The following is a 144179-nucleotide window of genomic DNA, read 5'->3' as shown; positions in this document are numbered from 1 at the left end:
AAATTTGAATCAATACTAAAAGTGAAGCCCCCCACAACATAACTTATCCAAAAGGTATTTTATCCAAGTAGTCAATGATTATGTCAAATTTGTAAAAAAATGAATAAAATATACTTAGGGATTTAAATTTGGAAAAAGTGCACAAATAGAATGGTAGAGCTCCTAAATACCTTTCAATTGTGATTGGAATCATGAAAATCAAATAAATTGGTGAAAATTTATGAGTTTGAAATTCAGAAAGGGTAAAAATGACTTTAGTTAGCAATAAAATGCACTTGTAGTGTAATCTGGTAAAAATACATGCACAATTACAAAGTACATAGAACTATCTTTTCATCACAATCTTGTTTACCAAATTTCAACACCATAGAAAAATGTTACAACTCTAAGAAAATATACTCTACTAGAGCCATCCATTTTAGCCCTTGGGAGACTAGTGGTCAATCACCTACATGACTTTGATCACACATTGGAGCAAGAAAAGCTCATTGCTAAGCAAGTACCTAGCATGCAAATAATAAATGGTGGGACCCAGTGATATCTCTATGATAGATAGAGAGGTGAGAGAAAGAAGAAAGGGAGGGGAAAAGGGGATGATTGATAGATAGAGAGAGAGAGAGAGAGAGAGAGAGAGAGAGAGAGAGAGAGAGAGAGAGAGAGAGAGAGAGAGAGAGAGAGAGAGAGAGAGAGAAATGTGTGTAATGATACATGGAGAGAGAGATAGACTTGGAGAGAGAAGAGATATAGAGGTAAGAGGGAAGGGGAAAGGGGAGGATCGATAGAGAGGGACAAAGGGGTAGAGGTAGAGAGGAGAGAGACCTAGAGGGGGAGAAAGAGAGGTGGAAGATATATATATATATATATATATATATATATATATATATAGAGAGAGAGAGAGAGAGAGAGAGAGAGAGAGAGAGAGAGAGAGAGAGAGAGAGGTGGGTAACAAAACATGGAGGGAGAGGTAGAGAAGTAAAGAGAAAGGGAGGGAGAAACCTAGAGAGGTGAGAGAGAAGAAGAGGGAGGGACATGTAGAGAGGGGAGATAAAGAGAAGTGTTGAGGGAAGGAGGAAAGGAGAGAGAGGGATACGGGAGAGAGAGATAGAGAGAGAGGTAGGTAGGGAGAGAGATATAAGTATAGAGATTGGGAGGGAGGGTGGAAAAATATGGAGTAGTATGGAGAGTGAAGGAGGGAGTGAGGGAGGGAAAGAAAGGGATGGAGAGGTATGTAAAGAGAGAGAAAGGTGAGATAAAAGAGTAGTACAGAGGGAAGGAGGTCTAGAGTGAGTGGGAGATAAAAGTAGAGAGGAATGAAAGGAGAGGTGCATACAAAGAGGGATATGAGAAATAAAGAGAGTAAGAGCGAAGATAGATGGATAGATAAAGAGAGGAGATAAAGATAAAAAGGGAGATGGGGGATAGAGAGTAGAACTAGATGGATAGGTAGAGAGGTAGATAGAGTGAAGGAGGGAGGGACATGGGTAAAAATAGAGAGGGTGGGTAGGGAAGGACGAAGATGTATGTATAGAGAGAGGGAGAGGGAAGATAGATATAAGTAGAGATAGGAGGGGATAGAGGGGGGAATGATGAAAGGAAATGTATGTAGAGAAATAGAGGTAGGAGGGAGTGAGGGGGGGTATGTAGAGATAGGGAGAGGGGAATAAAGAGAGAGAGAGAGAGTAGATAGTGAAGGGTGAGAGAGAGATAGGTAGAAAGATAGGTCTAGATCTTGGGGGAGAGAGGAGAGAGTGAGATAGAGAAAGAGAAGGGAGAGAGAGTGTGTGATAGGGACACAAATATATCTATAAAGCTCAAGGAAGACAAAGAAAGTGAGATAGAGATAAATAAAGATAGAAGGAGGGAGAGATGGAGAAAGAGAGAGGGAGAGAGAGATATTTATGTAGATAAATTATATAGGTAAGGGGGAGGGAGGGAGTTAGAGGTATGTAGAGGTAGGGAGAAGGGTGATAGAGATAAGTAGAGAGGGAAAGGGTGAGAAAGATAAGTGGAGAGGGAGCATGGGAGGGTGGGAGGGAGAGAAAGGGAAGGAGAGAGGGAGATATATGTAGATAAATAGAGGTAGGATGGGTGTGAGGGGAGGTATGTAGGGAAATAGACAGAGTAGATCTATAGATAAGTAGAGAGATGGAAGGGGAGAGAGAGGTGAGACAAAGAGGAGAGAATGTGTATGAGGTAGGTAGAGTAGATAGGAGAGATAAAGAGAGTAGAGTGAAGGGTGAGAGAGATAGGTTTAGAGATTGGAAAGAGAGGAGAGATTTATATATAGAGGGGGAGAGAGGGGGAGTGATAGGAACCAAGATAGGTCTAGAGATCAAGGGACACAAAGAAAGTGAAATAGAGATAAAGAGATAATGATGAAAGGAGCCATGGGTGATTATTGAAATTTGACTAACTCTAATAAATTGTAAGATCTAGAGCTTGGGGGGTGAGGAGAGAGTGAGATAGAGAGAGATAGAGAGTGATAGAGGAGGGGAGAAGGAGAGTGATAGAGAAATAGATAGGTCTAGAGCTTGGGAGAGATAAAGTGTGATATAGAGAGATAGCAAGAGAATGATGAGAGGAGATTGCTATTTTACTAAAATTTGACTAAGTTCAAGAAATTATAAGATCTCCTAAAATCTAGAATCTATATTATGATTCCTAGAGATTTGAAATCATTCTCAAACATCTTGCCAATATATACATAAAATATAACTTAAAGTATAAAAAAGCTAAAATTCATATTTTAAATGTCACTTAAACTTTATGTATATAGCTCGATGAAAAAATCTAAGGGGAAGACAAAGGAATTAGCATTCAAAACACATATGTATTTTGTGGAACTTAGAACATGAGCATGTTTTGTCTTTTGCAAAACACGTACATATTTTGGCTTGCACAAAACACACATGCCTTTTCCTTACACAAAATACATACGTGTTTTGGCTACTCCATAGGCTTTGATGACAAGACTTAGGCTTGGGAGGTTCATTTGCCTCATTTTGACATGATTTTTTCTCTCATTCTTGTTTCTCAACTTGTTTATCATCAAGTTTACACATTATATATCAAGTCTTATTAAACTTACCACCATAATTTCACATGTCTTTTGAGATTTCTAACAATATAATTTTTTATAGATTTGACCTATGTTTAACTTATTTATTTTTAATTTCTTTCACTAATGTTTCCATAGTTATTAGAGACATATGTGTTGCATTTTTTTAATAACTTTTTCCCTACTTGTCCAATTTAAAAAAAACAAAACTATATAATATTGTTATACACTTCATCTTTACACATTGGAAAAAAATTGTATTTTATTATTATTTTGGTGCAAGTTATGTGATGTGCATGCTCAATGTGTGAATTTTAGGATGCATCCACTTTGAAAAATCATTAAAAAAACACTCTTGACAAAAAATAAAATAAAATATACAACTTCTAGTACTAACTCTTAACTATATTTCTACTAGTGGGCTTTTCAAAATACTAAATGCAACAAAAAAATTGAGGGGTGCACACTAGACACTATGTTATGTTTTTCTAAAAGAAAATAGGAACACTTTTGTGTGGGAGAAGAATTTGATCCTTTTAATATTTTCTATTTTTCAAAAACTTTCATAGTTTAGAAACTAGATTCACAATACTACAATTATTGTTTTTTTGGTATCTTTGAATTTTGAGTGCACGAGTCTCAAATTACTCCTCCAAGTTTAGGTTTGTTGATTTCAAATACAAAGTGGCCACTTTTGACCGCCTTTTTTAACACCATCTTTGTGCATATACCCTATAGTGTCATCTTCCTTCAATTTAAGGAATATAAATTTCTTTTTGAATATATTTTATTTACTAAAGTTTTTATTTGATAGACTTGTCCAATCCATTTCTACGAATAATGTTGTAGTTTCCTCTCATACAATCTATAGAATAGAATCCATACAATATAACAATATGATACCCTATGCCATTTTATCTATGTTTCTCCAATATTCATTAGACATATTCATAATATTATAGAATTTTCTTACTATGGCTTCTCTAACCATTCTAGGATATGTAAAAGCATTAAAGAGATACTCCCCCTACAATCACAAAATTTACTAACCTACAAGAAACATGCACCCTTCTAAATCGAGTCATAACTCTAATACTAAATATTGAATATAAGGTTAACAGATATAGTAGGACACATATTAAGAAAATAGATATAGTAGGACTATTACTTAATGGTGCTTTAAGTATGATCAAATAGGTGATGAACCATACGATACTAATGAAACAATGAAGAAGCAAACCTAAATATATGTAAATAACACTAAATTTACACTAAAAATTATTTTTGTAAAAGTAAGTTCACCTCCAAAAAAAGATATTGATCTCATATTAATATTAAGAAGAAGATTAGACCAATATCAATCAACCTTCTTCAATCTAATAGTATGTTGGCTACTTAACATCACTTCACTTGCATAAAACTATATAATATATTTCCCATACTCTCAATATATATAGCAAAAGGAAACAAGAAATCACAAACAATTTTAGTAAAGTAGTGGGTACCAACACCATAGTTCATAACAATAAATTCCCACTATGCATTGAAACATGCATTGAGGATAGAAACCAACTAATGACATTTATGATCCCACAATTCCTAATAATGCTAACTAACGTTGGTCCCATCAATTATGACAAGATGTTCCACTATTATCATTGTAACTATGTTTGTTTTAAATTTTTTTATCTCAACCTTATTCAATGCCATTACAATAAATCTCATGTCTACCTATAACACTTTCTTTCTTACCTATCACATTGTGAAACCTTGTTGCTTTCTTCCTTTTTGAGAGGCTTATAGAGTTTTTAATGATCTACAAACTAAGAGTTGATTGGTTTAACGTGTTCATCTCATCGAGGTCTTGAATTCAAAAAATTACTAAAATCAAAACTCTTGATCAAAAGTTACACTATTTGGAAGGTGTTTGGAAAAAATTATATTAAACATAAGATTGTAAGTGAATAACACAATTATCTTAGCAATGATATATTTTTAATATCATTATTCTTTATTTTTTGTCTAAGATAGGTCCATTAAATTTAAATAAGAGGTGGAAAAGTTCAAAAAATTACACTACACCCTACAATAATATCCTCATTTTTTTTTTAAAAGACGTAAAAAAAACATGCTATAATAAAATGTTGGTCTAAATTTTTATTGGTAAAAACTTAAAAATAATAAAAAATATAGGCACATTAGATATTGGTGTTAACAAAGGGTTCTATTTGTTGTGAAAGTTATATTATGGTACAATGCCACTCACAATGAAATAATAGAAAAAAAATAAAGAACTATTTAAAAAATAAAAAATAAATTCTTGATAGTTTATTTGATTATATTGATCAAATGTGTTAAAAATGATTTATGTGGACCAATAAATCCAAGTTAAAAAGACTCCAACCAAACTATAGATGCAACCAAAATATTAAATCCCACAAAAGGACTGAAATCGAAGCTCCAGACTTCATACCCATGCACGGTGAATTAATCCTTTGTTTTAAGCGTCTTCAGCCCCTTTAATCATAAGGCAATGACCTTAACAGGACAACTGTGATACTAAAAAACAGTAGAACGTGTATTGTTCCTAATGCATTGCAGTAATGCACATTTTGCTGTAATTTTAACATTTAGGAAAACAGACCTTTTTCTGCGTGTCTTAAGCTTGCATAAGGTGGCGACACTTTGTATGCATGAAGACCATCAACGTGTCAAAACACATTGCCACGGATGAGATCCAACAATATCTGATTCACTCCTTGGACCAAACCCACAAAAAGTTCAGGCACATAAAAATCTTATACTAACCCATTTCAATGCTTGTAAGATTCAATTCATGGCGAAACTGTTTGGAAACTCTGAAACAATGAAGTTTGTTTCTGCATCATCAATGCTGCTCTTCTTCTTCTTCTTCTTCTTCTTTACTGCAACAGTTAGAGCTGTGGATTCCAATGAAACAAGTCCCTTTGTTTATAGGGATTTCATGGAAGTAGCCAGGACTGATGCTGGTGTGATTAGGTCTCTTAGAATTACAAATGTGGTTCATGGAAGATATGACAGGGGCCCTATTGATTTGAGTTTTATAACCATGGAGCTCAGTTCCCTGCTGCTTCCTCTATTCCTGAATAGAGACTATGTGCTTTATGTTCACACAGGTGAGATTTTATATGTTTAGAGAAATAGCAGGTGAGCAAAATCTAATTTAATGATTTGTTTCTATTATTCATGATGATGGATCAGTTTCATTATGATAGATCAGTTTCATCATGAATTGTGATCTGAAACGTTATATAAAAATCTTATATACAATTTGATCAAAAATATAGATTGTGAAAATCTCTTTATCATTTGTCATTAAAAGTCTATTTTGTTTAGAACAATTGGGGTGGACTAGAAGAATGTAGTTGGCTGAATGTTTCATTGTCAATTCAGGAAAAGCAAGGCTTGGATTGGTATGGAAAAATCAATTGTTTGAAAGAGATCTGAAAGTTGGAGATATATATAGAGTTCCTGCTGGGTTTGTCTTCTATGTGTTCAATACAGGGGATGCTGAGAGGCTTAGGCTCATTGGCATTATGGAGAGGCCTAAATCTGATGCTCATGTTATGGAAGGAGATGAATCTCAGGTTAGGGTTTTAATTCGTATGCATAGTAATGAATGTTTCATAGAAGAGGATGCTAGATATCTATATCGGCTGGTCTTTTAGGGTAACATGATTAGCTTTGATTGTTTTGTTGTAAAACCAGGGCTTATTCTCAATAATCATATGGTACAGTGATTAGTATTTAGGAGAAGCATCATTGGCAAGGTTTATTGATTAGTAAACTCACAAAAACCATGGTCACTCCATGAATTATTCAGTAACATTGTGAATGAATATTTAGGTTAAACCCTCACTTGGTGAATGAATATTAAAATCTGGCCCTTAAAATCTATATTGTGTTGTGGATATGCATGGTAAGGAATAAGTGGTGGGTCAAACCTAGGCTTATATAATAATGATAGCTTGTCATGATTACAAAACAAGAGGATAATTGTACTTAGCATGTTTCATCATCAGAAATTTGATTATCTGAAGAATGTTGCAAGTAATAATATTTATTGGCTAAGCCTATTTATGACATATGTTCATTAAATGAAGAATTTCTTGGCCAATCTTTTGGTCATTTTAGTTTTCATAATGCCAAGTATTCATATACTGAGAACCTTCTGGTTGTATGGTATTCATGACACATTTAATGCTTTTCTTCATGGATATAACAGATGATTTTTGTTGGAGGAGGTTATGGCAATCCTGCTAGTGTCCTCTCAGGATTTGATCAAGAAATTCTAAGATCAGCTTTTAAGGTAAGGTGTTCTTTCACTGTTTAATAATTTTACTATAATGATTCAATGAAAGTACCGCATTATAATCAGCTTATATAGCTGCTCAGGAAATATCTCTTAGAATATAACTGCATGATCTTAAATATGATTTCCATGTAGGTCTCTGCTGAGGAAATCAAAGAGTTGCTAAGCGGGAAGAATTATGGACCCATTGTTCATTCAGTGGCTCCAAAACATAAAAGCTTGATCAAGGACAGGGTAAAAAGATACATACTAAGTACAAAAAATGTCTTGGGAGCCATGTTAGGAGGGCACAAAAAGAAGATGAAAGTCTTCAATATACTAAATAAGAAGCCAAGTTTTCATAACAAGTATGGATGGACCAAAGTTGTAAATAGGAAAGATTACTCCCCATTGAAATATTCTGATCTTAACATTTTCATGGTGAATTTAACCAAGGTACAGAACAAACTGTCTACAAGAACATTTGATTGATATCAAGTCTCACATGTATTGGCTAATTCTATGTGTTTCACTATGTTTTTGATATTGCAGGGAACGATGATCTCTCCTCATTGGAACCCTCGAGCTACTGAGATTGGGTTTGTTACTAGAGGAGGAGGGATGGTGCAAATAGTGTATCTAAATGGTAGCTCTGCAGAGAGTATCAGGGTTAGTCAAGGAGATGTGTTTGTAGTGCCTCAGTTTTATCCAATGTCTCAGTTGTCATTTGGAAATGAATCATTTGAATTTTTAGGGTTCAGTACTTGTTCCAGGTACAACCGACCACAATTCCTCGCTGGAGAAAACTCTGTTTTGAATGTATTGCATAAAGATACTGCAGCATTGGGATTTGGTGTTTCTAGTGATTATCTTGCTGATATGTTGGATGCTCAAAGGGATGCTGTCATATTTGCATGTCCTTCTTGTGCTGAAAGGTTAGAGGACAAGATGGAAAGAGAAAAAGAGAGAAGAGAAGAGGAGAAGAGGAAGAGAGAGGAGGAAGAGAGGAAGAAGAAAGAGGAGGAAGAGAGGAGAAAGAGAGAGGAGGAGGAGAGGAAGAAGAGGGAGGAGGAGAGGAAGAAGAGGGAGGAGGAGGAGAGAGAGGAGGAGGAGAGGAAGAAGAGGGAGGAGGAGGAGGAGGAGAGGAAGAAGAGGGAGGAGGAGGAGAAGAGGAGGAAGAGAGAGGAGGAGGAGAGGAAGAAGAGGGAGGAGGAGGAGAAGAGAAGGAAGAGAGAGGAGGAGGAGAGGAAAAAGAGGGAGGAGGAGGAGGAGGAGAGGAAGAAGAGGGAGGAGGAGGAGGAGAGAAGGAAGAGGGAGGAGGAAGAGGAGGAAGAGGAGGAAAGGAGAAAGGAGGAAGAGAGGAGGAAGAAAGAGAAGGAAGAGGAAAGAAGGAAAGAGGAAGAAAGGAGAAAAAGAGAGGAGGAAGAGGAGGAGGAGAGGAGGAAGAGAGAGGAGGAAGAGGAGGAGAGGAAAAAGGAAGAAGAGAGGAGGAAGAAAGAGGAGGAAGAAGAGGAAGAGAGGAGGAAGAGAGAGGAAGAAGAGAGCAGAAAGGAGGAGGAGGAAGAGGAGAGCAGAAAGGAGGAAGAGGAGAGGAGAGAGGAAGAAGAGAGAAGGAGGAGAGAGGAAGAGGAGAGGAGAGAGGAAGAGGAGAGGGAGAAGAGAGGAGAGGAAGAGGAGAGGGAGAAGAGAGGAGAGGAAGAGGGGAGGAGAGAGGAGGAAGAAAGAAGGGAAAGGAGAGAGGAGGAAGAGAGGAGGAGAGAGGAGGAAGAAAGAAGGATAAAAGAAAAGCAAAAGGAGGTGGCTGGAAGGAGAGAAGAGGGAGAAGAGAGAAAAAGAGAGAGGATAGATGCACAAGAAGAGGAGCAAGAAAAAGAGAAGGGAGAGGAGGACGTGAGGAAAGAGAAGCAAGAGAGGGAAAGAAAAAGCATAGAGGCACAAGAGGAAGAAGGGGAAGAAAGAGAAGGGAAAGAGAGAGGAGAGATGAGCAAGAGAGGGTAAAGAAGGAAGTGAAGATAGGAGGACCAGAAACACCAGTTCCAAGTATACAATTAGATCTCAAGATGGTTCCAACAAGGAGATCACTCCATGCTTTACACAGCTGATGTTATATATGCAAAGATCTTTGGATGAGTTCCCAAGAGAAGAAATCTCAGTTCTCATGAGTTATTTGGGATCTAAATAGCCCAAGTTTGACCAAGTGTCTGTGACATTCAAAAATGATGTTTTGGTGAAACAATTTCATTCACATAACTTGTATATCATGGTGAGAGTTTCATAAGCCAAGCCACGTTACTCATATTTGACTGAGATTCTAGAATGTATAGTTTTTCTTTGGCTGTTATTTATGTGGCAGCAGTTTCATTTGCTTGTAATGGCAAGTTTTGTTTTCTTGTAATGAATTGCATATTTAAATCCAGTCTTTTGTCAATGCTATTAAGTACTTAAGTGTTTAAATAGTAAATAGAAAATTAAAAGAACTAAATGAGAATGCTTGCCCTGTTCCAGTATCGAAACTTGACTCGATCAAGGTGTCGAATTTCCTTTAGATAGGAATATAGTGCTGAGGATGTTTGAAGGATTATCATATCGCATAAATGTGAACATTTGAGATCTTATTTAATTCAAGGAGTCGTACAAAATTGAGGTACATGCTATATAATTTTAATGGAAACTAAAGAGCATTAATATGACAATCAAGGAGGATTGTAACGTTACTAATCAATTAACTTATGATGAGAGCGTCTTATTAGAATAATTATTTTGGAGACTATGTTGAAGAGGAAAAATAACTTCCCCTACTAGGTCAATATAGGTTAATTTATTAAATCAAGAATCAATCTGAGATTGAGTTGCTTAGCATTGTGACTGAAGAATGTATACTGTAGATAACAAGATGTATGTGGATCACATACAAATTTGGAGATGTTTTAGATATTTGTTTATGTGGAGTAGAATAATAATATTAGCATGTTTATTTTTAGAGAAATATAGATAAAGTACGTTGTTAAAGATATGATATTTGTTCATTATTTCATTTAAAATTTGTTATATTATTATATTTGTAATTGTAGGTTATGGTTGCGTTTTTATTGAGAATGGATTATTTGAGTTGGATTCACAAGTGGTGATGTTAATTGGCACTTAGTTTCGATTATTCAACAGATTCTGAGGTTGAGACTGCAAGTTCGAATCTGCACATCATAAGTTGTCTGTCTGAGATTGCAAGTAACCTACATATCATAAGTTGTAACCTGAGATTGCAAGTAACCTACATATCATAAGTTGTAACCTGCACATCATAAGTTGTCTAAGATTGCAAGTAACTGTTCCAACATGTAAGACAACTCCAAAGATAATTGTCCACTATCCACAATGTTTTATCTTTGCAAACGATCATAAGCTCATTAAGCTGATTTGACCAAACAGTCTGTTACTCCTTTCTTCTTTCTAAGAATATGAGTAACAAGATGAAGATAGGGAAGTGTAATGCTTTCTTGTTCTGTTTTGGGCTGGTGGCCCTTCTTCTTCTGTAATTCTCTATGTTTAATAAATTTTTACCCTTTTGGTATTAAAAAAAACTATTTACAAAGCAAAAATATCTATTAAGACTATACTATTGTTGTTGTTGTTGTTGATGATGTATTTTATATTCATTTTTATAGTTAAAAAAATGGATTTTATGTAGGGACACTTTCAATCCTTCATAATTTTTTTATTTTTTATTTATAAAAGTGGAATATCCACTAAACTTATATATTAATAATAAAGAGTTTACATTGGGTTCAAACAAGGCATACCGGCAGGAAAGAACCCGCAAGAAAACCTCCAGTTGTAGCCTTTTAAAAACAAATACAAAGTAGATACTACCCTTTAAACATATATACTGTCCAGCCATACCCCCCACCCTCCTATTTCTACATTTTTTACAAGAGTCCTTATAGGACAATTCAAAAAACCAGAGTATCCCCAGCAGAAGAAGATGAACATGAAAAACCGCCAAGATAAAATTCCCTATCAGGTCCATAGCTAATCAACCGAGCAAAAAAGAAACAGTATAACCTTCCAGCCTGCAAAAAACCATCCCACCAGCTACAAAAAAGAACTTTGTTAGTTGTCCAAAAACTAGGAACTAGAGCTCTCATCCGGAGGTTCATGAGATGAGTCCGGAGGCGGAATCACCCTTAGAGGGAACACCACACAAGCAGGAGCAGAGCACAAAAAACCCAAAGTGATTAATGAATGTAATGCCTGAAAGACAACCCAAGCTTTATCCACATACTGATCAGGAGCCAAATACAACAAAAAATCCATAGAGGTCCGCGTGTTTTCCATGGAATCATATATCAAACCCATTCGTAATTCATGAAGTAAATGGTCAGACCAGCCATTAGCCAAAAGGTCATGACGAGGGAGAAAGCCACCATAGTAAAAAGAACCCATATCAAACCGATAACCAGCCAATGCAGGAGAAACCAATGCCCAATTGCATACTATCGGAAGGACAAACGTGGATACTAGGAGGCGGACCAAGTCCATATCCAGTAAAACATCAAAACAAATAGTAACAAAGCAAGAGAGGAGCTCAGCATAAGAAACTTGAGGGAAAACCTGCAACCACCGACATCCCAAAAGCCTACAGAATTCAAAATCCACCGTAGGAGTAAATAAATTAAAAACCTTACCAAGCTTGACAGAATTGTCCTCATTTTCATTTTCTTCCCCCAATTCTCGGGCTTCTAAAACCACTCTGTAAACACCAATTGGTAGTGAAGAAGACATTTGCAATAGGAAGGGCTCCGAAAAAGCCACACAAAGCATAACATAATCTGCTTTGACAATAACATAAAATAACGTATTTGAAAGAGAAACTATCCTAAATTTTCCATAAAGACACTGCAAAATATCCATTTCAAGCATGCTTGATTAAATCAAGTCACACGAATTAATAGCCTTCCACTAAAACCCATAATTGGCTCTCCCACAAGTAAAGACGCCACCTACTAATATGATTATCTCATAAACCAAATCTGTCAGAACCAGACAAACACAAAGTGGCCAGCGATATGGTACTCACATCAAGGAATAACATCTCAGGAACGTACCAACTGTTTAAGAAGTTATAAGCATGCAAAATCTTATTGATGGATTGAAAATAAAGACTGCACAGATCACACATGCCGCCAACCGATAAATTCAATAAATGACGTTATCAATGCCAAATACTCAAGGACAAAAAGTTGTATCAATATCAAATAACGACCTTTATGAAGCATCCCACTACCTTGAACATAATCATAAGGAAATCTCTCCTCGACCTTTGGTATAGAAACAATTAAACCTTTTAGATTACCATACACACTTACAATATACTGCAAAAACCCTTTTAACCATAGCACCCGGGATATACACCCCACCATCCAGCTCAAACGAATTTAGATATGTAAATAAAGACGTAAGCCAAAAATTTACACATGTGATGCAAATATAATTTGAGCCAAGAGGAAGATGACATGCATACCTCAATAAGGAAAAGAGACAGATGATGTGACATAAAATTCCATGACCACTTAGTTAAACCACACAGCATAGAGGACACACCTCATCAGATTAAAACTTAGGATGAAATGCAAACTCTAATTTACCTATCCACACCTCATGAGAAACACACATTACCATCTATCCCAAATGCAGAGTTGTAAGAATACACCATATGCCAATAGAAACATAAAAACCTCATATCCACACATGTGGTACAAATACAATCTGATCAGAGAAGAGGATAATATGTATACCTCAAGGGGAAATGGAAACAATATCTCAATATAAGTAATCTTAACCTTTGGGATGGAACATATGCCCGAGAAGGATGTCTTGAGGAATGTCATGTGCACCAGAGTCAATAGCCATATTAGCCAGAAAATCTGCCAGTTTATTTAGCTCTCTAAAGCAATGAGATAATGCGAAAGTATCAAAGAAGGATAATTTCTCCAAAATGTGATCAATAATGTACTTCAAGTGCCAACAATTACTCTTACAGCTCAAAACACTTTGAATGACGACCATTGAATCCTCCTGAATCGAAAGATTTTTAATCCCTAAGGAGATAGCCAAATCAATCCCAAGTGACAAAGCTTGGCATTCAGCAAAATTGTTTGACTGAGACCCAAGTGCATGACATTGAACAACTATTAGGACTGCATTATGGTAAAAAATGGTCATACCAGCCCCAGCCAAACCCAGATTACCCCTAGAAGCACCATCAAAGTGAAGCTTGAAATGACCCAGAGGAGGAGGATCCCATCTAGCAGCAAGTCTCTTATTCCTAGTAGCCAGACCTCTTACAATAGACCCATGGGAGGGGATGACAGAAAGAGATTTCCATGTCCTTGTAATCATGCCATCCCAATGAGAAAAAGATGTCAGATTATCTAAATTCTTATGAATATATGACAAGGCCACCTCCGAAATAGAAGCCTCTATCTTGGTTAAGATATCAGAGGGCAAAGTAGATAACTTTCTAAAGATCCTATTATTCCTTTCTAACCATATGTTCCAAATAATAATCGATGGAGATACGAGCCAGAGGCAGGCATAAAAGGAAGAGGAGAACAAGATAGGCCATGCTCTGAAGTGGGAGAGAAGGTCATAGCCAATAACAATATACAGACCTAGTTTCTCGAAAAGCCATTGCCAGCAACCAAAAGCAAAGTCACAATGAAGGAACAGGTGAGAGGACGATTCCAAATTCTTATTACACAAAACAAAAGGGAAGACAACAGACAGACCCATCCTATCTAGCCTCATCCCAGTAAGAACCCTGTCTTGAACAACAAGCCAAGCAAATGCTCCAGCCTTTGGGAGGCAAACTGGATGCCAGAATAATTTATAAGGCCAAGAAGACAGGTCCTTAGCCGGCATAAGAAAATTGTATCCATCTTTCACTGAGTATTTGCCAGATGTGTTCTTGGTCCAAATAAGCTCATCTTCCCTCTTAGACAAGATGATAATTCTATCTTTGAGGATATTACAAAATCTGCTTTCAGGCTAGGACTAACAGATAGAAAATCAATCGATTTCGATTTAGCCACCTTCACATGTCCATTATGCACAACATTAAAATAATCAGATAATAAAACCCCCCATTTATCCAGAAGAATTGATTTCAAAGGTGACCAATCCCTAAAAGAATCCAAAGGACAATGACCATTCCAAGCATCATCCCAAAATCTAATTTTACTACCATTATGCACAACCCAAGAAAGATGCGGTAGTAAGACACTTCTACATTTCCCCATAAAATTCCAAATAACCAACCCTTGAGGCAGACTCAAGGCACGAAAAACAGACTCCCTAGCTCCATTATAAAGATACTTGGCAAACATGATCCTAGCCCAAAGGGAATCTGGTATATCATACAATTTCCATACTAGCTTAGCCCCCAGGGCCAAATTCAGATTCTCCAAACTGCGAATTCTAGACCCCCCAAGTTCTTTAGGAAGACAAACCTTGTCCCAGGCTAACAAGGGGATCCTAGATTTCTCATCTTGATTATTATTCCAAAGAAAAGATCTTAGAATATCCTTTAAATTGACAATAGCAGCCTTTGGAGCTTTTAGAATTGACATTAAATAGATTGGCACCACATTCAATACAGACTTAATCAACACAATTTTCCCAGCCATGGTGAGCCATTTATGGTTCCATGACAAGATTTTCTTTGAAACCCCTAAAACTACTTTATCCCAAAAGCTCACCTTATCCTTTTTAACAAAAAAGGGGATTTCGAGGTAGCTGTAAGGGAAATCCCCAAGTTGGAAACCCCAAAACTTTTGAAGTTTATCCTGGATCAGGGAGTGAGTGTTTAAGAAAAAAATCTTAGATTTTTCCTTGTTGACCTTTTGACCCGAAAATGATACATAATTCCTAACCACTTGATCGATGACTCTAGCCTCTTTCAAGGATGCACTACCAAACAATAGAGTGTCATTAGCAAAGAGGCAATGGGAAACCCTTTGATCAAAGTTTTGAATTTTGATACCCTTCCATAAGCCATTCACCTGAGCTGATCTGATTGCCCAACTCAGAGCTTCAACTAATAATATAAATAAAAAGGGGGACAGTAGATCCCCTTGCCTTAGCCCCCTAGAAGAGTGGAAGAAGCCACAAGGGGACCCATTGACAAGAACCGAGAATCTTGCCGAGGAAATACAAGACATGATCCATTTTATCCAAGCCAAAGAAAAACCCAACCTTGACAGAATAACTTTTAATGCATTCCATTTGACCCTGTCATAGGCCTTCATCATATCTAACTTAAGGATCATGGCAGGGTATTTCTGGGCTAAAATCGAATGTAAAACCTCATGAGCAACTATAGCCCCTTCAGAAGTTTCCTTATGTGGGACAAAACCTCCTTGCTCAAGGGAAATTATTCTTGGTAAAAGTTTGGCCAATCTCATAGAAATCACTTTGGCAAAGATCTTATATATGGTGTTGCATAAGGCTATAGGTCTAAAATCTACAAAGGTTTTAGGGTCCTCCTTCTTAGGTAAAATAACAATTAAGGTAGTGTTCATCTCTTTAAGGATAAACCTATTTTGCCTAGCTTCCTCAAGAGCCAAAAGGACATCCGGACCCACAAAATCCCAACATTTCTGGAAGAATAAAGGAGTGAAACCATCAGGCCCAGGTGCCTTATCCGGATTCATAGCAAAAACAACCCCCTTAACCTCATCTAGTGAAAAAGGAGACATTAGTATTCTATTGTCATCGGGAGAAATAAGAGAGCGAATGTGAGAAGAGATATTGTTAGAGTCATCAATATTCTTAGATGAAAGAAGATTCTTAAAAAACTTTACCGCTTCCCTAGAAATGCCCCCTTCCTCTGAGAGAATATTCCCCTGACAATCTTGAATACAAGAGATCCTACTCCTAGCCCTTTTCATTTTGGTGGTAGCATGAAATTTTTTTGTATTCTTATCTCCATCAGTTAACCAAAGCTCCCGGGATTTCTGTCTCCAATATATCTCCTCTCTTGCCAAGATTTCTTCTAATTCACTCCTGAGAGACCTAATTTCATCCAACACCCTAGAACCCATACCATGAAGCGTCACATGCTTATTCAAAACCTCTATCATATCTAAAATCCTTTGTTTTTCTACAAAAATATTCTTGAAATGAAGGGAGTTCCACCTCCTGATATTTTTTTTTTTTAAACTGATCTTCTTGACAATCTGGAACATTCTAGAACCTCTAATGAATGGAGCCTCTCCCCACCATTGTTGTAGGAGGGAAAGAAAAGAAGGATCCTTAAACCACATGGGTTCGAACTTAAAAGGCAGTTTATGAGAAGGTCTATCTCTCACAACAGACGGGGACACCAGGAAATGATCAGACCCAGACAAGGGAAGGATGGAAGAGAAAAAATCAATATCCGATTCAAACCAATTGGAGGAAAGTAAAAATCTATCCAATCTTTCCGCAATTTGAGAGAAATTCTTCCTCATGTTTGTCCATGTGAAAAGACCTTTATTTGGCTTGTAATCAAAAAGAGACATATCAAAAGTGAATGCCTTAAAGTCATCCATAGACTTCTTATTTGGACAAATACCTCCTGATTTTTCTACTAAATCCAAAATTGCATTGAAATCTCCCCCAAAAATAATAAAGGCATGATTTCTAAGGGGGGATGAAACCCTAATGAGATCTTGCCAAAGCTTATATTTAGCTGAGATACCTGAGGGGGCATAAATGTTAAACACCCATACTTTAAATCTAGAGTCTTTGTATGATATTAATGATAACATCCAATTTGGCGCAGAAGTGACTAATTCCACATCAACCACAAAATCATTCCATAATAATGCCAGGCCTCCCGATGCCCCAGAGGCCAGGCAAAATAATATTATTTCTAATCTATTATTATACTACTATTTTATAGATTAACTGATATGATTAACTGTTATGATTAATGGTGGAGATCTCATGAGATGAATTGATCGAGATAATTACAAAGCTAACTAATTAAATGATGGAGATAGGCAAAATTGATTGATCAGTTACAGTTGGAGTTGAGAGGTGGAAGTGAAGATAAAATAATATAAAATTAAAAAATAATAATAAATTATTATTTTTATTTTTCATGCATTTAAGTGTCACAAACATGTCAAAATAAATGTTTCTAATTTTTATTGACACACTTTTGCATCCATATGTGAGTATAATAAACCTTTGGCATAATAACTATCACAAGCACATAAGGATATCATAAGAGGGTTAGGTGAAAATAAGGCTAGGTGTGTAGGTCCAATGTATATAGACTTAAATTGAAAACAAAACTTAATGATTAATATATGGAGTCGAATTAAATACAAAAAATGATGGTTTTCCTATCTTTAAGTATGAATCATAATTCAAACATGCATAAAGTATATATATATATATATATATAAATTCATTAAAATCAGTTATATATTAATATATTGACTCAAATTAAATATATATATTAGTATATTAACACAAATTGAATGCAAGACTTAATGGCTTTCAAAGTAAGTGAACTCCACCAAACTCGGATGGTTCCAAACAAGAAAATTTTGAAATTCCTATTTACAAAATAGTCAAATTTTATTCAACAAAGATTCACATGTGGTAGGAGGCATTAGACAACTTGACATAAAGCATATTCATTTGCTCAATATCGTGATTTTCAAGGAAAAAGAAACAAATAAAGAGGGCCTATGCTAAAATCAAATTTCAAGAAGGCAATGTGTAACCCATCCACTTTCCCAAACAATCTTACTTTGCTAAAGAGGACTCCCTTCAATCTAGATTAGTAGACAAGATTCATTCCCTGATTTCAAAAAAATTTCTCATAAGTTTCAATGAAACAACACAAAAAAATTGAGATATACTCCAAAGCAAAGTAAGATTCTCTATCAAATTAAATCCAAGACTTAATTTATAAGTTTTGAATTTTTCTCCTAACAAAAAGACTTTGTTTCAATGGTGTAATGGTGGAAAAACTAGGGTTTCACCAGTAAGGATAGTAAGACCAATAATCTTTCCTTGGGGACCACTACATTAAAAGAGGGGTGAATCCAATAGATCTAGCCACAATCTAAATAAGAAAAGGGTTAAATTTCAAATTAGATTTAATGGTTATTTGTTTGTCCTCTTTGTAATTGAAGATCAAATGATAATTGTGAAATTAGGGTAAAACAATGAATAGTTGAAGTAGATTGTCGAAAACAGAATGCTACAGATATTCCGCAAAGCCACAAATTGAGATCTGGACAAAAGATGTTTAGAACCTATTCCCAAAAGTTTCTTTTGGGAATAGGTAATACAGCTTTGCCCTAGTCCTCTAAATTTCACTCCGTTGAAAGTTGAACCTGTTCGTCATTGTCGACTCTATTGGAATCTCATAGTACAACTCCTTAGCATGTTCCCTACACACAAAACAAAAGGAAATAGAGTTTTGTATAGGGGTTTTCCTTAGGTCAAACCTTGATTTAGGAATTAACCTTGGATGAAATAATGTAAATATTGAAGTAAATGCTAAGGAGATATCCCTCAGATCTACAATTGTTGATGATGATGCAATGATCTTTGAATGTAATGACAAATGTTGAAGGTAATGGCATGACAAACACATGAACATGAAAAACATTAATCACACACATATGCTTGCATGAATATTGATGCCAGCTTATCCCATAATGCTTGAAGGATGAAATGCAGACTTTGATGCCTAAAAATGCTTGATGGTGGATGCTTCACAATAGTAAAAATGATAGGGTATATGAGTGATGAAATGAATTGATAGGATGTCTTTATATAAGGTTCCCTAGGTAAATTATTGATTAGGCCAAACTCCAATAGTCAAGTGTAGCCACGGGGACCAAATTCCATTGGGGAGGGGAAAAGCTTGTTCCATTTCAAATTATGGCTTGTTTAAGGGAGATAAGGGCATTTTGGGGCACCCTGGTCCAGGACCAAGGAGCTCCATGCCATGGTCCTCCAAAAATAGGATTAGCAAATGAGAAATAAGAGAGGACAACCTCCAGGATGGGGCGCACCCAGTGGTGTCAATAGGTGACATCAAGGTTGGATCAAAATGAGGCCAAAACGGGCCTAGAGGGAATGAAAAATTCTCAGCCCTATCTTTATTGAAATAAGGCTAGATCTATTGGATTCACCCCTCTTTAATGTGGTGGTCCCTAACCAAAATTAAGTGATTATACTACATCTAGTGGTGGAAACCCTAATTTTTCACCATTACAGGACCCTAAAAAATTAGACCTAAAAGAATAGGAATTCAAAAATTGCCCCTTTGGTGTCTATTCTTTGATATCTTGATGCACTCAACAAGCAAGTTCAATGTTAAGGGGCTAAACTATTTCCACCAAGAATGCACCTCATGGCTATGGATAAGGACCTAATATTATCTCAAGGTTTAGTATTTCATCAAAATGGTTTCATATTAAATTATTGTTTAATCTAAGTCAAAATCATGTTTAAAAATGAAAAATTGGATCTAGATGGTAATTTGAGTAAAGCTTTACATCCACTTCAAAATGAGGAGCTTTATCAATATCAAGAAGTTGTGCAAAACTCTCATTTAGATCAAATTGTGGTCAATAATATAGTCCTCACAAGGGTCATTAGGGGACCAGATTAGATGGGTTTTCAAAGTTAGGAGGGTGTACAAGGATTATTTTTAGATTAGTCTACCTTTAACACTTTGATAGGGTTAGATGAGTGCATTTAGGATTAGGTTCAACTACAAGATGTTTTCTAGTATTCTTCGGCAAATGAGGAAGGAGATCAGATTTAAAAATTGAGGGGTTAGATACATTGAGCTCGACAGAACAAGATAAAAATAAAATTTCTTCTCCTAGGGTCTTTACGGGATAGATAAGAGGGGTGTTGTGTTATAGTAATCGGGTCTTTACTTGATTAATTAAATGACATTTTTTAATTAATTAAGTTCCCCTTTATCTCTTTCACACTTAAGCTAACATTAGGTGCATAATAATTAATTCTTTTATTAATTATTATGTGCAAGCTGAGGGTTTTCCCTTTTAGGGTTTTTTGACCTATTAGAGGTTGAATTCTTTTCCTTTGTATCATTATGCTATTACACATTTTTGTGAATACAGAGCTCTCATATTCTTGAGAATTTCCTATGTTTATGTTTTTCTCTATTGCTTCCTTGCTTCTCCTTGTAACATGTTTATTCAACTTGCAAATATCATTTGGGCTCCTGTGGTGTTGTATTTATCAACTCTCACATGGTATCAGAGATTCAGATATGTAGCTATCTGTTCTTGTTGGCCATTTTTTTCAGTGTACCCATCCCTCTCTCTCTTTTCAGCATTATGGGGAGGTTTGTCCTATTGTTCTAATGCTTTCTTGGTTCGATTGATCGAATCTTCAGGTTTTGGTGTCTTCATGCCATTTGTATCTCCGAGTTCAGTTGTTTGCCTTTGTTTGCCATCTGATTCGAGTAGTGTCATTTGAGGGTACTCATGCAAATTACAGTCTTCTCTACCTGGTCATGTTCTATTTTAGTGGAGGTTCTTTGTTAGAGTCAATGACAGTCCCAAAGACATTGAGGGGGGGGGGGGGGTGAATAAGTGTCTGACTGGTTAGCAGAATATTTAAACTTAATAAGAACTTTGCATCCTGAAACAGTGTACCGATAAATAAGAATTAATGTAGCAAATAAGAATAATAGAGATAGCATAGAGAACACACCATAACACAAGATATTTAACATGGAAACCCAATGTGGGAAAAACCTTGGTGGGATTTGTGACCCACAATATTCACTCATTGGCCAATGAATAAATATTACTTACAATGAGGGGCTTGCACATGCAGGAAGGCCAACTGGCTAGAGCTCACTGCTCAATAAGAGTCACACTGACTACAAAAGTGGATTAACAAATCCAATACAATGTACTGCTTCAAATCAACATCAACTATGCCAAGCTCAGTACTGGTTTAAGCTCAGTCTGTAACCAAAACCTTATACAAAATTCGTCTTATGCATTCACATACAACATCCTTCCTTTTCCTTATTTTTCCACACTATTTCCTACCTACATACATACATTTTATAATGACTTATAAGATCTCATATATATGAGCCTTTTACAATATACCATGTCGGCTTTACAAAAGATAATTACAAGAAATACAATAAACAAAAGTTTATTCTCTATCGGCTGGAGTGTCGGTATGCATTGTTGCCGCTGCTGGTGAAGTGCCTGCCGGTGTATGTGGAAGTCTATTGCTGGTGTCGTTAACTGTCAATGGCTTGCCAGATCAATGCCAGTTGGTTGCCAGATGGTTGCCATCAATGACAACATCAACTATTCTCACAAGAGTGTAGAATTCCAACAATCTCCCCCTTTGGCATTGATGGCAACACTCATGAGAAAAATCCAAAAATCCAAAAACTGTTCCCAAAAAGTTTCCAAAAAGATGTGCTCCCCCTGAGCAAATGATCTCCTCTAAATAAACATTTTTCTCTCCATTACTCCCCCTTTGACATGAATGACAAAGGTTGTCAAAAATAGTCAAATGAGTGCAAAAATTTCACCTTAAAGTCTATAACCGGTTGGTTACAATCTGAAAGATATCTGCCAAAACCAAATTTAGACTCTGCATGAATCTTTTGTTGTCAATCAAGGTTACCTCAGTCTGTTGGATTGTGCTGGTGAGATAGTGCATGTGTTCTTTCGGTGATCACTCTCCTAGAAGTAATGCCTTAGAGATTTCAATTCTCAGAGAGATAAGATTGTCCAATTTAGGACCAAGTTTATTTTTAAGTTGTCAAGCATTTGATTTAATCTTTGCCTTCTCTTTCTCAAGATTTTCTAATTTCTCCTCAAAACCTTCTATTTCCTGCTCAATAACTGATATAGGTTTGGATGAACCAATTATGTTATCGACTATGTCATTGATTTCTTTGTGTGTTCTACTGATCTCCTTTTTTAAGTCCTCTATCAAAAGGTGAGGTTTGCATGTTTCCCTATAAAGCTCCTTGTGCTCCAAAATTATAGAGTTAAGTGTCAGTAATAATGTATCCAAGTGTTCTATACACTTCTTTATGGTGTCTTCAAAGAATTTGTTCTTCTCTTTTTCCATTTTCTCCTTGAATGTGTCCTCATTCACCTTGTCAATGGTTATTGCATTATTAGTAATAAATTTGGACAGTGTGTCCAATTTTCCTATAGAATCCTTGATATGATCTGTGTTACAATTTGGTGCAATCAACTTTAGAACTGTTAAAGTGTTATCAATTGCCTTGTAGGCCAATGCATTACAATCTGTTATCTTCTTGATTGAATCCAAGAGTACCTCGACAACATTTGTAGATCTGAATTCACCTGTAGATGTGCTAGATCTCTGACCAATTACCTTTATTACATATGTTCTTTCAACATTTCTAGCCATTTTACTTGTATTTTCCTTCTATGGATCAGTCTGAGTTTGCATTTCAACCTGCAAAGGTTTGTGTGATTATTTTAATGTCTTAGTGATTGTCAGTTTCTCTGATTCGGTATGTACCTCTGCCTCGGTTTTCCTGAAAGTTCAACTGTCGATATCTCTATCTCCGGTGGCCCTGTGCCAACATCTTTTCCTTCAGTAGGTTTCTCAGTTTCTGACAGTTGCTCTATTTGGGTTAGGATCTCAACTTCAACAGTTTCTACCAGTTTCTCAACCATGTTGCCACTGTATATATTATCTGCCTTAACCTCTCAATTATCCTTATCCACAACAATATTTACTTCCTGAGTATCCACATTCATGGTAAAAAGTATCTCAGATTCAAGATTTGTATCATCATGTGTGATGCCTTCAGTGTTAATAACCGGTGGATCATCTGAGTGTGCTGGTGCAGTATCCAAAGGTGGTGGCGGTATATTGTCAGTAATCTTGATGTTTGGAATTCCAACAATCTTTCCTTTTCCCTTGTCCTTGTCCTTCTGATACACTTTGAATGTCTTTTTAGGTCGGTTCATTTCCTCTTGTTTTTCCTTCTCCACAAAAAATATATCCCAATTATCTGCAGTTTCATCTGCAATCTCTTTCACTCTTCCTGCCATTAAGCTTACTTGTTAGTGCCCACTGGCAAAAACGGATCTATTAGCCTCACAAATTATTTTATCAATTTCCTCTTTTGAATTAACAGGATGAACAACTAGAAGTTTCTCAATTTTTCATTTTCTTGTCTAATTCCATCACTGCTGTCTTTTTTGCTTCCAATCTTCTATAAAGTTCATTTGCTAAATCATCCACAACTTCAATCAACACTTTCTTATATATGTCCAAGTGTAAAATAATACTGTTCTCAATGCTTTCCCTGTCAGAATCATGAAATGTATTATACAGTTTGTGCACATTAGCCAAATTGCCATAATCAGTTATTTCATTCAACAAATCATCCAATGAAGGGGTAACTGGTTTCTATTTCTTCTTTGGTGTTAGTTTCTTGAGTGGTTCCCTTACTACTTGTTGTTTCTTCCTCAAGTTTTGTATTCTCTTGGGTGAAGGAGAGGGTATCGATGAAGGTTTTTTCTTCCTCCTTTCAACTCTTTTAAATTTTGATGCCTTATCACTGCCAGTTCCAGAAGATGTGTCAATCGGTGAAATATGTGTCTCCGGTTGAAGTCCTTCAAGCTCACTAGCCGATATGCCACTAAAGTTTATGACATTTTCCTTGATTTCCTTTACTTTCTTAGAAGCATCTCTTATGTATTTTTCTCTTTACTTTCTTTGCTTCAATATTTTTACTTTACACTCAATAGTCTCAGCACTACCAAAAACTTTTTCTGATGGTTCTCTCGGTGCATCCAGTAAAGCTTTTGCATATGTTTGCAGAATACTAAGATCTACATCATAACCCATCTCGGTGACCCAGATAGTCTGAGGGAGTACAACCTCCATCCATGTCTCATCTCTTTTGATAAAAAAACAAATCTCTTTGTCATATTTGTCTACTATACTCTGTGGTAACCTTTCTCTAGCTCTCATTTTTGCTTGGAAAGTTTTGAAGTAATCTATTATGTTGTTGTCTCTAGCAGTTCCCATGCCAGTAAAATCTTCCTGTAGTTGTTTTCCTACTGGTATATCATAACCAGAGTCTTTGGGTCATGTACCGAGAATCTCTTTAGCAAAGTACAACATTAGAAATATCAAAAGGTTTCCAAAGTGGAATGTACCTTTCTTGTCTCCCTTGATCTTTTTCAAATTGTCAATAAGCTCATCTTTCAGCCATTCACACACATCAATCATTGTATTGTTTTTTACCATCTCATAAGCACTGTGTATACAGAGACTAGAAACTGAATTTAGCCTGTTAGCATGTGTGGTCTTGTATCCTAACACCATACTTACAAATCTCACATTGATGTCCTTAATATCATTTACTCTCAGTGATCTACTATCAAATGTTGCTCTGGTTAGGCTTATCACTGTGTTGTTGGAAATATTCTTTGTTTTATCAGGTCTTTTGCAGGTTGAGGGTAAACCAGTGATTGCCCTAATTTCTTGTCAGGTTATTTTGCAGACAGAATCCAACCATAAGAATTCTCCATGTGCTCTACTCAATACAATCCTGACTACTTTATCTGGAAATTCAAGGATATTCAGTATCTCAACAAAACCTAGAGTTTCCACAATTTTATGTTCGGGTTTAACAACACAATGTTGATCACAAATAACCTTTTTAAACATTTTCATCAATTCCTCAGAACCTAGTTCATCAATGTTGCAATGTATATAAATCCTAGGGTCTTCTGCAAATGCTACACCTTTAGGAATTTTTGAGAATGCCCCTACAAAGTTATCTTGCTTCACAACTTTGGGAATTATCTTAAACACGGGCCTAGGGCGTTTCACATTTTCTACAGTAGTAGGGTTCTTAATAAATTTGAGAGCAGAAGAAGAGGCCATTGAAAAATACCTTTAGCTGCCTAAAAATATTTTGAATGTCTGGAGAAATCACTTCGCACCTTCTCCTTGAATGCCTTCGCTCAGTTTTCGTGCTCTCTGATAATTTGAATGATCAGTGTGTCAAAAAAGAGGGAAATCAGCTGATTTATTATAAAATTTCTCTCACCAACCGCATTAAATGCTTGTCGGTTAAGTGTAAACTTAACACATTTGTTGGTAAGGAAGAAATATATCTTCTCACCATCAATCGAGGGTACTCTGCATGATTTTCAACTTGTTGTAATACCCCCAAAAGGTTTACTGCTCAGTTGGATGAAGAATATCCTACCAGTGGAGTATTACTCTGTCCTACTAGTGCAGAGACAGTTTCATCAACTTTTTGATCTCTCTTTCTAATTCATTTTTTTGAAAATTCTTGCTTTATCTCATCTACCTTTTATTTACCTTTCAAACTGGATCCTTTATTGTTTGTCGATGAAGTCTTACTCCTACAAAATTTTGCAATATGTCCAATCTTGTTACAAGAACAACAAGTTACATTATTCTTCTCAATAGCCTTTCCATATCCTACGTCAGTTTGTGTTCTGCATTGATTAGATAAGTGCCCAAATCTTCCACAAGCATAGCATCTCACATTCATTATGCAATTCTCTGAATTATGATCAACTTTGTTGCATTTGGAACATTGACCGGTGGGTGTATTAATATTCTGATTGTTTCTAAATCTACACTGATTTTCTCTATGACCATACTTGTTACAGTTAAAGCATTTCCCATTAAATTTATAAGCACTAGGTTGTCTTGTCGGTTTACTGTGATCATGATTGTTTGCAGTACCAGAACTTTCTCCAACTTCAAATCCAAGTCCATTAGTATCTCCATTAGGTTTCTGATTTTTCAGCATGTCATCAAGTTCCTCTGAACTTTTCTTGAATTTTTCTTTGTGTTTATTTGCAGTATCCAGCTCATTTTCAAGAATTCCCTTTTGTCTCATAAGCTCAGTTATATCATGTTGCATATGAATCAGATCTGTCTTCAACATATCATTTTCATGACTAAGTCTTAGATTTTCATTTCCAGCATCATTAAGTCTCCTAGTCAAGTCTTCTTCATTTTTCTTCCTATCTTCAATGTCTTTACATAACCTCATAGTCATATCTTGCATTCCATTCTTCATGTTACTGTTCTCTATTCTCAACTTGTTTACAAGTTCATTTCGAGTTTCTTTTTCATCATCATCTTTCTGTATCTTCTCATGAAGTTCTTTTCTTTTATTTCGAGCTATAGTAAGATTTTCCTAAAGTCTTGGAACGAATTCCTGTGTAGTCCTAAGATCATCTTCAAGTTTGATATTCTTCAATTTCTCTGCATCATAATCTACAAGAGCTCCTTCCAATTGTTTTCTTAAGTTCTCCATCTGTATCGGTGTCAAAATCTTCCTCAAGCTGTTAGGCTTTTGAAAATAGAGGACCAGGCTCTGATACCAATTGTTAGAATCAATGATGGTTCGAAAGACACTGAGAGCGGGGGGTGAATCAGTGTCTGACCGGTTAGCAAAATATTTAAACTTATTAAGAACTTTGCATCCCAAAACAGTGTACCGGTAAATAAGAATTAATGCAGCAAATAAGAATAACAGAGATAGCATAGAGAACACACCATAACACAAGATATTTAATGAGGAAACCCGGTGTGGGAAAAACCTTGGTGGGATTTGTGACCCACAATATTCACTCATTGGCCAATGAATAAATATTACTTACAATGAGGGGACATTCAAGAAGGCCAACTGCTTAGAGCTCACTGCTCGATAGGAGTCACACTGACTACAAAAGTGGATTATCAAATCCAATACAATGTACTACTTCAAATCAGCATCAACTATACCAGGTTCAATACCAGTTTAAGCTCAGTCTATAACCAAAACCTTATACAATTTTCGTCCTATTCATTTGCATACAACATCCATCCTTTTCCTTATTTTTCCACACTATTTCCTACATACATACATACATACATTTTATAATGACTTATAAGATCTCATATATATGAGTCTTTTACAATGTACCATGTCATCTTTACAAAAGATAATTACAATAAAATACAATAAACAAAAGTTTATTCCCTGTCGGCTGGAGTGTCGGTATGCATTGTTGCTGATGTCGGTGAAGTGCCTGCCAGTGTATGTAGAAGTCTATTGTTGGTGTCGGTAACTGTCGATGGCTTGCCAGATGAATGCCAGTTGGTTGCCAAATGGTTTCCATCAATGAAAACATCAACTATTCTCATAAGAGTGTAGAATGCCAACATTCTTCAGATCACCAATTACTCTTCGATAATGTTTGCATCTATTTCATGCATCAGTGGTGTTCTTTTATCTCTTTTTGGAGAGGAGTTTTTTCCCATTGGGTTTTCTCCTTTTTCTTCATTTCATAGAGATTTCCTTGTATTTGGGTACTTGATCAGGCCTTGTTGTTGGGACCCATCTTTGCTGCTTTCAGTAGTTGTTCTAGGTTTTAGCTTCTCCCTAAGTCTAGCTTAAGGGGGGGTGTTAGAGTAATCAATTCTTTACTTAATTAATTAAACGATATTTGATTAATTAATTAAGTTCCCCTTAATCTCTTTTACACTTAAGCTAACATTAGGTGCATAATAATTAATTCTTTTACTAATTATTATGTGCAAGCCTAGGGTTTTCCCTTTTAGGGTTTTTTGACCTATTAGAGGTTGAATTCTTTTCTTTTGTATCATTATGATATTACACATTTTTGTGAATACAGAGCTCTCATATTCTTGAGCATTTCTTGTGTTTATATTTTTCTTTGTTGCTTCCTTGCTTCTCCTTGTAAAAGATTTATTCAGCTTGCAGAGATCATTTGATCTCCTATGGTGTTGTATTTATCAACTCTCACATGTTGAACGTCATTAGAGTGTCCAAGGATTCTTTTTAGATTAGTCTACTTTTAACCCTTTGGTAGGGTTGGAGGAGCACATGCAAGATTATGTTCAACTGCAAGATATTAATCAGGATTCTTTAGTAGATGATGAGGGAGATCAATTTCAAAATGATGGGTCAGATGCATTGAGATCAAAAGCATAAGATCAGGACAAAGGTTCTTCACCCCCCATAGTAATATGAGAAGTATGAGGCTCTACTATCATATATCCACAAGTTGTTGTTGGAAATATGTGAACATGTCATTTAAGTCAACTTGATTTCTGATAGTATGTATTGTCACTAATGAGATAATTGGAGTATGTACAAAGATCATTGCTATATCAGATGGTGTGTGTATTAGTTGAAGATGTTTGAGAGCAATTGTGCCATTTCTCAGAGATGTAGATGATAGTCTAAAGACTCTCTTGGTAACATTATTATGGTCTTAAGTAAATGGTATGGAACACATGGTATGTATTATTTTACTTGATTATTGACTTCTCTATTAGTTGTTGTTGTCTTGGTTGAAGTCTACATGTTCCGAGTGTCATAACCTTCTTTTTGGACCTTGATATGACTTATTATTATTAATATTATTATTATTATTTGTTACTATTTACTAAGTTGTCATTAATTTTATGTCCAAAGTCATTCTATATACAAAGAAGTCGGTTACAGAAGTCACAAGTTACAAGTTTAGTATACACCGAGTGAAACGTGTTACCAGATTCATTGAACCTAGACACATATGGGAAACCTGTTACAAAGATCGAGGAACAAGAAACTGTTAACACATTGGAAATTGCACTTATAGATTTTATATGATTTTGAGGTCATCTATCCAATGAAATAATTTTGTATGGTTATTCATTTAATGAATCATGTTTGTAAGATCGAAGCATGAACAAGATCACCATCACAAGAGATCTATTTATACAGCATGAATTGAGGATCAAATGAGCGTATGTGTGTGAAGCAAGACATATGTGAAAAGAAAAATCATGGGAAAGCACAAAGTGTTATGACTGTTACGATTGATAGAGATACACAGAGGTCACCAAGAAGGATTTCAGAGAATAGTCAAGGAACAAAGTAAACAGAAAGGTTTACCGAGTTATTTTATGATTTACCGAGGTATGCTATAAGCAAGGTAATTTCATTTTGAGCACATAGAATCTGCTATAACATTTCAGATGTGAAGATGCAAATATTTTCTAAGATTTTGATTGTAATATTTTGAGTTGTAAGAGAAACCTTTAACAAGGTAAAAGACTCTAACAAAGTCTATAAATTGTAAAGCCTTTAACCAGGTGCAGCATTTAGAATAAGTGTTGTAAAATCCTTTAGCAAGGTAGATCTAAAGATCTTGATACTCCTAACAGGGTAAGCTATTAGAAATAGCTAAACATGTAGCTCTAACCGAGAAACCTTTATTATTGTAGTAGTGAAGTTGTGGGTGCCATCCCCACCACAGTTTTTCTCTCTAACAAGGAGTTTCTGCGTAACCAAAATATATGTGTTATGGAGTGAATCATGTATGATTGTTATCTATTTGTTTTAGCATTATATTATGTTACAACAGTTTTCAGTTTATGTTTAATAGTAAAGTTATTGTTGAAGAGAGGATTTGAAGTACGGATTCACCCCTCCCCTCTCAGTACATTAGCTTTCCATATTGGGCCTAACAATTGGTATCAGAGCTTGAATCTTGAAAAAGGGTTTAACTGCCTAAAGAGAAAGATCTTATCAATGCAAGGCTACAAACAATCTCGAAGAATTGTGAATCTTCAAAATGAATTGGATCATGCTAATCAAGTGATTGCTGACATGCAAAAACAAATGCAAAAATCTTTGAAAGTAAGAAGAAGATTGTCTGATAATTTGCAGGACTCTCAAGAGCTAGTGGAACAAATTGAGACATCATCTGAGAACATTATATCTGAAGAGACTGAAGAAATGATTGGAGCATTGAAAGAAAAGAACAAAACACTAACTGATCAGATAAAAGCAATGAAAAGAGAACATGAACATTTCAGCACACAAATGACTGAAAATCTTGATGCATTGAGGACAGCCGAGGATAAATTAAGAGATCAAGAAAGAGAAAAACAACAGCTTGAAGCATTAGTATATGAAAAGAATGATGAAATCACAAGATTGACTGGAATTTAACAAAATTTGTCAGATCAATTGGGTTATGCACATCATGAAGCAAATCTGAAAGATGATGAGAATCAAGCATTGAAACTTGAAGTATCAAAGATGACCAATGAACTTGAAACACTAAAGAAGAGTTATGAAGCATCAAAGATGTTGGATGAGCAACTGAATACAAAAAGACCCAACAAAGTTGCAGGACTCAGTTACAAAGGAAAAGACTCTACCGAGAAGGGAATCCACAATACCGAGAGAGGAGAATCATCAAAGCAAGCTGGAAACAAGAAGAACATGAAAGGAAAGAAGCCTATTTGCAACTACTGTGGAAAACAAGGACATACTGCCGACATGTGCCAAATCAAAAAAGGCAAGCAACCGAATGTCACTAGATCTAATGGTTATTGTTACAATTGCAATAAATATGGTCACACATCTAACCAATGTAGGACAAAGTCTGCTAGCAATTATCAGAAGGCAAAATTCAAAGGGTTTTGTAAAAACTGTAATAGATATGGACACAGTACCGAGAAGTGTTGGTTTAAGAAGAAGAACTATATGTGGTCTCCACACCAAACAAATACTAGAGGCTACCGAACTCACATAGATCTTAACCGATAGTATACCGCAGTACCATGGGATTACAATACAAGGATATGGTGTGAATGCTGTGGAAGATATGGACACATAAGTGCCAACTGTTTTATAAGGTTTGGAGTAAACAACCAAAGATCATGGAGAAATCCTGTTATGGCATGTTTTCATTGTCACAAAGTTTGACACTTGGCTAGAGATTGCAGAGATCAACCTAGAGGAGATATTGAAGAAATTAAAGGCAAATTCTAGAGGATTTGGAAAAAGAAGGAAATTGTGTCAAATGAAGAAAGCACCTTACCTATAGAGTTAGGTGCATCTATTCCAAATTAATCGATAAAGGTATGAAGGGACTGCATTCTCTCAAGGTTAAAATCTTAATAGTTCCTATTTTATCATGTACTTAATTCAAAATCTGCATAGCTAAGATGCATTAGCAAGTTTGAAATTTTATCAAGTCTTTTGGAGCATTAGTGAAGTCAGTAAATGCAGGAAGTCTGGCTACTCGGTAAAAGCATAAAAAGGAAGGTAAATCAGTTTAGTGGAACCAAGTGCATTTAATGTTTTCTGACCTAACTGCACGGAGCCTGATAAGGTAAAATGTGTACTTAAATCTTTTACGCGGTCATTTTACACTTACCAAGTTTTCAGAAAACAGATCGAAGCGATCAAATCTCTTTCGAAGAAAAATTCAAGGTATTTATATCAGTCACAAGGCATTAATCAATCATATCAGTTGTGAATATCCATTTTACATTTACTAAGTGGAAAGCGTCTACTAGTTAAAAATTTTCAAACCCTAAGGCTCTTTTGTTAGTGATTATCCAAAGTTCGAAATGGCTCCTAAGATTCAGAAACTTGTTGTTGTTGAGAACATTGAGAAGCCCTCAATGAAATACTCACTACCTCACAAAGTAGCATCTGAACCGGATGATAAACTGCATTATCACTCATTCCAAATAGGGTTTTGTTAGTTGAGGATGTTAGATTCTTCACTAAGTGTCATGTTGAGGAACTAGGTCACATAGAGATCAAGGACATGTATGATGAATTGTGTACCGATGGAAAACTGGATAGCAAGTTTGAACATATTAAAGTCAAGGGATTGACCGAAGCCCTAACCTACCCGCGAGTCTTCAAACCGCAATGGGTTAAATTTGTTCTGAGCAGAGTTCATGATGACTTTATGTGGTTAGAGGAGCAACCATTCAAGATCACCAAGGAAATCATCCACTTGATCATCGGTTACCCTATTTTTGACCATGCCCGAGCTCAGAAAATGATTTCATAGAAGGAATTGATCACTTTAACCGGAGTTGAATCTGATTGCAGAAGTCTAAAACTGAACAATGTCATAGATGCAGAGCTGAAGTTTGCAATTAGAGTCATAGGTTATTGTTTCTTCAAATCGGCAAGGGAAAACAGTGTACCATGTGCAACTATTGATTTAGCTTATAAAATTGTGAAGAAAGGTATGAAGATTGATCTATGTGAAGTGTTGTTGAAAAATCTGTTTAAAAATCTCAACACCATAAGGAAGCCGAAGAAGAACAACTCGGCGAACACACTGAAGTTTGGATCACTCTTGGTATGCATGTTTTTCTACTTTGAGAAATTATTTCCATCAGTTGTTAAAGTAGTTTGGGAGCTGCACCGACCAATCACCCATCAAATCAATGACTTCATCAAACAGCAGGTGATAACTTCAATGAGATTATGGATGATTATTTTAGCAAGTTTCAAGAAAAGATGCATAACAGGCACAGGATTCCACCCCAGTTAGTGGAAAAATTAAAGGATAGTATATGTTTTGAAGTGGACACTGACTACTGCTATGTCAATGCGGTAGAACCGAGAACTCAATCTTTGCCACCTATGGGTTATGAGATTGATTGTGACATTACACAGCAGCAGATAGATGCTTTTCTTGCACTGCCAAGGCATGCTACTGAGATCAGATATGGTACATATGAAGAAGTCAAAGAAAAAGTTAAGATGAGCATTGTAGTACCAAAGGCTACAAGGAAAGCAACAAAAATGATTAAAGCATTAACGGAGAAATTTGGAGAAGGTTCTTCCTCCACTCCTGTCAAGAGCATTGAAGCCATCATCGAGGAGAAATCTGAAGCCCAAGAAGCAGCTATTACATTGAGCACTGAGTTGCCAAAAGGGAAAATTTTGAAAAGAAAAAAAAGGATACATCTGAGGTATCATCAACTCCTTTAGTAAACCGCCCAAACACTATATCATCTACAGTGTCAACGAGCAAGAAACAGAAAAATGTTGCAGTTCCAAAGGTACCAAAAACTTATAAGAAATCTACTCAGAGACTCATTTTGAATAAAGAGTCCAGTGACACTGAATCTGAAGACTTAAGTAAATTTCAGATTGTTAAGAGTAAAAAGGAAGATGTACACAGTGTTGAAATTTTTTGCAATAGTCTGAAACAATATGGTGGATTTGGAGCTTTTAGATATGTAAAATATGACTCCAAATCTGATCCAGAAAAGAGACAAATAGAAGAAGCTATAATCTGCACTCTTCTAAAATTTCGATTGGTCCCATTGAAAGTAACTAATTCTCTTCCAAAAGAATTGTATTTACATATTGATAACAGGTGGAAATATGCCATGGACTCAAAAAAATAGATAAGAGAAAGAAGTCTGGTACATCTCTTTCCAAACATGTCGGTAGATGAGATAAGTGAGCATCTGAAAAACTACCACACAAACTTCCTATTCAAGCAAAGAGCCCTAAAATTGATGAATGGCCTTTATATTGATGTAGAGAAGGAAACAAAAGAACAGTGGCAAGAAATTTTTCGAATCAAGAGTACTATTGAGCAAGAAGAAGTTGAAATAGTGGACATCACCGAGCAAGATCCCGGTGAAACTATACAACCTGATGAGGATGTCATGGATACCGAGGAACAGGAACAGGAAATGATAGAAGGGAATGCTTATGCCAAACTGGTATCAAGTGACTCAGTTTTGGAATAAGTCAAGTCCTATCCTCCGGTAAGTCAACATGTTTCAACCGAGACACCTCAGGATACTGAACAAGGAAAAGAGGGTCACCAATCTACAGAAGGAGAAGCTACTTCTCAGGCCACCGGGGAACAAACTTCTCAAGCCCCTTCAAGTACTGACAATGTTACAACTAAGACCCCAAGCAAGGATTCACCGAAGGGTACATCTGAGGCTAAAGAAACTGACAAAAGTGTTGCCTCTACTGAGCAACCTACCGAGGGTGAACAAGCCTCCCAAGCCATTGTATTAGTTCAACCGGTGAAAGTCTCATCCTCTAAAGAGAAGAAAATAAAAAAAGCATAGTTTCAAGTTAGATTTGTCAAAACCAATTGTCCTGCCGAATGTAGACATATCCAAATTAAAAGGGCAAGCACTTATTGAATTTGTTGAACTATGTAAAGCCAAAGAAGAACAAGAGAAATAAATGGCCATTCAAAAGAAAAATAGAGTACTTCAAAAGGTCAAAGCACTATTAACAAAAATGCTACCTGAAGCTACAATGACAAAAGATGCAGCCATCCATATTCAACTGGATGAACTACTCAATAAGATTGAGACATCTGGAGTAGACACATCTAAATACCTAAGCAAATTGAAGGACAAAGAGCTCACGACAAAAATGATTGAAGAAGTACAGAAATCCATAGCTATCGGTAAAGTTAAACTTGTCAAATTCATTACGGAGCTGTCCCCTCAACTCAAGCACATTCTTTATTTATTTCAGAAACTCTGTACATTTTCTTTATTCATTAAAGATATCAAGAATAAAACAGAAGTGATTGAGAAAGAGATCACCGATCTCTCAAATAAATTGACCATTGAGCCAAATTCTATTCAGAATTTTTATACCAAGTTACAAATGCTCATGGCTCAACAATTGGAACTTAGGAATGAAGAGCACAAAATAAGGATGGACATTATGACTCTTCAAACCTTATTCATTCCACACTTGTCCTCCGTTCAAGAACAAATCAACAAGGCTACCTCCTTATCCACTCAGCCAGAGGGAAGAACTTTAGATGGGCTGATTTCACTATTAGCTTATATTATAGCTCAGAATTCACTCATGGATAGTGTCAAGGATGCACTCTCTGCCGCTCTCACCGATGCCAGAACAAAGTACAAATCCATTTTTGACCAGTTGCCTCCACTGAATGGTAACTAGTTTTGATATTTTTTAAAAGGGAGAGTATAGTATATACCGAGCAAATCAGCGTATAGATAATTTTGACAGGGGAGCAGTGATCACCGAGCAGAGAACCGAATGGTGAATACAAAATATTGATCATAGAGCATGCATAATCAGAGTTATGTACAATCTATTGATAAGGGAGTATATCTGAGTATACTAGTTTATTGACAATTGTATATACTGTCAGTGTAATCAATTTTGCAAGTATATAGATTTTTGGTTATGACTTTGAAAGAAGTTTTGTCAAACATTTCCAAACTAATGTCAAAAGGGGAGATTGTTACTATTTACTAAGTTGTCATTAGTTTTATGTCCAAAGTCATTCTATATACTCTAGTTGGTTATTACTACCAAAATATTCAGTCGGCAAGCACAGAGCAGTCGGTTGCAGAAGTCACAAGTTACAAGTTTAGTATACACCGAGCTGTCTACCGAGTAACATTCTATGACTACCGAGTAGCAAAGACGGTATACTAAGTTGATACACACTGAGTGAAACATGTTACCAGATTCATTGAACCTAGACACATATGGGAAACCTGTTACAAAGATAGAGGAACAAGAAACCGTTAACACATTGGAAATTGCACTTATAGATTTTATATGATTTTGAGGTCATCTATCCAATGAAATAATTTTGTATGGTTATTCATTTAATGAATCATGTTTGTAAGATCGAAGCATGAACAAGATCACCGTCACAAGAGATCTATTTATACAGCATGAATTGAGGATCAAATGAGCGTATGTGTGTGAAGCAAGACATATGTGAAAAGAAAAATCATGGGAAAGCACAGAGTGTTATGACTGTTACGATTGATAGAGATACACAGAGGTCACTAAGAAGAATTTCAGAGAACAGTCAAGGAATAGAGTAAACAGAAAGGTTTACCGAGTTATTTTATGATTTACCGAGGTATGCTATAAGCAAGGTAATTTCATTTTGAGTACATAGAATCTGCTATAACATTTCAGATGTGAAGATGCAGATATTTTGTAAGATTTTGATTGTAATATTTTGAGTTGTAAGAGAAACCTTTAACAAGGTAAAAGACTCTAACAAAGTCTATAAATTGTAAAGCCTTTAACTAGGTGCAACATTTAGAATAAGTGTTGTAAAATCCTTTAGCAAGGTAGATCTAAAGATCTTGATACTCCTAACAGGGTAAGCTATTAGAAATAGTTAAACATGTAGCTCTAACCGAGCAACCTTTATTATTGTAGTAGTGAAGTTGTGGGTGCCATCCCCACCACAGTTTTTCTCTCTAACAAGGAGTTTCTGCGTAACCAAAATATATGTGTTATGGAGTGAATCATGTATGATTGTTATCTATTTGTTTTAGCATTATATTATGTTACAACAGTTTTCAGTTTATGTTTAATAGTAAAGTTATTGTTGAAGAGAGGATTTGAAGTACGGATTCACCCCTCCCCTCTCAGTACATTAGCTTTCCATATTGGGCCTATTATTATTATTATTAGTATTAGTATTATTATTATTATTATTATTATTATTATTATTACTACTACTACTACTACTACTTCTGCTGCTATTATAATATTAATTTTATGAGTAATGTTAGAAAGAAAAGATAACTTGAAATGAGGTTGAAGTTTTTAAATAAAAAGGAATTTAAGTGGTGACACACACATGAGGTCATAATTTATTTGAAAATTGCTTATTTTCTCAATATCCTAATTGAGCACATGGTGTAGGAGAAATAAGAAGATTCTAGAAAAGAAATTTAAAATTTAAAATATTAAAGAATAAATATTATATTTAGCAAATATATGACATGGGAGTTACAAAATTATTCTATGACAAGAATAACTCTATTAATGGCATTTTTATGACAAAGGAGCTACAAAATGCATTTTTGGGGGAGAATTCAAATTTGAATTTCAAATGCATGGTCAAGTGTAACCCCCACTATGACAACAATCATTTTGCATGAAATTAATTTTGAAAATTCTTATTTTCTCAATATGTTAATTTAGCACATGTCGTAGGAGGAAATAGAAGCTTCTAGAGGTAAAATTTAAATTGCATATTCTTGCATGTAACTCCTCCACCAAGTGATCAATCAATTTTGCATGAAACCAATTTTAGAAAAAGAACCTCCATTTTCAATTAATTATCTTGATAGTGGAATTGGTGCATCTTTTCTATATAATGTATGCAAATCTTTCAAAAAAAGAGTTCATAGTTTGGGAATGAAAATAAATTTTCTAGAGTTCTTGTTCTTGTTGGTAGAAGTAGAATTTGGTAGTCACTTGTATAGTAGGCTTATTTTAAGTTTGGTTGAAGAATTTTTCATGAAGCTACAAGGAAGGATCTAAGAAGGATAGTAGGAAGATTGGAGATTCAACATCAAGCTTCGACAATCCAGGTTCTCCTCCCTTGCATTCTCTCATTTACATTTGAAAAATTTGAATTTTTTTTAATATATAGATTTTATCTCTCTGGAATCTTCATTTATATAAAAAAAAGTGCTCATCTTAATTGTTTAGAAAGATTAATCAAAAGAAAATCTACTTTCATTATAAATAAAAATAAAAAAATAAAAAAAAAAGTAATACACAGATAAAAGTTCTTTTTCAAAAAAATGCATATGAATATTTCTTTTTATATATTTAATCTGTTTTAGAGAAAAAGAAAGAAAAATCAAATCTTTGCTTTTGCTTTCTTGAATTTTAAACTCTAGAAAAGATCTTTGTAAAAAAAACAAAATCTTATTTTCCATATGTAATTATCTCCATGTGAATAAACTTATCTTTCTGTGACTATATGTTGATCATCTGTGTATAAATCTTTAATTTATTTATTTTATTACTTTCATGTGAATAAACTTATTTATGTGAGCATATGATTACTTGTGTATAAATATTACTTCTCTTATTTAATATTTTTCCGTGAATAAATATTCTCTCTGTGAATATAAATTTATTCATCTGTGTATAGATCTTGTTTTACTCTTTTTGTGAGCATAAAGCATAAAATTGTTCCTCTATGTAAACATCTGTGAATATAATCTTTCCTTCCCTGTAAATAAATTTTACTCTCTCTGTGAATTAATTTAATTATTTTTCTGTGAACATATACTTGTTCATATATTCAGAAAAATTTGTATCTACCTGGGAACATGTGTTTTTCTTTCTCCTTGAATAAAATCACTTCTCTGAGAAACTTAAAATTTTTTTTTACCCAGCTCAGAATACATCAGAGATAAATTTATTTATTTACTTACTTGTTTTCTTTCACTTATTGTTCTCTGTGAATTAATTATATCTTTTAGTGAATATATTATTTAATTCCTAAGTCTATCTCTGTTTATTTATTTTTTTATAAACTCAGATCAAATCAATATATATAGATAAATACATTATATATATATATATATATATATATATATATATATATATATATATATATATATATATATATATACTTATATAAGTCTTTTAAGAAATAATGTTAATTAAGTTTTGGGCATGCAAAGTTATTATGGCATCGCAATCATGTTATATCAATTGTTATAACAGATGTTATTTTTACAATTTTGTTTTTAATTTAGTTATTAATAAATTATTAATATAATTGATATATTATATATGTTAGGTCCCAGGAACAACTGAGAGGGGGGGTGAATCAATTGTCTAAAACTTTAAACCAAAAACAACTTAATCAATTACTGCTTTAATACCGGTGAGACAGTTTGTTATATCGGTGGACAAATTTAATAGATAAATACAATACCAATAAAGATTAATACATGAAATCAAAAACATAAAATCATCTACAACACATGACACCAATATTTGTATGTGGAAACCCTGTAAGGGGAAAAACCACGGTGGGAAACTTTACCCACAATCAGATGATACTACTGCAGATAGTAAGTGTACATAAATGGGGTCTGTACATGCAGAAAGGCCAAGCGCCTAGAGCTCACTGCTCAAACACAAATAGGAGTCACACTGACTAAAGTTGGATGGTTAAATCCAATAAAAATGTACTGCTTAAAATAACATCTTCATATGCTGGATTCAGTACTGGTGTAATGCAAATATGCCTTCACAAAAACCTAGCTTCACCTTCAAATGATGTCTTCGTGTATAGCTCTGCTAAATCTCGCATATCCCTTCACAATATAACTTTTTCGCATTCCACACTTGATCTTACAATTAAGATCTTACATGTATACCATAACCTAGGACCAATTATAGTAGGTCGGCTCTACAAGATATTACAATAAAATATTTTACAATCAATATAATATTCGATACAATAACTGATTGAACATGTCGGTTTAATGCATTTACAACATTAATTAATCATCTGCATAGCGTGCCATGCTGATCTAGAAAAGATAAGCCTGCCAGTGTAGCCCTGGATAACCCTGGACCTATTTGCCGGTAAAAGAAAATATGCAAATATGAATATACCAATGATCAAATCTTCAAGATAAGATGTCCACACGATGTTTTCGACACTACCAAGTGTCTTTCATGCCATTCCAAGTGTTGGTGATCATTATATCCTGTCGGTGTACCATATACCAGTAACTGTGCAATAGTTACTTGCTTGCCAGTGAATGTTTGCTGGATCTCCAAAGTGCTTTTAGTAGGTGTTGACATCAATGACAAAACCATACCAAAATACCAACAATCTCCCCCTTTGGCATTGATGGCAACACAAGATGGAAAAACCATCAAAGTGCCAAAACAGAAATCCCAAGTACCAAAAACCAACAATCTCCAAAAAGATCATAACCAGAAATTAAAGTCTCTCCTAAATAACAATCTCTCCCCCTGGGAGCAATATGTGATTTCCAAAGTTTTTCTATACCAAGATAATGTGTTTTTCCATAGATATCTCTCCCCCTTTGACATCAAATGCCAAAGTTGCAACATACTAATTGTTTCATACAAAATACCAAACAATTTTACTATACCAACTACTCCCCCTGAGAAGTAGCTTCCTCATCAAAGCCGGAGTAAGAATATATCTATGTTAATTCTGTCAGTTGATGACAGACATCAACTCTCTAAGTGTCTACCGGTGGGGGTATGACCCCAAGCTGTTCTCTGAGATACTCAAAAGTCTCCTTAGGCAAAGGTTTAGTGAAAATATCTGCAAGTTGTTCTTTAGTATTCACATAAACCAGTTGTATTTCTTTTGCTTCAACTTTTTGCCTTAGAAAATTCAGTTTAATAGAAACATGTTTTTTTTTAGAATGTAATACCGGATTTTTTGATATATCGATTGTTGCAATGTTGTCACAATAGATAGTTATAGGTTCCTTGCATTTTACCTTCAAATCTTTCAACATTTGTTTGAGCCAAAGTACCTATGTATAGTTAGTTGCTGCTACAACATATTCTGATTCTGCTATTGATAAAGATGTACAACTCTGTTTCTTACTCAACCAAGAAACTAATTTATTTCCAAGAAAAAATGCTCCTCCGGTGGTGCTTTTTCTATCATCAATGTCCCTTAACCAATTTGCATCTGTGTATGCACATAGATCAAAATTTTCATCTCTAGGATACCATAATCCAAGATTTGGGCTGCCTTGTAAGTACCGGAAAATTCTTTTTACTGTTGATTCATGATTTTCTCTAAGATTACTTTGAAATCTTGAAACAATACATACTGCATTCATAATGTCAGGTTTGGGTTGTGTCAAATACAGTAAACCTCATGTCATAGATTTGTACCTAGTTGGATTCATAGGTGTAGATTCATCCCTTTGTGATAATTTGTCATTTGTTGTCATAGGTGCGCTTACCGGTTTAGAGTTCTCCATTCCAAATTTCTTAAGCAACTCTTTTAAGTATTTTGATTGACTCAAAAATATACCTTTTTCAGTCTGTGAAATCTGCAATCCTAAAAAGAATCTTACTTCACCAATCATACACATTTCAAATTCTTGCTACATTTTGATAGAAAAGTCTTTACACAATCCATCTTCTCCTCCAAATACTATATCATCAACAAAAACTTAAATAGCCAAGATGTCATGATTAGTCATTTTATAGTATAAGTTACTGTCAGCATTACCTTTAGAAAAACCAATCTTCAAAAGATACTTATCCAATCTTGTATACCAATCTCTTGGAGCTTGCTTCAATCCATATAAAGCTTTCTTTAGCATGCAAACCATATCTTTGTCATCTGTCAAAGAAAATCCATCAGGTTGTTCAATGTAAACTTCTTCTTCAAGATCTCCATTCAAAAATGCACATTTAATATACATCTGATATACTTTGTAGTTCTTATGTGCTACAAAAGCCAAAAATAATCTAACTGCCTCAATTCTAGCTACCAGTGCAAAGGTTTCATTATAGTCAATTCCTTCTTTCTAAGAATATCCCTTACATACTAGTCTTGCTTTATTTATGATAATCTTACCATCTTCATTAAGTTTGTTCTTGAATACCCATTTGGTTCCAATTACATTTTTACCTTTAGGCTGGGGAACTAATGTCCAAGTGTTGTTTTTCTCAATTTGTTGTAATTCTTCTTCCATAGCTTTAGTCCAATGCTTATCTTCACATGCCTCATTAATTGATGATGGTTCAATTTGAGAAATAAGACATACCTCTTCATTTGTCAATCTTCCTCTAGTCATAACTCCTTTATGTTTGTTTCCAATTATCTGATCTTCAAAATGATTTAGTCTTACATACCGGGGTGTCTTTCTTTGTTGTTGTTCTTCAGTCATAGTGGAATTTTCAGATGATACCGGTGTAACTGGATCTTCACTCTGTACTGGTGGATTCAGTGTAGGTTCATTTATTAGAATTTTTGTTGCTGGTTCAGAATCTATGTACCTTGAAGTTCCTCTGAATTGTTCATCAATCTTTACATTTATACTCTCAACAATTTTCTGCAATCTCTTGTTAAAACATTTATATGCTTTACTCTTAGATGAATGACCTAAAAATATTCCTTCATCACTTCTAGGATCAAATTTTCCAATGTACTCATCTCTTCTAATATAACATTTACTTCCAAATATTCTGAAATACTTAAGAGTGCGAGTAATACCAAACCATAGTTCATGAGGGGTCTTACTGGTTTCACCTTTGATGTGAACTTTGTTAAATGTATAGACTGATATGCTTACTGCTTCTCTCCAATATACATGTGGCAAGTTTGCTTCAGATAACATACTTCTAGCTACATCCAAGATGGTTCTGTGTTTCCTTTCAACAACTCCACTTTGCTGTGGTGTCCAAGATGCTGATAGCTGTCTTCTAATTCCATTCACTTCACATAATGCATTAAACTCCTTAGATGTAAATTCTCCTCCTTGATCTGACCTTAAACATTTTATTTTCTTACGGGTTTCATTTTCAACCATTGCTTTGAACAGTTTGAACTTTCTAAGTGCTTCTGATTTTTCTCTGAGAAAAGTAACCCAACACATTCTAGAATAGTCATCAATGATTAGCATGAAATATCTATCACCTTGTAGGCTTTTAGTTCTAGCTGGACCACATAAATCAGTGTGAATTAAATCAAGAGCATTATTTGATTTTTCAGGAATACTTCTGAAACTAGCTCTAGCTTGTTTTTCGAATTGACATTCCTTACAAATTGTGTTCTGAGGTTTGACAATTTTAGGTAAATCTCTAACTGCCTTAGTAGTACTAATCTTTACCATGCAATCAAAGTTTACATGACAGAGTCTCTTATGCCATAACCAACTTTCAACTATATGTGCAATTAAACATGTCTTTTCACTATTATTCAAATGAAAGATATTACCCCTAGTCTGGTTACCAGTTGCAATTTCTAAACCAGTTCTATTCATGATTTTGCATTTTCCATTCTTAAATTGTAACTGAAATCCTTTCTCAACTAATTGACCAACACTCAAAAGATTATGTTTTAAACCTTCAACACAGTAGACATTATCAGTGTTATGCTTACCATCAAGAGATATTGAACCCTAACCTCTAATCTAACAAGCTTTGTCATCTCCAAATCTTACTAAACCGCCATTGTATTCTTGAAAGTTCAAGAATTTTCCTTTGTCACATGTCATATGATGTGAGCATCCAGAATCAATTATCCATTCATCTTTTACCTCAATTTTAGCTGCCAAGGCCTGTTCTACCGGTTGCATTGCAAGTGCCGGTGGATCTTCTGTTATAGCAACAAAAACCCCATCCATTGTCTGCCAGATCTTCATTAGAATCATCAATCACTCCTTCATCAGCTACATAACAAGATTTGTCCTTATTTTCTTGAATCTAAATCTCTGATATTCAGGGTTAGGTTTGTATGTCCTTCTAGCTTCTTCTCTTAGTCTAGCATGTCTATTAGGGCATCTTGAAGCCATATGACCAATCTTATTGCAGTTAAAATATTTAAAAGGTGCTTTACCTTCATACTTACTTCCAACTGGACCTTTAGGCATTTTTCTTGCAAATAGTGCTTCAAGTTCTTCAAGTTCTTTCCTACTTTCTTCAAGTTCTCTTGCATAAAGGGCTTTCCAATCAGATTTGTTAGATGATGATGCGGATGATGTTGATGCTTTGAAAGCTAAATCTATCTTTATAGTAGCAACAAGACCAAATTCCTCAATTTCAAAGGCTGAAAGTTTTCCAATCAATGTATCCCTAGTTACTGATGTATTAGGCATTGTTCTTAATTCATTTATTGCAGTAACCTTCATTTTGTATGCTCGTGGCAATCCTCTTAAAACTTTTGAAACAATTTCATCTTCACTTAAGGTTCCTCCACAACATTTAATACCCAAAACAATTTCATTTACTCTTTCCATAAAAGCAGAAATTCTTTCATCTTCTTCCATTTTCAGATGTTCATACCTGACTCAAAAGCTTTCAAGTTTTGCAGTTTTGACTATGGAATCTCATTCATTCAGTGTTTCCAAATGATCCCAAATAGCTTTAGCAGTAGATCTATCTGATAGTCCCATGATTTGCTGATCTGATAATGCGCTTAAAAGTGCTTCTCTTGCTTTGTAATCATTTTCTTCATCTTTTGTCAAGTTGGGTGGATTAGGCTGACTTTGAGTAGGAGCAATATAACCATTCTTTGTAACATCCCAAATGTCCTTTCCAATGCAATTCAGATGTGTCTCCATTATGATCTTCCATATCCCATAATTGGTTCCATCAAGTTTAGGACTGTCCTTCCTGAAATAGTTAGTAGGCATTGGATCTCCTCAAGTTGTTAAACTTCTGTAAAAGAGGACTTCGCTCTGATACCAATTGTTAGGTCCCGGAGACAACTAAGAGGGGGGGGTGTGAATCAGTTATCTAAAAATTTAAACCAAAAACAACTTAATCATTTACTGCTTTAATACCGGTGAGACAGTCTGTTATACCGGTAGACAGATTTAACAGATAAATACAATACTGGTAAAGATTAATGCATGAAATCAAAAACGTAAAATCATCCACAACACATGACACCAATATTTGTACGTGGAAACCCTGTAAGGGGAAAAACCACGGTGGGAAACCCTACCCACAATCAGATGATACTACTGTAGATAGTAAGTGTACATAAATGGGGTCTGCACATGCATAAAGGCCAAGCGCCTAGAGCTCACTGCTCAAACACAAATAGGAGTCACACTGACTATAGTTGGATGGTTAAATCCAATAAAAATGTACTGCTTAAAATAGCATCTTCATATGCTGGATTCAGTACCGATGTAATGCAAATACGCCTTCACAAAAACCTAGCTTCACCTTCAAATGATGTCTTCGTGTATAGCTCTGCTAATTCTCGCATATCCCTTCACAATATACCTTTTTCGCATTCCACACTTGATCTTACAATTAATATCTTACATTTATACCATAACCTAGGACCAATTATAGTAGGTCAACTCTACAAGATATTACAATAAAACATTTTACAATCAATATAATATTCAATGCAATAACCAATTGAACATGTCAGCTTAATGCATTTACAACATTAATTAATCATCTCCATAGCGTGCCATACTGATCTGGAAAAGATAAGCCTATCGGTGTAACCCTGGATAACCCTGGACCTATTTGCTGGTAAAAGCAAATATGAAAATATGAATATACCAATGATCAAATCTTCAAGATAAGATGTCCACACGATGTTTTCGACATTACCAAGTGTCTTTCATGCCATTCCAAGTGTCGGTGATCATTATATCCTGCTGGTGTACCATATACCAGTAACTGTGCAATAGTTACTTGCTTGCTGGTGAATGTTTGCTGGATCTCCAAAGTGCTTTTAGTAGGTGTTGAGATCAATGACAAAACCATACCAAAATACCAACAATATATAGTTGACTATAATAAGTTTAGGATATAAAATAATATTGGTATATGTTGTCTTAAAATTGGTACTAATTGATTATAAATAACATCTTGTTAATGTTAAATTAATTTGCATTGATTCAAGTTGAGTGAATTAAATTATAATTTATTAATTGCTGAATGAATGGATTTTGGCTTTATTAGAAGTAAAATACAATTAGGATTTACAATTAAAATTTATTTTATGGGGTTTATTTAGTTAAAATTTATTCATTAGAATTTGGTAATTAAAATTTATTTATGTCAATATAGTTGAAATTTAATTTATAACCTACTATTATAAGAAGGGATTTATTCTTTAGTGTATAGTTAAGTTTGGTTATTAAAGAAAAATTTAAGAGGTGATTAATCCCTTAGGGAAAAATGATATTTCACTAATGATACACTTATTCTATAGTACTGGTTTTTTTTTCTTCAAGTGTCTCTATTTAGTCTCAAATGGTACCTAGTAGTAAGTAGATTTTCCCAAGGCATTTAATACATTTCAAATATCTAAGTTCTTTATTTATTTATTTTTAATTTTTGGACTTCAAACTATCTTTTGTATATTTCAATTAGTACAAGCATTAAATGTTAAAGGAATTTACCTAACAAGTAAATGTGTTTAGATTCATAGTAACCCTTTTAGGTATTTCAGCAATATGAGTTAATGTTAGAAAAAGTTTGTCTCAATTAGAAAGGTTGATTATTTGATTTGTTTCTTTATTAGATTCCAAGATATGAGTATACAAGGCATTGCGAATAGTCACTTCTTTTAATAGTTAAAATCATTTACCTTCTAGCTAAAAGAAACATAAGACTAGTAAAAAGGAAAAGTTACACTTAATAATACAAGTAATTAGTAAGGATAAATTTAATTAAAACTAAAATTAGAGGTAAATTGTATAGTTAAATATTCATATGGTAATAGAATTAATTAGGATGCAAAGAGAGTTTATTCAAAACCAAAATTGTTTTAGCAAATGAGTTTCAAGAAACCTATTTCGTGATCACTTAGAAAATTTAATAACAATTCTAATTGAGGGTAATTTAAGGAGCAAACATTAGCTCCCTTTGAAGTATATGAAATTGATAAAGTTATTATTTTTAGAATATATCCAACGATAAAGTTAACATTACTTCAAGTGGAAGGAGTAATTAGTTATCACTTTATAATCTTGCAAAGGTATTAGTTTAAAAGCAACTAGAAGTTTATTGATTAGAATTGTTTTATTAGGAGACTTAGTACTATTTACTTGGTTAACTAGCAAGTGTTTACACTCTTGTCTAATCTCTTTTTCAAACAATTAGTAACTAAGAATAATGTGGTTAGTTTGAAGCTTATTGTTGAATAGTTGTTTCCTTTTCCCTTCAACAAGTGAGTATTAAATTCATTTCCAAAATATAATTATTTGATAATTTAAATTCTATTTCAAGCAATTTAGTACCTTTCAAGTATTAGGATTCACATTTAAAGTAGTGTTATCATTTGTAGATGAAATTTGTATTACTTCATGTGGAAGAATTAGTTGGGATTATTGTTAAGTACTTTTCACTTCAAACAAGTGTTAAAATTCATTTCCAAATTCTTGCTATTCAATCATTTGATTTTCTTTCAAGCAAATCAGTACTAGGATTCATACTTATTGTGTAATGGTTTGTCCAAAACAATTATATCTTGTAAGTAATTCAAATCATTTTCATAAGTTATCTTTGAAAGTATCATGGTTTCCAAGCAATTAGTAATTTCATGTATTTAGTTTAAGTTTTCAAATTTTTAATTATCATAACTTTCCTTCGGAGAAAATACTATTCCAAGTAGTCGATTTTTTTATGTTCCTTTCAATTAAGTAAAATTCATAGTTTAGTTTTTAAATTCAATTGGTAATTCCTTGTATAAAATAGTTTCTTTTTTTATAATTGTATTGGTATATTGCTTCTTTTAGGATTCATGAATTCAAAGTTAAATTCCTAGTTAGATAACTAAACAAGAGGAGTTGAAACCAAAAATTAGCGGCGTTCAGTATCTATGGTGCCTCTGGGTCACACTTACGGGTAATGCGGTCGTGTTGAACTACTGCACATAACGCCTAATAAAGCTGCAATAACGACGTCTGTGGCATCATCCCTCTAAATCGCCAGGGAAAATTAAGGGTCATTTGGAAGTTAAAATCCAAGGGGCGGGTAATCCCCCTTGGATCGATAATCTAAAAAGTTTAATTTTTAAATTAATTTACATCCGTTCAATTAAACCTTAGAAACCCCCATTAGGGTTTGGGGGTGTGTGATAATTTGGAATTTATCTATCTTGATGATTTTTCAAAGTATGATAATGGATTAAGGGTGACGTATTTAATAGAAATTAGGACCTAGTTGTTTTAGGCCACAAGCATGAGGTCACATTGAGCCTTTTTGCTATAGAGCTACCATCGTGGGTAGCAACCACAGAGAAACTGTCTGGGACATTGACCCTAGAAAGGGTTGCGTACCCACCAAACAGCTTACATTAAACCATAGTTAGAAACTAGAACTACATACTTTACGCCTTGATCTCGTGTTGAAATGGGTATGAAGGCAGTCTAGGGATGAAGTTGTCCCTTGTACTCAGGCGTTCGGGGATGGGGGTTAGGATTTGGTTATGGGTGAGTAGTTGGTTCTTGAAGCTCCTTGATCTTTTAAATCAAATGGTGCAAATAATAATTGAAAGGTTAAAATCAATTCAATGCATACTCAAAAGGAATCTCGTATGGATTCGCTTGACTTCCCGAGGCTTTAGGCTGAATTCCAAGGTGGAACTCAAGCTTGTTTATATAATTATTTTAATACTCTTAAGGACAGTGACCTCGGTGCACTCCTAGTAGGGGAGTGTAGTCTTTAGAGAGTGGCTTAGGACCTAGATGGTCCCAATGAGTCTAAAGTCTCTGGCCAGAGCATATCCTATTCTTATGAATAGATGCCTATCCCGGATTGGATAGATGAAACCTCTTGTCCCGTATCGACAGATGCCTAACCTATATGGTTAGATGCCTAACCCGTATGGTTAGATGCCTAGTCCCGTATGGATAGATGCCTAACCCGTATGGTTAGATGCCCATCTTGGTTGGATGGATGCCTATCTCGTTTGGATAGATGTACCTGAGCATGTGATTGAATCAAAAATAAATAAGAATAAGTAAGAATAAGAAATCAATATTTTTATATATTAAAAAAAAATTAAAAAAATAGATGAGTTTTTGGATTAAGTTAAATGGGTTATTACACTGAGTATTAGTACTATGGTGTTTGAGTTGAGTACTTTGATTAGTTTCCTAAGGAAATTTGTCTAAGTATAGAATAGTTTGGTTTCCTATTATCATTTGTTGGTGTTTTTCTCTACATTCTTCCACCTTGCATGATTTGGGTGTGTGATCTTGGAATCAAGCTAGGTAACATGTCAGGTATCATTCTACCCATTTATAGGTTGCATCTATTTGTACAAAGAAAGTTATAAGTGTTGGATCTATGGTTTATTGTCTATCAGTGCAAGGTTCTTCAATTGGGTCATTATAATGCTCTGCATTCTACCATGATGTTTAGTACGACCTTGTGGTTTTGGGAAGAGGTTGAAGATAATATATTGGATCAACAATAAGAATTTTAGGGTTGGTGCTTCAGTGCACAATATTCTTCGTGATGAATTCATGCAGTTGTTCAGTGATGATTTGTTCCTCTGCACTAAATGATTGATCCCTTCAAGAGATGTTTTAGGAAGGTTTCATATGGTCTTCAACTCCTTGTTCTTGGTTTGCATGATATTTTGAGTCTCTCTATCATGGTAAACACGTTAACAATAAGCGATCTTGATAGTGGTTTTCCTATTTAGCTGATGTGGTATGTTCCTTCAACTACGATTGATCTAGACCTATTTCATTAGTGTTCAAATATGTGGTAGATTGATCCACAACCTAATTTTTTGATCAATGTATATGTTTGGAGCCAACCTATTCTAGGTCACATTTTTTATTTGTTATATCCTAATTGAGCCAACATAAGTGATATTTATGATGATGTAGAGGATATATAAGGAAGTACAAATCATTTGTGAATAGGTAATAGTTGATGTTAAGGATTGTGATTTGTAGAATATCAATGAAATCACAAATGATTATGAAGTGTATTGAAACTGTATGGCAAAATATTTTGGGCTACAAAGAGGACTACACTATTAGAATTTGTCTGATGCTTTCTCTTCAATAATTCACCATTTATATATTGTTGTAATCTCATTGTATGTTGCTTTGGATACGTGATCTTTAGACCACAAGTATTGTATCTTTCCCTAGGGTAGTGTGCCTTATCCTGCAAGTCCATTCAAGGAGAAGTGAGCTTCGTTGGCAATGAGCCTAAAAACAAAATTTTAAAAAAATTGTTTCATATATTGTGATATAATCCTCACCATGGTTTTTCCCTCTTTCAGTTTTCCACATAAAAATCTTGTTGTTCTTTTGTTATAGATGTTGTGTTTCATTCTTTATTTCTATACATCTGAATTAGAAGTTCTAGAGTTAATAAACAGTTAAAATTTGATTTAAGCTAATTCACCCTCCCCCCTCTCAACATCTGAGTGTGTTCAGTAGTTGTTTCTTCAAAGAAAAGAATCAAAGGTAGTAGATTTAGTTATGGAAAAAGTGGAAGCTCAACTTGTTCATGAAATTATGGATGAGGTTATGAATGAACCTCCCTTATTTGAATATCATAAACCTTTATCAATATCTCAAATAGACTTATTTGAGAAGAAAATGGAGTTAACCATGCTTGAACAAAGAGGTAGAAAACCAAAGAGAAAAAAGGACATAAGAAGAAATAAAGGAAAGCCTCAAAGCCATATTGGATACAAATTGTAAATCGAGGAGGGCATGTGCAAGGCCCCTCAATACCAATGAAGGTCATTACATGTAATGTTAGGGACATTAATGCTCATAACAAAAGGTTACTTATCAAGAATTAAATAGATTCTTGTGAGATGAATATTATTATTTTGCAAGAAACCAAATTTTCACTCTCAAGCCTCTGAAAGTTGCCATCAATAAGTGCATTTGGTGACCTGGTAATTCTCTAAAATTCAAATTTAGTGTTGGTAAAAGTGTTATCTTCAACTCCAAATTGTCTTCTTGTTCATTTTTCACACTTTGATCTTCAATTTTGGATGTTCAATGTTTATCTCCTCTCATGTTCTTAGTTAGTTCTGCACATATACTATTGAAACCTTTAATAAAAAAATTACAAAAACTCTAATCCATGAAATGATCTCACCTTTGTTACACTTCTAAGTTTTGGTCATTATAAGATAAGTTTCACCTTTTTTGATCCACTTTGATGCCTTCTCCTAATACAAAAAAGCCCAAATATACCAATTCCATCTTTAGAAAGTTGCACTTCTTGAGGTTAATCATAAACTTCTCATCTCTAAGCTTCTAAAAAAAGTATTCTAACATGCATCAAATGTTCTTCTAGTGTCTTACTAAAGATCAAAATATCATCAAGATAAACAGTTACAAATCTTCCTAGTAACTCTTTCAGTACCTCATTCATCAATCTCATAAATGTACTAGGTGCATTAGTTAGTCCAAAAGGGATTTCTAATCATTCAAACAAACCTTCATCATTCTTAAAAGCATTATTTCATTCATCTCCTTCTTTGATTGTAAACTGATGGTACCCACACTTCAAATCAATTTATGTGAAGTACTCAACTCCACTCAAAGAATCTATGATGTCATCTATGCTTGGTAATGAAAATATGTATTTGATTGTAATTTTTTAATGGCTCTTCAATCGGTGCACATTCTCCATTATTCATTCTTCTATGATGGTAACACTACAGGTACCACACAAGGACTCAAACTCTCTCTAATCAAACCTTTCTCAAACAAATTTGTAACTTACCTATTCAACTCTTCATTCTCTGTAGGAGACATTCTATGGGCTGCCTTGTTTGGAAAACTTTCTCCCGGTACCAAATTAATTGCGAGTCAATCTGGCACATTATCTTAAACAATGTATTTAAACTCTTGCAACAAATTTGCAATCTCCATAGGAACATCTTCCATATTTTCATAGTTAGTTGTATGAATCAAAGCAAAATAATTTTTCTCATGCTACATACCTACTAATAATTTCCTTGCATCAACTAAACAAACTCTTGCATTACCACAAAATTGAACTAAATCCTCTTTCAAAGGTTTTAATTTTGGTCTTACTCCATCCTTAGTTATTGTGTATGTATTAGAATAACTATCATGCATTACTTTCCTATCATATTCCCAAGGCCTTCCTAACAAAATATATAACTAAATTGCTTTACTTTTGAGCTTGAGAAAACAATCATGTTACTTTTATGTATAATCATCAATAATATCTAAAAAGAGAATTCTACATTATGAGCAGACTATAGTGTAAGCAAAATAGTACCATATTTGTCAATTGTCTTCCGTATTAAAATGTGTTCTTGTTGTTTTAGCTTGTTCATTACCTTGTGTATAGTATGCCATTAAGAAAATTTAATAATTATGAAACCAAAATATAATACTTTATTTGCATACTTTTAAAATTTTATTTATTAATTGTGAGGAATGACAACAAACCAAATTTTAAAAGTGATATTACTCATAATGAAATTATTGATTTTGGTTGTAAGTGTGTAAATTATAATGGTGCTTCTTCAACCCAAGTGATGAAATAATCTATAAACATAGATCCCTTTGAAGATGTCAATGTAATATTATCAATGAATTTAATTCCCCATGATGAAAATGGTCATGGTAATGTATAAGGATATAACTCACAAGAGTACATGTTTAAGATCAATAACACATAGCATGTTTTAAACTGTGAATATTTCTCATTTTACTTTAATAATAGCCCATATATATAAAAGTTTTGTACTAAAATATTTACTCTAGCATTTCTCTCTATAGTGTTGTAAATTGTACTCCTTTAATTAATAACTTCAATTTCACATTCTCCTAGCAGTCATTTTAGTATTTATCATTCCTCAATGCATTATAGAACCTTTTCAACCATTAAATTAATATTTAATTTAATATTATGAGTCCTATATATTACTTTTTTTGCATCAATACTTTCTTAATTGGGTCCTTATTTTAAGTGTGTCCTTTATCTTATTTCAATTTAAGCTTGTATGGGACCTACCTCATTTTAAAGTTCAATGCACTTTTTCCCTCACTTAAATATTATCATTTTTCATATAAAATATAATTTTGGTATGAGGACCTTATTAGCTCGTGACCCTAAAAATTTAGGCCTATTTTGTGGGAAACATGGGGCTTAGACCCATAGTTTGATGCTTTTTGGCTAAATTTTCAAGAGGATTATATGACGGCCTTGGTATTTCCAAATGTATCCTTGAAGTCGGAAAATTATTATTTTAAGTCAGCCAAAATTTTATTTTACTTTGCGACCCCTATATATAAGACATCACTCCTAATTTATTTCATTATTTTATTCTTATAGAATTACAACTTCCATTCCAAGAGTAATTAATATGATTCAAGACCAAATTTGAGTTCAAGGAGTAGAAAGCTACAAGAAGACATCTATTATGTTTTCATGATGAATGCATGATGTATTTTATGATTACTTATCACGTTATTGCATTAACACGTGGAAGACTTATCCTAACAACATTGCATCATCAACTAAAAGTATATAATCATCTCAATTAAGCATTTATATTCAAGCTTTGCATTTCATATTTCTATTTCTTTATTAGCATTATTGTAGGGTTGATTCCAACCTAGGGTTTGACCGAGGAAAGCCCCTATACGGTCCAAAACCATTTTTCTCCCCTTTTGTGCAGATCTAGGCTTGAAAATAGGTTTCAGTTTTAAACAGAGTAATATAGAAAAGTGAATGTGTTGATTATCATTTTCCAATTAGAGTAAATTTTATTTTATCTCTCACATCCCTCGTCTCTTTTGATATTGATTTTGTAATCCATGTTAGTTTAGGCCTTTGTATTAGAATGTGTTTCATTTTCATATCTATTATTGTTGATGTTATGACATTGAAAAATCTAAATTTTAATCAACTTAGTCATCATCCAAGAGAGTTGATACTTAATTCAAGTTAAACTTCAAGGATTAACAAAAAATTCCCATTGGACAAACTACCACATAACCCAATTAAAATATCGTGTATGGCTAATACCAAGCTTACAAGAAACCTTGAAATTATCCTAATCACTTTTCAAGAGAGGTAACTTGTCCTTGAATTTCATGTTGTTGGTTGTGCTGATATTGTGGTAAACACTACCAATATAAGTGTAAATGGGGGAAATAATAATTAATTTCGATAAAATAAAAAAGATGGTTTCATAAACTAATTAGATTATTTAACCAACACTCACCAAGTTTTCTTTGCAATATGGAACTAGAAAGAGATTGATCACATAGATTCTTGAACATACTTGGAGCAAGAAGATTGGCCATGACTTGCTATGAATTGAGCCAAAAAATCACAAAATGTATAGCTCAACTTTGATAAAAATAAAAAAACTTCATTTTCTAGAAACTTAAGGGTGTGACGACCATATGCAATTCAATTACTACAAAAATTAAAGTGTGGGAAAGGGGTTATCAACATTTGCAAGATATAAATTAGTAGAGCATTTAATTGCAACAACAAATGAATGAAAATAAGAAGATGATGCAATCTAAAAAATTACACATGCAAAAATAATGCATTAAATGCTAAGTGACAAGGTAGAGTTAAATTATAATGCACTTTCACAATAAATTATAAATCTATGGAATTTCAAAATACAACCTTGGTAAGGCATTAAAGATGTTAGTTGAATTTACAAATGTATAGTTCTCCTTTAAAGTTCCACTATAAAATTTTGACAAAAAATAGAACCTATAATGTAATTTATAAAAATTGAATATTTACACAAAAGGTCCAAACATCTTCTTAGTTACTCTTTGTAGAGAAATGGAGTTTTGATGCAACTTTGCTCATCTATAAAAAGAAGTACGAAATTTTCCCAAGAAGGTGAAAGCCATAATTTGAAATGTGATTTACAAGTTTACAAATTTAAGGATAAATTTCATAGTGCATTTCAACAAGAGGAATGGATTGAGATACAATTTGCAAAAAAAAGAAAATCATATTTACTTGAAAAATCCTTCACTCCACCATGAACAAATATACTCAAATTTGACCCTTGAGGCTCAATTTTTCAACATTTGGAATCAATTCCAAAAACTTAAGAATGATATCAAACTTTTACCTTGAGACAAGGACGAGATATTGGACAAGTAAATTTTATGAATTGGACTCAAACCCACAAAATAGAACATCTTCTAACTCAGAACTTGAAAATCAGAAAAGGGAGTAAACTTTTTTCTAAGGTAATCATGGGGGTCATTGTGTGACACATGCAATAGATGTGGTTGTGAATCTTTATTCTTCTTTAGAGGATTAAATTTCATCAAGATAAACCAAGGATCCCTCATAAGTCTTGAGGCAAGATCTATCACTTGTCTTGACATGACCCACTCTAAAACATGCATAAAATTGAAGGTTGTTCTTTTATAGAGCCTGTACTAGAGGAAGAGTGGGATGCAATAATTAGACTAAATCACATGAATCTAGGAATAAATTGCACGACATGACCTAGTTCATAAAAGTAGTCATATTTGTTTGCTATAAACTCTAAAGTATAGATCAACAAAAAAATTATATTAAAATTATCCATTTCAATATTCAAATCAAATAATTTACCAAAAAACTAAATCACATAAACATATATATATATATATATATATATATATATATATATATATATATATATATATATATATACTATTACTAATCTTATATCGACATTTAATTTATTATTGATTTGAATGATTAAACATACCTATATTGATAAAGGAGAGTAAAGTGATTAAAATATTATTTCATAGTTGATTTGTCAGTAAAAATATCAAAATATTAAACTAAAACATGAAGACCTTATTAAGTAGCATTTACACTAAAGAGTCATTAAAAAAATATCTTATATAAAAGAAAAAATCGTATTCGCAATAAATATTTTATTTCATAAAAAACAAGTATATAAAAATATGAGTTCTATTTTATATTATATTGTACATTTATACAAAATATTACTTCAATAAATAAATTATACAATAAAAATTAAATAATTTTTTTAATGCAAATAATCAAAAGAATATATTTCTTAAAATATAAGAGAAAAATTATTTTGATACTATTGAAAATTCTTGTTGAATGAGTGCTTCTAATATATTTGTTTGTAACACTTCAACTCTTTGAATGTCATCTTGATTCCTCACCTGCATGAGTTTCACAAATTATTTACAATAAAATTATGATAAATACAATCCAATAAAAATATAATATAAAAAATATAAACTATTGTATAAGACATTCAACATATATTTTTCTAACTTCATGCACTTAACAATGTTTTAGCTAAAATTTAAAATTAAATATTGTTAAAAAAAATAGTAAATTAAAATGATAATCAAATATTATTATAATTTGTATTCAAATTGGGTGAGTTCAAGACTATAATGGGATAAATAATAAAATTATTTTTGAACAAAAACTAAAAAAATAATCTATAGATAGAAAAAGCGTTAATATTTATGTCTCAAATTTGGAATCCCTTAAAAAATTGTTAGTCTAGGCTTTTATTTCCTAGTTGGCTATTTATTTTTCCTATTTCTAGGTTTTTTCCTACACTTTTAATAAAGGTTTGTTAGGAATAATAGAGTATTAGTGTGAGTGGGTGCAAGGTGTTAGCATCTTTCATGGGAGTTACATTTGTCTTTTTTAGGCTATTGTGGTGGTCTCTTCTCATTGGTCGTAATTACCACATTTTTCATCTCTCATTTCCTATATATACTCACTCCTAGGTAGTCTTTGTATTTCGTTCTATTGCATTATAATTTCATTCTATAGTATTATGCTCTTGTATTCTTCTAATGCTATTTTTCTTTTGTAGCATTTGTATTTCTCTCTTGGAGACTAACTCTGTGTTGTTATTTTGATCTTGTATCATTTATGTTCATAATTTTATTTCTATTCGTTTGCACTAGTTGCTCTAGGTTATTCATCAAATTCTAACATGGTATCAAAGCCATTCTAGTGCAAGCATAGATTTTGGTATCAAAGCCATTCTAATGCTATTTTTCTTTTGTAGCATTTGCATTTCTCTCTTGGAGACTAACTCTGTGTTGTTATTTTGATCTCGTATCATTTATGTTCATAATTTTATTTCTATTCGTTTGCACTAGTTGCTCTAGGTTATTCATCAAATTCTAACATGGTATCAAAGCCATTCTAGTGCAAGCATAGATTTTGGTATCAAAGCCATTCTAATGCTATTTTTCTTTTGTAGCATTTGCATTTCTCTCTTGGAGACTAACTCTGTGTTGTTATTTTGATCTTGTATCATTTATGTTCATAATTTTATTTCTATTCGTTTGCACTAGTTGCTCTAGGTTATTCATCAAATTCTAACATGGTATCAAAGCCATTCTAGTGCAAGCATAGATTTTGGTATCAAAGCCATTCTAATGCTATTTTTCTTTTGTAGCATTTGCATTTCTCTCTTGGAGACTAACTCTATGTTGTTATTTTGATCTTGTATCATTTATGTTCATAATTTTATTTCTATTCGTTTGCACTAGTTGCTCTAGGTTATTCATCAAATTCTAACATGGTATCAAAGCCATTCTAGTGCAAGCATAGATTTAAGTTTCTTTATTTAAGAGATTCAAAGGAGGCTAATAAAGTTTTCTATAGGTTTCCTAAAAATAGAGTATGCTCTTCTCTTGCATTTCAATAACAGCTTGAGAATCAAAAAAGTTTGAGGAAAAATTTTAATCTTAGGGGTTTTCTTGTACAAATATTTTGCAAAATATGGGTGTTTACACTAATCTAGTAATCTTGATGGATTTTTCAACTATTTCATAACATCCAAAAGGCACAAGAAAGTCATATTTGGCATTCATTTCACCGAAATTAGAGCACAAAAATTTACAAAAAAATTGGAGGTGCCTTCTTGTTTGCATCAGATTTCTCTTTTGAAAGTCAAATTAAAAAAATGATTTTTAGGTTATCTTCTCAACTCCCAAAAACCATTTGGGTATCTTTTAGATTTTACAAATATTGATTAGCTATGGCAAAAATCGATGTCCAAAAAGTGTTGTGCGACCATTTTTACGACTACCAAAGGTTGACTTTAATTTTTTTTCCTCTTCTGCTTAATGGATTAAAAGATGCTTTCTGGATTTTGTTGTAACTAAAAAATATTTATGGGTTTTTGATATTATTTGTATAGGGTGAATAGTGTTTTTAGAAAAAATAGAAACAAACTTTTTATTGCTAGAAAAAAATTGATCCTGGAAGACCAAAAAAGTTTTTCAAAAATTCATATCTTTTGCCTCGAGTGTCAAATTTCAACAAACAATATATTATTGTAAAGATAAAGATAAGAAATTTCCATCCATATTGTTCTTGATCTAATTTGTTATTTCATTTTTTAAATATTTCATGTTGAAGTTGGTCCTGAACAAATCTACATAGCTAATTTTTTTAGATTCTATGATTGTACTTTTTGTTAGGGTTTAGGCAAATCCAAAGCAAATACAAATTAACAATTATATGCAGATACAAACACAAAAGACGAAGAAAAATATATAACATTGAGATTTAACATGGTTCACCCAAGATGGGCTACATCCATAGAACACAGTCATCCAATTTTTTATTTTTATCCAGTAAACCAATACAACACCATTACAATGCCTTTTTACAATTTCAGTTGCTTATAACATGCATTTTTTAGGGCAACATACAAAGTCAACTATTTTTAGGGTTTTTTCAATGTCATTTTTTTTCACAAAAATAATAAAAATAATGCATACAGTATTTGCATGATCAGTTGCCACATATCAACACTTTTTGCCATTTTGGGCTTTACCAATATTGTAATTTGGGAAAAGCTTTGTAATCACACTATACTATAAAGTTCCAGCATTGTAATATTTTGGGGGATTGATTTATGAAACTAGTGAAAAGGGTGGGGGTGCACTAGTGTTGTTGTATTCTTTTTCTTTCAGCACTAATTTCAACATTTTTGCATCATGAATCAAACAACGGTTCCCATTTTAACTCACAATTATTTTGAGTGAAAATTGTTGGCAACTGACACTCAATTGGTTGGTTTTAATATGTTGTCATTGATGGAAACACGACAACATGTTCCAACTTCATATTTTGGTTTAGTAGTGTGCCAACAGACACCGGCACCGGCACCGCCAGATTGGAAGGAATTATCAGGTTACCAACATTGCAGGCCGACATGATTTATATTCAGGTTATCAGTATTGGAGGCCGACATCATTTGGGAGACCTGCAACATCAACAATTTTGTTAGAGGGAGAAGTGGGAATCTGTGTTGTAGCAAGTGGACCAACTGTTAATTCATTAGGAGTGATAATCAACTCCTTTCTAAATTTTTGGTCTCTTAACCACTTCTTTATACTTCTTATGACATTGAAGGACTTGGCTTGAATATTTTCCTCTTCTCTTTTATCCCAGTCAATTTCAGGAATAGGTTGCCCTTGAACCTTTTCATTGAATTGGGGATCCAATACATCTTCCCCTTCCTCTTCTTGTACTCCAGACATGTTAATGGACAACCTCATCGTAACAACCTGCTGCAGAGTAAATCTTGACCACAATCTCCTCCTCACTTCAAATTCATCATAGCAATTTTCCCAATAATCTTCTAATTGAGGTTCATGGAAGAAATGGTCATCAACATTTAGATGTTCTACAACATATCCCCTGCTATCAAACTTACGTCTAGCAATGTAGAGCTGCAAATTCATTTTATTGAACTCTAATTCTAGGTTCAAGGCATCAGATATAGCTTTACAACTATAGTATCCAAGTTCAATCGGGAAAGCAACCCCAAATTTACTCTTTATCCCTAACCTTTTGTCAATGTGGGCTAACTGTTTGCAAACTTCAATAAGCACATAACTGTCAAAGGCATACCTGGGCAATTTGAATGGTTCGCCTTCAAAGCCCCCCACTCTAATGTAAGTAAACCTGGGAAATTGGATAAAGTAGCTTCCATATAAACTGACCAACTCCATGGCCTCGGTTGACATTCTTTTATTTATGTCTCCCTACAATTCAAAGACATCATTCCATCTTGTGAAATTTTCTGCATGTTTTTGTTGTTGCAGGTAAGGGTAATAATCATAAACCTTCATGTCATCCACCCAAGGCTCATTATGCAACCCTTTCCATTCTCTAGTACAAGCCAATATATAAAATAAATTTGAGGACATGTAAAAACTGGACATTCCAACAAAGTTACTCAAACCCTCATGGAGTCTTTCAGCAATAACTTGCGCCCAGTCAAGATATTTCTCACCAGCTAACAACATCTGAATATAAAAGTACATCCAATTCTCCCAATAGAAAGAGTGTGAGTTCCCTTTGAGTCCGTTTAACAATATTATAATATCCTGCACCTTCATGATGAAATTCTCTTTGGTTAGAGGCTTGGGTAACCGGGACCCCCCTTTTTGAACCTTTAGAAGCCAATTCCTTGCGATGACTCTTTTATATGTACTTTTATTCTCAGAGAAAATTGCATATGAGGTTCCAATTGAACAGTCTTCATATGGCTCTTTATGAGGGATTCCCATTACAGCCATCACTATTTCTCTGTTAATTTCTATTAACAATTCACCACTGTTGGTTCTAATGCTCCTTCTTTCAGCATCATATCTATTCATACATGCTATCACTAGTTTTGGACAAGGAACGACAGTTGGGAAAGCAATAGCTTCAATCAAGCCACTTCTAACTATTATTTCCATCATCGAGTCAGCCCCAAGGTTTCTAGCTCTTTCTAAAAAATCTCTCAAGTCAACTTGGGCCAAAGAAGTATCACCCAGTTCTAGAAGTATACTAACTAGGCATGATGTGCAAACAAGCTTTGGAAGAGTCAGCCTCATAATGGCCTCTTTTACATTTATCAAACAGTTCCTAGACAAGACACAATTCTATTCCAAAACAAAGAATTTTCCTACATTGACTTTCTAAGCTAGTAACACAGCGGAGGGAAATTATCAAAACTCACCTATTACTACCATGAAATCTGCGAAACCCTCAGAAGTATGGAGTTGAAATTACCTTTGACGTCTTTCGCTCCTTTAATAACAACACCTACTACTTTCACAATTTGAGAATTCACATGTTAAGAAGCAAAAAAAATAAGTAACATCTACACACGCCTCATAATGATTCATTTGGACATGTGAGATAACCAATGATTTGATGGGAACCTGACAACTTTCTTAATTACACATCAACTCCGCACAAACGGCTTGAGTTTTCATGATTTCTTTCCAAATTTTAAATTTTAAATTATAAGATGCCCAAAATATTCCTTTTGTTGCGCCACCTTTTGCGTTATTAATGTCCTTAGGGCCAATCTTGGAATGAACCTTTGAACTTTGAACCATTTCGCAAGAAGTTCAATGGTTCATGTTCAATCCTAAGAAAACAAAAGAACTTCCAACTTGAGGCTCAACACAACACCGGGAACGAGCGAAGACTTTGAACCTTGAACCTTGAACCGATTTAGAAATGGTTCAAATTTTAAGTTCAAGACCGACTTAACACATTCACGCTCACTTGCTTAACAACATAACAAAGTCACAACCCACACAAAGGAACCGATTGAACTTTGAACCTTGAACCAATACAAAGGTTTAACCGACGGGTTCATTGGGGCAGAAAAGGTGAAACATAAAGAAACAAAAGGTGCATGGCTAAAGACGGATCAAACCGAATGAGGGAAACAAAATTAAATACACATTATTTTGTTCAAAATAAATAATGGGATAACAATTAGTACTATCACTGACACAGATATCAGATTCGAAAGCATGGTTATTGGTTACAAGGTAACTCAATCAAACTGACTGAATTTTGTTTCTAGCTCCTGTATTTATGCAACTCATAAAATGATGAGGGAGAATGAGAAGTTAGATCTATGTGGTTGGATGTTGGATGAATTGTTGATTAACCTAGGAAAGATCAAAGGAGAGAAGAAATGAACATTCTGGTATGGAAACCTAATTGTCTGTTTAATGTTATTTTTCATCAATGAGACTCCTAATTTTGGGAAGAGACAATGGGCATTCAATATCCCGGTAGGGAGGCAACTTAAACAATCAATTGCTACATTGGGTAGCCAGAGAGATGACAAAGTGTGGGGTTACTTTAAAGAATTTCAAAAGGCTTTGAATTCTAGGGAGAGGGTTCCAAAGCACATTGTTGAGAAGTACTCAACTGAGATATGCTTCATGGTCAAGAAAGATGAAACTTTGATGGAAGTTGTAAGGCCCCGAAAGATTTGGATTGAGGAAATGGGTTATGAAATTAATGCACATGTTGATGAAACTATAAAAACCTTTGGTACTGCTAAGCAAAAGAAGCAAGAGGTTGAAACTGAGTTCAACTGGAAGAAGAGGGAGAAGCAGGAAGGCAAGGCAAGTAAATTTGTTGAAAATATTTCATAGGACATTAAGGCATTGATTGATGTTGTTCCGGAGAAAGGGAGAAAAAAGAAGGAACCATAAATATTCATTGAGCCATTCACAATAGACTCTGGATCTAATGATGACACACCCTTAGCATTCAAAAGGGTATTGAGGAAGAAAATAGAAGAGACTAAGATAGAAGCAAAGAAGCAACCGGTTAGGAAAGTTACTATTAGTGTATTGGCACAGAAAAGAGAACCTAAAGAAACACCTTTAGCCCCATCCGTTACTAGAAGGAGAAAGAAGAAGGATGACATTTATCTTGCACTTGAATCTGGTAATGTAACTATTATTCCACCCAAGACTTGTGCAGAATTAGTTGATAAAATCACTAAAGATGGTATGTTAAAGAATGTACAATTTTATTATGAGCATTTGGATAATAATGAACAGAGAGAAAAAGAGGAATCAGTTTTGTTGTATTTGGATATTTATAAGAAAGCCTTGTTAGAAATTCAAGACCAAATATCGGCACAGTTATATGACATATTAGATGCTAGAAGACTATCAGCAATGGAAGAGGACATGCATATAAAGATTCAGGAATTGTTATATGTTTGTGTTTGATGGACAAGACACTTGAGGTTGCAGATAGAATGATTTTTCACAGCAAGCATAGAATAATCAGTCTTATGTTAGGTAGGGTCAATGAGATAATCAAGGAGACCCACAAGGCATGGGTTAAGTTCTTTGAAGAAAACCGTGGTTTGTATACTTCATCGGAACCTAAGATAGATACTACAAACATCCCAATTCAAGGGAAAGGTAAAGGTATTGTGGGTACTTCACCCTCAATTTTGAAAAACATTAAGATAGTGGATATTGAGCCCCCAATAGATACTAATGTACAGGCAAATGTTGAGATACCGACATAATCAAAGAGTGTAAAAGTTGCAAATGTACAGGTTACTAATGTTGAGAACAACAGTCCTCTGGATCAGAATGTACAGGATGAGGACACAGTTCCTAGGGAGGGACCAACAGTTATTGCAACTGCACCAAGAGGCGAAGCCACCGATACAAGTGAGGAAGCTATAAAAGTTAAACCATCAGAGGAGAAGAAAGGGGAATCCGGTAGGGAACTCGTAGTGAGTCCATTATTGTTGTCAATTGACACCTCGCAGGTTGAAAAGAAAAGCATTACTGAGATGAGTTCTACTGAACTCATGATGATGGTTGCACAGAAAATGATGAAAGAAGGATCTATGGATAAAGGGGTTATTGATTAGTCTATCACTATTTTGCATAGACTTGTCCCGAAGTGCAAATTTGACAAAGAAGCAAGCCCATCCAAAAAGCTTAAGATAATCACAGAACACATTTCAAAGGATTTCCAGTATTTGCAGCAGATATCAAACCGATAGGCCCTGGAAAGGTTTACATGGGAAAAGAGAGCTACATTTTGATCAGATGATTGAGTTGGAGAGGAAGCATATTAATGATAAGTTGAAGTTGATAGATAATTCTTTAAGGAAGTGTACTAATATTTATAGAGCATGTTGTAATACAAGTTTACTTACAGCTGAGACAGATAAAAGGATTAAAGATATTCAGGAGGAGATTGTAGGTATAGTTAATGCTTTTGATGGATCAAACTCTTTAACTACATCTATAGATGGTCAAATTTTGGTTTTGGAAGCCCAAGTTTTAGCTCTTGAGAGGGAAAAAAATAAAATCATAAGGAGAGCTCGAGGGCTTAGAGGATTGGTGAGTCCTCGGTTGGATTCATTAAGTGTACATAGGGAGTGTATAGATATGGCTGGTAAGCCCACACCGACAGAGCTAAATAATAAAGTGTCATTTGCCCATATGCTAAATTTACTTGTATCTATTCCCAACACTTTCAAATCAGGTTGGGATACCTATCTAGAGCTTTTGGAGAAGGCCTATTCGAAAATGTTCAAATATATTCAGCTCCGGTAAGGTATTTTGGGACATTCATTGTATAGTCTTTCGTTAATCGTCCCGTTATTTGGTATTTTTTGGAGTTTTTGATGGCATTGATGTCAAAGGGGGAGTATAGGTGAAAAATATTCAGGAGATATGGAGTATTTTGTTCAAATGGATATTCAACTCAGGGGCAACAGGCTCAGGATGAAACCGACAGATGGAAACCATGATCATTTTTCACATGAGTGTTGCCATCAATGCCAAAGGGGGAGATTGTTGGCAATTGACACTCAATTGGTTGGTTTCAATATGTTGTCATTGATGGCAACATCAAAACATGTTCTGGCTTCAAATTTTGGTTTAGTAGTGTACCGACAGACACCTCACCATCACCGGTAGATTGAAAGGAATTCTCATATTAGCGGCAATGTAGGACGACATGATTTATATTCAGGTTATCGTTATTGGAGGCGGACATCATTTGGGAGATCCGACATCAACAACTGTTTTTGATATTCATGTATTTATGTTATTGAGCCAACATGTATATTCATATTGTAATTATCTTTGTAAGCCAACATAAGGCATGATGAATTGTAAAGGGGTATATATATTGATTAAACCATTTTGTAATATGTAGGATGTAAGGTTATGGAATGTAGTGGAGATGCGAAACATATGACAGAGATAATGTATATGAGGATATTTATGTACGAGGGTATTCCGGTAAGGGTTTTAGGGTTTCTAGCTGGAACATACAGAGCTTAACTGAAACTGTATTCAGGCATAGAAGATGTTATATTTGTAGTTCAATCATTTCTCTGGATTGTAGTGTATATTTGTATGTAGTTACTAAGGCTCCTTTTGTGATTGAGTAGTGTGCTCTAGGCTGTAAGCCTTCCTGTAAGTGCAGGCCCCTATATTTTGTAATATCTCTTCATATGGCCAGTGGATTGATATTGTGGGTCACAAATCCCACCGTGGTTTTTCCTCTTTGAGGTTTTCCATGTATAATTTTGTGTGTTATGGTATTCATTTGTGTGATTGGCTTAATGGTTGCTTTACTTTTTTCAATTCTATATGTACTGGTATACCAGTTGGTGAATGCATGTTTTAATAAGGTTAAAATTGATCATGCTGGTAGAACATTGATTCACCCTCCCCACCTCTCAATGTTCCTAGATTCCAACAAAAATCATGCATGACAATCTACTTAAGAAATTTTGGTGTAGAGGAGGGGATTTACTACCCTCGAAATGATGAACCTCAAGAAGCAAAACTTCCTTCGCTACCTCACTAAATTGGCACTTTAGTGAGCTAGGAAGATACAATAATGAAATAAAACAAAATAAACTAGACTATTAAATATAAATAATAGCCACCAAACAAGGTTTTCTAATTATTAAGAACAAAAATTATTAGACTAAAACTTTACCACAAATCTGATATATTATCGGTTTAGGACACCAGTGCACCACGAGGATGTTTGAGCGTTGTGTTATAGTCTATATGGCCAAAGGACTGAGAACCACCAAAATATGCACCAAACTTGGCTTTATGCTTCGACTTTGTTCGCCACCTACACTCTCTTAATTTAGAACACAATTCACACTATGATTTCTAGTCTAAACATGGATGGTACATCATCCTATTCTCTCATTAGAATACATGTTATCCTCTCCTCTTTTTAGGAAATAATTTACAATGTGGAGGAGTAATATGATTTCTTTACAATTTCAAAGTTACAAATAAACAACTTAGAGCATGTGAATGAATAATACAAAATAAAGAAGCAAAGTTTCCATAAAGGTTCAAAGTCCTCTGTTGATTCTCTAGGATGAGAGAACAATGTTTGAGCTTAAAGTCTCAAAAATCACTATTATCCTAACAACCTTTCTTCAAATAACTTCTTCTGTAACCCATGGTATTAACTAAGAAAATCAAAGCAAAGTGCAAAGTCTTTATCTTGATTCCTTATTACAACTTTGATAATATTTTCTCGGAATAACAATATGAAGCTCAAAGTATTCAAGTTCTTATCTCCTTCTACCAAGATGACAAAATGAAGCACAAAGTCTTTGAAATGCTATCTTAGTATTCAACTAATTTTTTTTTTCAAAATAACAAGATGAAGCTCAAAGTCTTCAAAATGTTATCTCTTTGCTAATCACAAACAAGAGCTGAAATATGACACAAAGTTCAGAAACCAACATTTATTCTACTCTTTAACATTATCTTCCCACAACACCTTTACTTAATCAAAACCATATTTTAGTAAGAATTCTCTCACCATAAACACGATGAATCCAACATAAAGTTTGAATTCCAAATATTTCTTCTTATTTGATCAAGTTTGCAAAATAACAATAGGAACACAAAGTTTCACTTTTGCTCTTCACTTCGGCAAAGCTTTGTTGCATATAAATTAAAGATAAAAATTACAATAAGCAACCTCATATATATAGGTGAGGTGCAATGAGATAATCTAGGAAAAACTATGACTAAATCAAAGACAACTCATATTTGACTTAGAACTTGTGCATATTCTAGATGTAAAAACTTAGATACAAAATGACACTTGAGGTGTCAAAGTCTTATTACAAAAATGCACCTACAACTTCTAAAAATATTAAAAATACTAAGTGTCACCAAACATTGAATTTTGGTTTTGCTTCATGAAATCCTCAAATTTCTATAGAACTGCCTTCATTTTTTCTCCATTAGGTACCTTGGTATGGCTTGTGATGACTTTGACCCAAGTGATGGAATCTTCGAGGCTCATGTAAAATTTCTTTTACTTTTTCAAAAGAGAGGCTAAATCATCCAGATTAACTTGGATATCTATTAACTTATGAGATGAAGATAATGAGAACACTTGTTTATCAACTTCTTGACAAACAAGCAAACTGAATTCTTTGATGATGACATCTTTGTGAAGAGGCTTTTGATTCTCAATGAGGAAGGTGCAAGGAAGTGATGATATCTTCTCAATGATTTTCTTTCTCATGTCATTACATTCCTTTTGAGATTTTCTTATATCTTTGATAAGTGCCTCCAAGACGTTCATTTGATGTTCTAGTACCTCCCTTTGTTCAATACACATATCTCTTGAAGGAAGCACTCCATTATCAACTAGAACATCTAATTGGAAATCTTCTAACTTCAACCAAATGTCGAAGTCCCTCTCATGTGTCTCTGATTCATTTGAGAATAGATCTAAAGTTTTATATATCTCAGTCTTTACCTCCTCAATATTGTTTGTTAGGGTAACTGCTGAAAATAAGAGATGAGTCCCTTGACTCAATAATCTATCCATCCACCCACTAACCCTTCTCCCATGAGAATTTACCTATTTAGCTTTCTTAATGATCTATTCATCCATTGATGAGGTGATTTTCTCAACTACCTCTAATGATTTTGTTATCTTGATCAAGACATCAATAGGTTGATCCACTTGTTTCTTTAGTTTGTCCTTCTTGACCTTTTCTTCATTGAACATTGTCACAAGATATGCAAAATATGCTTGAGCATCTTCCACCACTCCTTCATGTGTCTTCTTGCCTAAGTCAGTTCTATTGATGACATAATCTCTGGGCTACAATTTATCCAAATCTGTGTCTAGAGGAGAAATTGACATTTCTACATATTTGTTCTTTGACTTATCCACTATCACCCTAGATAAAGTCTTGGCCTTTTTTGTACCATTAGGCTTAACGGGAACTAATTTACTAAAGTCGAGATCACCTAGAGAGATGACTTGTTTCTTTCTCTTGGGAGTGTTGGACACTAGCCAAGGTGACAAAGGTATATCATCATCCACTCCAGTAGTTAACACTTGTGATGCCAATTCTTGAGACTGAATTCTTGTGGTAACTATGGGTGGAGTAGAGGTAACAATGGTAGGTGGATTTTGAGCAACAAAAACTTTAGGAGGAAGCTAAGTTTCTGATATAAACTTCTCAAAATATTCCAACATGGAAGAAGTTAACTCAGATAGATTAGGAAGAAAAACACTTTCAATATTATCATGGGGTGTGTCAAGGGTAGACTCAATGGTAGTCATAGAAGGAATGACATGGATGACAGGAGCTTGAGATGAATATGAAATAGTGGAACCAAAAGGAACATCGTTAGAAATTGAAACTAAAGTTGTACATGTTGCATCATATTTCATAGGAGGAACACCTGTGTCTCTTGAGACTGGGAAGTACTTGAGATTTCTTGTAATCCCTCCTCGTCAAAATATTCTTCTTGTTGTTCATTTTTTGTCTCTTCTTCATCTTCTTGTTCACACTCATCTTTTGTCTCTTCTTCATCTTCTTGCTCACACTCATCATCTTCTTCATCAGCTCCATTATCAACTTGAGTCTCTTGGGTAGATGATTCCCCTTGACTCATACCTTTCCCTATTGTTTGATTCCTTTGTAGCTACCATGTCCTATCTATTCTTCGTTCTTGATTCTGAAGTCTTTCCCACAAGTCCTACAATGTCATCTTCAAATCCAATCTAGAAAGGTTTCAACTGAATACCTTGTTGGGTCAACCAAATATTGATATTAGCAAGGATGTTTTGGAACCTGGCCCTTATTGAAGTATTTTCCTTCTAAGACCATTAAATTAAGGGCAAAGGAGAATCAACAACTTTGTTCTTCTCATACATAGGATCTAGGATGTCTCCATCATCCTCAAGATCCTTAGTGTTAGGGTTTAGGCAGATTTGGAGAAAATATAAATTAACAATTATATTCAGATTTGAATACACAAAGATGAAGAAAAAAACACAACACAAAATAACATAGATTTAACATTGTTCACCCAAGATGAGCTACATCCACATAATGCAGTGGTCCAATTTTTTCTTATTATCCAATAAATCAGTACAACACCATTACAATGCCTTATACATTCCAGCTGCTTATAACATGTAATTTTAGGGAAACATACAAAGTTGACGGACAATGAATAACCTTAACCCTAAAGGAATATTCTCATAATCTTTTCCTCATACTCACATTCTTGTACTCATATTTGTACTTGTATTCTTGTATTTTCATATTCTCTTACATGTACGAGAATTTTACTTTTGGTCTTTGCAAAGTTTACTTAGGTTCTAATTTAGTTAGCTTAGGTGGCATTCTAGAAGTTCTTTGTAATGGGACTGATAGTCCTGAAAATGACTATGCAAAAAATCTTCATGCCTTAGTCAAAATATTGGTCATTTTAAATTTATTTGGCTCTTTGTCTTGTGTTTCAAGCTTACGGTTTAGGGTTTATGCTTATTTAATTAAGTCCTATGTTAAAAAAACATAAACATGTTTTAATTTCGAGTTAATTTTTTCACTTAAGTCTGAGGGTCTTATATCGTTGGAGGGGGCCAAAGTCTTTTCCTAGGCATTAAATTATTTGTTTGGTGGTTCCTTGATAAATTTTTCCTAAGTCTTGAGCTCTTTATTTTATTCGCCCCACGGGTGGGTCCCTTTTAATTTTTTAGCCAGCGCCTTATTATTTTCCAGAGTCTAATCCTTAATATTTCGCCCGGTGACATGATAAAAATCAAGTTACTAAAGGTTCATCTATCTACACGTGCAATTAATGGATGGCGATGTTATAATCTCAATCAAAAAGGTGCTCAGTCGTTAGGCGGCTAAGACTAGCAGTCACCATGGTAAAGATCGAGCAGATCTAACAGCTCTCGCAACCCCGCAGTTGAAGATGCACGAAGAATAGGGACTGCGGAAACATGAGATGATTCCACGTGTCCAAGACAGGCCAAGGTAAGCCGAATAGTGGGGCCTCTAACCGAGATGAAGTGGATGTTGAGTTGGAGATGTTGCGTCATGCCTTTGATGGGTCCACTTGCCACATGGGATGGTCAATGTCAAATTGACTATTGTAGATTGTGTGATTTGCCAACGTGGAGAAGAACAATGGTCTAGTTTTAAACTAAATTCAAATAGGAATTTGAGTCGTTTCTTCACTTGCGTGAGTATTAATGGCAGATGAGACGGTGACGCTTCATTCCATAACAATAATAACAACATTTTCGACTCACAAAGCGATTCAAAAGTGATTGGAAGGTGATTCTTGAGCTAGAGAAGATTGGAACAAGTTCTTGCAGTGCAAAATTGAGTTTCGTCTAGTGCAAACAAAGTCATAAGTTGCTCAATCTTTCTTTTGTGTTTTCAGAGCAGTTGAAAGTGCAAATTGTGTGAAAATTGTAGGGAAAAGATTGTGAATTGCTCTAGGTTTTAGAATTTGGCATAAAGGAGTGAGAATTCGTACTTTTCTGTGTTGAAATTAATATTCTCATGTTAAGCCCTAGTTTTCTTCTTCCCAATTATAAGAAACCCTAGTCTAGTAAGATGGCTCTCATACGAAATCACTCTAGACAAATAGAATATTTGAAGAGAAACCTTTTTGATGATTTTCTCAATCAATTAAAGCCCTCAAACAATCATACATATCAAGGGTAGAGACTTGTTCAGGGCAAAACCCTAGGAGAAGGGTTAACTAATAAAGCATAACACATTGCACATGCTAGGGAACCAATGACTGGGGTAGAAATGTTTAGGTTGTGGTATGTACAAAGAAATTTGCAAACCCCATCTTCAAGTGCTTGGCAATACGACTTGGGCAAGTTGGTAGTGTTGAATGTATTCATGGATGTCAACCTTCTCAAAGTTGTTGCAGATAGGTATGACCCTGTTTCAAGGGTTATAAAGGGAAATTAGGGAGAGATTTTGTTGACAATCAAGAGGGAGGAATTCAAAGAGATTTTTTATTTATATAAACCCTCTACTACCCTGGTGCAGATAGATTTGGATGAGTTGAAGGCAGAGTACTTTGGGATGAAGAGTTTCATCAGGAACCATCCTCCTTCCGGCTCATTCAGCAAAAGTAGGAGAGACAACTTATCATATTGGCCTTAGTTCACTAGAGCCTTTTCCTATTGGTGCTTTCATCGTAGCTTTCATCCCTGAAAATTTCCGAAAAAGTTGGGCAAACCAGGTGCACTTTCAACCTGGTCCTCGACTTTTTTCTTGAAATTTTGGGAGACTATTATGACTATATATAATTGCTTAAATCCAGAAAATTGGCTGATTTTGTCGAATTTTGAGTCTTCTAAAATAAAAAATACTTCCAAATTTCAACATCACAAATTCCAAGGAAGCATTTCAAATTAAGTGATTAATTATAATCTACCCTAATTTTAATTTTTTTATTTTATCAATTTTGAAATTAAGTGGTTTCCCATTAGCCCTAATTTTAAATTTCAATTTATTTTTTCATCATAAATTAACTTGGAGATTGTGTCAGTCTTTTTTCCATAAAGTTCAAATTGAATTTTACATTATTCAATTTTGCAAACTTTATTCCCAAAATTCAAAATTCAATTTTTCCCTCTAGTGCATGAGTTTTACCACTATTAGTCCTACCTATATTATCCACGTTAGACGAAGCATTAGAATTTAGGCTTCTCAAGGCTTAATTCCCGAAGAGATGGAGCCTGACTTGGGTGACTTCTTCAATGAGGATAATGCTAATTCTTCCCATCCTAATAACATCTCTATCTACCCAATTGATGATTCCAATGATGAAGAAGAAGATTTGACTAGAGTTTCCATAGATCAACTTTCAAAATTGGACAATCAATTCGACATCTTCCAACAATGGATGTCCCAAGAATATCCTGATAGTGAAGCTCTTCCATTAATTGAAGGTCTAAAATGCATGATTCAAAGTAATAAGAATGGAATTGATATATTGCATGGTATTGCTTACATTGTTGATTCTAATGTCATGCCTATAAAGAGTTGCATTGAAAACAGGTTATTTACAACCTTCTACACAAATCAATCATTATATTCCTTTGATCACTTCAATGAATAGCATTCCTACTTTCACTTCAAACATCATGGCTACATCAACTCAAAATGGCATACCTACAACCATTAGTCATGGGGGCAATCCCTCTTCCTTAATCAATCCTCCATCTTTATCTATGCCTTCAATAAGTATTCCTATTGTCTCCCAACCAATCAATGTGACACATGCAAGAAATTCATCCAATCATTCTATCCCTTCTTTCAGTGTCCCATTTCCTACTCAATCATCACCTATGCCTTCTTACAATGATATAACACCACCTTCTCAATCAAACATGTCTAACATTAATTCCTCAACCGAAACAACCATTAATAAGCTTGCTCAAACTATGTCATCATTGCAACAACAAATCGCTTCTATGAGTAAATCCAAGTTTAGTGTGCCCACATTTGATGTTGTGATCCTACTTTCTCTTGATATTGTTAAATTCGTCCCTCCTAAACATGTTGAAGTCCCTCAATTAGAACTCTGTAATGGAAAAGGTGATTTTTTAACACATCTCAAAACATTCCAAACTTTGTGTACTGACTTTGCTTATGATCAAAGATTGCTTGCCAAATTATTTACCAGAACATTAAGAGACGAGGTTTTACAATGATATTTATTGGCATTTGCATGAAGATTGCATTAATGATGTTTTCTTGATTGATGTGCAGAGATTGCTATGTAATCCAACGGTCATACTTGAACTGATTTGTTTGTAATCTCTATGAGAATTAGGTTTTTGTTGTGTTACCGACCTGATTGTTTTTTTTATAAGGTCGATGAAGTTGTTTAGTTTAAAGAGTTGGCAAAGAGTTGGTACAGATCAGTTGAGTGTGTGGTTGCCAAACCAGATGATGTGTCTGAAGTTTGAGTAAAGGCAGATAGGAGCATACAATGGATCTGATCAAGCAAGTGTAGTGCTATTCAGATAGATCGGCAAACTACTGTTGTTTTCTAACAATTACAGCAAAAATTGAAATCCCCTAACCGGGTAAGCTCTAACAAGCTTGGTGTTATTCAAATCCTCTAACAAGGTGATCCATTAGCTTGGATTTTCAAATCCTCTACTGAGGTTGCTCCTTACAGGGTATTGCTTCTAACAAGGCATTTGTAGTCAATCCATTAACCGAGTGATTCCTAACAAGATCAGTTCTTAATATGACTTTTTGTAAATCTTTAACAAGATAGGCTCCTAACAAGATGAACTTCTGAAGAGTTCATATAGTTATCTTGTGAGTCTCATCTCACCGTGGTTTTTACCTATTTGGGTTTCCATGTCAAAAAATATTTGTGTCAAGTGGTGAATGTTTTTTTGGTTATGTTTTCATGGTTGATCTACTTAACTACTTAACTATTTTGATAAGTCATGATAACTAGAAGCATTGAGAAATGAGGAAGTTGTTTACTGTTAATTTGTTGTAACAGTCAACTGGTTTATCTTATGAGTTTTTATCTTGACAGTGGTATTAGCTTGATTTTTGAGATTGGTGAAGTTTGTATCAGTTTTTCTATCTACTGATTCACCCCCCCCTCTCAGTAGTTGACCAGATACTTATTCTTTTATCATACCATCAATATTTCTCTTTGCCTTCCTATTCTATTACTTCTTTTCAACAATTAGCAAATGCTTTTATTCAACAATTTCAAAATAACATAGGTCCTAAAATCACTTGGACTAATTTAATGCATTGTAAACAAGATGTTAAAGAAAAAGTGATTGATTTCATTGGTATATATAAGCATTTGTGCTCTCAAATTTCTTTTCCAGTTTTTGATAATGATATTTCAAAGAAATTTTATTTCTAATTTGCAAAAAGACATTAGAGAAAAACTTCTCCTTTATGAGTTTACTTCCTTTTCGCAGTAGTCCACAAAACTTCATAATTATCAACTGACTGTGAATCAACTAGAGAAATCCACTCCTATGACTTCGAGTGATAAGGGTGAGAGTATTCAACAACCATTTGCAAAGTTCAAACCAAGTAAAGGCTTTATCAAATTCAATGACACCATCAACCAATAATATGATGAAACTATAAAGATTTGGTCAACTATTGAGAGGGGGGGTGAATCAGTAGATAGAAAATAAACTAAACTTTCACCAAACAAACTTTCAACTCTGAATCAAATCACTAAACTAACTGTTTTAGTCTCTATATCAAAAATTGCAACTGCACTGTCAAACTTTACCAATTGACCAAAACATCAATGATACAATGAAACAGATCTGAAACTCAAATACCATTTAACCAAAACATTAAACCACTTCACTTAATACTAGTAATAACTCATTTCAGATCATTTCTGGTCATCTAAATATATCTAAGTGGATTTACCAGTCATTCATATCAATCATATCAAAAACACATCCACAAAATCATTCACCACTTGACACAATGATTTTTCATGTGGAAACCCAAATGGGAAAAACCACAGTGGGGATGAATACCCACAAGTATTTTGAACTCTTCTGAAGTTCGCCCTATTAGGAGCCAAGCCTTGTTAGAAGCTTATACAATAATGTCCTATTAGGAGAAGATCCGGTTAAGGACCACCCAATTAAGGGATTGACTACAATACCCTGTTAAAGGTAACCTCAGTGGAGGATTTCAAATCCAAGCTAATGGATCACCTGGTTAGAGGATTTCAACAACAAGCCTGTTAAAGCTTACCCAATTAGGGGATTTAACTATTGTAATGGTTAGAGACCAACAGGTTCTTTGTTGATCTCATAATATCAGGTCTTGTTTGTGTCAAATACAGTAAACCTCCTATCATAGATTTGTACCTAATCGGATTAACAGGTGTAGCCCTTAGTGATAATTTGTCATTTGTAGTCATAGGTGTGCTTACCGGTTTAGAGTTGTCCATCCCAAATTTATTTAGTAATTCCTTCAAGTACTTGGATTGACTCAAGAATATACCTTTATCAGTCTATGAAATTTGCAATCCTAGAAAGAATTTTATCTCTCCAATCATAGACATTTCAAATTCATGGTGCATTTCAATAGAAAAGTCTTTACATAATCCATCTTCTCCTCCAAAGATTATATCATCAACAAAAACTTCTATAACCAAGATGTCATCATTAGTCACTTTATAGTATAAGTTGATGTCAGCATTACCTTTAGAAAAACCAATCTTCAAAAGATATTTATCCAATCTAGCATACCAAGCTCTTGGAGCTTGCTTCAACCCATACAAAGCTTTCCTTAACCTACAAACCATATCTTTGTTATTTGTCAAAGAAAATCCATCAGGTTGCTCAATGTAAACTTCTTCTTCAATATCTCCATTTAGAAATGCACATTTAATATCCATTTGATATACTTAGTAGTTCTTGTGTGCTGCAAAAGCCAAGAATAATCTGACTGCCTCAATTCTAGCTATTGGTGCAAAGGTTTCATTATAATAAATTCCTTCTTTCTAAGAATATCCCTTACACACTAGTCTTGTTTTATTTCTGATTACCTTCCCATCTTCATTAAGTTTGTTTCTGAATACCCATTTTGTTTCAATCACATTTTTGTCTTTAGGCCGGGGAACTAATGTCCATGTGTTATTATTCTCAATTTGTTCTAGTTCCTCTTCCATAGCTTTAATCTAGTGTTTATCTTCACATACCTCATTAATTGATGATGGTTCAATTTGAGAAATAAGACATACCTCTTCATTTGCCAGTCTTCCTCTTGTCATAACTCCTTGATACTTGTTCCCAATTATCTGATTTTCAGAGTGGTTCAATCTTACATACCGGAGTGTCTTCGTTTGTTGTTGTTCCTCAGTTACAGTCAAATTTTCAGATGATACCGATGTAACTGGATCTTCATTTTGTACTGGTGGATTCAATGTAGGTTCATTTGTCAGTATCTCTGTTGCGGGTTCAGAGACTATATACCTTGAAGCTCCTCTGAACTCTTCATCAATCTTCACTTTTGTACTCTCAACAATTTGCTGCAATCTCTTGTCAAAACATCTATATGCTTTTCTCTTAGATGAATAGCCAAGAAATATTCCTTCATCACTTCTAGGATCAAATTTACCAATATACTCATCTCTTCTAATATAGCATTTACTTCCAAATATTCTGAAATATTTAAGAGTAGGAGTAATACCAAACCATAGTTGATGAGGGGTCTTACCGGTTTCTCCTTTGATGTGAACTTTGTTGAATGTATAGACCATTGTGCTTACTGCCTCTCTCCAATATACATGTGGTAGATTTGCTTCAGATAACATACTTCTAGCGACGTCCAAGATAGTTTTGTTTTTCCTTTCTACAACTCCATCCTGCTGTGGTGTCCAAGGTGCTGATAACTATCTTCTGATTCCATTCACTTCAAAGAATGTATTAAATTCCTTAGATGTGAATTCACCTCCTTGATCTGATCTCAGACATTTGATTTTCTTACTGGTTTCATTTTCTACCATTGCCTTGAATAGTTTGAATTTCCCAAGTGCTTCTGATTTTTCTCTGAGAAAAGTAACCCAACACATTCTAGAATGGTCATCAATGATTAGCATGAAATATCTATCACCTTGTAAGCTTTTAGTTCTAGCGGGACCACATAAATCAGTGTGAATTAAGCCAGGAGCATTATTGGATTTTTTTGGAATACTTTTAAAAGATGCTCTAACTTGTTTTCCAAATTGGCATTCCTTACATATCAGATTGTGAGGTTTAACAATCTTAGGTAAGTCTCTAACTACCTTAGTAGTACTAATTTTTACCATGCAATCAAAATTTAAATGACAGAGTCTCTTATGCCATAGCCAACTTTCATCAATGTGTGCAATCAAGCATGTCTTTTCACTATTATTCAAATGAAAGATATTTCCTCTAGTTTGATTACCGGTTGCAATTTCCAAACCAGTTCTGTTCATAATTTTGCATTTTTCATTCTTGAATTGTAACTAAAATCCTTTCTCAACCAATTGACCAACACTCAAAAGATTATGCTTTAAACCTTCTACATAGTAAACATTGTCAATGTTATGCTTACCATCAAGAGATATAGTACCTTTTCCTTTGATCAAACAGGCTTTATCATCTCCAAATCTTACCAGACCTCCATTATATTCCTGAATGTTCAAGAATTTACCTTTATCACCAGTCATATGATGTGAACCTGAATCAATGATCCATTCATCCTTAACTTAAACTTTAGCTGCCAGGGCCTGCTCTACCGGTTGAACAGTAGGTGTCGATTGATCTTCTGTTATAGCAACAAAAACCCATCCATTGTCTGTCGGATCTTCATCAGAATCATTAGTGACTCCTTCATCAACAAGATAGCAAGATTTATCTTTATTCTTCTTAAATCTGTATCTCTGATATTCAGGGTTAGGCTTGTATGTTCTTCTAGCTTCTTCTCTTAGTTTAGCATGTCTATTAGGGCATCTTGAAGCCATATGATCAATCATATTACAATTAAAGCATTTAAAGGGTGCTTTACCTTCATACTTACTTCTAACTGGACATTTAGGCATTTTTCTTACAAATAGTGCTTTAAGTTCTTCAAGTTCTTCATTTTCTCTCCTGCTTTCCTCAAGTTCTCTTGCATAAAAGGCTTTCCAATCAGATTTGTCTAATGATGGTGTAGATGATGTTGATTCCTTAAAAGCTAAATCTGTCTTTATAGTAGCAACAAGACCAAATTCCTCAATTTCAAAAGCTGAAAGTTTTCCAATCAATGTATCCCCAGTTACAGATGTATTAGGCATTGTTGTCAACTCATTTATAGAAGTAACTTTCATTTTATATGTTGGTGGCAATCCTCTTAAAACTTTTGAAACAATTTCATCTTCACTTAAGGTTCTTCCACAACATTTAATACCCAAAATAGTTTCATTTACTCTTTCCATAAAAGCGGAAATCCTTTCATCTTCTTCCATTTTCAAATTTTCATACCTGACCCGGAAGCTTTCAAGTTTTGCAATTTTGACTATGGAATCTCCTTTATTCAATGTTTCCAAATGATCCCAAATAGCTTTAGCAGTTGACCTATCTAATAATCCCATGATTTGTTGATCTGATAATGCGCTCAAAAGTGCTTCTCTTGCCTTGCAATCATTTTCTTCATCTTTTCTTAAGGTAGGTGGATTAGGCTAACTTTGAGTAGGAGCAATGTAGCCATTCTTTGTAACATCCCAGATGTCCTTTCCAATGTAGTTTAGATGTGTCTCCATTCTAATCTTCCATATGCCATAGTTGGTTCCATCAAGTTTAGGATTGTCCTTCCTAAAATAGTTAGTAGACATTGGATCTCCTCAAGTTGTTAAACTTCTGCAAAAAGAGGACCAGGCTCTGATACGAATTGTTAGGTATCGGAGACAACTGAGAGGGGGGGGGGGTGGATCAGTTGTCAAATAAATTCAAACCAAAAACAACTCAACCAACCTTAATGCTTAATACCGGTAGACAGTTTATCAGTTAATTGCAGTACCGGTAAAGATTAATGCAGGAAACAGAAAGACAATAACATCCACAACACATAACAACAATATTTGTACATGGAAACCCTATAAGGGGAAAAACCACAGTGGGAAACCTTACTCACAATCAGATGATACTGCTGCACATAGTATGTGTATACAAATGCGGTTTACACATGCAGAAAGGCCAAGCGCTTAAAGCTCACTGCTCAAACACAAATAGGAGTCACACTGACTACAATTGGATGGTTAAATCCAATAATGATGTACTGTTCAAAATAGCATCTTCATATGTTGGATTCAGTATCGGTATAGTTCTGATTGCCTTTACAAAAACCTTGTTTCACCTTAAATGATGTCTGTGTGTATAGCTCTGCTTATTCTCGCATATACCTTCTTATCATTTCTTTTCCCAGTCACCTATTGATCTTAAAAATAAGATCTTACATATATACCAGAACCTAAGACTAATTTTAGTAGGTCGTCTCTAAAAGATTTTAAAATAAAATAATTATAAGTAAATCAATAACCGATGCAATATCCGATTCAACATGTCGGCTTAATGCATTTACAATAACAAAAAAATCATCTCCAAAGCATGTCGTGTTGATCTGGAATAGATAAGCCCGTCGGTGCTTATTCTGGACATATTTGCCGGTAACAGCAAATATGCAAACACGAATAATCCAATGAACATATCTCCAAGACAAAGTGTCCAAACGATGTCTTCAACATGACCAGATGTTTTCCATGTCATTCCAAGTGTTGGTGAACAATATATCCTGCTGGTGACTGTGCATAAAGGCACTTGCTTGCCGTTGAACATTGCCAATCCTCCAAAGTGCCAGAGTTGATAAGTGTTGAAGGTGTTGATATTAATGACAAAACCATATCAACATAACCAAAATACCAACACAAGTGTTCCTATTCATTACTTTTAGCCTCAACAATTTCAATCTCTTCAACCAAGAAGCGATGCTCTCTTTCAATCTTATCAAAAATGGAACAAAGATATGATCTTATCCTTAAGCCAACCTCGCACTCCAACACTTGATATTCCTATCATTCTTGAAGATGAAGTTCTTCCCTTGACGGATAGAACTAATATTCCTCCTAAGGAAGATTCCCAACCTATTCCTATGGATAAAACTATGCCTTCTCCTAAGAAGAACAATAATGTTCCTCCTAAGGTTAAACCTATACCTCTTCCTCATGATGGACCTGGTCTCCTTCCTACACCAAAAATTCCTCCTTTATATGGTGTAGTTCCGCCTCCTTGCTCTTATAGAGAGAAGAGACCTGCCTCTCCTCTTGCTCAACCTGAAAGACCTAAACATAAACCTCCAACTACCAAAGATGAGAATATTCCTCCTTCAACAAATATTCCTCCTTCTTCTCAGCCTTTCGCTAAGACTCAATGGAATCGTCGGGCGAGAGAACATTGACGAAAATGTCGTTCTCAAGCTCGTGAAGTTGTTCCTCAAAATATTCAATCTCCCAAAACTCCAACAGTTAACATGAATCCCTTTTCTCCTAAGCAAGATGTTGAACCTAAATCACCAATCATAAGTTGCAAAAAACATCTGATGGTTTTACTTCTATTCATGTTCGAGCTCCTCTTTCTATAAATCTTGATGAAGAAATAGACGAAAAATTTATTCATGATGGAAATACAACTCCTAATGCTTCTGATAGTGAATATGAACATGTTGATGTTGACAAACATTTATCTGCAGAATTTTCAAAAGCCTTAATCCTAGCTCCTAGAAATGAACAAAGAGACTTAGCACATGAGCATAGTCCTTGTTTGGATCTTGTAATAGATCCATCTACCGTGCTTGATGTCGCTCCTCTGGCATGTTTCCTACCTTCTTGAAATAGTGATCAGCAAGATCGAGAGGTGGATGTCATGCTAGACTAGCTACATCACCAACGTAGATCATCTAACTCTCTCTTTTCTTACTCTTTTAGGACCATTCTTCTATGTGTATCCATGTTCTTCTATTTTCCCTAGTGATGTCTACTTGAGGTTGATGCAAATAATTGAGAGCTCTTTTAGTCTCTTTGATGTTGACTCAAAAGACACATTTGTTCCCTTTCTTCCAAGGCGGTTTCCTTTCTTTGGGGAATGACGACTATTCTATGATGCTATATATATATGATATACATGAGTTATCATACAACATACTGACCCCGAGGAAAGAAAAACCACCTCGTGCTCTCTGTTTTGTGTTGATTATCCTTGGGTTTATTCCTCGAATGGGGGCTAAATCCTTGTGATAACGTGCTCCCTCTCTTTCTTTCTCTTAGGTGTATCCTACCTTAAAGTAATCACTCCTGCCAAGGAGTGCGCGATCGCTTTAACGTGGGGGCATACACTCCGTTCATATTTTTCTTCTTGATACTCAAAGTTACCTAGTGAACTTGGCTTTATTTTGTAATTTTTGGTATCCTTTCTTTTTCATGACTCATAGTGAGGGGAACCTTACTACATACAGTCATGGTTCCTCCCTTTTGATCTTCCCTTTTACTTTGTCAATTGAAGTCGTAAGATCCTTCTTCCACTAGGGGCTCAACGTATCTTGCCTCCTTGACATGGTGAAAGTCTTTCAATCTTATTTCCTTATACTTTACTAGTAGTATTGGCATACACTTATACTCCTGCTTTAAGTGGAGGCTAAATGTAGAGTTATAAAATTGTGACCTTGCAATTTTTTATTGCATTTGGATCTTCGCATTGGTAGATGAATCCCTAAGCCTGATTGGAGACCGGAGACATGCTCAAACACCTAAAACTTGTTAGAAATTTGGAGGAATTGGTTGTGTTGCATTGATGTCAACACTAGCTTATTTGGTTGTCTACCGGGTTTCGGTAGAGTGGTTGGACTTTGATGATGATCAAGATATTTGTCTCCGGTATGTTCGGATTGTTGGTAATGGTTTGGATTGATAGCCCTAAAAATAATTGCACAAGAATTTTCATTTTTGAGCCTAAGTATTGATCTTTCTGGTTTTATTGTGTCCTCTTTCAAAGATTCAAAGTCTGGGGTTTAGGGTTTGTGAATGTTGGACTATGTCTTGTGAAGAAAAAACCTTAACATCACATTATATTTTGTCATTACTTTTTCCACTTAAGCCAAGGGTTGATTACCTTTGGTAGTGGCATTTCATTTCCTAAGCGCAAAATTATGTTAGACTGGTCTATCTAATGTTTTTCCTAAATTGCACGAAAAATTTCCCTATAATCGGTCTCATTTTAATGTTTGTGGGCATCCCCATTAAATTTTTCTAAGTCAAAAAATCTAAGTATTTCAGCCGATGGATGAAAGTTGTTTAGATCTAACGGCTCGCACTTCCCCTTGGTTGAAAGTGCAGTGAAGATAAAGATTGTGGCATCACGAGATGATGCCACGTGTTTTCAGCGAAGAGAGGCAAGCTGGCAGTGTAAATTTTCAAAACCTCATATTAACCGGTTCTCAAGAGGTAAAGACTAGTTTACTCATGGCCCTATCAATTGGTACATGTGGCAAATGGATGGTGATGTTATGTTTTGGGCGAAAAGGTGCCTGACTTTTAAATGTGCAAAGGTTAGCGAGAACTGTGTTTGAATGGTAAAGTGCAAACATATCTGATGGTCCTCGTATCCTCGGGATAGAAGTTGCAAGAAGGTTATGGACCACAACATCACGAGATGATGCCACACGTCCCAGGCTAACCAGGAAGACTGATGGTGGGGCCTCTAACAGCGTCAGGTTAAGAGATGATATGACATTGATTTGTCACAATTTTTATGAGTCTGCAAGCACCGTTGGAAGGTCAATTGCCACATTGACCATTAATAATTGTTTGATCTTCCAAGATGAGAAGGATCTGCGGTTGATCTTCAAATTTATTTTAAAAGGGGTCATTAGAGGTATTGTTTGTCGCCTACGCGGGAAAGATAGGATGAGCAGGATGCAGACTTGTCGACTTAGGATAGATAGCGATAAGTTTGAAGTTTTTGAAGGCCAAATCAGCCCTGAGGGAGCTTGTGGAAGGTTTTTGTTGAGTAAAGGACTAATTAGACAAGTAAGAACGATGTCCCAGAGGTGTGAAAGGATTGAAATAACATCTGAGTTGGGTATGGAGGATCGCAGTTTCCCCAATGAAGTCAGAGATTTCTTGTCGACAGAGATCTAGAAGTAGAAGACTATACACTCAAGTAGGAATAAGATCATAATAAAATCATTCGAGCAAAGTGAACATATGAAAGTGGCAGTGGATTTATGGCCTAGAGATGACAGTGACCTAGTTTGTAGGCATGATTGTTGTAATCCATAGCCGGTAGGATGAGCAGAGAATATCAGGATGATGATTCTTTGCATGGATAAGCACTACCATTTTGAGCTGACTTTTGATTATAAATTCACTAATATGGTGATAAATGGGTAAAAAAGGATACAAACTTCTTCATTTTCTGAGAGTGGTTTTTCATCAGTAAAGAAGATGGTGTTTGAATAGGATTACGCAGGGAGTCGTTGCATGTTTTGTGAGACTGGATGGATGTTTTTAATCTAGTATGAAGTTTCTCATTATTAGAGGGGTTGTGAAAGTTTGGAGGATTGTTAGAGGGGGTGTGAAAGCCTTTTCTAATCAGAAACCACCTATGACATATCCTTTGTTCTTACTCTGCCAATTGTTTGAAGAGTGTTTGAGGAAGGAGCTTGCAGGGAACTGAAAGAAGGATTTGTTTGAGTAAGGGGTGGAAGCCAGTTGTCTCTGCAACGTCATGGAAGTTGCAATGCATTCCCAACATATTATGTTTACCCTCAAGCTCCTCTTTCCACTTCCTCTGATCTAGGCATAAAGGTTGGAGATCTTCCTCTAATTCAAGGGCGATTTACTTCTTGCCAGGATCTGGTTTCCTTTCCAAGAAGGGAAACTATGTGTAGAGCAAATTAAGCATCTCAGGGTCCATCCGAAAGTGTTAGGGTGATATCGGCATGACTCAAGTGTTTTTGTTTCTACTGATAATCATTTGAAGATTTTGGTTCCACCTCATCATGGGTACCAGCATATGGATAAGGAATATTTTATAACAGAATTGCGTACAGCCTCCTTGGTTTGGTCTTTTGGTGACATTTGTTTTGAGGCCTGAAGCTTGTTGCTCCCTTGTTTCTATAAAAGGGAAATCAAGGCCATAAGTTAGGGTTATGAATTTTTTGAAGAAGATCTCTTTAGGTAGGTCCGGTCTATAGGATTAGGTTCTGCTAGTTTTTGGGAAGTCATGGGAAAATGAAAGGAACTGTAATGTCATTTTGTAGAGCAGAAAGTATGAAATACTTATCGATTTCATATTTTAGAGTAGGTTATTCTGTAGATGAAATGTTGTCTGTTGTCTGATAGAAGACAACTTATGAGATTAATGCAAATACATTTTCAAATCTTTACTCTCCTATGTATGACTTTATTTTCTTTTGAGTTAATGGAATCAATGGTTTCATTTACTTATTGCATTGTTATGATGTATGTAATTTTCCATTACATGCTTTAATCCAAGGGGTTAATTAAAATGCTTGAATGAAGTTGTAGAGAGATAATGCTTGTACTAGGATTTGATAAGTAGTTCAGGTAAGAAAATGCAGATAGAGCGATATTGTAAGGCATTATTGTTTAAGATTAAATCAGTTGTTAGACAAGTTTCTATCAGATTTTTAGTGACATTGCAGAGACTTTGTAGCCCAAATGGATAAGGCATTGGTTCTTGCTAGCAGATGTCATTAGGTTTTCAGTTCCTCGTTTGTTTTATTCATGACTTGTCATAAATCTTTCAAATATCTAAACATCATTGCTTAAAGTTTTCATGTATTTTTTGAGTTGTCTCGCCCATCTCATGCTCTAGCTTAAGGTCGAGGATCACTGAAGGAATAGCCATCCTTGAGCATTCTCCATTTCTGTCAAGCCCTTTTTATGAGATAGTCTACTTTGTTTTTAGTGAATTCTTGAGTGTGTTCAAAGATCAAGAAGCTCACTGAAGGGATTACCCTCCCGCATCTTGTAGAGCCCAAAGTGTAGAAGGATCTTGTATCCTTGTTGCAGTTGGTCCAATATTGAAGGATACTATTAGTTGGAATTGGTTTTCTATAGGTATTTGAAGGAATCAACTTGGTCTCTGCCCTGTAGCAGTGTAAACCCATTTTTTGGGAACTAACAGATGTCAACACTAGCTTCTTTGGTTGTCTACTGGGTTTCGGTAGAGTGGTTTGACTTTGATGACGATTAGGAGATTTGTCTCTGGTATTCTCCGGTATGTTTTGATTGTTGGTAATGGTTTGGATTGGTTATTCATGTGGTTCTGGTGCATGTCTCATTTAGTTGGTTCGGGATTTGGTAATCGAGAAGCTATCATTTGTTCTAGTAAGCCTTTTGGTTACTGGTAAGGGTTTTACTGATAGGGCTTTATTGAATATCTTTTGATGGATTCGATAAGTGGTGTTGGTGCAACTTCTATAAGGTTATCAGGATCTTGATGGTTATCATTTTTGTGTCCCAGTTGATTGGTGATGTTTAATTTGGCTTATGGAGACCTATTTTAGGTCTGGTCTTATTATGTTAGGTTATGGATGTTAGGATAAATAGAGAACAACTAAGAGGAGGGGTGAATCAGTTGTTAACAAATTATGTGAATTAAAGAACTTAAAACCTTATGCTAGTATAACTTGATTAAGCATTAAAGCATAATTGAAAACCAGAGAATCAATACCATGCAACAATAATACAACATCATAATTTATACGTGGAAAAATCGGTAAAGGGAAAAACCACGGTGGGAAATCCTACCCACAGTCAAATGATAGTTCTACAATAGGTATATGATTACAAAAGGGGCATGCACATGCAGCAAGGCACACTGCTCATCACAATGGAGTCTCACTAACTACAAAGATGTCAACTACCTCAAGATATTTGAACAACAATCCAAATTAAAGTTCCGGTTAAGCATCAAACATGTCAGATTAAAGTTCCAGTTAAGCTCAATACTAGAGGTCTAAAACCTCTTACATAAACCCAAATCGATCACCTATGATCGATCAAGTCCTCTACACAAATGATTATCACATTATTCGCTCCTTGCTATTCCCATCCATATATGATCTACAATGAGATCTTACATATATTTATACCAACCTGAGACCTAACCAATTAGGTTGGCCACCCAAATGATAATTCAATAGATCCATTACATAATCCTGAAATAAAATCATAACACATGTCGGCCTAAGGCCAAACAAACATCATCCAATCAATAAAACATCTCGGAAATGCATCTGAGGATCCACCAACACGTTACATGAAAATTAGTCCATATCCTAGATAGCACCGGACCTAAATTAGATCCACACATGCCAAAACAATGACACCAATCAGTCGAGGCACAAACACAATCACCATCAGCATCTTGAATCCCTTCTAGAAGCTGCACCAACACCACTTATACATTATATCAAAGATCTTCAATAAAGCTCTATCGGTGAAACCCTTATCGAACCAATAAAGCAAGCTTACTAGAACATAAGATGGCATCTAATAATCAAGTCAATACCAACTAACTGAAACAAACTTTAGAAGCATATGAACCATCCATACAAACTTATTCCATCAACCAGATCATATTGATGACAATCAACTGATTATCTTACCAATCCAATCCTACTATTGGAAGTTGGTAAACAACCATAACAGCTAGTGTTGACATCAATGACAAAACATCAATGCAACACGTAATTAATTCCATCATATGGCCAACAATATCCCCCTTTGGTATTGATGGCAATACTAGATGTGAAAAACATCCAAGTGCCAAGAAAATGCCAAACAAGTCTCCACCAATGGAAGACTACCAACAATCTCTCATAAAATGATATAGCAATGAAGCTCTGAACCAAATCTGAATCAAAAGACCAATAACACCAAACTCCCCCTAAGGAGTGCAATCAATCTGAAAAATAAATAGCAATGGTTTTTCACATATGTTCCTCCCCCTTTGATAGCAATGCCAAAGAATCAAATAGAACAAAAAATTCTAATTCTCAAGGTCATCTACTCCCCATGAGTAGTAGCGTAATTTCATCAATCCGGAGCAAAAGATAGCTCTGATAATGCATATCGGACTGATGCACATCTGCATCAATTAAGTCTCTATCAGAGGGGTAGAAACCCCCAATCTGACTCTCAAATACTCGAATGATTCCTAAGACAACGGTTTAGTGAAGATGTCTTCTATCTGCTCTTTAATGTTCACATAAACCAATCTAAATTCTTTTGCTTCCACCTTTTCCTTCAAAAAGTTATACTTGATTGATATGTGCTTATTCTTGGAGTGAAATACTGGATTCTTTAATATGTCAATAGTTGCAGAGTTATCACAATGGATAACAACTAGATCATTACAACTCAATTGTATATCCTTCAACATCTGCTTCATCCATAGAACTTGAGTACAATTGGTTGCAGCTGCAACATATTCAGCTTCAACAATATATTAAGAAATGCATGACTGCTTCTTGCTGATCCATGAAACCAACTTCTTCCCAAGGAAGAATGCTCCACCAAATGTGCTCTTCCGATCATCAACATCACTTTCCCAATCTGCATCTGTATATGCACATAAAGCAAAGTCATCATCTTTAGGGTACCATAAACCATATTTAGTTGTACCTTGCAAATACCGGAATATTTTTTTTATTGCACTTTCATGTTTTTTTCTTGGATTACTTTGAAATATTGATACAATACTGACTGCATTCATTATGTCCGGTCTAGTCTGAGTTAAATATAGCAAACCACCAATCATGGATTTATATCTTGTAGAATTTACTAAAGGAGATACATCCTTAATTGACAATTTTTCACTTGTAACCATAGGAGTACTAACCGGTTTAGAATTTTCCAAACCAAATTTCTTCAACAATTCCCTTAGATACTTAGTTTGACAGAAAAATATGCCTTTGTCAGTCTGAGTAATTTACAAACCTAGAAAAAATCTTATTTCTCCAGTCATAGACATTTCAAATTCACTCTGCATATTATCTGAAAATTCCATGCACAATTTTTCTTCACCTCCAAAAATGATATCATCAACAAATACTTCAATGATCAAAATATCATCATTTGATCTTATAATATAGGTTACTGTCAGTATTACCTTTTATAAAATTGAGCTTCAAAAGATAATTATCCAATCTTGCATACCAAGCTCTAGGAGCCTATTTTAATCTATATAAGGCTTTCCTTAATCTACAAACCATATTTTTGTCATTTGTTAGTAAAAATCCATCAGGTTTCTCAATAAAGAATTCCTCTTCAAGTTCCCCTTTCATAAATGCACACTTAACATTCATTTGATAGACCTTGTAGTTCTTATAGGTTGCCTAAGCAAGAAATAGTCTAATAGCTTCAATTCTAGCTACCGGTGCAAAAGTTTCACCATAATCAATTCCTTCCTTCTGAGAATATCCTTTGCAGATCAATCTAGCCTTGTTTCTTACAACTTGTCCATCCTCATTCAGTTTATTTCTAAAAACCCATTTAGTTAGAATAACATTCTTATTTTTAGGTTGGGGAACTAAAGTCCAAGTATTGTTTTTTTCTATTTGATCCAATTCATCTTCCATAGCTTTCATCCAATATTCATCTTTACAAGCTTCAAGTACTGATGCTGGTTCAATCTAAGAAATGAAACATACCTCTTGATTTGCCAATCTTCTCCTTGTCATAACTCCCATGTTTTTGTCTCCAATGATCTGATTTTCAAAATGATTTAGCCTTACATATCTTGGTGTTTTCTGATTTTCAGGTTCTTTGTGCTTCTCTTCAGTCATAGTTGAGTTTTTTGATGATGTCGAGGCAACTAGTTCAGTATTTTGTATTGGTATAGGCACTTCTAGTTCATTTATGATCATTTCCACTATCGGTTCACTGTCATAAGATTTAGCTTGGTGTTTGTACTGCTCATCCACTTTCAAATTAGCACTCTCTATAATTCTCTGCAATCTTTTGTTATAACATCTATATGCTTTTCTTTTAGTAAAATAACCAAAAACTATTCCTTCATCACATCTAGGGTCAAACTTTCCAATGTAATCATCTCTTTTGATATAACACCTACTTCCAAAGATTCTGAAATATTTTAGAGTAGGGGAATGACCAAACCATAATTCATAAGGTGTCTTACTGGTATCTCCTTTGATATGAACTCTATTGAATGTATAAACCATTGTACTTACTGCTTCTCTCTAGTAGATATGAGGCAAATTGGATTCCATCATCATACTTTTGGCTGCATCCAAAATGGTTATGTTCTTTCTTTCCACAATGACATCCTGCTGAGGTGTCCAGGGTGCAGATAACTATCTCTTAATGCGATTTTTCATACAATAGCTGTTGAATTCATCGGATGTGAATTCACCACCATTATCTGATCTTAGACACTTTATTTTCATTCTTGTCTCTATCTCAACCATAACTGTAAAGATCTTGAATTTCTCAGAGGCTTAATATTTCTCCCTTAGAAAAGCAACCCACATCATTCTAGAATAGTCATCAATGTTTAACATGAAATATCTATCTCCTTCAAAGATTCTTGTATTAGAAGGACCCCATAGGTCAGTATGAATCAAATCAAGAATGTCATTAGATTTATCTAGTATGCTCTTAAAAGAAGTTCTGATTTTCTTACCCATTGGACATTCCTTACATACTAGATTATGAGGCTTCACAATCTTAGGTAAATCTCTAACTGCCTTAGTTGAACTGATCTTTACAATGCAATCAAAATTTACATGACACAACCTCTTATGCCATAGCCAACTTCCATCAATGTGTGCAATCAAACATGTCTTTTCACCGGAGTTCAAATGAAAGTGGTTACCTTTTGTCAGTGTACTAGTTGCAATCTCCAATCCTGATTTGCTAACGATTTTTCCCTTTCCATCCTTCAATTGTAATTGAAATCCTTTGTCTACCAATTGTCCTACACTCAAAAGATTATGCTTCAGACCTTCAACATAATAGACATTATCAATGTTATGCTTACCATCCAATGAAATGGTTCCTCTTCCTTTGATCATGCATCCTTTGTTATTACCAAATTTGACTTGACCACCATCAAATTCTTGCAAGGTTAGAAACTTTCATTTATCACCTGTCATATGATGAGAACATCCACTACCTATTACCCAGTCATCTTTGTCTTCAACTTTTGCTACAAGGGTATTTTCTTCATTTATGATAACTGGTTATGGAGCATCTTCCTTCATAGCATAAAATACCCACTCTTTTCCATTGCTAGATCCACTAGCTAAATCTCCCATCTGTTCATCTTCTGAGTCATCAATTACTCCTTCCTCTTCAACATAGTAGCATGATTTGTTTTTGTTTCTCCTGTACTTATGCTTGATCTAATATTCAAGGTTAGGTTGAAAAGATCTTGCTCTTTCTTCCAATTTTGAATTCCTTTGAAGACATCTAGTGATGTTATGATGAAAGAATAAGTATCTGGTAGAATACTGAGAGGGGGGGTGAACCAATATACTAAAAAACTAATACAAACTTCCCAATCTCAAATTCAAACTCACAAAGTAAACTTTCAGTGTCAAGATCAATACTCAATATCAAGCGGTTAACTGTTATAACAGTTTAACAGTAAACAACTTCAATCTTGTAAACATCAAAATGCTTAATCATATCTCAACATATTCAATCTCTCAATGCTTCCAGTTATCATGCCTTATCAGAATAGTTAAGTAGTCAATCAAATCAACAAATAAGATCATAACCATAAAAACATTCACCACTTGACACAAATGTTTATATGTGGAAAACCCAAATAGGTAAAAACCACCGTGAGATGAGACTCACAAGGATAGTTATCTGAACTCTTCTGAAGTTCGCCCTGTTAGGAGCCAAGCCTATTAAAGCTTTTACAATAAGTCCTATTAAGAATTGATTCTGTTAGGAGTCACCTAGTAAAAGGATTTACAAAATGCCTTGATGAAAAGAAAAATTCCCTGTTACGAGTAACCTCGGTAGAGGGTTTGAGAATCCAAGCTAATGGACCACCTTGTTACAGGATTTAAGAAGTAACCAAGCTTGTTAGAGCTTACTCGGTTAGGGGATTTCAATTCTACTGTAATTGTTAGAAAACAACAGGTTTTCTTGACCAGTCTAAATAGCACTACATTTGCTTGATCAGATCCTTTTAAGCTTCAATCCTCTTCTACACAAACTGTAGATCCATTCTTCGGTTAGGCAACTAGCCTTCCTACTAGAAAGAATTCTCAACTGGTAGTACTTTTCTGGTCATCAATATTTCCTGCCCAATCAATATCAGTGTATGCCTTCAAATCAAAGTTTCCTCCATATGGATACCATAATCCATAGTCAATAGTACCTTTCAGATACCTAAAAATTCTCTTGGTTGAAATCAGGTGTGCTTCCTTTGGATTCTTCTGAAATCTTGCAACTATACCAACTGCATGGGCAATATCCAGTCTGTTGTGAACAACATAGTGTAATTTGCCAATCATTGACATGTATTCCTTTTCATCAACAAACTTAGATGCATCCTCCTAGGACAAATTACAACCTGTAACCATTGGTGTGCCAACTGGTTTACAGTCGCTCATGCCAAAAGTCTTCAAAACCTCTTTCACATACTTAGATTGAGTAATGAAAATACCATTCTTCATTTGTTGTATCTACAAGCCTATGAAAATTTTTATTTCCCCTACTAAAGACATTTAAAACTCATTTTTCATTTCATATGCAAAACTATTGCTCATGATGTCATTACCTCCAAAATAATATCATCAACAAATACTTCACTGACCAGTATTTCATCTCCTTCATAATTAAGATAAATATTACTATCATCACTGGTTCTTGCAAAGCCTATCTTCATCAGATGTGTATGAAGTTGTTCATACCATGCTCTAGGTGCCTGCTTTAAACCATAAAATTTTGTATGCAATCTACATACCATGTCTTTCTCATCTGTCAATGCATAACCATCAGGCTGCTCTATGTATACCTCTTCTTCCAATATCCCATTCAAAAATATATACTTAACATCCATCTCGTATACCTTGAACTTCTTATGGGCTACAAATGCAAGTAAAGTTCTGACACCTTCCAGTCTTTCTACTGGTGCAAAAGTTTCACCATAATCTTCACCTTCTTCTTGAGCATAACTCTTGCAAACTAATCTTGCCTTGTTGTGAACTACAACACCATCTTCATTTAACTTGTTTCTAAATACCCATTTAGTACCTATAACATTCTTGTTTACCGGTCAGGGTACCAAGGTCCAAGTGTTGTTCTTCTCAATTTGATCCAATTCCTCCTCCATAGCTTTAACCCAATAATCATCACCAAATGCCTCCTTAGCACTTCTAGGTTCAATGATGGAGATCATGTAAGAGTTCTCTCTTATTTTCCTTCTAGTTAGTACTCCAGCATCCTTACCCCCAATAATCTGCTCAGGACTATAGTTCAATCTTACATACCTAGGAATAACATGATCATTCTCTTCAAGTTCAGCTTCTTCATTATCATCTTCTTCTGAATTTATTTGTTCTGGTTGAACAAGTATATCAGAATTTGCTTTACCGGTTTCTAATTTAATAGTTTCAGGTTCCAAAAGAAAAATGCAAGGATCTTCATCCTTTTTCTCTGAATGGGTTCCATCTGAGACTTCAGGACATTCATCTACACGAACATCAACACTCTCAACAATTCTCTATGTCTGGTTGTTGAAGCATTTATAAGCCTTACTCTTGGTGGAATATCCAAGACATATACCTTCATCACTCTTAGCTTCAAACTTGCTAATGTAATCACCTCTTTTAATAAAACATTTGCTACCAAAAGTTTTAAAATAACTAACATTAGGTGATCTGCCATACCAATATTCATAAGGGGTCTTGTCCTTGCCTCTTTTCATTAGAACTCGGTTCATTGTGTAGACAATTGTACTTACTGCTTCTTTCCAAAATGTTTTCGCTACATTTCCTTGTATCAACATTGTCCTAGCAACTTCAACCACTAATTGGTTGTTGATCTCTGTTATACCATTTTTTTGTGGTGTCCTTGGTGCAAAAAGTTGCCGCTTGATACCATTCTCATCACAGTACTTAGTGATTTCCTCAGAAGTAAATTCACGGCCTTGATCTGTTCTCAAACATTTTATCTTTTTGCCACTCTCTTTCTCAACTAAGGCCCTGAATGCCTTGAATTTACCAAAAGATTCAGTCTTATCCTTCAAGAATGTGACCCACATCATCCTTGAACAATCATCAGTGAAGATCATGAAATATCTATCACCTTGAATGCTCCTTGTTCTTATTGGTGCACATAGATTTGTATGAACCAAATCTAACAAGTGCTTAGCTGAGAAGGACTTGCTCTTGAAAGTTGAAGAAGTCATCTTTCCTAACTGACATTCTTTACAAAGAGCATTAACCAGTTTGTCTAGCTGAGGCAGACCTCTTACTATCTTGGACTTGATCACTTTAACAATGTTATCAAAGTTTATATGACAAAATCTCCTATGCCAAAGCCAGCTATCATCTATCTTTGCAATCAAACAGTTGCTAACCTTAGGATTAAGATGAGATAGATTACCTCTAGTTTGTTTCCCAGGCAATCAATTCACCTTTGTTGTGAAATATTTTGCACATACCATTTCTAAACTCCAGTGGGTATCCTCTATCATTAAGTTGTGCCACACTCAGAAGATTGTGCTTTAGGCCTTCAACCCAGTAGACATCGTCAACACTGCTCTTCCCATTAAGAGAAATAACTCCCTTACCTTTAACCATACAGGGTGAGTCATTGCCAAATCTGACAATACCACCATCAAATTCCTTCAAGGAAATAAATTTGCTCCGATCACCAGTCATGTGATGTGAACAACCACTATCAATGATCCAATCATCAGAGTTATCCATCCTAGACACTAGTGCCTTCTGATCTGATATCTCTTCCTTAATAGCTACAAACACAATATCTTCACTAGCATCATCATCAGATTCTTCATCATTAATACCACTGTCAACCGCTATAATACAACCTCTCTTTTCTTTGCCCTTATACTTATTGAATTTGTCTCTCTTGTGTTCATTTTCACCATTAGGACAGTTAGCTGCTATATGACCAATCTTGTTGCATGCAAAACATTTTAAAGGTAGTTTATCTCTATATTTCCCAGTGCCTCTAGGTAGTCGTTTTGCCAATAATGCTTCAAGTTCCACTAAGTTGTCTTCATCATCAGCATCTCTATTGGATCTAGATTCATAACCATGACAAGTATCTCTACTTTTTCTCACAGATGGGTTAGAGACAAAAGCTCTGAATGCAGATTTTGATTTCTGTACATTACCATCATAACTGTTTAATTCAAAAACGGTAAGTTTGCCAATGATAGAATCAAGAGTTACCTTAGTTTCGTCAATAGACTTCAGCTCCTAAATAGCTGCAACTTGGATAGCATAGACTGGTACCAAGGCTCTAAGTACCTTACTGATCCCTGTGGCATCTTCCACTTTCCCTCCTGCACTCTTTATTTCACCAACTATCTCTTTTATCCTTTGACCATACTGTTGGATATTCTCACCTTCAGACATTCTCATGTCACCAAACTTTCCTCTTAGGCTCTCCTCTTAGCAATCTTAACATCTTCATCACTGCTATAAATCTCTTCAAGGTTTTTTCATACTTCATATGCAATTTCAAGACCATGAACATCTACATATTCAGCATCAGATAGGGAACTGATAATAGCCTCCAATTCTTGATGATTTTCTTGTTGTTCTTTCTTCTGATCATCAGTCAGAGTTCCAGTAGGTGTAACATACAGAGTTTCTACATGATCCCAATACTGACTTCCCAGACTCTTAATGTAAATCTTCATTCTGTCACTCCATATCCTATAGTTATCTTTGTTGAACTTCGGACCTTCTTTCTTCATCATTATCTACAAGATATTTTCCTCAAGTTGTTAGGATTTTAGGTTAAAGAGGACTTGAGAAGCTCTAAAACTAATTGATGGTATGATGAAAGAATAATTATCCGATAGAATACTGAGAGGAGGGGGGGGTGAATTAGTATACTGAAAAACTGATACAAACTTCCCAATATCAAATTCCAACTCACAAAGTAAACTTTCACTGTCAAGATCAATACTCAACATCAACTGGTTAACTGTTATAACAACTTAACAGTAAACAAACTTCAATCTTGTAAACATCAAAATGCATAATGATATCTCAACATATTCAATCTCTTAATGCTTCTAGTTATCATGCCTTATCAAAATAGTTAAGTAGTCAATCAAATCAACAAATAAGATCATAACCACAAAAACATTCACCACTTGACACAAATCTTTATATGTGGAAAACCCAAATAGGTAAAAACCATAGTGAGATGAGACTCACAAGGATAGCTATCTGAACTCTTCTGAAGTTCACCCTATTAGAAGTGAAGCCTGTTAAAGCTTTTACAATGTCTTGTTAAGAACTGATTATGTTAGGAATCACCCGGTTAAGGGATTTACAAAATGCCTTGATGAAAAGAAAAATACCCTATTAGGAGTAACCTCAGTAGAGGGTTTGACAATCCAAGCTAATGGACCACCTTGTTAGAGGATTTAAGAAGTAACCAATCTTGTTAGAGCTTACCCAGTTAGGGGATTTCAATTTTGTTGTATTTGTTAGAAAACAACATGTTTTCTTGATCTATCTGAATAGCACTACATTTGCTTGATCAGATCCTTTTAAGCTTCAATTTGCTTCTACACAAACTGCAGATCCATTCTCCGATTAGGAAACTACACACTCAACTGGTTTCAGCCAACACTTTGCCAACACTCTTACAAACAACTTTATCGAACTTAAATACAAATCAATTAGGTCGGTAACACAACAAAAACCTAATTGTCTCATAGAGATTACAAACAAATTGGTTCAATCTTGACCGTTAGAAATCATAACAATCTCTTCACATTCTTCAAGAAAATTCCAACCGCTCCATGATCACCGCTTCATCGAACTTTGTAACTCATCACGTGCTATGCACTAAATGCAATCCACTTTGCTCATTACCTAGACAATCAAACAAATGCGCCAAAACAATCTAAACTTATCCTCATTCAATGATCAAACATGTCTCCATCATTACCGCTCATCATTAGATCTTAAACCAACAAACTTGATCGGTTAGGGTTTAACAAAAAACAATTGGTAGGGTTTACCGGTAACATTACATAGAAAGGGTTTAACCTTATACACCGGTTTATTGGATCAACTCAAAAACTTAACATACCAATTTACAATATCTTCCACAAGGCTCTTCCTACCGGTTACAAGACAATATCAATAATAACAACAATATCAACAATACCATAAATACCATTACCGATTCAATTGACATCAATGACAACATAACATATCATTAATGCAATATTCATACAAATGCCAACAATCTAGATGTAAAATGACCTATCTTGTTACATGCAAAACATTTGAAAGGAGATTTTCCTTCATACTTACTTCTTAATAGACCTTTAGGTATCCTTCTAGCAAATAGGGCTTCAAGTTTCTCAAGTTCTTCATCTTCTTTCCTAATCTCTTCCAATTCCTTTGCATACAAAACTTTTTAATCTTTCTTGCCAGCTGATGATGTAGATGCCTTAAATGTCATATCAATCTTTGTAGCTCCAGGAGGAGCACATTCCTCAAGCTCATTAATTACAGTTACCTTCATCTTATATGCTGGTGGAAAAACCCTTAATACTTTTGAAACAATCTCTTCCTCGCTTAGAGATCCACCACAACACTGAATTTTTAATACAATATCATTTACCCTTTCCATGAATGCAAAAATTATTTCATCTTCCTCCAACTTCAAGCTTTCATATCTTACCCGATAACATTCAAGTTTTGCAATTTTAACAATAGGATCACCTTCATTTAGAGTCTCCAACTTATCCCATATAGATTTTGTTGATGATTTTTTTGATAGTCCAATGATTTGCTAATCTGATAAGGCACTTAAGAGGGCTCTTCTAGCTTTGCAATCATTCTCAATGTTCTTATCCAAGTCTGTTGGTGCAGGAATGTCAGATGCCTGATTATGACGAGTGTAACTATTCTGAGTTATTTCCCAAATTCCCTTTCCAATCCATCTTAAATGAGTCTACATTTGAATCTTCCATACTCCATAGTTTGTTCCATCAAGCCTAGGGTTGTCCTTCCAGAAAACAAGAGTTGAACTATTAGTTGTCATAGAATCTTCCTCAAGCGGTTAAGCTTCTACAAAAAGAGGACCAGGCTCTGATACCAATTGTTAGGATAACCAGAGAATAACTCAGAGGGGGCGGGGGGGGGGGGGAAAGGCGTGCGGGGGGGGTGAATCAATTGTTAACAAATTATGTGAATTAAAGCACTTAAAACCTTAAGTCGGTATAACTTGATTAAGAATTAAAGCATAATTGAATACCAGAGAATCAATACCATGCAACAATAAAACATAACACCATAATTTGTACGTGGAAAACCTGGTAAAGGAAAAAACCACGGTGGGAAACCCTACCCATAGTCAAATGATACTTCTACAACAAGTATATGATTACAAAAGGGGCATGCGCATGCTAGAAGGCACACTGCCTAGAAAACACTACTCATCACAATGGAGTCTCACTAACTACAAAGATGTCAACCATGTCAAGATATTTGGACAACAATCGAGAGAGAAGAAGTGCTAGTGATAGCATCAAACATGTCAGATTACTGTTCCAATTAAGCTCAATAACGAACGTCTAAAACCTCTTAGATAAACCTAACTCGATCACCTATGATTGACCAAATCCTTTGCACAAATGATTATCACATTATTCGCTCCTTGTCATTCTCATCTATATATGATCTACAATGAGATCTTATATATATTTATACCAACCCGGGACCTAACCAATTAGGTTGACCGCCTAAATGATAATTCAATAGATCCATTACATAATCCTGAAATAAAATCATAACACATGTCGGACTAAGGCCAAACAAACATCATCCAATCAATAAAACATCCTAGAAATGCATCTGAGGATCTACCAACACGTTACATGAAAACTGGTCCATAACCTAGATAGCACCAGACCTAAACTAGATCCACACACTCCAAAGCAATGACACCAATCAGTCGAGGCACAAACACAATCACCATCAGCATCCTGAATCCCTTCTAGAAGCTGCACCAACACCACTTATACATTACATCAAAGATCTTCAATAAAGCTCTACTGGTGAAACCCTTATTGGACCAATAAAGAAAGCTTACTAGAACATAAGATAGCATCTGATCATCAAGTCAATACCAACTAACCGAAACAAACTTCAAAAGCATATGAATCATCCACACAAACTTATTCCATCAACCAGATCATACCAGTGACAATCAACTGATTATCTTCCCAATCTAATCCTTCTACCAGAAGCCAGTAAACAACCATAATAGCTAGTGTTGACATCAATGACAAAGCATCAATGCAACACATAATCAATTCCATCATATGACCAACAATGGACCGGTTTATGTAACGTGTTGGTTAATGCTCCCGATGCATTACCGATTAGATTTATTGATTGGTTTATGTTGTTTCGGTCTCAGGCCGACTTGGTTTATCATTGGTTTTCAGGTTTATGTTATGGATTTATTGTATTATATTTTAGATGGCTGACCTAATTGTTTAGGTCTTGGATTGGTATATATATGATGTAAGATCTCTTTGTAGATCATGGGTGGTTATGGATATGGGATTATCTACGTGCGAATAAAGTTGTAAATATATGCAGAGGTTTTGGTCAATCATAGGCGATTGAATTGGATTTGTGTAAGAAGTTTAAGACCTCTGGTATTGAGCTTAACCAGAATCGTACTCGGGCATAAGAGATGCTATTCTTGCAGTTCATTCTTATTTCCAAATTGTAGTCTGGATTTCTTTTGTAGTCAGTGAGGATCCTTTGTGATGAGCAATGTGCTCTAGGTTGTTGGCTTTCCTACATGTGTAGGCATCTTTATTGTAATCACATACTTACTGCAGAAGTATCATCTAACTATGGGTAGGATTCCCAACGTGGCTTTTCCTTTTACCAGGTTTTCCCCATACAAATCTTGGTGTTGTGTTGTGGATGCATGGTATTTGGTTTATGGTTTATGTTTATGCTTAGTTTATATATCTTTTGTTTTGGTATTTGGTTTATGCATTCCAGTAAAAGGTTTTGTGTGCTTAAAGTTTCATAATCTGTTGACAAATGATTCACCCCCCCTCTCAATTGTCCACCGCTTATCCTAACAAAATTTGCACCCCACGTTGCTCTTTGTCTCTGCCTATCCTAAATTAGGGCAGGATAGGGGTGTGGTGCCCCTGTCCCCCCTACAACAGAGGCATGATGCCCCTGTCTCTGTCCTATTTTGGCGCCCCCTTGACCTAATCCTACATTGGACTTGTCAATTGCGAGCAGAAAAAAGTTTTCCTATGTCAGCCTAAGATGAAAAATTAGTTAAAAACCCCTAATTGGCAAGTATATAAGGAGCATTTTCCCCTCTTATTTGCAAGAGTTCAATAAGCGAAATCAAGTTCAAGCATTCAACCATTCAAGTATTCATTCAAGCATTAAGCATTCCAAGTCTCCTTTCAAGGCTAGGTGTTGCATTCAAGTCAAGGATTCAACCATTGAAGAGGAGATCCCTATCAACATTCAAGACATTCTACTCCAATCAATTCTATCAACATTTCAATTGCATCCTCTCTTGAGGTGAATTTTACTTTAGACATTCCTTACACTTACTTGCAAGTATTTTTCATTAGTTGGTTAATTTCGAACCGGGGTTTGACCTGAAGGCAAACCCCCAATCCCAACAACTCTCTTTTCTGTGTGTAGGTTGCATGTGCGTAGTTGCAATTGCAGGTTTAGGCTTCATTTTCGGAGACAGAAAAACCATTTTCGACGCACGGATTTTTCGGAGGACCAAGAACACTTTCAACATGTTCTTGGAAACTTTCACTCAAATTTGCAGGGGAGCTTCGTCTCGACTTTTTACTACTAATTTCAAGTGCACAGCTTCATCCTGCATCTCTACCGCAAGATATAATCATTTCTTTGTCATCTTCATGCTTAGTTTCAATTCACTTAATTCAACTTATCTATTTTTAAAGGAGGTTACTTTACTTTCCAAATTCATTGTCAATTCATTTAGCATTCAATCTTTGTCCTTTGAGATTGGATCTAGTGAAGTCAACCACCCCTCTTTTAAATGTAATGTGTGTGAGAAGTTGAAGGGAATCCTTTGTGAAACTTTCACTCCTTTCTTGAGAAAGGGTAAAGCTTTCCACTTTATCTCCTCTCATCACCTTTTCACCACATTAAAATATTGATCATCAATCCTTGCAACATTTGAACAGTTAGAGTAAGGAATCAGAGACAAATGAGATGGGTAGAATTCTTGCAGAATTACCCCTTTTTCTTAAAGCATAGAAGTGGGAAGTCAAACAAAGTTGTTGATGCATTGAGCAGAACGAGGAATTTCCTAATAGAGATGAGAGTGATAGTGATAGGATTTGAGGAGTTGAAGACGTTGTATGATGAGGACCCGGATTTTGTAGAACCTTGGAAAGAATGTAGAGAACCGGTTATGGTGGACAAAAGTAAGTGGTTGGATTATTTTATTTAGGATGGGATGTTATTCAAAGGAGTTCAGTTGTGTATACCTAAGAGTTCTATGAGGGAGAATCTGATAAAGGAAAAACACAGTGGAGGATTAGTCGAACACTTTGGTGTTGACCAGACAGTAGCATTGGTTAATGAACATTACTTTTGGCCTTCGATTCATAAGGACGTCAGAAAATTTGTTTAGAGCTATAGAGTTTGTCACGTTGAAAAGGGTAATAGTCATAATGTGAGATTGTATAAACCTTTGATAGTTCCAGAGAGACCTTGGGAGGACATAAGCATGAATTTCATACTTGAACTTCCTAAGACACGGAGAGGGAATGATTCTATATTTGTGGTGGTAGATAAATTCTCAAAGATGGCCCATTTCATACCTTGTAATAAAACATCAAATGTAGTGCATGTAGTTGACTTATTTTTCAAAGAGGTAGTGAGATTGCATGGATTACGAAAGTGCATTGTTTTAGACAGAGACACTAACTTTGTTGGTTATTTTTGGAGAACACTTTGGAAGAAGATGAAGACAGATTTGAAATTCAGTTTTACTTTTCATCCTCAGACTGATAAATAGACAAAAGTAGAAAACCGGAGCTTGGGAAATTTGTTGAGATTCTTGGTTGGAGAGAAGACCGGAAGTTGGGATTTGATTCTTGCACAAGCTGAATTTGCCTATAATAATTCAGTAAACAGGAGTACAAGAAGAACACCTTTTGAGATTGTTACCAGAGTACACCCTAGAGGTATATCAGAATTGAGGGATATCAGTAATGAAGACAAGAAGAGTGCAGAGGCAGAAGAATTTGCAGATCATATGAAGGCCTTACATGTCCAGGTTAAGCAACATTTGGAGGAAATGAACAACAAGTATAAGGAGAAAGTAGATGAGAAGAGAAGACATAAGGAATTTGAAGTTGGTGATGAAGTGATGGTATACCTGAGAAAAGATAGATTTCTAGTTGGAACCTATAACAAGTTGCAGATGAGAAAGTTTGGACCTTGCAAGATCTTGAGGAAATTCAGTTTTGGAAATGCATATGAAGTAAAGTTATCAGATGATTTGAGTATTTCACCTATATTCAACGTTGCAGACCTACATCAATATCATGAATTAGAATCCAGTGAAGACAATATTGTATACTTGGAGAAGTAGTTGCCCCAGAAGGAACCAAATCAAATTGAAGACATTTTGGACAGTAGGATTGGGCGTAGCACCCGGATCAGTCAGTACAATGAGTATCTTGTGAAATGGATGGACTAACCAGTTGAAGATTCATCTTGGATTTCTCAAGAAGAGGTGGACCACCTTGGTTTTCCTCTGACCCCATCAAAGTGAGGGACCCACTTTCTCAACAACCCTGAATTTCTGATGCAGGAGCATCCCCAGTTCTTGGCAATCTTGCATCAACCAAAAATATTTATTTTCAGTTTGTTTTCTGTTTTGCAGTTTCAACATTTCTTTCTGCATTTCCTTGCATTTGTACACCGGATCTTGCGAAGCTGGATTTTGCTTGTAATTATGTTTATCTTTCTTATTCCTAAGCCGCAGAACGTTTGGATATTTTTTCGACAAGTTGTTGCTTCCGGATTTCGAGACAATTTTTTGGCTAGAACATCGGAACTGCTTGGACCTATTTGCTATTGGTGAATCCTATGGATCCTTTTCGTAGCTTGCGAAGCTTCAGCTTGTTGATTCCAATGTTCTTTGGCATGTCTCTGACCTTCCTCTTGATCTACACTTCTTCCTTTGGATTTTTTGAAGGATTTTCATTGGCGAAGGCCGACCTTGATGGTTTTGCATGTTTCATCATGTTCATCGTTGTTTGATTCTTCTTGGGTTGACTCGATCACTCTAGATCATATAAATCAATATAATTTAGCTTGTATAGTAAGTTAGGAAACTAGGAATATCTAACTTGAGATTAAGAGGTCTGGAGTGGACCAAGACTATAATTGAGCATGTCTGTAGCAGGCTAGTGAGCCAAATCTTGTATCCCGCATGTTGTCAGCGGATTGTAAATAGTTTTCATGATATAATTAATCAGATCTATATTGCCACCATCATCTTGCCTTGCTTTCATTGTGTTTACTCTTGTTGCAAGGTCTGGATATATCTCATTGAGGTCCCTCCTAACCATGATTGTACCACAATAAGTGTAATTGAGGTCAAAATTGTGTCCTATTATCTCTTAGCGTCCATATTATGCATCTAATTGCTTCAATTAAAAATAAGTAGGACTTGTTAGATGTCATAACTCCTAATCCCATTTATTTAACTAATATAATAAGATTATGTAATAAAGTGGGGATCTAATATGTGCAATTTAAGGTTTTCATTTACTATTATATGATAATTGGTGGTGTGAATAAGGTGTTTTACCTAACTAATTCACCTAGTACGACCTATTCACATATGAATTTTCCTTAGGTCCTATGAATATTTCTATAATTCTTAGTTTTCATGAGATCTTATCTTATATTATGTCATCTAATTATTGTTTCTTAGCTCATTTAATCTTTGTTGTATCATGCCTAATTGAGAGACTTTCATGATCTTGTCTAATCCTATCCTTCATCTTGCCTAGGTAGGCAAGGCCTCTTATACATGTTTGTAAGATATAGGGGTTTGTATTATATTGATCCATTATCTATCACTGTATAGATTGCATCCATAATCATTAAATTCATCCTCTTACCATACTCTCTTTTGAAGGATTTTTTCTTGCAAGTGATCTTGGGTTACAAGAGCTCACTATCAACTTTTATATGGTATTGAAGCTCTAGATTTGTAAACTCGTCAAATATGAGGGTGTTTTGGGTATGATCTTTTGTTAGGTGCATTTTGGTGCAAACCTAACATCACCATTGAGTCCAAAAGGTCCAATAAGCCATATTTTTTATATATGAAATATTTAGGTGACAAAAAAAATTAGCACATTTTTTAGGATTCGATAGATTCAAATATTGGAAGATTATACAATTCATACATAAATCTATACAATATATATAATTTGTACCATCACTGACATGAATCGACATGTATTTTGAATTTCATATCATATTCTAAAGAATATTTGCATGCCTACACAATCCTACATCACTTTGCAATATGATTTCTTAATTCAATTTTTTTTATTTTTAAAAAGTTGAGATGGTGTTAAATTTGACAATCACCAGCAATGTACAACCCCTTTGCTACTTATTGTGACCTAATCACACATCACCTCGTTCCAAATGGGGACCCCCTAGGCCCTCTCGATCTTTTGATTTTGGTTCTTGGATCTTTTCAAGACAGTATCATTAGTCCTTTGAGTTTGCAAGTGTTTGGGGGTCAATTTGATCAAGTTTGCAGCTCATTTGAGCAAATTTGGCTAAGTCTGGAGTATGTTTTGTCCATTTTAGGGTTTTCACCTTCAGACTAGAATTTGGGGTTTTCTTTTAGGATTTTTGAGAAATTGAACATTGCATTACAATCGAGGCCCTTTAAGGAACTTACACGTGAAATTTGAGCAAATTCTAAGCAACTTTCTATTTTTTAAAAGTTCCAATATTTTAGGGATTTCACTACCTCTCAGATTGGTCTAATTTTGCTAAAAAATCAAACTTACTATTTTTGGAAAGTCTATCTGTGGCAGGTTCTTTGCAAACAAACACTGAAGACTAAGCATTCTTGAACACTCCTAAATCTAGAAGGTCAAAAAACATTCTAAATGGATCAAAAATGGTTGTGTGGACATCTATTCCAAAAATGAAAAGCATCAAAATCCTCTAAGTCTGACACATGAATCCACTTCAATTCCTAAAAATCGCATTTTAAACTAGAAATGGTCAAAACTGACTAAGTTTGGAGAGAGGCAAGTCAAATTCCTTTATGCAATGAAAAAAGTGCCCAAGGAGAGTGATGGGCACTGAGAGGAAAGTTAAGGAAAATTGGAAAATCTTGAAATTCCACCACCCAGGTCAAATGGTGCCCAAGTCAGGAGTTGGGCAACAAATGAAGAAGGGCATGGTAAAAGTTGAAAATGTCAAAATTCCTCCTCATAGTGAAAATGACGCCCAAGTCCAAGCCAAGGCACCAAATTGAGGTTCTCATGGAAACACATTCAAATTACAAAATTCCTCCATCAAGGTGATTCAACACCCAATCTAGAGTCAGGGCGCTAGGAGAGGAGAGGTCAAGGAAATCCCATTAACATAAAAGTCTTTCCCTACAGTGAATTAGCGCCCCAGTCAGGTCTCAAGCACCAAAATCAATAAGGCATGGAAAATAAGAAAAGTAAATAATTCCTTGACATAGGTGAAATAGCACCCAAGGAGGGTCAAGGGTGCCAAAATGAAGTAGTCATGGAAAATTAAAAAGATTGTAAATTCCTTCATTTGAGCAATTCAATGCCCAAGATGGCAGAAGGGCGCTCGACAATGAAGGTCAAGGAAAACTTGAAAGTGTTGAAATTCCTCCGCATATGTGACTAGTGCCCAAGTATGGAATAGAATGCCAAAATCAACATGTTAAGGATAAACAAGAAAGGTGAAATTCCTCCAAGGTATAAATTGCACATCCAAGTAAAAAGAAGATGAAAATTTCTCCAAGGCAAGGAAATTGAGGGTGAAGGATGAATTGAAGAAAAAAAAAATTCCCCTAGGGAAAAAAATTTAAAATCCATTTTTAGGCATCAGAATTCATCACAATTTCAAAATTTTGATAGATTTGGATTCTTGAGATAAATTTCTCTCTCCTGGACCCTGGAACTCTAATTTTGGAAAGTTCCTAAAAAATAGGACATGTGCGAAATTGACAAAAAAAATTCCTCTCGAGCATGGAAAAGTCAAAAACTTCGAGAAAATTCTTCTTAAATCAAAATTTTCTCTCCTGAAGTTTTCTCTCTCTTAGGGTTTTCTACCAAGTGGATGGATAATAAGGATATTAAGTCTATCTTTCAAAAATCCCTCTAAAAATTCAAAAAATGGAAATTTGGAGAGTTGGCAACACAAGAAGAAAAATTATGACGCACTACTCAAGGCATTAAAGGAAAAATCTATTTTGGAACTCAACTACGATGGTGGAGCCCATCTGCATGGCGTCTTAGAGAGGAAAGTATGACACATTATTAAAATAATTTTCAAATTTGATTTTTGCCAACTTAGCAGCATGTTGAAGAAATTCTATATAAATGTGCAAGTACAATTCATTTCTCATGTGCGAACTTGGAGAAAGAAAAGTTGGAGAGAAAGTGCAAAAAGTCAAACTTGGAGGATATTTTGTCCCTGCAAGAAGCTTAGTTCGCAGAGAAATGGTTGAATCAAGCAAAGTAGCAACTATCACCAGACAAGCACAGATAAAAGAAAAAATGAAGGGATTCCTTTCGGAATCCAAGATGGTGTCTAGCTGGAAAGAAATCAGCAACACAAGTCTAGGGACATTCAACTTGGCTGCTTTCCAGATTAGGATGTTTGGGACAGCCGAACATAATCCATAGCCTATCACTGCCAGGATTGTCAAAAGCTGAATTATTGCAACAGCGAGTTTTCCTCCATCAATTCAATGTTCAGAGTTGATCCTGGAATGCATGAAACACTACAACCTGGAGAGAAGAAATATTTTAACAACAAGTGGCAATATTTTGGCCAACTTGACTCTAGAGGCTATTGGTGGAATATTTGAGATTCCATCAAGTCATTCCAGGACCTACAAGACTATGAATGGAGCTAAGGTAGTATACGATGCATGTCCTGATAGATGGGTGGAAATCATCAACAAGAGTTGGTTGCAGAAGCCTAGGCCTCACATTTCCAAAATGCCTAAGATGCTCACCATTTTTGAATTCAAGCAGGAGTATGTGGATTTGATAATGATGTTAAGCAAGATAATGGGGTGTCCACATGCCATAAATTTTGAATCGTGGATGTTTTTATACATTGGCAAAGTCATGAATGCCAATGGAATAGTGGACTAGGGTAATTTAATCAGTCGTTATGTGCATTAGCAACTAAAAGACTTGAAGGAGAAGATGACCCAATCCTTCTATATGAGTCCTTACATGATTTATTCACTTTCAAGGATGGGTGGATTTGATGGCTTGTCAGGAAAGGGGCCCATGGGATGTGGGCCAAAACAGTTGAAAGTTTATGAATGCTATCCTCAGCTACACCTATGCAACACCAGTTCTTTCAAACTGGTAAATGACACTTTTACTATGTACCTAACTAGATTTATGCAGAATGAACTTCACTATAGAGCATCACCAGAAGCCAGGGCTTTGGTACAAACCTACGTTTCTAAAGTTTACTTATATCAAGATGCAAGGATTTTCATACAATCTGTACAAATTACCAAGATATCTGTCAAATAAGCTGGTGTTGTTGAAGCTTATGAAGCAATTGACAGCCTATAGTCAAATTCAAAAGAAGAAAAGAAAGTTGTCTATTGAATTCCCAGTTGTTCTTGGTGATTATGTGGAACTATGCTTGAACCTGACAGTAGCTAAAAAGGTAGCAGAGGAATTGGCATTCTACTGCTTGGAATTTTACACATCCAAATCCCACTGTGATCCACATAGTAAAATTAGGAAGGTTATTGGATTAAAATTTGTGCACAAGTTTCATCTAGAAGATTATTGGGAATGTGTCAATGATGATCTTGAGGTCAAGAAGAAAATGTTTTCCGAGCGACCCCTTGACACAATCAAAATAGGTGAAATAATTTAAGTGTTGGATCGGGTGAAAGAGGATACAAATATAGTGCAGTCAAAGTTTGGAAAGGTTAAGGACCATCCCATCCAATTGTCGAATTGGTCATAACCCAAGGTATCTATGACTTAGACATTTTAGTTAGGTTGGTTCTCAAGTTCACCGGGTAGTGGGTTGATCGACATATGAAGGCATTGAAGTATTAAAATGTCCACCTGAGCTACCAATTAATGGGAAGTTTGGATTCCCATAGTGAGGCTATAGGGGTATCTTTACAAGCCCAGGCTAAGAAAGGTGAAGTTCAACAAAAAGAAGTTGATCCTAGTAAAGGAAAGAATGCTCTGAAGAGGCCAAGAACAATAAGGAAAAAAGAAGTTACCTAGCGGGAAATTCAGTAGGAAGTCCAATACGAAGAACCACCATGGAAAAGAGAAAGAATGGAAGGGATTCAATTGCTGGCTAGCTCTTCAAGTGTGCGAGAAGTGGAAATTTTTGAAAAAGAAATTCCAGTAAATCTGCCATAGGGAAATCTTCCTAACAACACTCTAGCAGAAGATGTTCTCAGTATGAGAACTTTACATAGGCCCAATCAACCAAGAGTTCAAAGGCAGGAACTTCCTCTCTATTCAGAAGAGCCACAACAAGATAGTTTCATAGAAACAATCCTTGAAGGGATGGAGGAAGTCTCACAGGAGTATGCACAGATGGAAATTCAGGATCAATCAATTACCGCTCCTAATTGGCTGAAGCATAGGTTGAGGAAGGAACCAAAAAAGGAAACTAATCCAGCACAGGAATTGGAAGAACTTTTGAAAAGAATGGATCAGCTAGTAAAGAAGAAATTTGCCCAGAAGTTTTCCAAAATCACGAGAGATGAGTCCAGATCTAGGACTCTACACTTAGTTGAGCCTGTGGCAGACAAGGATAGGAATAAAATTGTACCAAGTGATTATGTGATCAAAGAAATTAATTTGCGGCACGCTTCCATGATGCAGGTTGTGGAAGATTTCAAGGGATCTTCCTTGGCTATGAGGGAGAAGATGCCAAAAATGAAGGAAAATGTAGAAGGTTGAAAAGTGAAAACAAGGCCTTGTGCGAATATATGAAAAGCTTCAAACATCCACTTAGGGAAGCAGATCCATCATTTGTTCCTCCTTCTCTCCCTAAAGAGGTCATTGATGACACTAAAAAAATCAAGAAAGTAACCCAGGATGCCATGGAATGGGTGGAGGACATCTTTGTTGCGGCTAAGAAATTTATTGAAGACTTCTCGTCTTCATTCCAAACTTAGCACCCTTTTGAATAGGATAGAAGTGTCGAATGGTCTATGGGAGGATGTTCACATTTATCAAGATTTGACCATTTCATGACTCAAAGCCCTAATGAAAGTTCCAAAGCAGACGCTGATTGCTGAGAAGGTGATTCAAGAAAATAAAATTTATGACTTCCCGCAGTGGTTTTGTGTCATTTGCATTGGAAGGGAGGCCTTTGAGAGATTCAACATGGATTCTTTAGCTTTATAAGACTAAATCAGGAGGGTACAAGAGGAAATCATCAATGCAATTGAGGCTTTGTTTGCAAAAGGGATGGATGAGGGTGGAGTGACTGTGAATTTCCTAAGGACTTAATTGAGTTCTTCTTTATGGGATCATTTTTCAAGGCCCACTTTGAAAATGTTTCTTCCTTTTCCAACACTATGTGGAAGACACAGGAAATGGTAGCAGAATGGGAAATTTTTCTATCAAAGAGTGAAGAATAAATTACTTTGATGGAGTTCAAGATAGAAAGTGTGTCAAGTGTCTTTATAAGAGAATTAGAAGTCATCATCGCCAAATTAATTGTGTACACCATAAATGAGCAAGATAGTGGTCGTCCATTTTTGGGCGAGGATCTCTTGACTGAATGACATAGTGGTGTACTTATTGCTGGAATATTTTGACCAAGTGGCAGTCAGGTTAATGCACGCAAAATTAATGGAGCATCTTTTGCATGTAGCTGCCACATTTATGGCATTATGGTAGATTCCTTTGCATGTAGCCGTCACAGGTAAAGATGGTGGAGCATTTAAAGCATCATGGGTGATTTTTTGTATGGGGTATACTCATTGCATATGGGCAAATTTGATGAATATGGTGCATTTAATGCACAAATGGATGCCATTTTGGACATTTAAAAAATAAATTGTATATGGGTTTCATGGGCATTTATTATAGATCCTCACCTTGTTGCATCATGTGTGGGGAATCTTTTGAGGAAAAACCCTAATTAGGGTTTGCATGTCCTCATGGTTTGAGGCCTATATAAAGGGGTGACCCCCCTCATTTGTAAAGGAGGGGAAATTACTTTTGAGATTGTTGCTATAAGCTTTGAAGTAATTTACTTAATACATTGTTTGATTTGTTGGTGTATTATTGTGTTGTTTTATGACTTGCATGGTCTCACTCTCTTCACGTAGAATAGAATTGCTTTTAAGTTTTTAGACGAATAGGATTTGATGAGGATTATTTATAATGTAAACCCTTGCTCGTACCTTTGGTTTGTAGCTAATTGTTATTAACTATGTAAGGTTAGTATGAGCCTTTTATACGTGGAAACTTAACTTCGATCATTGAGTGAACATTGTTCGTTGATGGTGATGGTGTTCTTTGGTGTGCTAAAAATATTTTGCATAGCCTTTGAAGATTGCACCACCTCTGTGCAATTGTCTCCTAGTGGTGAATCAAAGTGTGGTTTGGTTTCACTTGAGCAATCCATGTCTCCTTGTTCTTAAATTTAGATTAGATTAGAATAGTGTCTCTAAACCCTTCCTATTTACTTTCTGCAAATTTTAAACCCAAAAAACCAAAAAAGAGCTCCCATAGATAAATCATTCGCAAATTAAATTCCTTGAAGTTGTAAAATTGTCTAATCTTCTTTGAGTGTACATAAGGCTCCTTGGATTACCAGTATATCACATCATCCAAATAAGTCACGTTCATTGCATGAAAGAACCTTGGAGTCATTTGTCTAAAATTTTTGCAATCTGAACTTACAATTGTACTTTGATCAAGTGAGAGTAATATGACCATTGGTAACTTTATTCTATGTTCAACGCTATCATAAAAAACATGTCAACACTACCCTTTATTAACCACCACTAGCCTTAGCTGACAATGTCACTTTGCTTACAAGCCCAATTTTGCAATGCATGGTCATATTAGCGATTGCCCAACATCCCCTAGGGGAGTCGATTTTGGCCTCTCATGCCTTAATTGGCAATTATTTTAAAGCCATAAATTTTGATCCAAGAGTCAATTTCTTAGAAACAAGATATCATTGCAAATCTCATTCCATATAATTTTCATTAGTGTAGGTATCATTATAATATTTCATTGTTGGTACAACTTATTGTTGTTTTAAGTTAGATCTCCCATTTACACATTGAAGCTCATTTAACTTTTTTCCTAGATCTTCATTTTTTTATTCTTGTGGCATTGGAAAGTATTGAGGATCTCTTTTGTCATATCATTCCCTTTTCCAAGATTTAATCCCAAGTACATTTTATTCATTTTTTATTGCATAATGACTAATTACCTAGAAATATTAACACTTGGAGAGGTTCAATATTTTTGGAGGGGCTTCAATTTTAGTACTTATAATGTTTGGGAGTTTCTAATTGTTGTTGAAGTTTGTTGTCTTTGTAAATTTGGATATCTATCATATTCATTATGGTTGTGTTCATTTCATCCTTCTTTGATCATCTTAAAAAGGGGAAACTATTAATAATGGAGGGATGGTATCATAAAGCATCATTGTTGGCTTCATTTTTTTCCAATCTTGTACAATCATGTCCCCCCTCTAGGTACTTCTAGCAATAAAGTTTATCGGAATTATAATAATTATCATTCCATAGGAGTGATTGCTCTAGATATTGACTATGAATTTTTATGTGCCATTGGACACATTGAGTACCCTCATACTCTTTAGACTAAATATTGTGAGATATATGTAGATCATGATACAAATATGTTCCCAAATGATCATATTTTTAATTATCTTGTACCTCGAGATGTTTTAGATTTATACATACCATATGACTATGACACTATTAAGGAGTTTGATAATTGTGAATAAAATTTTAATCTTAAAATGATGATGATGTTGTTTCTCTATATTCTCCTCCTTTAGAGATAGATGTTAATCATTCACCATAATTGTTTCTTCCATGTACATGACAACATGCAAGAAGATTTTAGAGACATCATCACATATGTTCATACTTCTTCCAATTAATTCCTATATGAAATGGAAAGTGTTATTTCATCTATACTTTTTTCTTTCTTTCCAAGGGGAGGGATGTCATTTGTAGGCATTAGATCATATTTTATTTTTGAGCACCTACCATTTTTGTAAGAGGTTACATATTTTGGTGAGGAGGGGTACATAGTCTTTCTATTTCCCTCTTATGGGTGGGATATGTATTGCTATATGATTTTTTCTCCAACAAAAGATAAAGTTATGAAATTTTCCTTTTAGAATTAAAAAGGGGGATAAAAATAAAGGATATTATAATCCTTTGGTTTAAAGAAATATTAATGGAGAATTTTTATGAAAAACTCTCTTAAAAGAGAGGAATAATTATATTTATTATAGAGTAATTAAAGGTGGTTTTTTTGAAAGGGTGTGATGGTTGGGAAACCACCCCTTAAAAGGTTATATAAGTCATTTATGTTAGACTTGGAAGTGGGTAGAGAGATCACTCAAGGAAGAAAAAGAAGGTATCTTTGTAGGCTATGGACACTTGGAGAAGGGGGCACATAGATGTGTCCAACCTAGGGTACAAATGTGCACTCAGAACCATTCTGGCTAGGGCTAGGGTAGTGGAGCTTGTGTTGATCAGTATTCATATGAAACCAATAATTATGTACAACAACGTAGTGTGCTTTGTTCCTCCTTGTTGTGTCATGGCTATGAGGTCCAAGGCCACTGAAATCTTCTTGGGAGTGGTAATGATCATTCCAAGTGCTCAAGATCAAGATAATTATTTGAAAACCTTGATACTTAAGATATTGAGAATGTTTTATTTATGAATTAGTGATAATGTGGCTATATTATTTCCTTTGTTGTGTTGATTAATGACTTTATAATTCTTGCCCAATTATTACATGTTATAGTTTACATTGGTTATTTACATCCATATTAATAACATTGCATCTTATAAATGATCTTAACTTTAATAATAAAATTATTTAATCCATCACTAATACTTAATTAATCATTGAGAAACGTGACATCACATTTATTATATATTTGTGATGGATTAGTCCTTAGGGAGTCATGATAAGTCTTTCATTCCTCACTTGCACATGATTGTTTTCTTGTAATTTCTCTTCTGGAGAAGATATTTTTTCCCATGTAGTTGTTTTCCTTTACTTTGTTTGTGAGAGATCATTTGTAAACGAGTGTCTAACTTGGAATAGTAGTTGAGACCCATCATCATTGAATCCTTGCATCATATTTGTGTTGTTGTATTTTCTTACTACTCCTAAGTTGCACTTAAGGGGAGTATTGGTGTGAATGATTCTTTTTACCCAACTAGTTCACCTAGTAGGTCCTATTCATATGTTAAATTTACTTAGGTCCTAGAAATATTTCTAGAAGTCCTAGTAGTCATGAGATCGTATCTTATCTTGTGTCATTTATTTCATTTATTCGAGGTCATTTAATGTGTTTTTTCCTTATTTCATAGGATGAAGACACTTGCCATGATATTATCTAGTCTTATCTCTCACCTTGCCTATATAACTTGGACTTTTGTACATTTATAAGATATAAGAGTTTGTACTTTATTTTTATTATCAATCATTATACAGATTACATCCATAATCAATTAATTCATCATCTTTCCATACTCTCTTATGGAAGGATATTTTGCATCTTGCAGGTGATCTTGGGTTACGGGAGCCCACTATTAGCTCCTTGGAGTTCACTATCAACTTATACAATAATCACTTCAATCTTATATGAAATTAGGTTTAATTCAAACTTAAATTTATTTCTTACAAGGTCTCCAATGTTTTTAAAAACTAGTTTAGTTTAAATAATTAGTTGATGATGGATCTAACTATGCATCATCACCAATACTTTTACCCCTTTACATGTAATTAGTTTATTCTATAGTAACTAGAACTCACAAGATCAAATCGAATCATTCAATTTTAATTAAATCAATGGTAATAAGTTAAACTGGGATAAACTTGGATATATTAACTTTGCATGTCTATGATAGTAAGATAGCTTAATTAGCACGTCAATTGCATATGTTATATGTTTTGTGTGAATGGAAACAAATGTAATCTTAGGATAAGATGTTGTAATATGTGTAATCAGATTCAACCTATCCCGACTTCACTTAATTAGTTCAATATTTTACCTTACTGTGTATAAATTAGCCAATTATGATAAATTATGTTTAACTATGTACCCACTAACATCATTTTATATTTAACATTAATATTTGAAAAAATCAAGTATTTTATTTTTATGAGATTAATATAAACCTTTGTATGTATATATGTGTGCATCCAAATACGCATATATATGTGTGAGGACTGTTGGCATTCTACACTCTAGTGAGAAATGATGGTGTTGTCATTGATGGCAACCTACCAGCAGCCTACAGACAACCTCGTGGCATTCATTTGGTAAATCATCGATAGACACAGGTACTGGCAGACACTTCACCAGCAGCGGCAAGAATGTATATCGACACCCTAGCCAACAGGAACAAACTTTTGTTTATTGTATTTAATTGTAAATATCTTTTTGTAAAGCCGACATGGCATATTGTAATAGACTCATATATGTATGAGATCTTGTAAATCATTTACATAAGTAGTATGGATGTAGAGAAGTGATGAGTGAATATTAAGGCAGATTTTGAATAAGATTTGTGGTTAAAGTATGAGCTTAAACTGGTACTAAACCTGGCATAGTAGATGTTGAATTGTAGCAGTACATTATATTGGATTTTCATAATCCATTTGTAAGTCAATGAGACTTCCATTTTGTAGATTGAGCAGTGAGCTCTAGGCAGTTGGCCTTCCTGCATGTGCAGACCCCTCTTGTAAGTAATATTTATTCATTGGCCAGTGAGTGAATATTGTGGGTCACAAATCCCACCGAGGTTTTTCCCACACCGGGTTTCCTCATTAAATATCTTGTGTTATGGTGTGTTTTCTATGTTGTCTTAATTGTTCCTGATGCTCTGCAAAAAGGATTAGAAAATCTGTTTGATGGAAACACACACAAGAGCACAAAAAACAAACGTTAGTGTTAGCAACAAAAGATTATCCTAAACAGGCATATCAAGAGAGATATTAAGCATGAAATAGAAAGCATATAAACATAAAATGAAATAGCTAATCAAGATGCTCATAGTTGCTCCTCCCTTGTTCCTCTCCTCTCCAAGTCCCAAATGAGTATAGCTCTCAGCAGCTTTTTGCACTATGGATGCTTATGGAGGATTGAGATTTAATACTAAGCTTCAAATATGAAATGAAAATAATTAATTATTAATTGATGGTTAAATAATCAAATAAATATTAAATATTCATTTAATTAAGTGGACAGATTTATGTGACTACAGTTCCTATTTACTGCATTAATCCCTGTTTACCGGTATATTGTTTTGGAATGCAAAATACTTAATAAGGTTAAATATTCTGTTAACCGGTTAGATACTGATTCACCCCCCCCTCTCAATATCTTTGGGACTATCATTAATCCTAACAATTGGTATCAGAGCCTGGTCCTCTATTTTCAAAAGCCTAATAGCTTGAGGAAGATTCTGACACCGGTACAGATGGAGAACTTGAGAAAGTAATTAGAAGGAGCTCTTGTGGACTATGATGCAAAGAAGTTGAGAAATATCAAACTTGAAGATGATCTGAGGACTGCACGAGAATTCATTCAAGGGCTTCAGGAGAATCTCACTATTGCTAGAAATAAGAGAAAAGAACTTCATGAGAAGATGCAGAGTGATGATGATGAAAAGGAAACTCTTAATGAGCTTGTAAACGAGATGAGGCAAGAAAACATGACTTTGAGGAATGAAATGCAAGACATGATAATGAGATTTTGTAAAGACATTGAAGACAGAAAGAAGAATGAAGATGACTTGACTAGGAGACTCAATGATGCTGGAAATGAAAATCTAAGACTCAGTCATGAAAATGATATTTTGAAGAGAGATTTGATTCACATAGAACATGATAAAACTGAACTTTTGAGACAAAAGGGAATTCTGGAAAATGGGTTGGCTAGTGCAAATCAACATAAAGAGAAATTCAAGAAAAGTTCAGAAGAACTTGATGATATACTGAAAAGTCAGAAACCTAATGGAGATACTAATGGACTTGGATTTGAAGTTGGAGAAAGTTTTGATACTGCGAACAATCATGATCACAGTAAACCGGTAAGACAACCTAATGCTTACAAATTTAATGGGAAATGCTTTAACTGTAACAAGTATGGTAATAGAGCAAATCAGTGTATATCTAGAAACAATCAAAACATTAATGCACCCATCGGTCAATGTTCCAAATGCAACAAAATTGGTCACAATTTAGAAAACTACAGAATGAATGTAAGATGTTATGTTTGTGGAAGATTTGGAAACTTATCTAATCAATGCAGAACATAAACTGACATAGGATATGGAAAGGCTATTTAGAAGAACAATGTGACTTGTTATGCTTGTAACAAGATTGGACATATTGCAAAATTTTATAGAAGCAAGACTTCACTGGTAAATAATAAAGGATTTTCAAAACAGTGGATTAAAAAGAGAGATCAGAATGTTGATGAGACTATTCCTTCACCGGTAGAACATAGTATTACTCCACCGGCAGGAGACTCTTCATCCAACTAAAAAAGTAACCCTTGGGGGTATTGAAACAAGTTGAAAATCATGCAAGTTTACCCTCGGTTGATGGTGAGAAAATGGACTTCTTCTCTACTGGCAGATGTGTTAATTTTCACTTAACCGACAAGCATTTATTGCAATTGTTGGAAGAAAAGACATTATAAATCATTGATTTTCCCTCTTTTTCAATTCACTGAGCATTCAAACTTTTAGAGAGCGCGAAAATCTAAGCGAAGGAATCCAAGGCAAAGAAGTGAAGCGATTTCTCTCAAGCACTCAAACCATTATCAGCCAGATTAAGGTATTTATCAATGGCTTCCTCCTCTGCTACGTAATTTATTGCAAACCCTACTTTTGTAGAAGTTGTGAAACGCCCTAGGCCCATTTTTAAAATCATTCCCGAGATAGCGAAACAAGATGATTCCATAGGTTCTTTTTCAAAAATTTCAAAAGGAGTTGCTTATGTTGAAGACCCTAGAATCTATATTCATTGCCATATTGAGGAATTAGGTTCTGAGGAAATATTGAAAATGTTTAGAACTGCTATCTATGATGAAAATGAAAATGTAAAACCCGAGCACAAGGTAATTGAAACTTTAGGTTTTGTGGAAATCTTGGACATCCTTGATTTTCCTAAGGAGGTAGTAAGAATTGTCCTTAGTAGAGTTCATGGAGAATTTCTTTGGCTAGATTTAGTTTGCAAAATCACCAAAGAAGCAATTAGGGCAGTGACAGGTTTACCCTCCACCGGTAGCAGGCCAAATAAGACTAAGAAGGTTCCTAATAATACTGTCATGACATTAACAGGAGCAACATATGATAGCAGATCAATGAGAGTAAATGATGTCAAAGATGAAAATGTCAGATTCATAAGCATGATCCTAGGTTATAAGACCACACATGCAAACCGAATTAACTCATTATCTAGTCTTTGTATTAAAAGTGCCTATGATATGGTGAATAATGATGCAAAAATAGATGTATGTGAGTGGTTAAAGGATGAGTTGATAGACAACCTGAAAAAGATCAAAGGTGATAAGAAAGGAACTTTTCGTTTTGGCAATCTTCTTGTATGTCTCATGTTGTACTTCACAAAAGAAGTTCCCGATATTGGAAAGAAAGACTTTGGATATGATATACCGGTAGGCAAACAACTCTTAGAAATCTTCACCGGTATGGGCACAGACAAAGAAAACAATATAACAGAGTACTTCAAAACCTTCAAAGCAAAAATGAAAACAATAGAGAGACTGCCACAAAGTGTTGTAGACAAATATGAAAAAGAAATATGTTTTGTAATTAAAAAGGATGAAATCTGGATGGAGGCAGTTCTTCCTAGAACTGTATGGGTAATAGAAATGGGGTATGAGGCAGACGTAAATATCATTGAAACTTATGCTAAAGCCTTGTTAGAGGCACCTAGAGAACTAGAAGAAAAGGTTTTCGGAAATGCAGAAACAATAGAAAGTGATGTACAAACATTGAAACAAAGGAAGAAAAGAGAAAAATGCATGAGGAGTGCATCTAAGCAAGTTAAGGAAATAAAAGAAAATGTCATGAACATAACTGGAATAAAGGAAAGTGACCTAGAAGGATTACAACCAGAGGCACACATCTCAATGGTTGGTACATCATCTGACAGTGGCATACTTGTTGAGTTTAAGCGAGTTGATAGGAAGAGAAAACCTTCATCGGTACCCTCTCCTCCACCCAAGAAAACAAGAACACCAAGGCAGAAGCAACAAGCAGTGAGACCACCGACAAAGAAGTTGACACCCAAGAAGAAGCAAAAACAGGTTATACCACCATTGGACAACTTACTAGGTGAGATAAATGATGATGGTAACTTCTAATGTTAGCAAACTGTACAATACATTCACAAAAGAAGAAAACGAAAGTATTGAGAATAGAATAATTCTACATCTTGACATATACAAGAAAGTGTTAATAAAAGTTGTAGATGATTTACCAAATGAATTGTACAGGAGGTTAGATGCCAAAAGGATTGCTGTCATGGATCTTGACAAGAAACTAAAGATTGAAAAACTTCTAGTTGTACATCCGGTCAACTCTATAGAAGAAATCGATGAATTAATTAGTGAAGCTAATAGAACAGTTTTTGCAAGTGGACACCGGTATGTGAGCCTAATGGCTGGTAGAGTCAATGAAATTGCAAAAGAAACAACAGACAAGTGGGATATCTTCTTTGTAGAGAAGGAAAAACAGGAAGAGTTGAAAAGACCAAAGAAAAATTTCAAAGTTTATCAGAAGGACAGAGACAAGGGGAAAGGTAAGATAAGTGGAATACCAAATATAAAAGTAACTGACAACCTACCACCACCTTTAGTTGCTCCACCGGTACAGATTGATAACACACCGGCTACTAAGAATGTGGACACAACACATGAGGACACTAACCCCGAGTCAGAAATTTTGTACACTATGAACATTGATACTCAGGAGTAAACATTGTAGTGGATAAGGATAACACAAAGGTAAAGAAAGATATTGCTACTGAGCAACTGATAGAACATATTGAGGTTGAAACACAAACAGGGAAAGTAGAGAAAGCAGAGCATTCAATGGAACCCTTGGACAATGGAATGGTTATTGGTAATACTGATGCAAGCACAAAGAAACCCACAGAGATAGTAACAGAGATACCGGCAGCAGATATTACAGAGAAACCAACTGAGAAAATGGTCGATTCACAGGTACACATTGAGGTAGTGTAACCGAAAATCACTAAGAAACCAAAACCATTGCTAGTAGAAATGCAAACACAGACTGATCCACTAGAGGTCAATACAAGAAAATTGGTTATACCCACTAGAAGCACTGAGATTGTAAAGGTAGTTGGTCAGACATCTGGTACTTCACTGACTGAATTTAGACCTACTAATGTGACTGAAGTAATGTTGGACTCAATAAATAAAATAACAGATGTAATGCATTGGCCTATAAGGCGATTAATGACACAATACCCATTCTTAAGATGATTGCACCCAAATGCAATGTAGATAATGTAAAGGATTCTTTAAGTCAATTAGACACATTGTCTAAATATATTGTTGGTAATATACTGACAGTTGATCAAATTAATGAGGAAACATTCAAGGAGAAAATGGAAAAGGAAAAAGGAAAATTCTTTGAGGAAACAATAAACAAGTGCACGAAACACATCAATACACTTTTACTGGCATTGAATACAATAATTTTGGAGTATAAGGAACTGTACAAAGATACTTGCAAGACAAATCTGTTAGCAGTGGACATTGATAAGGAAATAAGAAAAATTCAGAAGGAGGTAAATGATATAGCTAATAATATCATTGGTTCATCTGAACCTATATCAGTTATTGAACAAGAAATTGCTGGATTTAAGGAAAAATTGGAGAAGTTAGAGAAAGAGAAAGAAAGGATCAAGGTAAACACCAAAGAGCTTAAGCACAAACTCAGTCCTAAGTTAGACAACCTTATCTCTCTGAGGAAAGAAATCTCTGAGGCATTAATTCAAGGTCAGAGGTCACCGGAAGAGCATATGCATCATCTCACCGATACAATCCAGAGAACTGAGGCAACTATGAAGGACAGCAATAGATTTATACAGAGCTTAAACTTGGTATTAGCAGACATATTCCAGATTGTAACCAACCAGTTACAAAGTTCAAGTTAAAATTTTGCACCCATTTGACAATTTTTGACAACCTTTGTCATTGATGTCAAAGGGGGAGTAGTGGGACAGAGAAAAATGGTTATCAGAGGAGATCATCTACTTAGGGGGATCACACATTTTTGGTAACTTTTTGGACTTCATTTTTGGAAACAATTTTTTGGATTTTTCTCATGAGTGTTGCCATCAATTCCAAAGGGGGAGATTGTTGGCATTCTACACTCTAGTGAGAAATGATGGTGTTGTCATTGATGACAACCTACCGAAAACCTACATGCAACCTTGGGGCATTCATCTAGTAATTCACCGGTAGACACTTCACCGACACCGACAAGAATGTATATCGGCACCCTAGCCGACATGAACAAACTTTTGTTTATTGTATTTAATTGTAAATATCTTTTTGTAAAGCCGACATGGCATATTGTAATAGACTCATATATGTATGAGATCTTGTAAATCATTTACATAAGTAGTATGAATGTAGAGAAGTGATGAGCGAATATTATGGCAAATTTTGTATAAGGTTTATGGTTATAGTATGAGCTTAAACCGGTACTAAACCTAGCATAGTAGATGTTGAATTGTAGCATACATTATATTGGATTTTCATAATCCATTTGTAAGTCAGTGAGACTTCCATTTTGTAGATTGAGTAGTGAGCTCTAGGCAGATGGCCTTCCTGCATGTGCAAGCCCCTCTTGTAAGTAATATTTATTCATTGGCCAGTGAGTGAATATTGTGGGTCACAAATCCCACCGAGGTTTTTCCCCCACCGGGTTTCCTCGTTAAACATCTTGTGTTATGGTGTGTTTTCTATGTTGTCTTTACTGCATTAATTCTTGTTTACCGGTATACTGTTTTGGAATGCAAAATACTTAATAAGGTTAAATATTATGTTAACCGGTTAGATACTGATTCACTCCCCCGCCCGCCCCCCCCCCCCCCCCCCCCCCCCCCCCTCTCAGTATCTTTGGGACTATCATTAATCCTAACAAGAACACTAAGTTGAAGGACACAAAAATGGCCAAAAAGTATTTTGGAGGAGAACTAAACATAATTCAAGTTTTTGTTTGATGTATTACCATCCTTGGACATCAAGGTAATATTGCATCGCCATAAATTAATTTCAATTAATTTGTCTTTTTTTCTATTTTTTGGTTAATTATATAGTTACAAAAGAATTTATCATATATTAGAGTTTGAAATTTGGTTTCATAATATTGTGAGCATGTTATATAGTGATGAGTAGATGAAAAATTCATGTTTGAAAGAAATTATATTAATATAATATTATTACTTTATTGATAATCATCTACTTGGTTGAACAATCTTAACTTTCCCACTTGCACTACATCATTTGGAGTCAAGTAAAAAAGGGAATATATGAGAAGAATGTATATAGAGAATCACATGAAGATTACCCAATGTTATCACTACATGGATTTAAAAGTTTATCAATACATGACGACACATTTCATGTGGCCTAGGGATTGGTGTCACCTCATAGCTAGCATAGATCAGCTTTGAGGCTTGGGAATACAATTTATAAGGAAAGTTTTGGTGGTATGGTAAACATGAATGTGATGAGGTTTATCTTATTAGTGTAGTTTAATAGTTATTAATAAAAAAATTGCATCTAAGCATATAAGGAGCTCATTCCAACAAGTAGTAATTATCCAAAAAGTTGTAAGATCAATAATTTTTTTGGTGTTATTTTTGCGATATTATATTATGTACGTTGTTATGTCATTTTCACTGCATTGTTGAATTTTCCTTTAAAGTGAGGTTTGAAATCCTAAGGAAACTTGTGAATTTCTTGTAGATGTATCACTTAGTGTTAGGTAATCACAAAATTTTGCAAGGATATCACGAAATCTAAGGTAGCCTATAGGAAGCTTGTAAATAGAGTGTCAACTATGAAGCAATTCATAAGGTGGTTATGGAGGTTTTCAACCAATGTTGTTAGATTAGATCTAATATATCATCAAAAGAGGTCATTATATTGTCAACCGTACTACAAAAATGGAATGTATATGAGATGATGAAGGATATGTAGAACCAGATGGATGCATATGAGCAATGTTATTGAAGAAAACCTAACCCTAAGGCTAATAAGAGTGACAAAGAATACGAAGTGAACATACGGGAGTAAACTAAAAGTAAGGAAGATGAGGAAGAAAGGTTGTTTGAGATCCATATTAGGTATTTGTAAGAGAGCTATGTTATACAATACTAATTATTTTCTAAATTTGAACCATTAAGAGTTGATAGTTTGGATAAATAATTTAGAAAAACACTTTGAGCATGAGCATATTACTAATCTAGAAAGAGTAAAATTTGTAAAGACTAAGTTGAAATGCCATTCTAATATATGGAGGAAGGTATTCAAATTAGAGATGAATAAGAAAGATAAAACTATCATTCAAAACTAGGACAAGATGGTAGAAAAGCTAAAATCCAAGTTCATTATAAAAAATTATGGATTGAAGCTACTGAAAGAATTATTGCATAATCTAAGGCAAAGAATCATGATTAAAAAATAATACAACAAATATTTCAACAAGAAAATAATTAACTTTGAAAATCATGATGAAAATTTTGGGCAAGTGGCAAAAATACACCAATAGTTTAAGAGAATCTATTCAAAGAGGTTTTGGGTATGTGGAACATCTAAATAATAAAAGAGGCTTACCAAAGGGAACTCAAAATAGAGAGGGGATTTAATTAAATGGTGGAAGAGAATGGAAACCGCCAAAGGGAAAGAGAAGTGTGACTTTAAATCAGCAATATGAGATGCGATGATTGGGGAGCAAACCCTACGGGTCAAGGAAGAGGTAACTCATACTATATTGGAAGAAGTCAAATTCCCTATTACAAAGACAAATAAGATGATGATTCTTATAAGAAGTGAGGATATGATAGTAGTACCTACCACAAAGGCAAAAATTGTGGTATAAACTATCACAAAGATGAAGAAATGAAGCAATCACCGGTGAGGAGGGACCTCATGGAGATCAATCTGGACCAGTCAGCAAGAGTGAACATAGTGTAAACACACAAATATGATGGAGACAATGCAGAACAGATAATTTTATTGCATGAAATTTAATTACATCCAATCGGTAACAATCGAGTTACAACATATCAGCACACAAGCCTGGTAGAATAGGTCACAACTAAGACATTGAATCGAAAGATCTATCTTCTAGGCACAGTCTATCTATTTGATATTCTGATTGATTCTAATTGATTGAATTTTAAAGCATGATTTCAAATATATATAGATCCAAAGAATCCAGTCGGCCCAAAAGGGATCAAAATCCAAAGAACAAGACCTAACATGCAAAATAAACAAGGTCGGTCTCCGCCAAGAGATTCCTCTGGAAAATCCAAAGGATAAAATGTAGAAGGTCAGCCACACGCCAAGGAACATCGAAATCAACACCCAAGGCTCTGCAAGCTTCGGAATGGGTTCCAGTAGATCACCATAATAGGTCTTAGGCAATCGGTAACAAAGGAACAACCGGTAACAAGAAACTGTCATGAAAACCGATAGCGATATCTTGTCGGAAAGTGATCCAAATTAGATTTGGTTTGAAAGCAAGAAAGATGATCAAGTCTTCAAGTAGAATCCAACTCCATGGGATTCGGTGAACCAAAACCAAGACACACAGAAAGAAAACTGAAACTGCAAACAAAACAAAAAGGAAAATGTTTTTGGTTGTGTAGTGTCCTAAAATTGTGACACTTGCAATTTTGACCGCATTTGGGTCTTCACGATGGTGATGCAACACTGAACCTGAATGGAGACCCCGAAACTTGTCCACGACATCAAAAACTGCATTTTTCTAGCACCCTGCCTGATCCCTCCTTGCACCCTGCTGTCCCGGGAGGTGGGACCAGAGCGCCCAACGCCCTGGTCCCTTAGGACCATGGCGCCCAGCGCCCTGGTCCCTGGCCCTATTTTGGGCCCGGTCTCCTATGGGGCTTCGGGTCTTTTTGTTTGCAAATTGGAAAATAACATTTCCTGGTCGGCCTAAGGTCGGGAAAATCAGTCTATCAACCCTAATTGGCAAGTATATAAACTACTTTTCCTCTCTCATTTTGGTAAGATGAAAAAGGCGTGGAAACGATATTCAAACATTCAAGCATTCAGGCATTCAAGCATTCCTTCAAGCAATTGATCATTCTAAGTCTCCATTCAAGGCTAAGTGTTGCATTCAAGACAAGGATTCAACCATTGAAGAGGAGATCACATACTACAACATACAACATACAACATACAACATACAACAACATCTACACCTTCGCATGTAAGAATACAAACATTCTTACAACAAGGTACTAGTACTTGTTTTACATTACAAACATTTACATTTACAGCATTTCTCATTTCTTGGTTAATTCCAAAACCGAGGTTTGACCTAAGGGCAAACCCCTAATCCCTAACCCCCCAATCGTCTTCGCTTTTCTATGTGTAGGTTGCAGGTACGCGACTGAAATTGAAGATCTGGAACCCTTGTGCAGAGACGAACAGATCCCCCTTCGTTTCGCAGATTTTTCGGAGGACCGTGTGCACGCCGGGCGCCATCGTCCCGTCAACTTTCGCTCAAATTTGCAGGACAACATCGTCTCGACATTTTACTGCTAATTCCAGGTCCGCAGCTTCATCCTATATCCCTATCTCAGTTTATAAGCGAATCTTTCTCACTTTCTATGCATTCCTAGCTTAATCATTCTATCCACATTCTTTACAAAAGAGGGTAGCCTTGCTGTCTTAACCCTTGAAACTCATTTAGAATCCAATCTTGCATTGCGTGGGATTGGATCTTGTGGGTTTCAAACCCTCTTTTGAATGTAAAGTCTCCCCTAAGTGAAAACCGTCAATCCTAGTACCCTCCCTTCTCTCTCCTTGGAGTTGGAAGAGGGGAGAGCAACTAGGGTTCGATTTTTTTCTGCTTTACAGGTTGATGCAAGATTGTTGTGAACTGGGGATGCTCCTGCATCAAACATTCGGGGTTAATGAAAAGTGAGCCTCTCACTTTGCTGGGGTCAGAAGGAAACCAAGGTGGTCTACCTCTACCTGAGAAATCCAAGATGAATCTTCAACTGGTCTGCTCTTCCACTTCACAAGATATTCTTTGTACTGATTGTTCTAGGTACTACACCCAATCCTACTGTCCAAAATCTCTTCAATCTGACCCGGTTCATTCCGGGGCAATTGTTTCTCAAGGTCTGCAATACTATCCTCACTGAATTTTGGTTCATGGTATTCATGAAGATCTGCAATGTTGAATGTAGGTGAAATACTTAGACTATCTGGTAGCTCCACTTCATATGCATTTCCATAACTAAACTTTCTCAAAATCTTACAGGGTCCAAACTTATTCATCTACAAATTATAATAAGTTCCAATCAGATTCTCTATTTTCTCAAATATACCATCACTTCATCATCAACTTTAAATTCCTTATGTCTCATCTTCTCATCTGCCTTCTCTTTATATTTGTTGTTCATGTCTTCCAAATGTTGTTTAACCTGAATATGCAATGCTGCCATGTGATCTGCAAAATCTTTTGCTTTTGAACTCTTCTGGTTTTCACTGCTAATGTCTCTCAATTATAATATTCCTCTAGGATGCACTCCTATAACAATATCAAAAGGTATTTTTTGGGTACTTCTATTCACTGAATTGTTGTAGGCAAACTTTGCTTGTGCAAGGATCAAATCTCAACTTCTGGTTTTTTCTCCCACTAAACATCTCAACAAATTTCCCAATCTTCGGTTAACTACTTTTGTCTGTCCGTCAGTTTGTGGATGAAAAGTAGAACTAAACTTCAAATCTGTCTTCATCTTTTTCCAAAGTGTTCTCCAAAAATAGCCAATAAACTTAGTGTCTCTGTCTGAAACTATGCTCTTAGGTAATCCATGCAATCTCACTACTTCCTTGAAAAATAGGTCTACTACATGTAATGTATTTGATGTCTTCTTACAAGGTATGAAATGATCCATATTTGAAAATCTATCCACTACCACAAATATAGAATCATTCCCTCTTGGTGTCTTAGGCAATCGAAGTACAAAATCCATTCTTATATCCTCCCAAGGTCTTACCATTACTGTCAAAGGTTTATACAATCCCACATTTTGACTACTACCTTTTGCAACTTGACAAACTCTTCAACTCTGCACATATCTCTTAACATCCTTATGAATTTGGGGCCAAAAGTACTGCTCACTCACCAATACAACTGTTTTGTCAATGCCAAAATGTCCAACTAAACCTCCACTATACTTCTCTTTTATTAGGTTCTCTCTCATGGAACTCTTAGGTATGCACAACTGAACTCCCCTGAATAACATCCCATCCTGAAAGAAATAATCCAACCATTTGCTCCTATTAACCATAACTGGTTTTCTACATGCTTTCCAAGGTTGTGTAAAATCTGGGTCTTCATCATACAAGGTCTTCAAATCTTTAAAACCTAATATTGTCAGTCTCATCTCTGTCAGCAAATTCCTTCTCCTATTCAATGCATCAACAACTTTGCTAGATTTCTCACTTCTATGCTTCAACACAAAGGTGTAACTCTGCAAGAATTCTACCCATCTCATATGTCTCTGATTCAACTTACTCTGAATATTCAAATACTGTAAAGCTTGATGATCTGTATACAACACAAACTTCTTAGGCAACAAGTAGTGTCTCAATTTCTTCAAGTCTTGAACTATGGCATACAAATCCTGATCATACATTGAATATCTCTTCCGGGCATCATTCAATTTCTCACTGAAATAGGCTACTACTCTCCCTTCTTGACTTAAAACTACTCCTATTGATGTTCCACTTGCATCACAATCCTCTTGAAATACCTTATTGAAATTCAGTAAAGCTAACACATGTTGCTCAGTCACTTTCTACTTTAACAATTCAAAACTTTTGTTTGCTCTGGTGGTCCACTTGAATTCCTTCCGATCTCCTCTCATGGTCTCAGTCACATGGTCACAAACGGAACTGAAATTTCTAATAAACTTCCAATAAAAACTAGCCAATCCATGAAATTATCTTACCTCTTCAATGCTTTCTGGTGTAGGCCACTCAACAATGGCTTTCACTTTCTCAGGGTTCATCTTCAAACCATCCTCAGATATCACAAATCCTAAATGGACTAACTCATCCTTCATGAAAGTACACTTCTTGATATTGATCAACAATTTTTCTTCTCTCAACCTTTGTAAAACTTGTCTTAACTGCAACAAATGCTCCTCTTTTGTTCTACTGAAAATCAGAATGTCATCCAAATATACAATAACAAACTTACACAATAATTTCTTTAATACCTTATTCATCAACCTCATGAAAGTACTCGGTGCATTAGTCAATCCAAAAGGCAGCACCAACCATTCATATAGTCTTTCATTTATCTTAAATGTTGTCTTCCACTCATCACCTTCTCTGATTGTGATCTTATGATATCCACTCTTCAAATCTATCTTTGTAAAGTATTTTGCTCCACTCAAACAGTCCATTATGTCATCCATCCTAGGCAAAGGGAACTGATATTTCACTATGATCTTGTTTATTGCTCTTGAATCGGTACACATCCTCCATTCTCCATTCTTCTTAGGTGATAATACTGTTGGTACTGCACAAGGGCTCAAACTCTCCTTGATCAAACATTTCTTCAATAGCTCTTGCACTTGTCTATTCATTTCTTCATTCTTTGTCGGTGTCAACCGGTGTACAGCTTTGTTAGGCAAACTAGCTCCAAGAACCAAGTCCATGCAATGACTAATACTCCTAACAAGTGGCAATCCATCAGGTACATTATCTGAAATGATGTCCTCATATTCTGTTAGCAAATCTCTAATCCCTTCCGAGTGTTCTCCTTCTGGTTCTGATCTCTCAGTCTTCTTAGGAATTAAGGCAAAACACATATTCTCATGTCTCGGTCCATCCACGAATTTCCTTCCATCTACTAAACAGATTATGGTATTTGTACAGACTTCACTCTTCAAAGGTTCCTCCAAAGGTAAAAAGGTTTGCTTCATCCCATTGGTCACAATAGTGTATGTATTCTTCCTCCCATCATGTACAACCTGTCTATCAAACTACCAAGGTCTTCCCAATAAAAGATGACAAATATCCATAGGCATAATATCACACAAAACTTCATCATGATAATTCCCAATTTTTTATTTTACCAAACACTGTTCACTTATTAACAACTTATGTTCATCCTGAATCTATGTTATCTAATAAGGCTTAGGGTGTTTCAATCTCTCCAATTTCAACTTATTCGCCATCTCTTCTGAAATAATATTATCTGAACTACCACTATCAATAACAAATTTACAACACTTATCGGATACCTTACATCTGGCCTTGAATAGATTCATCCTCTACAAGGGTTCTTTATCTCCTCTGGTATGACACAAAGCTCTCCTCATCATCAACAATTCTCCATCTTCTAGTTTATTACCTGATCCAGTGGGGTTTTCTTCCACCACTGTTGCTCTTTCGATAGCCTCTGTGTTCTTACATTCAAATGCACAATGTCCTTCTCCTCCATATTTAAAGCAGGTTCCTCTAAATGTCCTCTTGTCTTGTCTTCCAAAGTTCTCATTCTGGTAACCATCTGATTCTCTCCTCTGGTAGAAATTTTTATCATCCTTCCAATTTGAATTACCTTATTTGCTCACTTCCTTGTCCTTGTTCTGATCTGTATTGGTTCCTCTTCCTCCTTGAAATCTTCCTACGATAAACCTTCCACCTCTACCTCTCTATCCATGCTCATGTCTTTTGTTCAATTTCTCTTTAGCCTTTAGTGCATACTGGTAATCCTCTTCAACACTCTCCAATTTGATCATACTGAGTTCATCTTGTATAGACATCTGCAATCCGTTCAAATATCTTGCAATTTGTTCACCTTCATCATCAAAATGTCTGGATCTGATGTTCAACTTGTAAAATACTTCAGTGTACTCCTTCACACTAGATTCCTTCTGTCTCAGGTTCTGCAACTTCTGGAACAAATCCACTTGATAATTCGTCGGGATAAACTTTGATTTTAACTTAGCAATCATTTGATCCCATGTCTTAATCTTTTCTTTGCCTCTTCTTTGTCTATCAACTTGCAAATTCTCCCACCAAAGAGATGCATGACCTTTCAACCGGGTACGGGCATATTTCACCTTCCTCTCTTCTGCAGTGTTTTTAAAATCAAAATACTTCTCCATCTCCGAGATCCAATCCATCAATTCATCTGAATCTAACTTCCCATCATATTTTGGTGGGGTAAAATGAGGTTTAGTGTTCACCCTACTCAAGACCCTTAGAGACCTTTCTTCATCTAGATCAATTTCCGGTAGGTTCACTTGTTCTATCGGGGCTTCTTCTCCTTCATCTTCACTTACATCTTCAATATGTCGACCTCTTCTTTGGGATGTCTCCACGGCTTCTAACTAGGTTGGTATTCCTCACAACATCTCCATACCAGTAGGGAATGCATTCTTACGCGCTCCACCATTCCTAGTTCCTCTTCGCACCATTGATTCACACTAGTCCTCTGCAATTGCAAGTCGGATCTGCAATCTGCCACCCTACAACAAAAATTTAGGACACACAACCTCCGAAACGAAAAATTCGCTTTGATACCACTTTAAGCAGTCACTAGTGAGGAGGGACCTCAAGGAGATCAGTCTAGACCAATCAGCAAGAGTAAACACAATAGAAACACATAGATATGATGGAGGCAATGTTGAACAGATAGTTTTATTGCATGAAATTTGATTACATCCAACTGGTAACAACCATGTTACAACATACCGGCACACAGGCTTGGTAGAATAGGTCACAATTGGGACATTGAATCGAAAGATCTATCTTCTAGGCACAGTCTATCTATCTGATATTTTGATTGATTCTAATTGAATTCATTCTAAAGCATGATTACAAATATATATATATATATCGATCCAAAAAATCCAATCGGCCCAAAAGGGATCAAAACCCGAAGAACAAGACCTGACATGCAAAATGAACAAGGTCAGCCTCCGCCAAGAGATTCCTCCAAAAAATCCAAAGGATGAAACGTAGAAGGTTGACCACATGCCAAGGAACATTGAAATCAACACCCAAGGCTCTGCAAGCTTCAGAATGGGTTCCGATAGATTACCCCAATAGATCTTAGGCAACCGGTAACAAAGGAACAACCAATAACAAGAAACTGTCATGAAAACCGATAGCGATATCTTGCCGAAAAGTGATCCAAATGAGATGCGGTTTGAAAGCAAGAAAGGTGATCAAGTCTTCAAGTAGAATCCAACTCCACGGGATCCGGTGAGCCAAAACCGGGACACACAGAAAGAAAATTGAAACTGCAAACAAAACAGAAAGGAAATGTTTTTGGTTGATGCAAGATTGTTGTGAACCGGGGATGGTCCTGCATCAAGAAGGTAATGGCATAAACTATCAATAGGGTTCAATAGGGTAGAGGAAGATATGACGATACATATTGCACGGATTCTTAGACCCTAAAATATGATATGAGAGGAAATAGTGGAGGTATTTTAGAAGAATTTATTTCAAGTATGGGGAATAAGGCAATAAATTTAAATGTAGAGTAAAAAGGACAATATATGTAACACAGTAATTATTTTTGTGGATGAGAGGTCACGTAACTCAAAGAGGGATGCAAAACATGAAAAGACACTTTTCATAGGAGTGTGTTGAGGTATCACAGAGGGAGTGAACTAGCACAAAGAAAGAGTTCAATTAGGACAAGTTTTAAAATAGAAGTCAAGTTTTGTAATGTTGTTGTGGATAGTGATAGTATGAACAACTTAGTGTTTGAGGAAATGGCCAATGAGTTGACACTAAGGAGATTGAAACATCCACTCGTGTATAAGATTGGTTGTTTGAACCAAAGAGATTGAAAGTTGGTATATGAATGATGTTTAGTGATATTTAATATATGATCATGATATGATGAGATGATGTGTATCATTTATCATTTGGGACACCTTGCCAACTAGATAGAAGAGATTTATATGATGAAAAAGCTAACACATACATGATATGGAAGGATAGAAAGAAGCCCAAATTGATGTTACCAAGAGAGACCATTATGTAGTTTTACTATAATATTTAATTTTATAATAGGGATTATCATTATGCATTATTCTAAGGATGTGCAAAACCACAAGAGAATCATACAATACTATGACTACAAGGGATAAATTATAGAAAATTGATTTTGCGAGTAGAGTTGCCAAAGGGAAAATGTCTAAAGAACAAGATGGATGAGGGAAAGAATGAGGAGTTACATTGAGGAACATGTGATAGTGGAGGGAATAAAAGAAGGGTATGTAGTTATAGACAAGAAGGTGGATGAAAAATGCAAGAGATTAGTCACGATGAAGAGAAAAATAAAAAGGATATGAATGAATATAGGTCAAGAGGCAATGACCCAAAAAACAATTAGAGGAATAGAGTAGTACTACAACAAAAGAGGAAGTTGCATAACATGGAAAAAGATGTGAAGGAAGGAAGTAAATTGTCATACTTAAAGAGGTGGAAAGAATAGGTTGAGGAAGCTACAAGTTAGTATTCCCAAGTAGGTGTAGGCTATCCTGAAAAATAAGGGACTCGTTTTTATTAACCCTAGGCATCTAATGCAAGACCATCACTAAGCATTGAGGCAATCTTATCTCACCATAAAAATAGTTGGTTTTAGTTTATTTCAATTCATTTTTTTATTTTATAATTATTGGTTGATTAGTTAATTGAAAAAGAATCTACCACATCTTATGGCAATTGAAACCTAGTTTCACAATTTTATCAATTATTTTATATTGATGAATAGATTAAATATCCATACTTGAAAGGAAATACTTTTATCTAGAAGAGTATTATTTTATTTATGAACATCTACTAGGCTAGAAAGTTGCAGAGTTGTAACTTTTCCCACTTGCATTGGATTATTTGGAGTTGTGTCAACAAAGGAGTATATGTGAAGATTTATTGGACCCTTGAGAATCTATTAAGATAAATGCATAAATATTCTCCAATGCTTTTACCATAAGGGTTTCAATTTTTGTTAATGTAGGTTGACATCACATTTTATGTGCCCTACAGCTTGCACATAGCGTGGTGCCACCATGTCATTGGAATAGATCATTTTTTAGGCTTAGGAATGCTATCTATAAATTATATGTAATCTTTTGAAGCTATTATCATGAAGAATGAGAGACTGTGAGAGAGAGAATTAGATCTATATATAAAGATTACAAACATGAGAACAATGTTCCAACTCAAAGATTGATAGTGAAAAAGTTGATGGTGTATCATATCTAGGAATGCGATGAGTTTTATCTAAGTAGTGCAATTTCATAGTTAATAATCAAATTATTGCAACCTAGAATATAAGGAGAAAATTATAACAAGTTCTAGCTATCCAAAATGGTGAAGCCAATAAATTCTATATTGTTGTACATTTGTGATATTTCAATGTGTATGTTGTTCTGTCGATTTGGGTACATGGTTGCCTTTTGTGGATCATTTGTCTATGACTATCCTTTATGGTGTCTTTGTCATGAATGAAGTGAATTGGGCAATATACTTCTATGATGAACCCCTTTTTTATTTATCCTAAAGAGACATAAGTAATATAGTATGAATCCTTATGTAATCAAGCCCACCAACCCCCCCAAAAAAAAATATTGAAAATAAAGTGTGTGTGAAATTGTCAGCTTAATTTTGCATACTAACAATTTTGGTTATATCTATTTGGAATTCCTTTAGATAAAAGTTTAGAAATAAAATTTGTTTTTGGTAAGGTTATTGGATGTATTTTTTAAAGTTAATTGTGAGTATGTTTATTTGGAATTTCTTTAACTAGAAGTTTAGAAATAAAATTTGTTTTGGTAAGATTATTAGTTGTAGTTTTTTGTGATAATTGAGAGTGAATGTTAGTTTTTTGAAATAGGTTGAAAAAGTGATTCTTTAATATTATTATATGTAAGATTTTGTTTAGTTATGAGAAGAGTACTTCATGTATTATCAATTAGATTTATCTTTAGAGATTTATTCTCATCATTAAGTTAGAGTGTGATTTTATTTATAATTATTGTTGTTTGTCTTTATCATCTATGCAATATGGACAGTCAATTTTTTGCTTGTGAGAAAGATTATAGATAGTGAGCTATATTGATGCACTCACCACTAGTTGTAAACCAATAAACTATTCATATGCTACTAACTATAAATCATTTTCTTGATTAGGGTAAGTTTAGTCCCCCTAATATTGTAGGATCATAATGTCAATCAAGATAGATGAATGAAACTTCATCTTTCAAATGAACACTCGTAATGGGTTGTTTCAAAGAGTGATGATCTTCCTTTACTACTCCCTAGTGCAACTATTTGTGTTTGAAATTGCGTCTTTGAATTTTTTGAAGTACTGTGATTGATGATGGTTTGGATTGTGTAGACCAACTAAACAACTTTTTATCATAAATATTTTATGTACTTTGATTATTTTATTTTAATTAATATAAAAGAAAAAAGTGTTTCTAACCAAAAAAAATCAAGTTATCATATGATATTGTTGCCTTTGAAATGAAGGTTACAATATTTGTTACTTGCATAGAGTTGGGGCTTTATCATTCAAGAATATTCTACCTATGGGTATTGAACACAACCAGTTTTGATTGACCTAAGTCACTAATGATTTTTAATTTATTGGCTAGGTTTCAATCTTTGGACCTCATATTTGTACGTTGACGCTCTTTAATACATATGATCTTCTGTTAGCTCCTTAATACTGTTCAAATATGGATTAATTCTCCTATACACTAGAAAAAGTTTGGGGCTTATGGATCTTAGTCTAAGTCTAGTTCCATGTTATTTTTCATGTATTATCTAAGACTTGAACATAAGACCTCCCACGTGTACGTACGATCCTCTATCTCTAAGTTGTCAAATCTCTTTGTAACTAGAGTTTTTTTATATGATTTTATTTGTGGTTATAGTATATCTCTTTTATCTAACAATCACTTCCTAGCTTATTGTTCGTATCAGCATATACTCACAAATTTACTTATGCATTTTCATGTTGTTAGATTTTAATCTCATTAAAAATTATTAGTCATTATTTTAAATTTTGTGTAATCTAAAAAAAAAGAAAAGGTAAGTTACTCTACAAGTCAACCAATAAGATTAAACCACATAATACAATCAATTATCGATAAAGGTGATATAATATAACTAATAATTTTTCTCTCAATAATAATTTGAAATTCTAAAAATTAAAAAATATTCTTTTTAAAACCATATTTTATAAAATAATCTTCATTAAAAATTTATTTATAAATTTATGCAAAACTTTATTTTATTAATTTCTCTTTAAAATTCTTGTTATTAACTGATCAATCAAAAATTCTTTAAAATTCTTGTTATTAACTGATCAGTCAAAAATTTATTAAAGAGAATGAGGAAAAAAGCTATAGGTTTCTACTGCATCCTAATGTCGAAGAAATAAGCAAATGAAAAAATAGAGACAACAGATATATTTGAGTCTAAAACACAATTTGGGAACATGCAAGCAAAATAATAAGGTAAGCTCAGCATCCATACTAAAACAAGATAGAATATGATGAAGAAATTTAACAATTAAGAGTGCAATAAACTTGGAAATCAAGCCATAAAGAAGACTAGCAGTTAAGGAACTTACCACAAAGAATCTGAGGCATTCCAATGGTTCTCTGACGAATGTAACCTTAACAATATTGAGTGATAGAGATTCCAATGCTGTTGTGGCTCCATGAACAAAAGAAAATACTCCCGAGCTCTTCATCTCCAAGCTTTCTCCCTCATGATGCTGTCTTACCAATTGAATTTCTGTAGCATTTGCACTTATTGCTTTTACAGTCATCTGTTCTCAAGCATATCAGTGTTTGTACCACATTTTACAAATGTTCTAAACCATATCACAGCATATATATGGTCTAAAATCAGAAGAAAGTACTTGCCTGCACTAAAAACTTTTTGTTATTGGTCTTTGATGAACAAACATGATTTAATGCAGTGAAGTCTTCTGGAGTGTTAAACACATACTTAACACATATATTTGTATTGGAGGCCGCTGTCTTGTTCATATCTTCTTCCTCTATATTATGAATCTGCCTTGTAAGTTCTTGGATATAGTCAATTGTATCTGATAAGATTGATGCCTTGTCCATCTATGAATTCAACGAAGAAATAAATTAATAGCTAATGATTGAAGTTAAAAATATATTTTAGGTTTGTGTTCTTCTATAAGATATGAGAATAAGACTATTCTGTGAGTATTTATAAAACCCTAAAAAAATCTTGCAAAACCCAATGAAAATAATGATTATACATTGGACTATAATACCTTGGTGACCTTTGGAACCTTAGATCTCAGCGTATAGAGCAAATTATTCATCTTCTGACGTCTGACTTTCTCTGACAAAGCAGTTTTAGAGGGCGTGGTTTTTTCTGCATTAGCGGCGTTTGTAAGGTGCAACAAGCCACTGATATCCTCCTCGTTTCTGTAAGGGGATTCCTTAAACAGATGCCCCATGGACTCCATCAAATCAAATTGACTCCGCAGCTCTTGATGACAATACCCAAATCACAATGTAACACCAGGAATACGAGATATAAGACTAGGAATGCAATGAGATTAGAATACCCAAATCAAAAAGAAATATCATTAAAATACCACGTTGAACAACCTGATAAGCATTTCTTGACCCGCGTTGTAAATCTACCATGTGTTTTTAAAGAATGCATGGCTTAGGATTCTCCACGTCTGCTATTTCAGAAACACAAATTTTTATTCAATAAGGTCAATAGGGATGAAACAAAATATCACGTGAAGAGTACATGAAGAATTAATATGATGTGGAAAAAATAACTTCATGTACCCAAAAAAAAAAAATTATGATAAAGAATAGTGAGAAAATCAAAAGATGATATAAAATAGAAAGTTAAAATGTTTAAGAATTAGTTCACACCATCTTAGATGTAAAACAAGGTGGTGTTAAATACATAAAGAGACTGACAGGGTCTATAGTCTCTACACATCAAAGACCGTAGAAATAGAATGGTTTTATGAAGTGTTTGGCTTATGGGGACATTCAAACCAAATATGCTTACACTGAAAATTGAATCTCTAACTACTTTGTGTAAAGAAGAATAAATTGCAAAGATGACAAATTACATATTAAAAGAAGCAGCTAATCACCACACAAAACAGCATTTCGTATAGTTTACAGATTGGATTTTTACAAAATTTTCAGGAGTGAAACCTTAATGCTCTCCATCCCCATTGTTATTAAACTACAAAAAATAAGACAAAAAAACATTTTGAATTTTTTTTGAAATATTATTTTGTGTGAAAATTAACCGGTATCATTAAAATCTATAGAAAAATAACCGTAACCCAAAAAAGGGAGAGAAGACCATCATAATTATTGGTGAAGTTGGTGATCAGATCTTTTGAAACTCATTATATACTGTTTCCAATTTCAGATCCCATAAACTATCTAATCTAGGAACATCATTATAAAAATTATTTCTTTCATTCATTGAAACGTGCTCCTTAGGCGCAATTGTGATAAGTTAAGTCTTTTGTTTTCCACCAGTGTCAGATTGTACAATGAGAGCCGAAAAAGTATGGTCGTTTTCAATCTTCTTTGGCCTCCATGTACTGTATGTACCGTCAAAAATTAGATCCAGTTGCAGAAACAGTATGTAATTACTTTTATGATGATGCACATGGGCAAAATTCTTGTATCCAGAGGATACTTACGAAAGGAAAAGGAAAACAATACGATCGAAAAGTTTAATGTCTTTTAACTCTCAAGATTTGTCACCACTGAAATTCATTAAATATAAAATAGTACAGTGTATTAACTTCTGTCGCATCTTGTTGCAGGCTGATTGCTAGCCGACTCGAGGTTCACCTTACCTGATACGACACTCATAAATTACAATATTCAATAAATTGACATGTCAAAATCCTCAAAAAGTTGAGGATTTTCTAGTTCACATTTGTCACACCAGGGCATTGTCATTATTGTTGAATTTGACCGTAGTTTCTTGGTTTTAGGGATTTTGCTGTTTCGATCTTCTAAGTTGTACCAAAGAGAGTGTCTCAAGGCATCGCCTTTATTTTTAAGGCCATTTGGTAGGCAGTGAGAAAGAGATGTGAAAGTTGATAAAGACATAGGTCACTATCATTCTTACTAGACAATCAATGAAGTAGGTTTGCCTTGGTGTAATGAGTAGATTTGAGTTGGTCGAGTGATGCAAAATGTATTTGCATAAGAGGACACTAGAAACATAATGGCATTTCATTATGGAGTGTACAGAGTAAGAAGACATTTGCAGTCAATTTGGCAAAGAATTAAAAGTGGACAATCTGAAGAGTTTTTTTGAAGAGTCGAGCCTTCACAAAACAACAAACCTCTTCATCAAAATTCACAAAAGAAGATCCATCATGGAAAAGAATCTGAAACTGGGATAATTTGAACTTGTGGGTCCCTTAGGCCATTGGGTCTCATGGACGTCATTAAAACTCATTCATTCATTCATTCATTCAAACTTTTTTGGATTTGATTTGTAGATCAGGACATGAGAACATGAGTGAGATCAAGAGAGGTCATAACTATTTGTATGTCTCTTGTTAGTAGTACAATTACACATGTCTTGTATTTTGGTAGTATAAAATAATAGAAGCCATTTTAGACCCAAAAAAAAGTTTGCTAGATAGTGGACTACATTCCATTCCAACATCTATATTACTAACTAGCAATTGCACCTTCTTGCGCAATGGGTACACCAAAGGGTTGTGGAAGGTTAATTAAGAAAAAATTTGGTATATTTTTTACATACATTTGTGTAATACTTGACTAATTCAACTATGCATCCATTTTAGAGATCCAAAATGGCTGAAATAAAATCTTTGGATTAGACTCTATGACTAACATGCTCATGTTATGCTTGCAATTTAAGGAGAGAGAGAAGAGAGAGAGAGAGAGAGAGAGAGAGAGAGAGAGAGAGAGAGAGAGAGAGAGAGATGAAGATTATGCATCCAATTACATGGATCCAAACATGATTGAAGAAATACATTTGAATTGGCAAGATAATCAGGCTCCATTACCAATATCTAGAGAAAGAGGGAGAGACAGAGATATGTGGGAAGAATGTGAGAGAGAGAGAAGCAATATGGAATGGAGGATGGATGTTTTTCTAAATCAATGATTGAAAATGCTCTCTAAACATGCAAGATGATAGAAGATTTCTTCTCTGGCATTTTTTCGATATTACCGTTCTGCTTGCTTTATTTCTATGTTTTTTGTGTATTTTTTAATTTTTATATGGATAGTTTCAATGCATCAACAAATGGAATTTAAAATGATAGTTGTATTTAAACTATTTCACAACATCCTTTTTTCTAGATAGAGATATGCATTTTGTCGATAGCCCATATGTATGATTTTTATCATGTCTTTCGTGTAGTTAAATGTTTTCAATTAAATAGTAATCTCTCAACCTCTAACATGTTTACTTTAACATCTACTATCTTTCCTCTAAATTCTACCCATTTATTTCTTCTTAGTACCATTGAGTGTGTTGGTTCCCAAATCAACATATCCTCTGAATCCTAAAGACTAGTCAATCTCTTATGCTCAAACTCAAAGTTGGATTCGGCCAACGAACGAGATTCAATCATAAGACTAAAATCTCCTACACTTCTGACTCTACAAGACCAAGGCGGGTAAACCTAACAATGCTTAAGGATTCAACACACATTTTGCACATGCATTGTATCTTATAGAAGATAATTTTCCAAATATAATTTAACCAAGGGTGGTATAAGTAACTTCAAATCTGGCTTTGATCTTGGCTATTTATCCTTTACTCAGCAATTGGGAATAATTCCTACACTAGACCTAAATCCTACAACTAAAATTTAAAGGAGATTTCAATAATAATGAGTTGTTTATGAAAATGCATTAAGTTGAATTACAGATCAATGCCTAATCCTAGGCCATAGAGTTGAATATGAAGCTATAACGAGGATCACATTAGCAAATAAATCTCAACTAGTGGATTCAAAAAATGTTAATGCCTTGCACTAACAAATCCACTCTTATTGTCATAAAATTCTATTTACAAATCCACCTTGTACACTTAAAATCACAAATGCCTGATCAAAATAATTTAACTCCTTCCTTGAAAGAGAACCATGAACAAATAATACAATCATAGGGAAGTTGAGATGACAAATCCAAATATATCTTATATATTGAATTCATATGATTAAAAGCAAACAAATCTGGAGACAATTTGATGATAGTAATGTTTTATTTGCACAAACTAGTTGACATTTGCCAATAAAATCAAACATTACAATTTACATTATTTTATATAAGACTCAGATTCAGCATTTTCTATTCACTTACTCAATACAAAAGTTTAGAACCCCTACATTTGAGAAAGAATGAGAAGATATAAAGGAGAGGGAAGTTTCCAAATTTTTCCTATAGCAGATAGCTATCCATTTTCCTCAAATTTGATTATGGAAAAATATTTTCCCTCCACTTCTTTTCTTTACTTTGTCTTCAATCTACCCAAGTTTACTTTTCTTGCAATAAATAATTTGTCTTTTCCCACACTTTTCCTTTTTCCAAAAATCTGCATTATTGAAATATTACTCTGCCACCAAGAAATCGTTACAACTTTAGAATAAAAAGAGACAAAATAATATTTCAATTTATAGGATTTTCCAAATGCCTTTATTTGTGCCTTTATTTTAGCTCTTTGAATATTTTCTATGAAATCATTTTCATGTAAGTGAAAAAAATTATTTGTTGCACATCATGTACTTTAGGAAACAAAAATTTGGCCCCAACTTTGGTGAGAAACAAAATCACTACTATATGCAACTTTTTTGGTTCAAATATTACTTTTGGATGAAAATATTTTCCCCTTTTGCTAATAAAACTATTTTCTCATTTGCACTTTACCTTTAACTAAACTTTTACCTTTTATCACAAATGTAGTGATTTATGTGAAAAGTTTCACCCTCGATGAAAATCACTCTAATTGCATCACTTCTATGTTCTTTGGCAAAACACTACATTTCGGTAAAGTTCTACTCAGGCTGTGAGAGATCTTCCTAAGTCGATGAAACCTGCTAACCCTATGTGCAAGGAATGTCAGTTAGGGAAATAAACCAAAATTTCTTTCAAGAGTAAGAAGAATTTTTCAAATGGATTATTGGATCTAGTGCATACCGATCTGTGTGGACCTTCTAGAGTTAGAAGCTTGTACGGAGACATATATTTTATGTTTCTGATTGACGACTATTCAAGGATGATGTGGGTTAGTTTCTTAAGGGAGAAATCTGAAGCTCTAGAGAAGTTCATGATTTTCAAGGCTATGATTGAGACTGAGACAGCTCTGAAACTGAAGTGTCTGAGATCCCATAGAGGTGGTGAATTCATTTTTGGTGAATTTAATGCATTTTGTGAAGAGCATGGGATAAGAAGACAATTGTCTTCTCCGAGAACCCCTCAACAAAATGGAGTTGTGGAAAGGAAGAATAGAACCATTCAAGAAGCTGCTAGGACAATGATGTTGCGGGGAAATATTATGCATGCTTATTAGAGAGAAGCTATGAGTACTGAAGTTTACACTCTTAACTGGGTGAATATCAAAGGTGATGTCGGTAAGACTCTTTATTAATTATGGTTTGGTCATGCTCCTACTGTTAAATATTTCAAATAATTTGGAAGTAAATTTTATATCAAAAGGGATAAAGATTTAGGGAAGTTTGATGCTAGATGTGATGAAGGAATTGTAGACACCTAAAAATGTCTCATTGATCATGTACTAATTATTCCTCTAATTGATTAAATAATCTTTATTATTTAATTAATTTAATTAATCTTATTCTTCTAATTTCAAATTTCCTCATAATCTTACTAATTATTCTATTTCTTATTCTTTCATCATTTAATCATTTTAATCATTTTCTAAATATTAATTAAATATTTATTATTTAATTAATTATGGTTAATTCCCCAATTTAAATAATCTTTATTATTTAAATAAATTAATTCTCAATTTCTATCTCTAATCATCTAATCATTCAACCCTCTTCTAAATATTTATTATTTAATTAATTATTATTTAATCCTTTAAATTAAATAATCTTTATTATTTAATTAAATTTCATTTATAAATAATTAAATAGTTTCTTTAAATTATTTAATTAACGAATCCCTAAATTCTAATTTCATTTAATTTCATATTCTTCTAATTTCTTCCAAATTCAAATACATGTGCATGATTTCAAAAACCAAATTGAAAATCAAAGTCAAGTTCTAAATATATTCAAATGCTAAATTGAATTAATAAATTCAATTATTTGAATAATATCTCATGCAAAGATTAAATTAGTAATCTAAATCTAAATGAAAGCACATGCTAAATTAATTAATTCAATCAATTAATTAATTAATCATTTATATCTCCAATCTCTATTTCCATCTTTCAGTTAGCTTTTTCTAAATTAAGCTTTCTTTGTCATCCTCTTTATTTCCTCCAATCATTCTTTTTCTTCCCTCACTCAGTTTTTTCTCAATCAGTTAACTCAATTAATCTATTCAATCTATTGAGTTTCACTCCTACATTCAACAGTTCAACTATCAATTTTCATTTGAGCTCACCTAAGTTCACACCTCTTGATCAATATGTTCCACCTTTCAATCAATCTCATCCCATTTTCTATAAATTGAGCATCCAATCTCCATTTTCAACAATCACGAGCTTTGAATCTTTGTGTCACTTGCAGGTTACCAGCGCAATATCTGAGAGCCATCATACCACGAAGAGGAGAAGAGCAATGGAAGTTCTACGCAGTCACGAAATATGGAGTTTTTGATTTGATTTGATGATTTATAATTCCTATTTCTTAATTGCGTTATTTCATTGTATTGTTTGTTAAATTCTGATTAGGATAAGGATTCGTGATTTCTCTTGTTTCTAATTGATTACTTTGTTAATAGAAGATGAATTTTGCATCCCACATTTTGGTGAACCCAACATGAACTAACAACAATTTAACCTTTTCTGTGTTTTGTGTGATTTTTGCAGATTGTGCTGATTTTTCTTTTTTTTTGCAGGCTGCACGAATTTCAAGAAAAGATATTTCCATCACGCAATTGAGCTCACATCATCACGCAATCACATAGACAGAATTACGCATTCGACCCTTCGGGGTCGCGCATTCGTTCTAACAGGGTCACGCAATCGCCCTGTCTAGATCATGCAATCGCCCTTTCTGGATCACGCATTCATAGGAAGCTTTGCTGTTTAATTTTTTCTTCCGTCTATTATCTGTTCTGTTTAATTCTGTCTTAAATTTAGTTAATCCGGGATCAAATTGCTTTTTATTCCATGATTTGATTAAAACTGTTTATGGCAAGAAAAGTTCAGTTCAATATTTCAGGTGCAAGAAGGATGAAAAAACAAAGGAGAGAAGCCAAATGATATCAAAAAGTTCTCCAGGCAGAAAAATTGATACAGGATTTGGAAGAACAACTGGCCTTAGACAGATATAATAGCCTAGTTCTTTCTTATACAGTTAAATATGATCCAATCAATATTGAATGGATGGTGAGGGATTTTGCTAGGGCTTAACAATTGGTTTCGCAGGTTCCTGATCGGGTTTAGTTTTCTTATTTTTTTAATTTTTTAACTTTTTTTTTGTTGTCTGCATTCTGTCACGCAATCGACCTGTTAGTGCTACGCAATCGACCAGATACCATCATGCATTCAGTCTGTCAAATTTACGCATTCAGTCTGTAAGTATCACGCATTCACTCAGGTAGTATTACGCAATCGCCTCTGTCAAGTTTTGAGTTTCTATTGGTTTAATTTTACTACTAATCTTCTATTTATAGCCTATGGTGGATTCACAGAGAGGATTAGATTAGTAATTTTGCATGCACACTTCACACTTCAATCTTTAGTGCTTAAAATCAACAACAGTTAAAATGGACATGCATGGATAATCTCACACTTCAATTTTTTAGTGCTTAAAATCAACAACAGTTAAAAAGGGCATGCATGGATAATCTCACACTTCGTTGTTGGTGTTTAAAATGAACATGGGCTAAAATTGACATGCGTGTGTCTCACACTTGGTTTTTGGTGCTTAAAAATCAACAAATGGTTAAAATTGACATGTATGCCTTCATACTTGGATTTGGTGTTTAAAATTGACATGCACATGCGGATCTAACACCTAAATTTGGGCTATAAAATGAACGTGAATCAGGGTACATTAGATTAAATCATTTTCTATGTTTTAAGGTAAAGAACTTTTCATTGTGTCTGGGGTGGACCTACTATTGCACTAACTGACTTTCTACCCACCATCGGGCTCTTGGGAGAAAGAAGGAAGGTGACAATGACATCCAAATTTTCTTTTGTTCTACATAGTGAGGGGTATCTTTGATTGGGGATTTCATCACCCCACAGAGGTACTTCGAATTGGGATGCGTTGGGGATATCATCTCTCCCAGGGTACTCTCGAGCGGGTTTCTTGAGCCACTATATAAATATACTAGTCAGGCAGCTAGAGTGTTGAGTGAATTCGACGTATGTGGGGGCCTTCCCTGCACCGATAAGATCAACTAAAGCCTTAAGTGGCTTGCTCTAAGAATCCATCGTTGGATCGGGACCCCTTGAAACTTAATACTAAGAACCAAATTTAGTTGCCAAAAATCCCACATTCTGTGGTTCTGGGAGTGCGGAACGTACCCCATAGATACCCTTCATGTACCTTACACTATGATATAGGAATCCCTTGGCTAAAAGATCCTCGGATCTTCGGGGTAAGAGAGACTAGCATGCCTAAGAAGTGTGTGTCGTAGAGTGGAGCCACTGCTACCAGACTCTCTATCTGTTCATTTTGTCTCAGTATTTCGTAAGGGCCTCACTGAATGGTGTCTACTATCTAGCCTAAGATTATATTCCATGCTTTTTTATGTATCGTTGTGCTAGACCAGTATTGAGTCAATCCCTTGGGCTATTTCAGACCCTATCCCAAGTATCTCCAAATTTTCTGAGATTGTATGAAAATTGAGTCAGTCAGCTATACATACCTACCAACAATTGTTCTTAGATTTGGAAAACTACAAAACATTGTCCTACACACGAAGTTACAGAAAACAAAGTCCATTTTGAAACTGATTCTCAAAAGTCCTTACATACTTGTGACCCTAGGCAGTCTTTTACACAGTCTTTTACATAGTCTTTTGCATAGTCCTAATTACATCCTCATTATCATCCTACATCTTTTGCATAGTCCCACTTATGTCCTCATTATCGTCCTAAGTCTTTTTCATTATCATCCATAGTAGGTGCATATTCCTGCATTATCATATATGTCTTCATCTAGACTGCATATACGTCTAAGTCCATTGCCAGTTATAGGTTCACAGCATGTGCCTTCATGGGTCTCCCAGGTGATGGTTTGCTTCCCTTCAAGCAATCTAATCTAGTTCCAAATGATGGTCAACGAGAAATCATTGATGGTCTAGCTAACTTAGTTTGGGATTTAAGAAGAAGCGCACCTCAATATATA

General features: G+C 34.8%; 2 protein-coding genes across 3 annotated transcripts; one reads left to right on the top strand and one right to left on the bottom strand.

Moving 5' to 3' along the window:
• Positions 1 to 5829: 5829 nt before the first annotated feature.
• On the top strand, positions 5830 to 9804 carry LOC131064905 (vicilin-like seed storage protein At2g18540). Its single transcript, XM_059218103.1, has 5 exons — positions 5830 to 6213; positions 6491 to 6684; positions 7323 to 7406; positions 7545 to 7844; positions 7941 to 9804. The coding sequence occupies exons 1-5, from the start codon at positions 5895 to 5897 to the stop codon at positions 9384 to 9386; spliced, it is 2343 nt and encodes a 780-aa protein (XP_059074086.1). The 5' UTR covers positions 5830 to 5894; the 3' UTR covers positions 9387 to 9804.
• A 45998-nt stretch (positions 9805 to 55802) lies between these two features.
• On the bottom strand, positions 55803 to 135232 carry LOC131064908 (transcription factor FER-LIKE IRON DEFICIENCY-INDUCED TRANSCRIPTION FACTOR). 2 transcript variants are annotated; one of them, XM_057999234.2, is made up of 4 exons: positions 134904 to 135232; positions 134518 to 134727; positions 134220 to 134420; positions 55803 to 55949 (listed from the first exon to the last, which is right to left on the bottom strand). In XM_057999234.2, exons 1-4 carry the CDS (start codon positions 135099 to 135101, stop codon positions 55854 to 55856), a joined length of 705 nt encoding a protein of 234 aa, XP_057855217.2. In that variant the 5' UTR covers positions 135102 to 135232; the 3' UTR covers positions 55803 to 55853. The 2 variants fall into 2 exon arrangements, with proteins under 2 accessions (XP_057855217.2, XP_059073843.1); XM_059217860.1 differs by lacking the exon at positions 55803 to 55949 and adding an exon at positions 113799 to 114170 and having other exon boundaries at positions 134904 to 135231.
• Positions 135233 to 144179: the final 8947 nt, after the last annotated feature.

The sequence above is a fragment of the Cryptomeria japonica genome, chromosome 3 (genome assembly GCF_030272615.1).
Source record: "Cryptomeria japonica chromosome 3, Sugi_1.0, whole genome shotgun sequence".
Taxonomy (NCBI): domain Eukaryota; kingdom Viridiplantae; phylum Streptophyta; class Pinopsida; order Cupressales; family Cupressaceae; genus Cryptomeria; species Cryptomeria japonica.
The sequence above is the reverse complement of the archived record's forward strand: the minus strand, read 5'-3'. Positions and strand labels throughout refer to the sequence as shown.

What these genes read in the sequence shown, in the direction of transcription:
- LOC131064908 (XM_057999234.2), bottom strand. Translation starts at nt 135,101, where the DNA reads ATGGAGTCCATGGGGCATCTGTTTAAGGAATCCCCTTACAGAAACGAG. An exon ending in AGGTTCCAAAGGTCACCAAG is followed by an intron (nt 134,728 to 134,903) that starts GTATTATAGTCC and finishes TTGAATTCATAG; the next exon opens with ATGGACAAGGCATCAATCTT. An exon ending in AATGCCTCAGATTCTTTGTG is followed by an intron (nt 55,950 to 134,219) that starts GTAAGTTCCTTA and finishes AAACTCATGCAG; the next exon opens with GTGAGGAATCAAGATGACAT.
- LOC131064905 (XM_059218103.1), top strand. Translation starts at nt 5,895, where the DNA reads ATGGCGAAACTGTTTGGAAACTCTGAAACAATGAAGTTTGTTTCTGCA. An exon ending in TGGAAGGAGATGAATCTCAG is followed by an intron (nt 6,685 to 7,322) that starts GTTAGGGTTTTA and finishes TGGATATAACAG; the next exon opens with ATGATTTTTGTTGGAGGAGG. An exon ending in TCATGGTGAATTTAACCAAG is followed by an intron (nt 7,845 to 7,940) that starts GTACAGAACAAA and finishes TTGATATTGCAG; the next exon opens with GGAACGATGATCTCTCCTCA.